The following is a 140580-nucleotide window of genomic DNA, read 5'->3' as shown; positions in this document are numbered from 1 at the left end:
CCCAGCGACACAAGAAGATGGAGCAGCGGCATGGGGGAAGTAGAGTTGAGGGAGCGGAAAGATGAGGTAGGAAGAGAGGTGCGAGCGAGAAGGAGGAGGATAAAGCTAGGGACAGAAGACAATTCTCATCACATGTTCCCCTAGATATGAGTCGTGACAAGGTGATGGAGGTGAGGGAGCCCGAGGGAAGATGGGAGAAGTCGCAAAGGGTTGAGAGCGGTGCTCGATTGCCTTCGCGGGACAGACGAGAAGGATCCACATCCGGGAGTCGACCGAGGTCTCGCTCGTCCCCCAGGCGTGGTCAAGGTCCTCCATGGATAAATCAGAGGGTTGGGGAGCAGAAAGGGGAAGGTCGAGGTCAAATTGTCCTTCAGGAGCCCGTCGAGTCGAGGAGGGGAACCGAATGAGGATAACCACCCTGCGAGAGGAATGATTCATATGATCTCGGGCGGTGCTAGTGATGGAGACTCTGGGCGAGCTCGGAAAGCACATGGGAGAAGGTTGGAGAACTTTGAGATATCTAGGGGTGCAGACTTACCACAAGACCCCATCATCAGCTTTGGGCCGGAAGACCTCCGAGGCATTGTGACTCCACATAACGATGCCTTGGTGGTGACGGCCACCATTGACAATTATGATGTGGCAATGATATTTATTGATAATGGAAGCTCCGTGAATGTCTTGTTCAAGAGCACGTTGGATCAAATGAAGGTGGAAGGATTTGAGTTTGAGCTGGTCTCCACCCTGTTGTATGGGTTTGCAGGACACGCCATCCCGCCTTTGGGTCAGATTGTGCTTCCCCTATCCTTGGTGACTGATCCTCGGCGGGTAACAAAAATGATAGCGTTCACTGTGGTGGATACCCTTTCAGCGTATAATGGAATTCTAGGACGGTCAGCCCTGAAGGATTTCAGAGCCATAGCTTCCACTTATCATCAGAAGCTTAAGTTTCCTGTGGGAAAAGGAGTTGGACTCTTGTGTGGAGACCAAAAAGTCGCGCGTCGGTGTTATGAAGGGGTAGTGAGGGAGGAGGGAAAAAGAGCGTGTGTGGAGCTTAAAATGATTATGAAAGGAAGAAGTGGGTAACTTTGTCCTGTGGAGGTACAAAATGAGCAGAGATGAAAGTTGGAGAATGCGCTGGGCAAGGCTCTAAAGAGGCTCGGGAACATTTACCACCTTAAAGAATATTAATCTTGACTTGAATTTTGCTGTATTTCGTTTCTGAATTTGTCTTATGTTATCAGTTGAAATTTAACAATGTCAAGTTCTTATATTAAGTTCGTGGATGTTGTTGTTTTGTGAGAATGAAATGAATTAAATTTTCCTGCTAAGGTATCGCCTAGAAGAGGAGCAGAATTTGTCCGGAGAAAAATTAAATTTTCCTGCTAAAACGTCGCCTAGCAGAGGAGGAGAGTGGAGGAGAAGAATTTTATCTTCCTGCTATGGCATCGCCTAGCAGAGGAGCAGAGTGAGGAAGGAGAAAAATTTTATTTTCCTGCTAAGGCGTCGCCTAGCAGAGGAGTTAGAGGGTGAGGGTGGAGAATTTTTATTTTCATGCTAAGGCGTCGCCTGGCAGAGGAGTTAGAGGGTGACGAGGTGAAATTTTTATTTTTCTGCTAAGGCGTCGCCTAGCAGAGGAGTTTGAGGGTGAGGGTGGAGAATCTTTATTTTCCTGCTAAGGCGTCGCCTAGCAGAGGAGTTAGAGGGTGAGGGTGGAGAATCTTTATTTTCCTGCTAAGGCGTCGCTTAGCAGAGGAGTCAGAGGGTGACGAGGTGAAATTTTTATTTTCCTGCTAAGACGTCGCCTAGCAGAGGAGTCAGATGGTGACGAGGTGAAATTTTTATTTTCCTGCTAAGGCGTCGCCTAGCAGAGGAGTTAGAGGGTGAGGGTGGAGAATCTTTATTTTCCTGCTAAGGCGTCGCCTAGCAGAGGAGTTAGAGGATGAGGGTGGAGAATCTTTATTTTCCTTCTAAGGCGTCGTCTAGCAGAGGAGTTAGAGGGTGAGGGTGGAGAATCTTTATTTTCCTGCTAAGGCGTCGCTTAGCAGAGGAGTCAGAGAGTGACGAGGTGAAATTTTTATTTTCCTGCTAAGGCGTCGCCTAGAAGAGGAGTTAGAGGGTGAGGGTGGAGAATCTTTATTTTCCTGCTAAGGCATCGCTTAGCAGAGGAGTCAGAGAGTGACGAGGTGAAATTTTTATTTTCCTGCTAAGGACATCGCCTAGCAGATGAGTTAGAGGGTGAGGGTGGAGAATCTTTATTTTCCTGCTAAGGCGCCGCTTAGCAGAGGAGTCAGAGGGATGACGAGGTGAAATTTTTATTTTCCTGCTAAGACGTCGCCTAGCAGAGGAGCTAGAGGGTGAGGGTGGAAAATCTTTATTTTCCTGCTAAGGCGTCGTCTAGCAGAGGAGTCAGAGGGTGACGAGGTGAAATTTTTATTTTCCTGCTAAGACGTCGCCTAGCAGAGGAGTTAGAGGGTGAGGGTGGAGAATCTTAATTTTCTTGCTAAGGCGTCGCCTAGCAGAAGAGTCAGAGGGTAACGAGGTGAAATTTTTATTTTCTTGCTAAGGCGTCGCCTAGAAGAGGAGTTAGAGGGTGATGGTAGAGAATCTTTATTTTCCTGCTAAGGCGTCGCCTAGCAGAGGAGTTAGAGGGTGATGGTGAGGAGGTTGAAGTTTTTATCTTTTTCTGCTAAGGACTATTTTAGCAGAGGAGTTAAGGGCGCGGAGAAGTGGAAATTATTTTCCTTCAAAAGCTTAGTAGATGACCTTGAAGATGGAGGCGTGGAGGACATACCGTGTTAAAAAAATTTATTTGGTTTGTCGTTAATGAACGATGTTTGCCGCTGCGAAAATTACGGGGATCGGGTCGTGGGGGTTTGGGGGCAACGCCCCCAAAAGCTCTTCAGAAACCAGACAATCATTCGCAAGGGGCGTGCTTGGGCGAAGGCATGTTTGGGCGTCGGGGCGAGCTGGCGGATGAAGGGCGAGCAGGCTAGGACGAGCTCGCCCGTTGGGCGAGGGGGGAGTTGCAGGTGGCTGGGCGAGCTCGGGGTGCTGGGTGAAGGGCGAGGGGGGAGTTGCAGGTGGCTGGGCGAGCTCGGGGTGCTGGGTGAAGGGCGAGGGGCGAGCGTGGCGAGCTCGGGCGTTGGGCGAGGGGCGAGCTGCAGGTGGCTGGGCGAGCTCGGGGCACTGGGCGAAGGGCGAGGGGCGAGCTGGCGGACGAAGGGCGAGGGGCGAGCGTGGCGAGCTCGGGCGTTGGGCGAGGGGCGACCTGCGAGTGGCTGGGCGAGCTCGAGGCGCTGGGTGAAGGGTGAGGGGCGAGCTGGCGGACGAAGGGCGAGGGGCAAGCGTGGCGAGCGAGGAGAGAAGGGCAGGGGCGATCTCGCGCGGGCGAGCTTGCAGATGGATGGGCAGTCGGCGAGCTTGAAGGCTCCGGGGCTTGGTAGGGGCGAGCAGACGGCTAGGAGCTCGGACGAGCGTGCAGCAGGGCGAGGGGCGAGCGTGAGGGTGTCTGGGTGTGCGAGGGCTTGAGTGTGTAAGCTGGGGCGAGAGCTCGGCTGGGCGAGCAGGTGCGCAGGACGAGGGCTCGACATTGGCGTGCAGGTGAGGGCTCAAGGTGCACGCTGGGGCCAGGGCTTGAGTGGACGGGTGAGCTGCGATGGTGGAGCGTATGTGAGTTGCAGAGGAAATTATGCAGGAGAAAAGTGAAATGGAGTGAATAAACGACTCTTATTTGCAGTGCCCAAACCAAATCTCGCCATTCAGGACTGAGATTGCGATTTGATTTGTTTCCGAATTTTGGAGACTGACGAGCGGCAGGAAAAAAATGCACAACTTTCACCCGGTAACCCGAGGACAACGCAATTAATCGAACTTTGAACCTACGATTCAGTTCGACTCGAGAGAGGGAGACTGGTGATACCCCAGGGATGAACCCATCAAGATCCGGCCCAAACTCCTGGCCCATCTCTAAGGCCCACAGGTGAATGGCCCATGACAAGCCCATGTATTCTCCTATAAATACCAGGTTTGAGTGTTCAGTTCAAAAATTCAATATATAGTTTTCAGCAGCACCCTTAGCTGCTCCCCCCATAAATCCTCAGTCACAGACTTGAGCGTCGGAGGGACTACGCCAGGACACCCTTCTGGCCCCCTCCTAACGATCTTATTTGTAATTTCAGGCTCAGGATAATTTCAAAGCCCGCGTCTGGACTAGTGACACTTACTGGAATCGGACCCTAAATTTCCCGTGAGTATCACACACACATATATATATATATATACACATAATGTATATATACATAATGTATATATATATACATTATGTATATATACATTATGTATATATATATATGTATGTATATATATATATATATGTATGTATGTATGTAATCGAATAAAGGATAAACCAATAGAAGTAAAGAACACAAAAAAAAAATTGAAGGCAATATCATTCTATATATGTCTCTTTTTCTTCCACTCAAGGAATAAATTCACTAAAAAAAATTCTATTTATACAGCTCTTATATAAACCCACGTCAGCTAAGACTTATCACTACCTACACTTAAACTCTTAGTATCAATTCAATATAATAAAAACTCAAAATGTCCATTAAACTTTAGGTTCACACAAATATAAATAAAACTCTTGAACAAATAGCTTAAACAATTAGAATCGACAAAGTTGCACAGACTGATCCTTCATGATCAAATTTTAAAATGTTGCAAACGCCAAGGTGAGTAGCTAGAGATTGAAAAATATATGTGCTGAGAATCATATGAAAGGCAGATTATGAAAGTTTCAGAATTCGATCGTTTCCTTCTTCAATCTTGAATCTACGTATTTACACTCTGAACTTCTTCAATGATCCAAGATTTATTAAAAATCACTTGTACCATCAACCTACAAAAAAAATGTTTTTGTCTCATTTTTCTTTATAGTGTACCGTAATTAATGCATGCATTTTCACACGTATCCAAATACGACAATTAAAGGCGTCTGAAAAGTTACTTCTGGAGAGAAAAAAATTCTACCTATATCTATCTTTTTAGGGAGACACAGACATTTTGACAACTGGAGATGTCAACTATCGTGCATTGATTGGTCACGTAGATCTTCTGAAATGTCGAGTTGGTATGAATACAGATAGACCTGATGTTCGAGCATACTAGTTAAAAACCCGTCTGCAACTTCGAGCTTTTTATGTAGACTAGTCAGATTCATACGACCAGACTTTAAGTATTTTGAAGATTAGGCTATCTAGCTTGATTTCATGATATCTAGCTTGAAACTTAATAACAGTTAGATCTTGAAACAACTCGATGCTATTTGTTCTCACCAAAACTAAGACATTTTCCAACTAAAAATTTAGAATTTGGTTAAACAACAAACATTCGGTCATATAATTAATATAAGAAACAATGTCATACATTCGTATTCAACAAATTGAAAGGAATTAAATTTTATGATAAATTATTGAAATGTAATAATTATCTCTATATTCAAAAGATTGATTTACGTACACGTCCCGTTTGAGTTAATATATGATATAAAATATTATAATTAATGTTTATAACTTTCTGTAAGATAAAAAATTATTAAACCTATATTATTAATAAACTAGTACTTGTTACATAAATATTCCCGTGCATCCAAAGAAAAGCAATTAATGATATCATCTTGATACTCTGATTTAGTTGACTTCCATCCATCTATTTTGATCTTTATATCAAAATGTGAAAGGATAAACTTAAATATTTTGAATATTGTAGTCAAATTTAAAGGGGAAAGAAAAATGGAAAATATCGGATTTTTAAAAAATTTAACAGACTAATGAATTCCCTGAAAACCCTTTGAATTTTGTAGAAAAGAAAAAAAAAAGAAAAAAAGAAAAAGAAAAGCTCCAAGAATAATAAAATTTCTGAAAAAAGAAAAAGTAAACAAACCATGGGGCTCACATTGAAAAGTTAAACCAATTGTAACGCGACGCGTGTCACCGAACTATGCTCCATCTACTGCACCGCCGTAGCCGATCAAGAAAAGGAACGATTCCTTAACATGAAATCCCACGTGGCAGCTGCTTTTTTACCTTAAAAATTTTCCAATCTGCATCGGCATCTGCGCTCGCTTCTCCCAATTCACGAAAGAATTTACTAGGAGCGTTACATTTTCATTTCACCCAATAAATTCAGTATCACCCCCATTAATCCGCCATTGAAGTTGTATGTTTTGGCTTAGCCTTCTGCTGCGTAAAAGAGGGAAAATTATTCTCTTATATGCTTTTAATAAGCTGTGCTTTCGCTTTGAAATTCTTGCATCTCAGTGTCTTTAGTAAGATTAAAGCTCAAATCTGGTTCCCAGAGCGAATCATCACTGCGATTTCGAGAAATCAGATTCTGCAGATGGGATTTTAATTTGTTCTCCACTTCCGTGAAGTTCTCATTGATGCACCAGATATTTCATTTTCTTGGCCATTTTCGTTTCAATGGTACGGTTAATTAATTCTAAATATCCCCTTTTCATTTTGAGGTGAGATTAGCCAATTTATTAATCAAACTGAAACAAAGAGCTTCGTCAGAAGATACCGCAGCATTTTCTGTTTCATCGAGCATTATATTATGGATATTGGAAATTTAATATTAAGTGAGCGGATTTGTTCTATTTACCCATATCCCTGGTTATTGTATTATCTCCATTCGTATAATGTTTTTGCCATTTTGTTCGGCTTTAATTATTCTTTAATCTTGGAACAAAAATAATCACATTAAGATCAAAGACTTGAGCTTTGAAGTATTTTTTCCATGGAAAAAGATAGGAAGACAAATCTCCTTGAATTCTTTAATCGACCGACAACTGCTATTGAGAATAGTGGGACAGACATAATTAAAAGAAGGCATGTCTTTTCTCAAAAATCGTCATCTAAAAAGATAAGGAAAAAAAATAAAGTTTTGATTTTTTGTGTTTCAGGGCTGCGCCAAGAACTCAGTCGCCCATGCCCGTGACCTCCCTAAAATGCCTTGTAAGCAAAGTCTTTCTAACCGTTGGTTTTGTATCTACAAACATTGGACCACTCATAAGTTTGAATTATTTGCTTTATTATATCATAGACGTGGGAAGAAGATTAATTTAATTAAATCCCACGATTAATGTACCAAGAATTTGGTTCTTCACTAAATCCATTGTATTTTTATTGGTTCAATATCTTGCTTTACAGTTAAGGTGTCTCTTTCTGATTTGGAAACTGTACCTCTCAGAATTGTTGATGTGGCCGTAGTTTTTATTTTTTTATTGGATATTCTTTCTTGGCTTCTGGACTGAACTCCAACTAAATCCACAGGTCTTTTTATTGATTTTGCTGTGGGGTGATTTTGTTTGGCATCCATTTATTGTTTACTTAGGTGTCTCTCCTAATATTTATGACCAGTCTAAGCTGTTATTTGATTTGGTTGTGCTGTTGCTTTCACTCGTTTTTCATGCTTGAAGCTTGAGGCAATCAGTTAGCAAGAATATTATCTCTTTTGCTTCAAATAGCTTCCAAGATTTCTTGTTGGATCATTACATTTGATCCATAAAATTATGTGAGTAATGTTTCAGCACGTTCCTTCCCGTGCTGCCTTTTTCGTGTATAGTCCACTCTGGTACAGAATCTTCAATCCAAAAATGGAGTTGCCATAAATGTTATCAATTGTGGCTGTCGATATTTTTTGACTTGTGCTTCTCTCTTGATTGATTTACTATAAGAAATATGTTTTGAAGTGAGACGCTTAGTAGTCATAGACCGAGTATTTAAGAATTATTTTGATAAGTTGTGCTGATAGATCATCAAAATCTTCGCATTGGCTTGCATAATTGCTGTTATCCTGCTAGCTGTGCTGTTTCTCATTGAACATATTTACACGACATTTTTCGTAACAGTTGCTCTACTTGTCGTCTTATCAGGTACTAGTTAGAAAAGCTCGATTGCCTACTTTAGAGTACAGGAAAGATTTTTCAATGGATTTCCAGCAATTATTCTTCCTAAGCTGTTGTTTAAAGCATATCAAATGATGTTAGTTCCCCTTTCCACCTTTTAAATCACAAGAAAATAATATTCTTTTAAGTTTTTCATTGTTGTATTTTTTGAATAAGCACCTTCTCAAGAGTTTGCTCTTATTCAAGTTGGCAGACGCTATCAGGTCAAAATCAAATGAGACTTCAAGCAGAAATTGCCCTTCTATTCATCATTAACTTGATTTGGATACCGCATATTATTTGTGGTTAGTAACATCATAGTCAATTTTTTAAATCACATTCACAAGTGTTTGGCATCTGGAATCAGGAAACTAATCCCGAGCTTTTTCATATATTTCTTAAACATTCTTTTTTTGAGCTACCGAATTCTACATAGATAGCAATGATTTGAACTAACAAAATTCAATGTGATCTAGCAGTGGTGGAACCAGAAATATGAATTAAGGAAGATAAATTGAGAACTAAAATTGTTTGATGACATAGGTGTGGGGAGAAATCCATTTATATATAAACAAACAATATGAAAAATACATAGGTCCATTGAAATTTTAAGAGGGAGAAACTCTTTTCCCACCATTGCACAGATGTTATTAGGTGCTCAGCGTTTCATTTTTTTAGAAATTCCTATGAGAGGAGTGCATAACGAAGCCGCATTGTTGCAATATATGCCTTAATCCTACATAATAACTGTGTTCCTTGTACTATTTTTCAGATGGAGTATCGACAAAGTCTGAAATGAACAATTGGACATGCACATGTTCTCTTGCACGTCAAGGAAACTTGAATTTTATCCCAGAAAACTGCTCCTCATTCTGTGATTGTAGTCCAGGTACCATTTCTTATTTCCTCATACGAATATAATTTTTCAAGAAAATATCATTGACATGATGTCAATCTGGTATACAGATGCAGGAGGGTCGAGTGAGAACAGGTGGACATGCCTTTGTGCTGCTTATGGATTGCCTAAACTGGCTGCTGCAGATAACAATGGCGGCTGTTTTGTATCGTGCAATTGCAACTCTGGTAACTCGAGGCTTCAAAAACTATTATGAATCAAGATATTACAATTTAACTGGTTAACTTATCTTGCTTGATTCATGTCACAGAATGAGTGTTAACTTGAATCTGAATCACAGATATATCATTTTACTCTTTTCATTAACTATTTTTCTTGACAATTAGATTCATTTAGGGCGTCCTGATTGCTTGGCTCGTGCAATTCTTAAATAATTTGTGACTATTTGTTGAGATTATTGATCTTAACTTCCTCAAAGTTTGGACTTACTAACGAGAGCTTCCTCTGAAATCAAAATCACCCCACCTCCAATAAAGTTCACAAAATTTACCATCTTGAGAGAAACCGAGCAGTTGTAAAAAGACCGGCCCAAAAGGGTTATGTGCATCTACCTCTCGGTTTGGCCTAACTAGCGAGCTAAATGTATATTATCATCTTTATCATCGAAGAAGTTCGAAAGTTCGTTTGAACCATGGGCTTGAGATGATTTGGTCATTTGCATATGTTTATGTACTCTCCGTCATCAATTTTTTTACAGGGACTTCAACCGAGTTACAGCCATCGAAGAAGCAAAATTCCAGAAAAATGGTGGCTATAATCCTCTTGCTATGTGTAATCATCACTGCACTTGCATTAGTAGGTTCGGTGATATGGCATTTCTATATAAAGGATAAAAGTACCACTCAGTGGCCTTTATTCTCGTTAGATAGACCAAAAAGCTTCAGCAGTGCATCCAACTTGATAAGCCAAGATTCTTCTCCACTGTCGGTAACCAAAGGTTATTAGATTCTTCTCTTGAACCTTTAACACATCAATTTCTTTGACAAAATCTATGCACTTATTTCTTTGGTTATCAAATGACATTACTTGTTTAATTGAAAATGGTCAATTCTTGAGATCTTTGTTCTTACTGTGTGCTGACTTGAAGGATGCATTCCGAAGACATCGGTACTTTTTAGAAGCAAAACTGGAGCACTACATGGATTGATAATGCAATTTCCATATTCGGAACTTGAAAGTGCAACTAACCGGTTCTCTGATGCTAATTTGATTGGACTTGGAGGAAGCAGTCATGTCTACCATGGTAATCTAAGAGATGGTAGAACTGTTGCAGTCAAGAGAATGAAAATTCAAGTTGGCCCGGATGCAGAACATGTTTTCATGACTGAGGTAAGGCCTCAAACAAGCGAATATTATATTGCTTACTGATATGGACGGATCCAGGAAATCTGGGGAGGGGGGTAAGTGAGTGCGGGGGCGATTTAATGCATTATTGCAGAGAGGGGGGATCAAGAGAGCCAAGGAGTGCTTTAATGCATCTAGGGGAGGGGAGCGAAACATGGAGTTTAAAAATATTACTCATGAAATATCAAATTTTTACACGTGGGGCAATAGCCCCATCTTCTTAGATCCGCCGATGAGAAGTTATCATTTATGTAAATCTTAGTCATTAAACAAAATAAAATGTCACAAACATTCCCTTTTCTGTGGACTCAGATAGAACTGATATCAAGACTTCATCATTGTCACGTGGTTTCTTTACTCGGTTATTGCTCAGAGCACCAAGGAAAACGGGCTGAGAGGCTTCTGGTATTTGAATATATTCCTAATGGTAATCTGAGGGAGTGTTTGGATGGTGATTCGGGGCAATTTCTTGGTTGGAGTACTCGAGTTGCAATAGCTCTTGGAGCTGCACGCGGCCTGGAATATCTACATGAAGCAGCCGCACCTAAAATTTTGCACAGAGATGTTAAATCCACAAACATACTCTTGGATGAGAATTGGAGAGCCATGGTATAAAAAATCTCCTGAAGTGAATAAAATTTAGGGAATTTGTGAATAAATAGTTGGGACAAAATTATATGCATTCAAATTTATATCTTCGAATGCAGATTACTGATCTTGGCATGGCGAAACACCTACAAAAAGATGGCATCATCAGCTGCTCCAGTTCTCCGGCTAGAATGCAAGGCACCTTTGGTTACTTTGCACCGGAATATGCCATTGTCGGAAGAGCCTCGTTAAAATCTGACGTTTTTAGTTTTGGGGTCGTTCTTCTGGAGCTAATCACTGGTCGGAGGCCTATCCAGAAGTTGTCCAACAAAGGGGAAGAAAGTTTGGTGATATGGGTATGTCACTCCGTGCTGCTTATATTTTCTCAAGGAGGAATCTTTCATAAAACTATGATCAAAGCCACAGTGTGTGTTGACTCTGATATGTTACATATATAACGGAGATTTTACCTTGTTATCTGGTTCATTTATCAATCCAGAAACAGTAATTTACGAGCTTGATTTTCTTATTAAATTGTCACAGGCAACGCCACATTTGCATGATCATAAGCGAGTGATTTCTGAGTTGCCTGATCCACGGCTGAAAGGAAATTTTCAAGAAGAAGAGATGCAGGTAATGGCCTACTTAGCAAAAGAGTGTCTATTATTGGATCCTGATTCTCGTCCCAGCATGAGTGAGGTTGTCCAAATTTTATCAACTATTGCACCAGAGAAATCTAAACGGAAAATCTTTCCTGTTCACGTCTTCCAGGTAATTTTTTAAGCAAATCACTCTTTTAAAGTACATTAGTAACCTAAAAGGATATGCTCTTCAGACATTTGGCCTGTTCAAGTCTTTTTTCAGGCGAGGTCGGGTTCTGGAAATCCGGAGATTTATGGAGACGAGCTTTTTGACACCTTGGAAGCTGAGGAAATCAAGCAAATTACATCTGAAACACCCGCTCGAATCTCACTGCCATTGAATCCTGGAATTGATTTTTATTGTTTAAATAATGAGAATGAGACAGAGCATTTATCCACTGATATTGATAAGCTGATACTTTCGACTCCAAAATCAAGAAGTTGGCGGTTACAAGACGACGAAGTGGTGGATTTAACCGAACCCCGGTTGGAATCCTTCTGTTTGCCAAGTGCCGATTCTCATATAATCAAGATTCCATGAGTCTGAACTGACCAACGCGAAAATAGATTGCAGAAAAGGGAATTCAAGATGAGTCGTTTAATGCTTGATCGGGTATGATCAACAGCACTTGGTGATACTGCTTGTCGTTCTGTGTTTTTTTATTACTGTTTAAATGGGGATTGGTTGAAATTTGTGGCTAGCTTCAGTTTATTTATTCAGAATTCAAAAAAGACACTTGGTTCTCATCTATGTATTTAGTTGTATAAATGAACAAACAGAGATGTCATACGAAGATTCTACAGAGCCTTCATTTGTTCCTTCTATTACTTGGTTTCAATTTAAATGTACATTTCTAAACTTTCTTGTTCTTTCACCAGTTCATCACGTTCAATTTCAAAGTAGGTGCAATATTTCAGTACTCTCGTGATTTCTGCGACAAATTTAGATAATACTGTCGACTCGTGCTATTGGCTTATTTGTATTTGGATGTAAATGGAGCTTGCTGGATTCGACTACCTATAATTTTTTTCTAGGCAAAAATTTGAGTGATACGGTCTCATGAATCGTATTTTGTGATACAGATCTTTTATTTGGGTCATCCATGAAAAAATATTATTTTTTATGCTAAGAGTAGTACTTTTTATTGTGAATATCGGTAGAATTGATCCGTCTCACAGATAAAGATTCATGAGATCGTTTAACAAGAGACATATTTTTTTCCCAAAAGACTAAAGCCAGAAATTTTTAATTTATTTTAAAAAAAGTTATTTTGCATTTCAAATGAAGTATTCAAAGTACACTAAATGTATGTTTGACTATTGAGCACATTTTGGCTCTTTCTCTACTAATGTTACAAATTAATAAGAACATGTATAGGTATAGTTTGGTATACATGATAAGATAAATATGTGATATATAATATAAGGATAAGTTAAGGATAAATAAGATGTAGGATATTATATTTAATGTTTGGTATGATTTTAATAAAAGTTATTAAATTTATATATTAGATTGTAATGACAAAATTAACCTTATCATAATAAATTTTATAATTTCAAAGTTGTTGCTTAAGTTCATATTTTTTATCTGTTCATGTGCCGATAGTGCTTGCATGATTTATTTATTTTTACCTAATTTTATATATTATATAATATATATGATAATTGAGCTCTTGATTTTGTGAGTCAAGTCAAATATCAATTTTTAAGGTTAATCGAGTGATACTAATAATTTTATAGAGATTTATAAAAATTATTTATATAATTATCTCGAATTCATTTATATAATTATCATATTATATAATATATAAAAATAAATAAAAATATTTATTTGATTTTAATTTCTACCTACTAGCATAGATTTATAAAAATTATTTATAAATTAAGGGTAATTAAGTCATTTGTAGTGTATTTTATCATTAAACTAAAATTATCACACCTAATAGAAGGGACATTTTATTCTTCTAAAATATTATTTATCAAGGGCCCATGATATTATCATAGTTTTTTTAAAAAGGTACAAAACATGGGATAAAGAGAATTATTTATTATATATATATATATATAAAAGTTTTGAGATATTGCATATTTATCGTGCATATTTACGTGAATATCAATTAGATGTCAATCACATATTTAATGTGATGAAACATAGAAAATTATATATTCAATCAGAGAATGAATCTTCATCGTTACTCGAATACATATGCATGATAAATATACAACATATCAATTTTTAACTATTGTATATAATATTTCATTCATCATTCAATTTAACTTTATCATCTTCATTCAAAGGTAAAAGTTAAAACCACGTTTAGTTGCTCAATGCCTCCATCAATCAAGTAAAACGAAATATAATAAGCAACTCTCTTTATTTGCAACATTAGATTGTCGGAACGTTCATACCGACCTCAAGAACACAAAGATCTCCCCGCTTTCTGCCCAGCAGTCGGCGCCCCCATATTTGTAATTCTTTCAAACCCTAATTTAGTCCATCATGAAGTTTGTTAATTTCAAATATCATTTTTATTCTTGAAGATATGTATGATCGAACAAAATTTTGTTTTTATTTGGTCTCCGTTCTTACATTTGAGATTGAAGAGGGTCTATCTCTCTGAAATGAAACAGGATTATGAAATGCTTTTTCACTGAGGTGAATTTAATGTCAAAGTTGCCAGTTTATCAAATGTTAGCATAGGCTCAATCCCCTTGCGTCAATGTATCGTTTTTGTTTCCTTATTGGGTTTAAGATACTGTATCTTGATGAATGTGGCCCTCTAATTTCTGATGAATCGACTATAAGCTAGTTTGATTTGTTTTGGGTGGGAGACAGCATCATGTAATTAGTTTGTGGTAATGCAGCTGGGAACTGTTTTCACGTAGCTTTGGAGATGTCCTCGCAGATCAATATAATTTGGAAAAAAGGCGTGATTGAAGCTTAAATAAACTTGATTTCTGCGTTATTCTAATTGCCATTCTGTTCATTTTGCCTTAATGGTGACATCTACTAAATGAATTTAAAATGGGGAATGAGAATTATGAATTGGTTACTGAAATTTACACAGCTTTCTTAATTGCTTAGATTCTTTGATGAAGCTCATCTAATAGAGTCGTTGCATGGATGAGAATGTGAGGTTTAACTGTTTTAAGAATCTTTATGTTATTTTTTAATGGCTTGTAAATGCATTTTATAGGATTAGCAGTTTGTGGGCTACAAATCAGATTTGTGAAAGTGACAGATGCGCTATATTCTTTTAGAGTTGCTTGCAAAATTGGTTGTGACTTAGTGAGTGACATTTGAGTTGCTCAATCGTTTTAAATCATAATGGGAACCTCACATCGCAGGTTTGTAAAGTTGCATCAATCTGTTTACAAAGAAACATGAAATCTTGGACCTGGGCCAATGGAGTGCTTACATTTTCTTTTTTGCTCTCCTTTTAATTGTCTATGAGCAGTGGGGTTTTTAAAAAGCCAAGTGGTAGTGCACGACTTGTGATAACAACCATTTTGGGAACGATGTTTGGATATTTCATAGGTGTTTCATTTCCATCTGTTTCTTTATCAAAGGTATGATCCTGATCATTTCATAACTTCTTCTAAAGAGAAAGTTATCACTATTTATTTAATTCTTCGACAGATCAATCTCCCATCAAGTGTAAGATCATCTATTGATGTGGCCTATATTGACGATCACCAGAATTCTGCTAGTCGTAGTTTGCCAGAAAATGTTGGTTCAGGTGGTACTCCTTCAACACCTAAGGTAAGTCTTTTCTTCAAAATTTAAGTCTTTTCTTCAAAATTTTGCATCTCTTCAAAATGCAGAGGTTTTACTGCTTTTTTTTTGTGTGTGCATTCCTTTTAAGTTGTTATTTTATAAATATAGGTCCATGGGTGTTATCATTGGTTGAGTTCATGTGTCACTTTTTTATGAAGATACTAGGTTAAACATCTCTTATTTCAAATGTTCATTCATTAACATCGACATATAGAATTTTAGATTTGCCAATTTATTGGATAGTGAACATTATTCTATTTCTTTCTTAATAACAAATTTGCCTACTGTATGCTTGTCCTGATTTGGGAAGCTTTGTTTGCTTCTCTTTTCTTACTCGATCTTGTTCTCCCTGATTGGCATGTGTATAATCGTGCATTATCTGCAGTTTTGCTATGGGTACAAAACCAGCATTAGATATAAGTTCTGTGTACTTGTAATTTTAATGTTGTTTGATTTTTCAGATCTTTGTACCTACAAATCCTCGCGGTGCAGAATCTTTAGCCCCTGGAATTGTTGTCTCAGAATCAGATTTTTATCTGCGAAGACTTTGGGGTGAACCCAGTGAGGTAAGTTTTGAAAAGCGTGGAAATGGTGATAACTCTGGTCTACCTATGTTTATATCTATATATTTTCTTTTTTGTTGCTGATGGAAATTCATAAACTAATACGTCAATTACGGATCAAATTCATGATTGTTCTTTTTCATGTTTTTTATTGTTTAATGTTCTTAGCATTGCTATCATTATTTTTATAAAAACCATTTGTTATTTATTCTTACTAATTTAAGTCGATCGCATTTAGGTTTTTCCAAGTTAGTTACTGAGATACATTATCGTTTATTTTTTCATGATTCTAGCATGGGTTACTATTGGGAGGTTAGAAATTAAATTTTTCACTTTTTTTATCTTCTTCAGTTTGATGAATTGTCTGCTTCCATGTTTCTGTTAGGTTGTTTATCATTTGTAACATAGGCATGTGTGATAAGTTAGGAAGCACAAAATGCTTTACTTATATTTTCATTAGATTTTGTGGAATTGAAGCATGCTTATGACTGCGATCTGGAACTTTCAGGATCTGAAAATGAAGCCAAAATACCTAGTAATATTTACAGTTGGTTTGGATCAAAAGAACAATGTTGATGCAGCCGTGAAGAAGGTTTAAAGACAGTAAATAATTTTACAACCGATAACAGATTAACTTTTCTAGAATTCCATTGCACTGGATTGATTTGGGTCTATTTTTCTAGTTTACTGAGGATTTTCAGATTATGCTTTTTCACTATGATGGCCATACAAGTGAATGGGATCAATTTGAGTGGTCACAACGTGCCGTACATGTCAGTGTTAGAAAACAAACAAAATGGTAATATTCCTCAGATCTTTGTTTTTCTTTATTGTTCTATGTGGGTGTCTTACCTTGTTTACTGGAGCCAAGGAGGTCCAATGGGAACGGATTTCAAGTTTTTAATGTTAGTTGAGTTGTTCACATTTGAAGGAGTAAAATTTTATTGATGTACTTTATAACACAATAAATCAATATAAACAATTATTTGTTGGTTTAAATACATCTATTTCTGCTGAGATTTGCCTATGTTTGACATGATTGTACCAGTTTCTGGATGTTATACTATCCCTTTCTATCATGGACATTTCAATGCAAGCAGTCCTCAGTGAGGAGGAGCTCCTATGAGCATATCCCCTGTCGCCAGAAAAAATGAGGAGTCTAAAATTCATTTTTACCATCCTTGTGTGGTGGGTGTGGTTTTTGAAAATGGTGAACCCTTATTGTTTTATTCAGCACTTATGAGTCATGAAGTCCACGTTTAACTGCACTTGGCATAACTGTGATGAACAATTACCATATGGAGTTAAATTGTGGTGCACACGCCTCTTGTACTTCCGTCTTTTTTTCTCAAATGAGCTATATTAGTCGGAACTGGTGCCCTTTAGACAGGCAACGAAAACCATACATTGGCAACCGTAAATGTCTCTCAACATATGAGATCTAAGAACCTGTCGAACGTCGATACTTTGTTTGGGCAAATCCTTCAATCTTTAATTATTGAGTTTGGAAAATTGAAAAATCCCTAACCGACCAGTAAAGCGTTATAGTTTTTGTCCTTAAAATCTATCATCCAACATCCCCAGGGGATGATTTTGGGAAAAGTACCATCATTGATGGCTGAAGTTCCCTTAGCAGATATGTTTAGTGCATGACATATAACCCAGTAGAGGTAGTTTTAGTTGACAAACTGAAAAACAATTTTTTCTTTTTGAATTTCATAGCTAAAGGACCAAAACAACACTACTGTGATGCACTAAAGCTCAATGTCAATAGGGCAAGTCAGAAAAAGAAAATTAACACTTATCGGTTCCTGTCGAAAATATAATGTCAACTCGGAAATGTCACTCTTTTCATCGCTTGTTGACTTCTCTTTATTGTCTGGTTCATAGGTGGTATGCAAAAAGATTTCTGCATCCGGATATTGTAGCTGCTTATGATTATATTTTCATTTGGGATGAAGATCTTGGAGTTGAACACTTTAATGCTGAGAAGTAAATATGGTCTTTTTAGTCTTCATACTTTCCGTTGTGTTAAATTGATGTATAATGTTTATTTATCCCCAACTGTTTTGGGGCCTTCTCTTCACAATAGGTATATTCAATTGGTTAAAAAACACGGTTTAGAGATTTCTCAACCTGGTCTTGAACCCAACAATGGACTGACATGGCAAATGACCAAGAGAAGAGGTGACCGAGAAGTTCACAAGTAGGTTTATTGAGTAAATACATAAGTACACACTACGGTTTCTACCAAATCTGTATCTTTGTAACCAACAGGTGTATGTATGTTCATAAACAGAGATACAGAGGAGAAACCAGGATGGTGTAGTGATCCACATTTGCCTCCATGTGCAGCGTAAATACTCTCCTTCTGCTATTGATAATATATATATATATATATATATATATATATATTCTGAACTTTATATTGTTGGGAACTTGGTGGCATATTGGCAGCTGGGGGTAACTGGATGGTGAAGGTAGTGCAAAGAAATTGCTCCTACTATCGATTGTGTTGGCACAGATCGGGAGGAACGGGAAGGATCTAATGGAACTAAAATCTCTTATTGGAAATTTGAATATCACTGTCGAATTTTTTGCCTTTTCAGTACATCACCAAGGTTCATGGATAAATTGTTTTATCTAGAATGATTGAGTAGCACACAACTGGAAGACCACTAATTGGAAATGTGACCTTTAATTGATGATTAAATGTATCCAAATTAATATATGGCTTAGTTTCGCGGAATAATTGGTAACGGTGGGCTGGAAAGAAAGAATACTGATTATCTCAATTATGGCTCATGGTCTACATAAAATATGACCTTATGTTAGAGTTATATGTGGAAAAAAATATTTGAATTTTAAATCTGCTAGAATTTTCTGGAGTCTTTCTCAATCAATGTTGATATCCATCAATCTCAAATCTAATGTCTCACCCGTAAAGTGTACAATAATAACTTATGTTACTATTTCTGTTTTTTGTTCAGTTTTGTGGAAATCATGGCTCCGGTGTTTTCTCGTGAAGCTTGGAGATGTGTTTGGCATATGATTCAGGTACTTGTCTATTTTTGGGATACGAGACTCGGCATCACCTCTTTCTGTTTTTGTATCCATTTATTATATTCATTCATATAGCTTGCCAGCACTTGGTTGCTGTTCCAGGGCTCTGTTTCAACCATGTTGTTGATCAGTGCCTCTTTAATTCATATGCTTGCAGAATGACTTGGTGCATGGTTGGGGATTGGATTTTGCTTTAAGGAGATGTGTTGACGTTAGTCTCTCTGTTTCTTTCTCTCTCTTTTGTGTGTGTATGTGTGTGCGCGTGCCCGTTTGCAAGTAAGAGCCGAAGGGAAAAGGGAAGAAAGCCTTTAAGAGAAGTTCTCTTGTTTCAATTATTCAAATTATCTTGTGTCATAACCTCAAGTTCTTGGAGAACCTTGCTATCCTTTCACAAAATTGTCTAATTGCTTTTTGTTTTCCCCTGTAGCCTGCACATGAAAAAATTGGTGTTGTTGATTCACAGTGGATTGTGCATCAAGTTATTCCATCACTTGGAAGTCAGGTTAGTTATTAGTAACTCGTCAATAATCATATTACTCATGCTACAGATTCCTATGTTCTGGAGCCGGTTACATTAACTACAGATAAGTTTACCGACGACATCCTTAGAGTATAGAAAATGTGACTATTTGGAGTCTATACCTTAGATTGGACTTGCATGGTTTGAATAAACAGATAAAAAAATGATTAACCAAGGCCTTCATGTTGTTGAAGTTTGTTTCTTCTGATTCTTAAATTCACCTTTTTAAGTAGCCGACCCTTCTTAAATCCATCCACTTCTGTGTTTGTTGATAACAGGGGTTAAGTAGCGTTACATTTCATAAATAATTGCCTGGTTTCTGTTTGTTTTAATGCTCTTTCTGGTTTTTTTGTGTTATTGTCTTTGCACACAATTTCAATAATTTTGCAACTTCTTTTTAAATTCCCAGGGAGAATCTGAGAATGGTAAAGCACCGTGGCAAGGGGTATGTATATCCAGAACTGTGATGTGTGTTTGTCTAAATGATATTGTATTCTTTTTTGCCCTCGACTTGAATAACTTGGTTGGCTTATATTTAGGACATATTCTCTATATACGTTGATTAATCTGCGCTGTTATTTTTATTCTGACAGCTTAATCTTTGTGAGTTAAAAACTTTTTTCTAAGAAGGATTTGGTCCATGAACTACCATATTTTCAGACATAAAGCATCTTGAATTTCGATCTGAGAGAGTGATTAAGGAAAACAAAAAACAAAACACAAAACTAGCCCAACCATTGCAGTGGCGGACTGAAGTGGGAACTAGTAAAGGAATTATAGTAAAAAAACAAGTCAAAATCTTGTGTATAAGTTTTGAAACTGCATGTTTCGCCTTCTAAACTTGTTGAATCGCCCATCTTACCTTATACTGCCCAACCCTTTACAAATTCTATATTTCCCTAAATTCCTTGGGATCATAAAAAAATGGTGTTTTGCTTATTGATAAAAAACTACTTAGCTTATGTGTGTGTGTGTGTGTCCAATAGGTACGAGAGAGATGCAAAAAGGAATGGGTTCTGTTCCAAGACCGACTTGCGAATGCGGACAAAGCATATTTTGCTCAGATTGGAAACAATTGAAGCATGAAGTCATAGCAATCTTCTTTGTACATTTCTTCTTCTACTATTTCCTTATTTCTAGTTTTGAGTGTCCTTTCAGATGTAGGATAAGAACCCAGTTTTTTTTTCAGCTTTCTTCTTTTTCCTTTTATACTCAGTTCTATGCAAAAATGAGATGTAGGCTCATTAATTTTCGTGTAAACTGTTTGGTAGTACTAAATAGGTTTCTTGACCTTAGGGAGCTGATGATACTTTGTCAAATTTTTTGTGATATTTCTTTGTCACTTTCACTATCTCACCACGACAGGACGATGAGGAATTCACATTAGTTGAAACTTTTGGTCTTACATCAAAATCTTTGGACCCATCTCATTTATATTAGAGAACATTGTATTTGTGGTCCTATATATTTTGATTTTGGTCCTTCACTTTTTTCGAATTTCAGTGTTATAATTTTAGTTATTTTTTTATCGGAGAGTTGACATGACCATTCAAAAATCAATTAAAATTGAGAAGAAAAATATATTGGATTGAAATTGAAATTTGACGATACAAAAAATCAAATAGTAAAAATAAAAATTGTATGTTCAAAAATATAATTCTCTCGTTATCTTATGTTACGATGATGCTAAAAAAAATATATGCTATTTTTCTTCGCATTCTGCCGTCCTGCAACCTGTCTTTAGTATGCATATAATACGTCTATAGGATAGTGTCTCTTGTTTCGGTATTCTTTTAATTGGTTGCTATATCTATCGAATTGAGTATCAAAATTTGAACAAATTCAAATTACTTTTTCCTAATCTAAATGTTAGAACCCGCATAAAAGTTGAATAGATATTTTAAATTCGTTTTAGGCAATAATCAAATAAATCATACCAAAAGCACTTCATGTTCATATAACTATTTATGAACCCCCTCTATTTGGCGAGGGTAAATTTTTAGTAGTATCATTGTTAGTTATCTCACATCGATTGGATAAAATCTATGAGAATTGTATGTATGAACTTAAACAATCGTCTTCTCTTGAGCTAGCTTTTGGAGTGGAGTTAGGACTAAATATCAATCTTAACATAATATCAGAGTCAATGTTCCATTGTTATGTGATGAATTACCCATAATTGAGCAATTTGTAAACTTGCTCCAAATTCCTGAACGTGATGGGGTGTGTTAGTTGTCTCACATCAGTTAGATAAAATCCATAAGAATTACATATATGGATTTGGACAATCAAATCTCATTGAGCTAGTCTTTGGGGTTAAGTTAAGTTCAAGTATCAATCTTAACATGATATCAGAGCTCAAGTTTCACTGTTATGTGTTAGAATGTCCATAGTTAGACCACTCGTTTTGCCCATAGTTGGGCTATTTGTAAACTTCACATTCCATGTGTTTATTCTTGAGTGTGATGAGGCGTGTTAGTTGTCCAACATCAGTCGGATAAAATCTCTGGAAGTTTCGTAAATGAACTTGGACAATCATCATCTGTTGAACTAGTTTTTAGGGTTGAGTTATGTAAGATAATCCTCCTCCGTTGAGCTAATTTTTTTGATATTGAGTTACATAAAAGTCTCTATTCTCAGAATTCAATTATCCTTTATATATATATTCGATATTAAAATTTTATATTTATAAAATATCTTAATACTATTGTTACATGTAAATTATTTTAAATCCCATCAAATTATAGTAAAGAAACATTAAAATTAGTTTACCTAACATTTTTAATTATATTTGGGTAAAAATCAATTATAGTCTGCAAATATTATCAAGATTTTTTTAATAAATATTTGATATCATATGTTGTAAATTTTATTGATAATAAATAATCACAAAAACTCATGTGAAATAGTCACACATGCCAATTTTGTTAAATGAATTTTCAATTCGATTCAATTCATGAAAAAATATTATTTTTTATGTTAAAATTATTGATTTTCACTTTAATATAGATCATGTTGAGAGACATAACATAAATAATTATGTTCACATTCATATACATACACTAATTATAAACCGGGCTTAGCTCCACTGGTTTAATTTTGGAAATCCCCTGTAGTAGCTAGACTTCGAGTCCTCACCTTATATATTAGGAATCTAAAAAAAAGAGAGAGACTAATTGAGAAAATAAAATAATTCACCATTAATCAGATAAAGACTTAATTTGATTTAAAAATCAGGGTAAAATAAATTTAAAGCTCTTTTAATTCATATATTTATATGTTTCTATTTATGAAGAAAATCATTATGTTTAAATATGATGACAAAAATTTTTGTAAGACGGTCTCACTGGTCGTATTTTGTGAAACATATATTTATTTGGGTAATTCATGAAAAAATATTACTTTTTATGTTAATATTATTACTTTTCATTGTGAATATCGGTAGGGTTGACCTGTCTTATAGATAAAAATTCGTAAAACCGTGTCACAAAAGACAAAAAAATCAAGGGAACGTTTTGGTTTTGGTTTTGGCTGCTGAACTAAGAAAATACTAAAAATATTTATAGGATCGCATTTTTTGAAGGGTTGGAGTGTAAATTAAAAAAAGAACGATGGCAGAAGCGTCATTTCGAGTATCAATCATTTGTCCCGGGCCATGCTGAAGCCTTTGTCTCACATTTAGTGGAGAGTAAAGACAAACATCGAACCAACTAAAAGAAAGCGACAAAACGAAGGAGAAATCAAGCCGAACGGAGCCGGCATCCTCTTTTCTAACTGGCAATTCCATAAATAAAGCAATAATTCCTTCTTTAAAGATTGGTCATACAAGCAAGTAAAAAGAAAAAAAGAACAGCGGCGGCAGCAGCAGTGCCTCTGTGTTAATGTGCGTGAGCTTGGTTTGATAGTTCACCGCATTGAAACTATAGTTTGACTGTGTTGTACGCGTTTTCGGCGGAATTGGGAGTTGGGTTGTCGAGGATTGTTGGGAACAAGCTGCGGAAATGGATGTATCACAGAGCGATGGTTGCAGAATGGAGGGGTGGCTGTATTTGATTCGCTCCAATCGGATCGGGTTTCAGTATCCAAGAAAACGCTACTTCGTTCTTCAAGATCACTTACTCAAGAGCTTCAGATCTGTTCCGATTTCTAATGACGAGGTTTACTTTATTTTCTTGATTTGTCTTTTCCAGCGCTATATTGTGGTACATCTCAAATTTTGATCCGTTTGTGGCTCTTGCGGCAATTTAGGCTCATTGCCGGAAATTTGTGTTTTGTTTGTTTTGCGCTGATAAATTATGTTCGTCGGAGTGAACTGGAATTGTGCAATAGCTGATGGCTTAAAATATTTTTGAATGCCGGGATCAAGAACTGTTGAGAAATATTACATAATATAATAAGGCATGAAACTGAAAGATAAAGTGAGATCTGGAGTTTGTGTGGTTTGGTTCCATCGAAAGCTCGGTCCCAGGCGACATCAATTGATTCGCTAGAAACCTAGAGCTATAGAGAACACAAACTAAAACTTGAATCACTACACCTTCAGTGCATCGGCCTCACCTTTACAACTTGAGGGAAGTACGTTATTGGATCTTTAAAGCTTTCTTTTGTGGTATCCTTTTAATTATTGGTATTATTTCTTGATTTCGTTTAGATCCTACACCTAGTACGTTGACGAAACACATCACATCACTATTCAACTAAGCAATTCTCTTAGTATTGCTAAATTCAGTTTGTATAGCCATTTTGTTATGTGAATTATAATTGCACGTGAAATACATGTGAAATTTCTATCTTGGATTGGTAAATATTTACGAGTTACCATAATTATCATGTTAACTCCAAGAGCGTGCTTGTAAGAACAATGCTACTTAGATACTGTCTCCTAGTGCTTGTGCAACTATTACAGGTTGATTGGCCATTACTTTCTGAATAGAAAAGCATCTTTATTTTGAAGAATGTAGAATCATTTTAGAGTTTCTCAATTGCGTGAAAGCTTTATATAGGATCTTTGACAGTATGCAGTGGACGTTCTCGTTCTTATTTCAATCTGGTCCATTCCTTGGTAGATTTTGAGAATCCAGTCATTATAGTTATTTGGTTGAAAATCGAGTTTCTCAAGAAGATACAGTGGTTAGGTATATAGGTGCATTTAAAAGATGGGAATTGGGAAATCTGGAGGCAAGTTAGAGAAGCACAATGGAAACTGGTCCACTAACCTTGTATATTGTAAAGTTTTCTAGAGGAATCTAACTGATGGTGGTTATATATTTTTGGGCCGATAAAATGGATAAGCTACAGTTTTATTGTCTTGCATTTGGTTTCACTGGAGGCTGCATATCATCTCAACTATCAACAAAATATGCCCTTCAGAAACTGATTTGTGTTGTCCCGGACAGTTACCTCCAATTTCAGTGGTTATATGAATGTTTATATATTTCTTTTGAGGTACTGGGCATACCATTGGTTTTGGCTTATACCAATCAGAAGGTAAACCGCTTAATTACATGGCATAAAATTGTTCTCAGATGTCAATGATGAAGTAAATATAAGTACGAGGTTCATAAAATCTTTTGTGCATATCATATCTTAATTATTTTTTGTTTATACTGACTGCAATAACTGACTAATCCCATTCTAACTTTTCTGCAGGATCCTGTTAGAAGTGCAATTATTGATTCCTGCATAAGAGTGACTGACAATGGGAGAGAGAGCATTCAAAGAAAGGTAGATACAAGAGCCATTTGTAGTTTATTTTACCTACTGCATGCACCGTAAGAGAATGAGAGATATATTCCCGTTTGAATTATGTGAATATCACTTTCTTGCTACAATTTTGTGCTTTGCAGGTCATTTTTGCTTTCACTCTGTACAACACCACTAATCCCAACGATCAACTGAAGGTGTGCAATATCTCTTCCCATTTGGTCCTGTTTATTGTGAGTCAATATAATTAGAAAGACTTTGTAATTTGTAGTTAGGAGCAAACAGTCCAGAAGAAGCTGCAAAATGGATCCATTCCTTCCAGGAATCAGCTTTGAAGGTCAAGACTGCTCTTTCGATTGTGCGCCAAGTTATTGTGTATGACAGAATTGATAATTTTCCAATCTATGCAGCCAGATCAGAATCAAAGGAATTTTGACTTTTCTGGGAGTGAACCAAGGTCATTGAGGTATAAATCTAAGTAAGAAGTGCTTGATTGTTGATCCTGTGGAGTTGGTCGCACGTGCTTAGGGTAATTTTTTTTATCAATAAATAAATAAAAGATAAGAGGTGAAAATACAAGCTTAACTCAATATATCAAAATGAGTAGCATCTGGGTATAAGAAATGTAAGCACATAAGAACATGAATCCGAATCTTCCTAAACACAGCCTCCACAGAAGGGGTGGTCTTACCATCCCGTGCAGACCACACATTATAATCCGTACATGAAATGCCTAGAACCCAAGCCCGTGTGATATGAAATCTGCCACGGTATGCTTTCTTGAACACTTCAAAGTGTAGCTTACTGTTGTCATAAAAATGTGTTTAGGGTGATTTTTAAATAGAAAGTAGGTTACTCATGATTTTCAAGAACAATTGACAGTGTGTTTAAATTTTTTAATTATTGTTGACATGAAAATTGAGTTTCAGTCTACATTCCATGTAGGCTAAACTGTTCCTATAAGAATTCACGATCTATAAACTGGAGTATCTGTTCGTCATCTGTCAGTGATATTATGACATCTGATGTGGTTGCACCATCACCCTGGAAAATTTTTGGTTGCCAGAATGGTATGGGTTAAGCTCAATACGTGTCCTGCTATGCAGCCGGCTAAATGCCTTGTCTAACAACAAAAAAATGCAGGTCTAAGATTATTTAAAGAAGCTAAGGATAAAGAATTTCAAGGGCAGGTTGGTTGATTTTATGAATCTACCAAAGTCTTCAAAACTGTCTTTATTTACAACCATTTTCATGTTTTGCAGTGGGATGATCATCCAGCAATAATGGCTGTCGGTGTAGTTGATGCAACTTCTGAGGCTATTTTCCAAACCCTGATGTCTCTTGGTCCTTCAAGATCAGAGTAAGTTAAAAGACACATAGACAATATTTGATGGAACATATCCTCGCCCATGAGTGCATGCATGCACACATGTGTGTTTGTTTGTGTGTTTATTATACAGACCCACAGAGACATATATGTATGGAGAGATCATTTTTATTAATTTATTTGTTACCTTTGTTGATTCAGCATTGGAAACCTGTGAGAGAGTTTTTGAGAATTTACTTCTCTAGAAATTTTAACTTCAAAAAACACGGATCACTAAACATGTATCAAAGATACACAAATTACCTTCCCGAGTGAAGCAATTGACAATAAAAATTTTTGAGCTAGCAACTCCCATGTTGCCCTTTATTGTTGTTTTGTTTTACGGTAACGGTACCGGCCTTCCCCTATTTGCTTTGGATGACTTAGCCTTGATGAATTTGATGTCTTCATTTTTTGAGTTATATATTATTCAATAAATGTCAATTTGTTGAATCCAGTTGATGTATATCCTTTGTTTTAACTGTTTATGTTTACTCTGTGCAGATGGGATTTCTGTTTCTATAAGGGTTGTGTGATTGAACATGTTGATGGTCATACCGATATAGTTCACAAGCTTCTACATCGTCATTGGCTTCCATGGTATGATTCTTATCTTTGTCTGCATGAAAACTGTTCCTTTTAATTGTTTTCAAGTGTTTATACACATCAAGCTTGTTGCAGGGGCATGAAGCGAAGAGATCTTCTGTTACGGCGTTATTGGCGAAGGGAGGATGATGGTACCTATGGTAATGCAGTAATGCTAGAATTTGCTGAAATTGAACAAACACTACTTATGATTTCGATTGTTCAAAATTTTTTTCCCTGCAGTGATCCTGTACCATTCAGTCTTTCACCGGAAGTGTCCACCTCAAAGGGATTATGTACGCGCCTGCCTTAAAAGTAATGTATGTTTTTCATGTGGAATTGATGATTATTTATATCATGAATTTTAGCACTAAAATTCAGGGATATATTAGCTGGTATGTTTGGCTCAGAATGTGCAGAAATGTTTCCTGTATGTGCTTTACTCTTCATGTTACTTGTCAGAAATACATAATGCATACCATGGTACTGACTAGCATGAGCGACTTATCACGGTCGCTGCAATTTGTTGGCTTACATCTGCTGCCTCATGACTATTTTATTGTTTCTTCTTGTAGTTTTCTGATCCTATTGTCTCACTGTCATCTGTGCTCCTTATATATTGTTTTATAGTTTCAAGTCTGTGTTAAATCCAAAATGCTTGCGGTTTGAACTTGGATGACTAGGGATGATACTATGTATTCCTCACAGGTGGAGGGTATGTTATATCTCCGGTGAATGAAGGAAAACGTTCAGTAGTGAAGCATATGCTTGCTATTGATTGGAAATACTGGAAATCATATATAAAGACATCATCAGCCAGATCTATTACAATAAGCATGCTGGGGAGACTTTCTGGTGTGCTCCTTGTCTTTGTTTGCTTGTAGTTTGAAAATGGTTTTTCTTAAGTCTCCATAGTGTCAATTCTGATTTCAGAATTTCGATTTTACAACTTTTTGTGTGCTCATGCATATCTTTAAGGTGTTAGGTTTTCTTTAGATGCTGGATATATAAGGTATCATTGTTTTTGTATAATGAAGAGGATGACTACCTCAAAAAAAATGAAGAGGATGACCGAATCAATGCAATAATAGAAATTTTGAAACAAAAATTGCTCAAAGTCAAACTCTAGTCGTTAAACAAGATTCTTTTTTGTTTATCTATTAGTGTATTTTGATTATTCTTTTCTTGTAATTGATGAATGCTTACCTTTCTTTAGCCTTGCGGGAGCTCTTTAGAGCAAAGTTAGATTGTTCGCATCCTGATTTCTCATCAAATGAGTTGATGAGCAGCAATAGCTTACAGCAGAGTAAAAATGAACTGAAGGTTGAAGTTGGAACTTGCCAGGAAAATGGGAATATTAAGGAGGATGTGGAGGAAGAAATTGTTAAGACACCTTCTGAACATTCAAGTCTAATGGGATTACATGATGCTGCAGATGAATTTTTTGATGTCTCAGAACCACTGGAGTATGAGCAGTCAGAAAATGGTTGGCCTTCTGACTTTGGTCCCGAAATTTACTCACAGGTACCACTGACTTGCTATAACTATTGCATATTGTTTTGTTGAAGGATGAAATTTTGTTGGGCGCATTTACTAATGACCAGAATATGTTAAATTCAGAGGTTACCAGTTGTGTCTCAAGTGCACACCTCTCAGCCCCTTGTTATAAAACAACATAAATGGAAGCTAGATATGGCTGTTGGCACAGTGTTTTTTAAAATAAATTTTAGGTACAAATTTTTATATCATATGTGAAAGGAAACAACTCCTGAATGGACGATTTCAATCTGCTGGATATCAGGGATATATTTCTCTGCCAAAAGAAAAAGAAGTGCTGAATTTTTTTACTTAATTATTCAGGCTGAGGGTTACTTTATTGTTAATAAAAGAGAGGATTTTCCAATCTTTGTTTTAAATGCTACCCTTAGGATTCTCTCCCACTATTATTTTTCAAAAAATATATGTTACTTACTAGTTGAGTGTTTCAGGATACACGTCAACCCAGACTATCAACTGCTGCTGTCTTTGTGAAAAAATTGCATGATCTTGCAGGTTTGTACGAAACTCATTTATTTGAGTCATTTTTTCCACTTCCCCCGCTTCACAGTAGAGTGATGAAGTTTGATCTAAGGTTCTGAATTTAATGAGATTGAGATGTTGTTGCTATAGTTCAAAAAAAGGGTTATGCTGATTTGCATGAGATATCAAGGGAAGACAGTCTGTCATGCAACTATGGATCCACCCTTCCAAATGATTCTACCTGTAATTTGCTCTGTAGTTGGACAGAAACAGATCCTTCGACATTTCTGATTCGTGGAAAGACGTATTTGGATGACAGAAAAAAGGTGATCCCCCCCTTTTGAATTTCAATATTTATTGACATATCACTGTTCGTTACTCGTCATGTGGAGCCTTTTCTGTGTTTGGTTCTAATTTTACCATTATTGTGTATCTCCAAGATCACAATGGACTGCATTTATCTTTTTCCATTGAAATCAAAATTTTTTTAAGGTCCTTTACGCACCTAAAAAATAAAGCCTTTCCGTTTTGGTTGCTTATTTTTTTTAGAATGATGTACATAAATCCTAATTTACATATAATTTACCATATTTCAAACTTGTTACCTACTCCTGAACTTTCTTTTGTATTTGTGTCTGACATCCTCAATCAGAGCTTTCTTCAGTTGTCTATGTAGTACTGGCTTTTGTGTATAGTCTGAATGAAGTACTTTTTTAGGAATAAAATTGTGTGGATTGGGTTTATGGTAATTTTTCGTATGGTTCACCCCAGATTAAGGCGAAAGGTACATTGATGGAAATGGTAGGTGCTGATTGGTTGAGATCTGACAAGCGAGAAGATGATCTTGGAGGCCGTCCTGGGGGTATTGTTCAGGTCTTGACATTATTAGAATTTATCTCTACAGTTTATATTCTCTAGTAAACTTTTTGTAATCATTCACTTGTAAAAGTTGCACATTGATCTCTGAAGCTGAAAAAGAGGTTTCTTATGTTTACCATGCAGAAATATGCTGCTAAAGGGGGGCCCGAATTTTTCTTTGTCATAAACATACAGGTGAATCAAGTTTCTATCATTTTAAACAAGTTCTCAGTTGTCCTTGCATAATACTTGCGAAATATTTGGTTGGACTAGGTCCCAGGTTCGACGACATATAATCTTGCTTTGTACTATATGATGAGCATTCCTTTGGAAGATGCTCCTTTGCTTGAAAGTTTTGTCAATGGAGATGATGCTTACAGAAATCCAAGATTCAAGCTCATACCATACATCTCCAAGGTCAGTGACCTGGTTGTCAGTGTGAGACATAACTGCACTCTCATCTGATTGAATAAAGCAAGTAACATGAGTTGACTCCAGATCCTTGTATTTCAGACCTGATGGTGCATTTTTCAAATACTGTTTTCTGAACTTCATTTTCTATTTTCTTTTGTATGTCTTATGTGCATTCTTCAATACTGTTTTCTTAATTCCATTTTAACTTACTGGCAACTTCATCCCTTTGGTTGGTGGTTATGTTGGTTGATCATATCTCGAAGAACTTGTGTAATGTTGAGGAGATGTTTTCATACAGAAGCAATCTAACTTATTGGACATTGTATTTAGGTGATTTATTTGTAAACAGTATGCTTAAAATAATTTGAATTATCAGTGGTTCCTTTCCTTAGACCTCTTTTCGTGAATATTTTACCCTGCTTTCGTCTAATAATTTCTCCCCCAAGGTCTTTTCTTCATTCTTGATCGAGAAAAACCACAAGAGAATTGTATCCTATTTACAAAAGGCTAGGAGTTATGCAAATCTCACTGATTATGATATTTGTTTCTCAGGGTTCATGGATAGTCAAACAAAGCGTCGGAAAAAAGGCATGTCTGATTGGCCAAGCACTAGAAATTAATTATTTCCGTGGGAAGAACTACTTGGAGGTATAGTGTTTGGTCCTACAAGAGTTTTCTATGCATTTTCATTGCATGGAGTTGTTTACCAACTTGATCCCCTGGTTCATTTCCTTACATGACCATTCTTCAACATTAAAGTTAAGGGCTCTATGTACGTACTAATTAGTTCTCTTAGTCTGTCTTAATTACATCTTTGAGCACCTGATAAATTGATATTGGTTGGGTAACTGCCTCAATTCTTAATATATTATCTCCTTTTTCTCAATTTTAAAGTAATTAATGAATTAGCTATAACTTTTGCCATCTGCAACATCTTTACCTTAAAGCCTGCTGGTAGCACAAAACGTATCAACCGTCCAGGCAAAAGAATAAGTCGAGACATTACTTTTTAGGCCTTTGGTGCGATGATTTCAAGAGACATGTTCCATCAAAAGTGGGATATTCTAATGATAGTTCTGTTTCTTTCTCCCGCATCTATGTGTCTGCATGACATGTTGATCTCTTGTCTACAACATAACACTATAGCCGCTATGTCCAATTATTTCAGCTTGGGATTGACATTGGCTCGTCCACTGTTGCACGAGGTGTGGTCAGCCTTGTTCTCGGTTACCTGAACAATCTGGTAATTGAGATGGCATTTCTAATACAGGTAAATTATCTGCAACTCTCACATAATGTGTGCTAGAAAGCCGTGTATCAAAATGAAATTTTCAAATAACTATTATTTCACCTATGTGTGCTCATTGATGTTGCATTATTCAACTCAGCCATGATTCTGATGATATTTTCTGGCACGCAGGCTAATACACCAGAAGAGCTACCGGAGTATCTCATCGGAACATGTCGTCTCAACCATTTGGACGTCTCTAAATCCATACTAGTGAAACCATAAAACCTGAGTAAATGAAACTACATGTTCATTCATTAGCAAGTCCCGGTACCCTCCAAAAGCAGCTTGTTTTGATTTGCAAAGAAAATTTAAAGATTGCTGACAGAAGAATGAATGAATGCAGATGCCGGTGTTCTTGCTACCTATAATTCTTTCATTACACCAACTGGAATTATTATATTTTGGTTGTCCATATGCAGGGGCCAAATAACATGTAATATGTTTCCATGTCTTGCCAGCGACTTCATATTATACTTGGAGACTTCATATTATACTTGGATTGGAATTATAAGACACACTTGTGGTTGTTATTATGAACATGTGAAAACCAATTACAGCATGCCACGTGTCATGAGTACATAAAGTAGTGAAGTCTGTCAGTCTACTAAAATTGGACAGAAAGGTAAATTGCAGGACTCCTTTCGTACTTTTAAGTTGTCACTGGTTGTGACTGGGCAGTACCCTTAACCATCCATCAATCGACACGTGAATATTAATTTAACTTTTTTTTAATAAAAATGAGAGATGATTCAAAGTTTTTGACTCTTCTCTCTCTCAAACCCAACCATGGTTGAGTGGTAATTCAGATATAAACTTCGCTGAAATCTCGTCAAACCATTTCTCCTGAGGTCATTTCTCGGTTAAGATCGACTCCACCGGTGACACGTTGCTGCCTCCCAGATCTCCGCCACCAACTCTGAGTCCGACACCAACTCCACGGGTGAATTTGAATTTGACGGGTTTTTTCTAAAAATAATATATTTTTAAAACTTATTTATTAAAATATAACAGATTCTAAAACATTACGAAAATATGACAATCCGGAATGTCAGAATCCGAGACAGGCTGACACGGATTCTAAGAATCGGATTTTAATTTTTTTTTTTAAAAGGGAAATCGGCGACGGTTTTTTAAACCGTCGCTATTTGCGACGGTTTAACCACTACGGCACGGATTTTTGCCATTCTAACCGAACGCGTCACATATTCATTTGAATGCGTGACACAATTTCATGCCTATAAATTGCACCGAGTATTTGGCGAATTCATCACATCCTTCAGCTCAACTTTTCGGTTTCGGAATTCTTCTTGAGCAGTTTTTTTTTTCTTCGGTCCGTGTCTTTTTTTTTTGTTATAAAAATTCAGTGATTCTCTTTCCCTTATAAATTGCGTCGATCGTGTGCTTAACGGAATTCTTAATTTGATTTGATAGTTTTCTGTCGCATAACAGAATTTGGGAGAATTGCGCCGAGTCTAATTCGAATCTCTGTTTTTTCTTTCTATATTGAATTGTTTTTTGTATATTATTTCTGATAATGTTTGTAATATGAATAACTACACATATTTTGATTATACTAATACTCCAAATATTAATCTCAATATAAACGATTAGTTAAATAATTAATATCATAATATATTTATATTCTATGTTGAATTAAAAATTTGTTTAAACATGGATGCAAAAATTAGTACACAATTAATACTATTATTATCTAAATTTAATTACTATAAATAAATATATTTAAATTACTGTCATTAGTATAAATAATGTAATTGTTTAAATTTACCGTAACTTAACAATGAAATATTTAAAAAATGTTAAAAAAGCTATAAATAATTGTTTTCATATTTTAAGAGGAACATGAAAATCTTAATTTGTTTAATTCCAACAATGTTTAAAAAAGTTACCGCAGCTTCTAAATCCCAAAACAATTAAGATTCCCAAACAATAATAAATTCTTTGAATCAATAGTATGAAATATTGTTTGGAAAATAACGTTATTTTATTATTGTTTAGGAAAGAAAATTTTTTAATTTTTTTTTTTAAATTTTGGGAATTAACGACGGTTTTTGGTTAAACCGTCGCAAATAGCAACGGTTAAAAAAAATTACCGCAACTTCTAAATCTCAAAACAATTAAGATTCCCAAACAATAATAAATTTTTTGATTCAATAGTATGAAATATTGTTTGGGAAATAAAGTTATTTTATTATTGTTTAGGAAAGAACTTTTCTTAAATTTTTATTTAAATTTTGGAAATTAGCAACGGTTTTTGGTAAAATCGTCGCAAACTGCGACGGTTTGATAAACCGTCGCGGATAGCGACGGTTTTGGTTAAACCGTCGCCGATTTCCTTTTTTTTAAAAAAAATTAAAATCGGATTCTTAGAATCCGTGTCAGTCTGTCCCGGATTCTGACCGGGACAGTGAATCCGGAACTTCAAACTCTGGATTGTCATATTTTCATAATGTTTTAGAATCTGTTATATTTTAATAAATAAGTTTTAAAAATATATTATTTTAAAAAAAAACCCGAATTTGACTTTCCCCACTTCAGATCTAAACACTTCAAAAAAATTAGGTGTTAGTAAAAAATTTTCGCTAATCGTCGCAAAATTTTGAGACTGTTTCTGTTTAAACCATCACAATTTTGCTTGAGTTTTATTATTTTAGCGACTGTTTAAACAAACTGTCGCTAATGAGCGACATTTTAAGCACAACCGTCGCTAATTAAAATCGTCGCTCATTGGCACCGTTTTAAGCACAACCTGTCGCTAATGTTAGATAATTTGATGGTTAATTAATGAAAATTAAGCAAGTTAATCAATGTGTTTGATTGGAAAAATTCGAAACAAAGAACGAAACTTAATGAACGAATATTTAGTTCGGTGGTTTTGAATTAAACTCGAAACGAGTTCATCAAATGTTGAAAGAACTTCAAACGAGTAGTTGGAACATGTAAGGGACAAAAAAAGAAAAAAAAATTTGTCTGTGAACAGTAGCCTGCGCACGCGCGTGCGGATCTGTACGCAGGTGCGCGCGCCTGCCGAGAGATCTCGGCAGGCGCTGCCAAGAGCGCTCGGCAGCGCGCGCACGCACGCATGGGCGCATGCACGCGCCCCTTCGTGCTGTTTCGTGTCCCTTCGGATTTTTCTGGTATTTTTTCATTTCCTTGGCATTGTTTGATGATTGTGGTCAATTACAATGGCCAAGGGACACCACTATGAATGAAAGATCATGTCTTTTCATATGAAAAACATTAAATGTTTGATTTATTGAAAATCAAAACCATATACACATAACATCAATTTTGCATATCGTTCTTCTTCCTTCTTCAGTAAGAGAAAGTTCATTCATTTCCTTGTTATAGAACTTGAATATTTGAGTGCTCATTATTCAAGAGTTGTAGTTGTATCTTGGGAGAAGATTGCCACAAACCTCTAGCACATTGTGAGGGGCAAATTTTTCTTAAGGAGAAAGTGTTCAACACTTGTCTCTACAAAGCCATTCTTTTGATTTCTTCTTGCTTCTCCTCTCAAATTTGAATACCCCAAACAACAATCTTAAGAAGAATTTTGGATTTCTAATCATTTGCAAGAAGAATCTCAATAGCATCATCGTCTACAACACCACATGCAACCGTTGCACCAGGAGAGAAAACAGAGAAGTTTTCTGGTGCAGATTTCAAAAGATGACAACAAAAGATGCTCTTCTATCTCACAACCTTGAGTTTATCAAGGTTCTTGAAGAAAGATCCTCCCACTATTGCTGAAAACAAGACAGACACCAACATGAGGGTCGTTTTGGATGCATGGAATCAAAGTGATTTCCTGTGCAAAAACTACATCCTCAATGGACTTGACAATGCATTGTACAATGTGTATTGTCAAGTCAAGACCGCCAAGGAACTTTGAGATATGCTTGATAAGAAATACAGGGCGGAAGATGCGGGCTTGAAGAAGTTTATTGTTGGGAGATTTTTGGCTTACAAGATGGTGGACTCAAAGTCCATAATGCAATTGATATATTGCTTGCTGATCTTAACAAGTGAGTTTGATCAGTGTAAACATCTCATGGTTATGCTCCTCCAGAAATCTACTCACTCTCCTCCGTTCACCCTCTTTTTCCCTTGCAATCTTCAGTTTGGCTTTACAACTATTTCTAGTGACGGGCTTTTGATAAATTGTAATCTTTTTACTCGATCTTTTTCATCTTTTGAACCTTCACATTAACAATTAAATTTCTTGATTGAATTTCAATGTATTACTACGAGGACATTAAGGCAATTACGCACCAAAACCAATATATACGCACGTGAGAAAAAACCCACAATACTGTTTGAGCAATATTAATAATAAGAAAAAACTTTATCAAAACTTATTATTCAACCGGCTTGCTTTATTAATTGTATAGATAATAAATTACAATATAAAAATTGTAGACATATATAAATATGTATCCACTTATTAAAATTAAATTAATATTGATCCCAAAACATGGAGTGAGACAATTCTCGTATAATAACCATATAATTAATCACGATTAATTCATTTGCGGTAGATTAAGCATGACCATGCATGGATATAAGCAATTATTCAAACATTTGTAAAAGAGATTTAGTAAATTGTAATCATAATATCAAACGAAAATGTATCAAAAAAAATTTGGGGAAAATATTTTTTTGGCCCCGTAATTTGTCTTTTTTTGTTTTGATCATCTTAGTACAAAAACTTCTGAATTTCGACTATTTTAGTTAATCTGCAACCGAAATATTAAATTTGCGCCAAAAACATTGATTAAATGATCATTAAATCACATTTTGATGTCATGGTAATTGAACATTATAGTAGAATACATAGAATTTGTATAGTTTGTTTGATTTGTTCGATTTTGTTTATATTAAATACTTTCAAATAAATTAGTTTTCCTTCGAAATCAATAAATCTACAATTTTTTTGTACATTTAGCTTAAATCATCGTCTAATCAGTGTTTTCCAATAAAAACAAGAAGAACATTTTGTATCAAGACAAAAATTGAAAATTAGTAGATTTTAAAAAAAAGAGTCACTAAACATAAAAAAAATGTTATTTTCCTAAAAAATTATAATATTGTAACAAGATATATGAAGAATATATTTTGCGAGTGAAGGGAGTCCAACCGGGATAATATAAGATAAAGCAAAATCCAACAAAGAAGGAAATAAAATAGGTTATGGATTCCTGATAGAATTTCAATCCCTATTACAAGAAGGAAACTAGGGCAATTATGACCAAAACCTATATATACCCTACCCACTCGCGTAAAAACCTCATACAATATTACAGCTGCAAGATATTAAAACAGACGACACCCGATTCAATTTTCCGGCAAGAAAAATCAAGCATGGACTCAACTCGCGATATATTCAAAGATCGTGTCCCGATCAGAGCCACCTATAATAACCTCTTCAAGAGACCGGACTCCGAAAGAGAGTTTCTGGAGTCGATCATCGCTGACGTCCATGATGGCTCGGTACGCATGTACGGTCATCCTATGGTAGTGGCGAGCTTTATGAGCCGACAGTTGTTTTTGAGAAGCTATCCTTTTATCAGAGAAGAAGATTACAAAAAAACAATTGGATGCTTCAGTTGTTATAAGGCAGAGGAGGTGAATGTTGTGAGAAAAAGAAACTCCAATGGTGGTGGGGTGAAGTGCGCACGGTTGAGGAGGGCTAAGAAGGTGGTTTGCTCCGCCTTGAAATCGATTTTCCGGCAAGTGGTCACTGCCTCGCACTGCCAAAGATCTGTAGAACCTTCCTTATGGTTTTAGTATTTTCTTGATTAATCTTGATCGAGGAAATTGATGGATTTATGTAATCTGTGCATGCTAGATATTTGCATGTGCGTTTGAAGAATTAGATCGAGTCTTATTTTATTTTTATCGAATTTTCTTAATCTGTGCTAGATAATTGCTTGTGGGTTTGCAAATTTACTCGCCGGTTGTCGACAAATCTACTTACTAAACTTTTAAAATTCATCTTTTTTTTTAACATTCTTGGAAGATATTTTCTTTTTGTCGATTGGAGATTGTAGGGAGGCAGTGTCAGATTGTCCATCTTTTTATGAGAGTCCAATCGTCTGAGGGCTTTAATGAGTTTGTGAATAATAGATTCAAAGAGAAGAATCATCCATCCCGTATATGATTTAGCACTAAGGATGTTTATCTTGTTTATATATATTTAGAAATCAAAACTTTCGAATATTAATGTTAGTAAAAAATAATTATAAACGAATAGATAAAATCCTAGTGAAAATGAATTGTACAGAAAATCAAACATTTTATAAACAAATATATATGTTATGGGTTTTAAAATTACAAGACTGGATAATTTTTCAAATTCAATTTTTTTATTATAATATCGATATATATGAAAACTAACTAGATATAATTTGATACTTGCCTAGCTAGGCATGGGTACAATTTACGTTCGTGTAATTAATTCTTCTCGGCAGACTTGGTGAATGATTTTTGGTGAGCTATTTCGATATATAAAATCGAAATATTAAAGCTAATAAAAGAGATAACTAACGTCTTCTTTCTTAAAATATAGTGTAGGAGTGTAAATATAAATGTTATAATAAATTATATTATAAAATAGTACCGTAAATACGTATCACTAATTTAAAAAATTAAATATATGATCCCGAAACATGGAGCTAGCTAGTCATGAGACATAAAAAAATTTCTCCAGTCAACCTTTTGTAATCATTCGCTTATAAAAGTTGCACATTGATCTCTGAAGCTGAAAAAGAGGTTTCTTATGTTTACCATGCAGAAATATGCTGCTAAGGGTGGACCCGAATTTTTCTTTGTTGTAAACATACGGGTGAATCAAGTTTCTATCATTCTAAACAAGTTCCAAATTGTCCTTACATAATACTCGCGACATATTTGGTTGGACTAGGTCCCAGGTTCGACGACCTATAACCTTTCTTTGTACTATATGATGAGCATGCTGCTTTAGAAGATGCTCCTTTGCTTCAGAATTCTGTCAATGGAGATGATGCCTATAGAAATCCAAGATTCAAGCTCATACCACACATCTCCAAGGTCATGCGAGTTATTGCTGCATAGAACAGTGTTTCGTGTTTCATGTTGTACTTAATGGTCATTTCTTTTTACTTTTCTTGCATTTTGAACTGTGTTTTACCTTTAATTAAATATGGGTTTGGCTCATTTTCTGTGGATTTGGACCATCTTGTCGTGCTCAAAATACCCTTTTCTTTTCTCCTCTCTCTTTAGCTTAAATGGACCTTGTAAAGTGTGAGACAATCGGCCAGTAACTGCAATCTCTTCTGATTGAATAGAGTTACTCACATCATGAGTTGACTCGAGATCCTCGTATTTCAGACCTGATGGTGCATTGTTTCAAATACTGTTTTTACCGTTTTCTGAACATCATTTTGGATTTCCTTTCGTATGAGCATTGTTCAAATACTGTTTTCTTACCTCCGTTTTAACTGATTGGCAAATCCATGCCTTTGGTTGGCGGTTTTGTTGGTTGTCGTATCTCGAAGAACTTAAGTATATAATCTGTGGAGATGATGATTTCATAGAGAATCAATCTAACTTATTTAACACTGTAACTTGGTGATTTACTTGTCAATAGCATGCTTGAAATATTTCGATTCAAGGATACAGCAATATATCTTTCATCGTCTACTTGTGTTATGTGGTTCTTTTCCTTAGACGTTTCGTGCTGTGGTGTTGTCGACACCAGCACACAACATGCAACGAAAATTAATATTTAACACACACTTAACCTTAAACAAATGAACACTATAATTAAATTATGCACAAGTAATACTTGTGCAACGTCTCTCATGTCAAAAATTCACTAGGAAAATATGTAATTTGTTACACAAAATAATACTAGTGAAAATAACAAAACCAAATTCCTTGACAGTCCAAGGAATTAAAATGCATCAAAATAAATCAATACTAAAAACAAGATGCGTAAACCAAAGTTGCTTAAAAACAATAGAAGAACACTCTTCGATCAACACTCTGCGTCAGTATTGTTCTTCACGTGTCTTCAACACCAATCAGCAACACTGCACAACAGTGAATTAATCACACAAAGTATTCACACGAAAATCTCCAATATTGAACTTGTGCAAGTTCAGAAAAACTACATCAGCTGTGAATATTCCATATATATATCTTCATATCTTGACCTAATTATCTTTACATAAGAACAAAATCCTACAAACATGTAAACAAGAGTTTATTAGGAATAAAACTCTATTCAAATCTAAGATATTATATCTAAGTGATAAATATCAAATCATGTAGGATAAATATCAAGATTGAATGATCTAAATCTCATTATCAAATCAAATTAGTCTAGAAATACAAAACTCTTATTTTCAATTTAAATAAAGGACAAAGATTAATTAGGGTTCTCACTTGTCCTTTGTGCTTTTTGTGCCTACCGATACCACACTGCAAAAGTGTTTAGGGTGCATTAATTTATCTTGTTTTAATTACCATATGAATCGATATTTGGAAACAGCATTGCAGAATTCTCATAAATGTAGTTATCCATAGCCTTTGAATGACTTGAAATGATTACTTCACGGAAGATCTCATTTTACGCAGTTGATTTGCAGGAGAACATCAAAAGTCAAGTTGTAACCGGGTTTCTGTTCATATTTACGATGTGAAGAATACCATAGAAGATTCATGTATATCGTCTTAAAGATAACTCAGACCATCTTTAGCTTTTATGCATGCTCGTTGTGCATGAATTCTTGTTTTGTAATTTTAAAGTTTTTGCCGAATTATGGTTTAAATGAATTTGTATTTGGTGGAACAAATCTATGACCATTGTGAAATACTCCCAATATCTTTTATATTATTGAAATCATTCGTCTGTTTATCCTTATCAGTTATCATAACTCGTTTTGACCATCAAACGGGCCAGGGCCTGAGATTTGTTTACATTTTGGAAACCAAATTGGGCCGAATGGTTTGGTTTGGACTTTTGACCATATAACACTCCGTTTGTTGACGCAGAAAATGAGGAAGGAAAAGGAAATAAAGGGAAAAACGACTACCAAACAAGGTTGGGGGTGGAGTATTTGCTGTTGAGGTGGACCCCATTGAGGCTTGAAAATCACAAATCCTCCGGTCTAATCCCTCTCTCGATTACAGGCGACCACTCATCGCCAGTCGTATCAGATCGTGTTAGGCGATCGCCGGAACCCTACAATCGTCGCCGCCGATTCATGTACTCAGACACAAGTGGCTGTTTGTGTTGGCTGTAGTTGGTGGATGATCCGGTGATTCTGAGAGAGCTTTGAGTTGGGATAGAGATTCAAGGAGAGATGAATACCAGCCAGGGGGCGGTGCATCCGGTGGAAGCGCCGCCGCCGCAGACCGAGGGTGCAGCTAATGTGCCGCTTCCGCGAGTGAGGATGAAGGATCTACAAGGGATGCCGGGGACAGTGGGCGGATGGGTGCTGCGAGTCTGCCAGTTTTTGTTCGCAGCTGTGGCACTTACGGTTATGGCAACCACGACTGACTTCCCTTCCGTCACTGCCTTCTGGTAACTCAACCTCTTTATTTCACTTAACTGCTCCTCTTTATATGCTGATGCGAGCAAGTTTTTTCTTTATATTCAGCTGTGTACATCGGAATTGAGTTTGAATGTTATATTCAGTAACAATTGAGTTTATTTTAACATTAGCGTGCTGAAATTCTCTATACTCATTGCTCTGCATCGGTGTTAGCTTTTTCTTTGAAAATTTTGCCGTTGGATTAGGGGAAAAATGGTTCATTCCTTGTTCTTTGTGGTAATTGGGTTTGATGTTTTTTTGCATGGTGTGTAGATGCATACTGACAATCTATCTGAGGTTTGATGTGCTTGTTTATTTCATATCTGATTTTGTGACGCCAAATGCAATGGACATATTCAAAATCTCCGAGCCAAATTTTTTGGAAAATGATACAGGGAAGTGCGTAGAGTGCTCTATGCTCCATTGTCTATTCTTCTTTATCTGGAGCGGTGGTTCCCAAGGAAATGCAGAACTCTACAATCCTGACCAGTGACCACGAAAGAATGCCTGTGCACCTAGAAATCAGAAAATTATATAATTTATTAATAAAATTATTTTGATTGTGAACAGAAAATTATATAATTTAAAATCATATCTTTATATCACAGAATCATTTAATTATTATAAGATTAATTTAAACTATGTAAAAGTAAAATGAACCTGCAATAACTATTTTTTGTGTAGGATATATTTGCACTGCAAATACTTTGCACCAAAAATAGTTAATATAACACTTGTTGCTTAATGTATGATAACGTGTCATCCAGGAAACATTTCTCTAGTGCTCTTGAAATGATATATGGCATGGGAAGATATAGGACACTGATTTGATTAGTCTCATATATCTTGGCTTTAAATTGACTTCACTTTTGTACTTTTTTCCCCTTCTCAGCTACCTGGTTGCTGCTGCTGGTTTGCAGTGCATGTGGAGCCTTATACTATCCATTGTTGATGCTTACGCACTTCTTGTAGGTCGTCGTTTGCAGAATTCTCGAGTTGTTAGCCTATTTGCTGTTGGTGATGGGGTAAGTTTGCTGCTCATCTAATAATGATGTTCCGTATAAAACATTCTTGTTAAATCCAATGAATATTCAGTTTGTGCTATGAAATGGTTGATTTTGTTGAAATACGATGAGGGCCAATTTATGGTGTTCTTCATTACGATAACTCTTGTCCCTCCCTATTAGCGATTTAGTGTTAAGATCCTCTCTTTATAGCACAAGCTTATGTGCTAGATTTAGTAGTTAATGGAATTGATGCTTTTGAATGTCCAACTGCAATATGATAGAATCACAAAATAATCTGCTCATGCGAATTGCTTCGCGGAATAGTAAGATATGAAATGAAACATAACTCTTCTTTGTTAAGTTTGATTTTAATTTGATTTTTCATGTTGACTGTTGCAGGTGACATCGACCCTAACATTTGCCGCAGCCTGTGCATCTGCAGGCATCACGGTTCTAATTGGCAATGATCTTGGGGCGTGTGGAAAGAATCATTGTACACAGTTTGAAACTGCCACAGCCATGGCCTTCCTTAGCTGGTTTGCCGCTTTACCATCTTTTTTGTTGAATTTCTGGTCATTGGCATCACGATGAAGAACAGATTTACTATTTTATGAAGCACAACCATGTTGGAGTTTTGATGATTTCATAAATCAGGGCAGCGCAGCCTTGTGTTCATAATATGTCTAGATTCTGTGCGAAGTTAGTAATCTGGGAACTTCTAGTTGTACTGAATATACTGTTTCTTCTATATGGTGCTCCATTGGGGCGAACTATTTTTGTCTGATGGTGGATATGCAATCATTGTACGTTTGATGGCTCATGCTTGTACTCGAGGAGATTATAACCTTTATTATAAATATAAGGTATTAGGTTAAAATATTTTTGCAACATGAACGGTTGTGTATATATATGACAGATTTTTAGGACTTTAAGAAATGATCGGTTCTTCTCAGTTGTAAATTGGTTTTTTTTTTTTTTGGTTGTATTTATATGAGAACTTGATCACAAGTTTCAGTTTGACATGAGCAAAAGAAGATGAGAAGTGCCACCATGGTAGATAACTTTCTAACTTTCATTCTTTGACAAGCCCTTGAGAATACATAAGCTGTTGGGAATCTTGAATCTTCCAATCAGGACAACAATGAAATCGGAATACTTGGTATCAAAAATAAAATCTGTAATATTGATTTATTATAATGGCATCCCTTCGTAGTTTGTTTCACGACGCTACTTGCTGAAACTGAGGGTTCATTATTGGAGAAAATCCAGTCACCATAGCTAACTATGAACGCCATATATAGTAGAAAATTACATTTGGTGTTTTTTAGGTTAAGATACTACGATACAAGAATATGCTTCAAAAAGCATATAAAAAATCTACGCAAAGGTGAAATGACCAAATATCGCAAGAACAAAAAAAAAAAGACTAGGATACATGGGTGTAAGCATCATCACCATGAAAAAGGACTTGCCCCCAGCAAGAAAATTTCGTTTTCTACATCTTTCACCCACTGACAAACGCGATTGCAAGTTTTTATGGCGAGGGCCTGCAAAATCCAACGGGAATCTTCAGTGAAGATTACCAAACAAATAACAATTATCTCGAATTTTCGACACTGATTCACATCTTCCATGGCAATTTCTCTGAGACGTAAGGCCAACCAAACAAACTAGCAATAATTCTTGGCATGTAAGACTGCCCAGTTATCAAAATATACTTATCGCGTAAGAAAATGCACGTTGCTTGCTTTCAGCACATGTGAAAGGAGTAGAATTTCTATGCAATTGTTTCTGAACAAACAAATTTGAACGGACGAACCTTGTCTGCAAGGGGGTCAAAAGCTCCATACAGTTCAAAATCCGATGTGACCCAGCAGAGTAGCACTGTGATTTTAGCACCAAGGTGCCAGTTAAAAAAGCAAAGCAAACAGGAGTTGAAGTTAACAAATGGCCAAATGCATGAAGTCAGTCAATGTGTAATTCACAACTTAAAATCCATGTCACACATTAAAAATGAAAATCGATCTTTCCAGATTGCACATTAACATTTATCTCGTCATCAACTGATCCAAGAAAATTTGCACACAATTACAAGCCTGCCGCTGGAGATGTTCGATTCACAAAAATGTCCACGAGTCAAAATCATTTCTATCACCAAACTGAACCCCTCAAACGGTATAATATCAAAGTTAAGCAAATAATGTCTTTCAAAATATCAAGATAGTAACCAAGCTCAAGGCACCTAATTGTTTATTTACTTTTAAACATTTAAACCCATCAATTATATGGCACTCATATTGGAAAACTTTTGCAAAATTTACAAAACTTCACCATCATTGTTACCTCCACCTAGTCCACTGTTTTTTGATAAGAACGTGTTCGACTTATTCTACACTGAAACTGAAAGGGCTGGCAGACCAAATGCCGATGTAGGACCTTACAAAGATGGCGACCTTGAAATGACTCCTTACCCCTCTTCTAACTACCAACCATAAGCCATAGAGCTATGCCTTCATAGTATTTTGAAATGACCTAGAAAGAAACAATGGATAACTTTGTGTTCCACAAAACATGTTTCCTCTGGAGAATTTGGGATGTGGTGCAAGAAACTATTTTAATGGAAGTGATAATATATCTAGGTAAACACGCTGGTTATGAACCCACCAATTTCTTTATCAAGAACAGCTTGAGTTATTTATGAAAACAACAAAGAATAACTGGTCATAGTGGATATCATGCTATCGACACAAAGAACAGTCAAAATAGCTCCACTAAAACAAAAAAGCAGAAAATGAAGATTATTTACCATAATTTTCGTCTCTTCTAAACTGGGTTTTGTGAGGTCCCACTTCTTTATCATGCATGGAAGCATAAATTCTTTGATAAGCCCTGTATAATCTGTGAAACAAGAAGCTTCCATTGAAGTGCTTATGATAAAGAATACTCGTGGGTCCAATTGCAAACAGATTTTTTTACTCACCTTTTTTGCTGCCTCAAACTATTGATTGGAGAAGAAAATTCAGATGACACATATTGGTCAAGATAAATACTTCGATATATGAAATGCCATAATCCAGCTGGACCACCAAGGCCAACAGATGACTCCGTGGTTCTACCTGGGGAATCTGTTGCAGATCTCGGATTACCTAAATGAGGAGATGTGGCTCCAGCACGAGAAGTGGGTTCTATTAACAAATCCTCAACATGCATGCCACCATCTGCCAGGGATCTTTGAACTTCACTTAGTAAGTTTGACTTCAAAAGTACACTTTCAACTCGAATCCTACAAGATGTGCCAGATTTATTCTTTTCAGCAAAGACTGGAACAAAATAGAGCAATTTGCCCAATAAACTATACTGTGCTTCATGGACAACAAGATTCTCTATAAGAATACAAAAAATCTCTCACAAAGTTGGAGATTACAAACCTATGGTTCTCTTGCTGCGGAACATAAAATTTACCTGCAGTCTTTTAGATGATAAAAAGCATCTGAACTTGTGGTAAGTAATATCAAATATGTATCGATCTGTCACCAAATTCAACAAATCAAACATAGAATTTATGAACTTCAACAAATAACAGATGAAGTAATAACCAAATACACAGAGTCTACAGTCCCGTGTAATAGTTATTGTTTTTCCAAACTCATGTATGACTTACATCGAAATAATGCACATAAGCATAAAGGAATGCCATGGAATTGTATCTAGGCAGGCAAATTGGTGAAAAAGACTCTGAAGTCCTGCATGAAATTGAAACATGTAAGAGACAAGTGTCAGACAGTCATGTAATATTCGCCCTTACCTTTTCTAATAGAAAAGCTAACTTTTTTGAAGTACCTTAAACAAGTAGCTAAAGATGATACAAATTCTTTATCTTTTTCGCACGAGATGTACAAGTAGATAAAATAAAATACTTGGTCTTAATTTTCTTCTACATGTTATCATGATAGTAGAAATAGAAATTCATCACCAGAACTCTAGGATCCTTCATTGACAATGCTTTTGGAAGAGGTATTTACTTTTCATCTTTGATGCTATTCAACCCCATGGTATTCGGCATCTAAGTTTCATGTTTGAAGCTGGGGTTTGCTCTCCACTACTTTCTTACCTTACCTCCTCTTCGTAACCGTGAGGACAAAAAAATGGTTTTCTCCCATTGTTCTCCACAAATTTAAGTTACATATTGTAATTATGTGCAAGTAACATAGTCTATATCTAGAAACTTCATCATGCATATCTAAAAAATTCATTAACGGGCTATTATGCATCAATAAGCACCTGGATCATAATTATCCGAATAATCATCCTAGAATGGAGACTGCCCAAGGACACTAAAAAGGTCTAAATAGTTACTTGATATACATTAAATAACAAAAGATAACATTCATGGAACTTCCCGGGATTAACTCTCCCTGGTGAAACAAATCAGCATAGTATTTTGGACCATTTAACAGCAACAATGAAGTGGTGCACAAAATCCACAACCAACATAAGTTTGCAAGTGTGCACGAACACTCCAAAAACTGCTTATTGAATGAATGTATGCCTGCAGTTCGTTCAATCAAGATAGATAATAGTAACATGTGGAAGCTATATAGACTTACCTAAATGATTCAGAAGACGTAATAAAATTTGAGAGTAACAGTAAATCATCTGGATGAAGAGATGCTTTTTGTGCACCAACAAGACTGATAACCTGCATCACATTCAATCTAAGATGGTTTGACAAATAAATCATCAAGTATCCGGTCATTATAGTTACTAAGAATATGTGATCAGGCAACTTTAAAATGAAGGCAAGAATGGCACAATTACCTTATGTCTACACATTAAGAGTGCAAACAGAACTCCTGAATCAGCTACGTCTTGCAAGATGGCACCTGCAGCTTGACGTGTCGCGTGAGAAAGTGGAAGACAAGAGTACGCGTGAAGAAAAGTGGCAGGATTCCTACAATTACAGCCAAGAATATTGTAATCATACACCACTGATTAAGTTTCAAAAAAATTATCATCTAAACTGACATGATTAGATGACTAACTAGAGACCAATTTGAATTAGAATTAATGAGAAATCGCGTGGTTCACTACTTAATTTCATTCAACTAATATTATAAGTTTTTTGACCAGTTTCATGTCTTATTTTTTGGAGCACATTTGACCAGAGTCGGACACTTCTGACATTCGTTTCGGCACATGTAATTTCTATTTTGGCAGCACATCTGTGTCCGAAGAGAACCCAACACCACATGGCATGCACATGCATCATAGAGCAGCAGTATAAGTGGCAGTGGACAGGCTTTCCTTTCTAATAAATAAGTTGGTATAGCAAGGGGATGACAGGCGTGTCACATGGACAACTACTTTCAAAAGCCTCAGCTTATACACATTTTCTGTTCACTTTTAAAGTGCTTGGAATTCAGAGTTAGGTCTTACAATGTTTGGGGAGCAGAACAACTGGTTTTTCTTTAATATCAGGCATAATACTTGTTACCAGAAATCCATGAGATAATGACTCGTGACTCGATTGATAGCACATTTTAGTTGAAAACAGTCAACCCTGGTAGATCATAAACTGGTGGAACAATCACAATGGTGATCATGTGACTTGAAACATTAAATCGATGATATGTGCCATAGAACAGTAAGAAATCAAACTAGAGGACAAGAACAGGATATTATCAAAGCAGAGATAGGAAATTGTAGGGCAAGAGGAAAGTAAAAGGAAGCAGAGGGGCGTTTTCACCAATTTGTAAGATTAGATGGTAAAATACAGTTTGTGCTCTTTAATTCCCTTTTGACGCTTAACTTTTTGAAAAGGAAAGAAATCAAACCAGTAGTAATAACGAAAGAAATTATACTGTTGAACACATCTTGGAGAAGAGAAACGAGACATCAATAAAACAACTACAGATATAGGGTAGCTGATGTACCAAATATAATTAGCAAGAGGCATACCAACTGAAAGAATGGATGAGAGAGGAGAAGATGGTGTCAGTTCCTCCAAGCAGAGATGTCATATCAAACTTTGGATTCTTCTCGAAACATCGATTTACAGATTTTGTGAGGATGAGTATCATCTGGATTTAGATGGGAATTAATGTACGTAAGGGTAGCATCCATTTGGGAAAAAAACAGCAACCTAGAAGAGGCAAAAACTACAGGCTGGGTGTTCAGAGCCATGAAAATAAAAACGATAACCTAGAGGAAAAGAAAAGCTACCTGACCATAAAGGAGCTCCAGCTGTCCCCTCAATGATTCATAAGGCTCTTCTGTGCAACTTATGCACACCAAGTAAATAGGTCCTTTCAAAAGAAAAATTACCTGAAATATGAACCTTTCCATAAGATTTTAAAACACGCAATCAATAAAACACCATATAGGATATGTACTAAGTTTTGCAACATAACCACCTTATGGGGGGGGGAAGCTAGAAAAGATCACATCTCACCTAAACTAAGACATCGTAGAGATATGAATGGTTCAATAACAATTGAAAAGAAACATACATTTCAAGTTCATGCAGGCATACAGGAGATATAACAGGCAAGCGTTACAATCCATGATGAATCAAAAGATGCAAGCATGTTTTTACATTTTAACTTGTCATTTTAAAATCGTTATTCTTGTTGCACTTAGAAATACACCTGGGGTCATACTTCCTGCTTCCTAGATAACATTAGGTCAAAATGAGTTTTAGTTATACCTTGGAATGGTGCTCTTTATAGATCACCCTTCAAGCACATGGTGTTTTAATATTATTTCTGTGTCTACTGAGTGCCACCATTTTTAAATCAGATGATCCAAAAAAAGTACATACACAATTTCGATGCATTATTAAAAAGGGTAAAAATGACGATGTTCCTGCAGTATAAAAGTTATGGAACAGAGACTTAGAGCATTTGTAATAACAGCTCAGCGTGATTTTTTCCTTCTTAAGACTTTCACAATTGGCGATACAAGATTTGCTTCATGACACTAGAGTAGAGTGTGCAAAGTTTGACAAATGACCCTTTTGAAACATGTAAATGTAGTTTTTACCATTGAAAAAAATGCTTTTGTTTTTTTCTCACATATCTCTTCCACAAGCAGCAAAAGAAACCACAGAAAACAGAGCAACTATAAAAGGATCACCAAGGCCAGGCTCAGTGATCTTGTTGAATTGAACTATGCTATTTTGACATTGAGACTATCTCAACTGTTGCATTGCACTTCTTAATTTTCACCCATAATAAGCAAAACAGATGAAATCAAAGAATGATAAGGGTTTTTTGCATTCACTTCCTTTGCTACCAATTAAATACTAAATGAAGTTCGATCTTCAATTCGATTTCATATTGTTATTCTACAACCCTCAACACAATCTGAATGAGTGAAACCATCACAAAAAGTTGTCCATCGGCCAACAGTCTGACAAGCATTAACAACAGGTATCAAGCCAAAATGAATTTGGTTCAAACGTGGAAGGCAATCGTAAAAAATAAAATCCACCAGAATTGCTCGATTTTGCATACAATCGCATCCAAATGACTGAAAACAACCAATAGTGATGAAGCTTTATAGTTTCCTCGTAAATTGCTGGAAAAATTATCCATTTTGGTGAAAAAGAAACTTTCATTTTACAATGTTTCATTTATGATTATGCTGTCTGAATTATTTTCCAAACTCTCCACATTAACCATGGGTGCGGGTGCAAATTTTAACAACACGCATTTTTTTTTTTTTGATAAATAAAAATGGGTGTACATAATTATTTGTCCGGCTCATAGTCATACAAACACAGAAAACAATGCAAGCAAATAAAGGTGGTAACGTCAATAAATTTATGTAGCGTATTGCTCCAACTTCATATATCATAAGGTAGCTCCTAAAATTGTTCCATGAAGAAGCTGTAACCAGCCAGAATATTGTTAACAAAACTGTAAAACTTGTCATTCGACGTCTAACCTGGTGTTTTCCAGCTCTCACCAATTTGACCCGGTCTCCCCTGAGAATATCAAACAAGTAATATATGGCATCCAATCAGCGAATTTAAAAACAATTGAAAGTATTAGTATGTAACAATACTGTTGTTGCAACATGCATACCCATTCTCAACAAAGGAAATTATGGCCTGCAATGTTGCAGAGAATCCAGCTAGCTTATGCTCATCCCCATATCTTTGAAGTCGACAGTAAAACCAGATAAGAGAAAATCATTCATTACTAACTTGAAGTTCACGGAACAGAAGAAAGACTTCACACCAATACGGAGAAAAGAATATGAGCCTCTTTCATAATCCAGTATCTACTAAAAGAGTAGGGGAGCAAACCTTGAAAATATGGGTTTGCCGGAGTGACTCAAAATAAAAAAATGTTTCTTCCTCTTCCTCCACGAAACTGAAGCATCGTCCTGCAATTAATCGATCAAACAGACAAGATAACATAGATCAGATAGAATTCTATTTTTATTTGTCTTTCTTTTATAACATCATAAGAAACTAAATTCTAGCTTTATAATATAATAAACAATTTAAACATATGATATCCTTCCAATCGATCTTAAACTAAATAGCATTCGATTTTCCAGGTAGTGAATTCTAGGCAATAACTAACTCCGTCTAACTGCTACGTTTGGGAAACAATTTACAAACTTTGTCCATAAGGAAATATAATCCCAAATGGAATTAAAATTTGAAAGTTATGAACCCCACTTACCTCGTCTGGGTTGCGTTTTCCGGAAATAAATGGTTCCTGGGACCCCACAACTCCATCATTTTTTACCTCACTTATCTCATTCTCATCCCCATCATCATCATCATTAATTTCATCACCGCCACTGGTGCTTCCCCTCTCACCGGCATATCCACTGCTGCTCGGACTCAAGGAAAGCTCAGCTTCTTCTCCCTCCAAAATATTCCTCCACATTAACGAAGAGCTTTCTTTAGTCACACCTGAAGTCTCCGCCATTGACACACCTTTAATCTGCTTCTCCTCGATCTCGTCTTCGTCCTCGTTACCTCTAATTTCTCCGTTCAAAGACCCATTCGAGATAGAGATACTCTCAACGGGTTCCTCCACTTCTTCGTCTTCCTCTTCTTCATCATCCTCCAGTGTCATCGACGGAGGATTGGAAGAAATTGAGATAGATGCTAACTGATTTTCCAAGGCGTCGAGCGATTGGTCAATCGAATCCGGGTTCGGATCCTGGTCCGAACTGTAATCAGGGTTTTGATGATAATTGCTATCGGCGGATGAGCTGGAGGATGAAGAATTTGAATGAGAAGCCATTTTTAATAATGGTTCAACCAAAAGAACTGAACTAAACAACTGGAGTAAATTTCTGGGTTCGTGAAATTTAGGGTTTAGAAGATAAATTTCGGATTCGATCGAACAGCTAATTTAGAGCAAGGTCGGAAAATTTGAAGTCTAGTGGTTGTATCTATCAGTCAGTCCTCGGTAATCGTGAAAGAGACGGACAATGGCAAACCGACGGCGTATGTTTAATCAATGATATTGGGCTAGGAGTGCAGAGTACGTAGAGCAAACATGGGTCAAAATTTAATTTGGGCTTACTCACAGGCCTGCATTCTTTTGCAATTGAAATCTTATATTTTCTTAGATCTCAAGATGCTCTCCAATTAAGCTTTTTTCTTCATCTTTTTCGAGTTTGGGAAATATCTAACATGAAATCGCGTCTCAAATTTTAAGTCTTATTTTTCAATTACAATTTTGATCTAACTGATTATTAAATATATAGAATGTAACTGAGAAGGATCTCTTAACTTAATGAAAAAATAAAGAGTAGGTCTCTTGTGAGACGGTCTCACGAATCTTTATATGTGAGACGGGTCAACCCTATCGATATTCATAATAAAAAGTAATAATCTTAGCATATAAAGTAATATTTTTTCATGGATGACTCAAATAAGATATGTCTCACAAAATACGAACCGTGAGACCGTCTCACACAAGTTTTTGCCCAAAAGTAAAGCCTAAAGACAAGTGATCTTTGGATACGAACCCTAAAATAATTTAAAATTAGATTAATAGAAACCTCTAACATCCATTATATCAAAAAATATATATATATAAACTCGACTCGAGCTAAGCAATACTATGATTAACCTCCAGTTAAAATAATATAATATTAATTTTAAATACTAGCAAATAAAAATAATATCTATATATATATATATATATAAAAGCAGAGTTTTTGCCAAAAATAGTAATTTTTCCGCCAAAATGTCATTTCTAAAAAAGAAAAGATATATCATGAATATTGAAATATATGTACTGCAATAAATGATAATTTTATTTATTGTTTGCATTGATTACATCAATACATTTAGTTCAAATTTGAATTTAATTCATTTTTATATTAATTCAAATATAATTTATGTATTATGTGTCTTTTATTATTTTTTATTCAAAATGAAACTAAACTCTATTAAAAACATAAACTACATTAAAACTTTTGCATTGATTATATCAATCAATTTAATTTGTGATATGATTTGAAAAAAGTATTCTCATTAGTTTTATTAAATTTGATTTAAAAATATTTATTTATCACATGTTAAAAATAATAATATATATAGTTTCTAAAAAATTAAAGAACTAGATATGTATTTAGGTTGGTGGTCAACATTAATATTTTAAACACGATAAGAACCATGTCATTGCCTTAGGATGACACAATTAATCGACATATATTTATATTTAAGAAATTTTTTCAAAGTTAGAGAAAAAATAGTTTCTTATTTTATTTTTTTTATAATTATATTATTTTTTTACAATTTAAATATCTTTTAATTTTTATACAATTAATTTTTAATAAGGAATAGTTTATGAATGAAGAGATGCCAAAATCTGAAAGTTTTATTCCATGATTATTAAAGTTGGTCAAATGTGAACCATATTAGCCAGCGATTAAGAATTTATTCTCCATTGAAATTTCAACCAAACGTTCCCTCTCATAAAAGTGCTTTTGATCGTTATGTTTTTTAGTTTATTAAGGTTTATGCTTAGTTTCCGTTTTTATGAAGATTAGCATATTTTGGATCGACATCGCAGCGTCGAAAAGCGTTTCGACAAGACAGAATGAATGCCTTCCTTAACATTATAGGAAAACTAGAAAAAGTCCTACATTGAAAAATTAAGTAAAAAGAAACAAAAAGATTAAATTGTGTGTGTGGATAATTGGTGCCGTGATGCGTTTTAAATTTGATGTTCTTGCAGACAAATTTTGGACGCTATATGCTGATACCATGCACTATGTATGTTGAATGAGAATATGTGAGTGTTTAAGACAATGTTAAAATTATCTTATATATTAAACCAATAAAAATTTATTTATATAATATGAGTGATCATAATTTATCAACTCAATACATAAAGACGTTGTCCATATGTTAGTATCTACCAAACCCAAAAAAACAAACTTTGTAGGATTGAACATCTATTGTGTTTATAATGTAACAAATAACTATACGATCTAAATTAATAGTCTTAAAAAAAAACAAATGAAAATCCCACATAATGATGAACCCAGTGTAAACAGATTTCGGAATCCATCATACAATCTATCAGTGCTTCCTGGCCTCATAAAGCTCCGGTTATGTCCCATGCATACTCGACATGCTTACCTCCCAACGTCGTGTCCGGGCAGGGAACGACATCGCATGTTTACCGGCAACACGAGGTCCTCATCTCCATGACTATTTGTGGAATCAATTCTTTTAGTTTTTAGTTCTTTTTGTAAAAACATTCTCTCTTCGGGTGTTGCTGATATTTGTTCATTCAAAAAAAAAAAAAAAAAAAGAGTTGGGCATCGGCTTCATATGTGCGTATGTAGTACATACGCATGGTAATAGGAGGTTGTGGGAAGAAAACATTGATTCAAAAGGCACGGGAAAATCAAGAAACCGCTCCTTCACAATTTATGCAAGATCATTACAATTTACAAACAAGGATAACCCATAGAGCCTAGGAACGGAAAATGGGTCAAAATCCATCAAGTGGTGTCGATTTTTGAAATGAATTTATGCATTTCTTGTCCCAATCACACTTACCTGTAGATTGTAAGTAGGCCTAAATTATCAAAGTGTTGACGAACCTTTGTCATTTCAATTACTTCAAAAAAATAAGTGAACTAGACTAAATAAGAAAGTATTAAAGACCCATCGTCCACAATTTACTTACTGAACGGATGGATTTCAGATATTTCAAAAATAATATTTGTTTATGCTTTTCAGATTAAAAATCATAAAATTATTGTTACTTTCATAACGGAACACTTTAAAGAAACTTCCCTTTGCAAAATTGCTGTTAATACGAGGGGGACCCTGGTTTGCCTTATTGCAGTGGCTTTAATCTCTCCTTCAAATACTTTAAATAGTAACAATTGTGCACACTTTTTTCATGATATTATTATTATTTTGCTGCTCAATTATCATTCCATCACGGGAAAAAATTATAAATATTTGTGATTTGAATATTACATATTAAACTTCAACTAAAAAAAAATCGCATTGAAATTCAACTAATTTATCCATTTCAACGGAACTTAAAAAAGATTTCTGACTTTAAAAATAATACAGATTTCTTCATGGATCATCAGAATGTTAGAATCGCATTAATTCCCCAACAAAGTCATCGTAATTAGTAACCTCAATCAAAAATCAATCCTGAAACCCAGTTTTTTGCCAAATCGCATTCCTAACCCTGCGGAGATCTCTCCCCTTCAGAGTCCTCCCAATCCCTTCGTGTACCGAAAACGAACCGATCCTCGTCCTCGCCATTTGCCGTGCCAGAAACTCGTGAGGCGGAACCCAGTCACCAGTCTCCCCTGCATACTCCTCGTAATCATCATCGCTGTCTCTGCTTCGATTCTCTCTATACTCGTCCTTCAGTATCTTTGACCAGTCGGGGACGTTCATCGGAAGCGACGCCGGCGAGCTGACTACTCTCCTAGTCCCCGCCACCGAGGGCTTCCTTAAAACTCTGGCAGTCTGCCTAAAGTACTCCGGAGAAGCCGAGCGGGTCGCCGTGTTCCAGATGTCGGATTCGTCGAGCTCGAAGATCATTGAATCGTTGGCGTATAAGTGATCGGTGGGTAGGAATCTGCAGTTACCAGCTCTCGGGAGGCAGGTTTTCGGTGCCGACATGTAAGAGAAAATCGAGAGATTTTTTGGAAGATATGTAGAGAGAAGGGCGTGCTGTGAAAGGGTGGGCTTTGATCTGCTTTAATAAAGGGGTTTGAAATGGATAAGCTTCATTCTCTCTCTCTAAAACTGTCATCTGCTTCACCTTTCTCCCATAAATTATTTTCTCTGAAACTGAAAGTCGTTGCCAAGTTACGATTTTGCCCCCCGAAAAATTCAAGATGGACCACCCCCGCCGCTCCTTTCTATATTTTTTACAAATTTTTTACAATTAATTAAATTTATATTTTAATTGAGTTAATATCAAAATAATAAAAATCAATAAAAGATCATATTATAATTTGAAAATATTATATTTAAATGAAAATTATATTATAAATGTAAAAATAATAAAAGATTAAATCAAGAAATAAAAAATAAATAGATAAATTACCATTTGAATAAAAGAACTTAAGAAAAAATGAACTAAAAAATAACAAACAATGACATCATTTTGACTTTATTATATATATCCTTAACAAAATATTAGTACATTGATGCACGCGTTACTGTGTTTGTATAATATTTTTTATAATTTTATGATTTATATTTAAATGAGAATCAAAATGTGATTAAGAAACAGTTATGGATTACACTATAATTTTGATAAAAAACAATTTTGATAAATTTGTCCATAATAGAGGGTCAAAATGGATATATATATATATATATTTTTATGTCCTTGACGGTTTTTAATATGTGCTCAATTTTAATAAAATAGAATATAATATAATATTTAAATATATATATATATAAAATATTGTGTCACTTAGTTCTGTTACATGAGTCATGTAAAGAAGCACGTCAGGTCTAATTTTGTCACATAAATTTTGACTATTTTTGATATATTTCCCGAATTAATTAAAATAAAAATTCAATAAATCACACTATTCTGAAATTACTGAAAAATTACTAAAAAACCATCCTCAAGTGCTGAAATATTCTATTGTACAATTAAACAGTGTTTCGACTGGTCGGTTTAAACTTTAATTATCCGGATAAATAATAACTGTATGCAGTTAGCCTTATTACAATATATCTGCACTCTATACACGTGTCCCCCTGTGCTAAAATAAATAAATTCCGAGTGTCCAAAAAAAAAACACTCCTAGGGGCATATTAGTAAAATCATATGCTTGTCTCTCGAAAGCGAGACTTTGAAATTTGTCGCTTTAGGGGAGATGCGCTTCACCTGATTCCGCTCTCAAGTTGAGGCTTCAAAGAAATTCCAACACGTGCCCATCCGTTCTTGGACTTATGCCACGTGGTTAGACATTTGTAGGAAGCGTGATCGCACGTGAAGTGGGCCCCACGTAAAGCATATTCTACTTATATATGTATTTTTTTTTCTTCTCTTTTTTTTTTCTTTGTTGTATTTGGTATATATTTTTGTCGGGGCTATTAACATAATTTTGTAGGGATAAATTTTATGTTTGATAAGATTTGGTGTCAAATGATTTTACGGATTTTATTTTGTGAGAGAGATTTTTTGTTTGGGTTATTTATGAAAAAATATTATTTTTTATGCTAAATGTATTACTTTTTATTTTGAATATTTATAGGATTGACCCGTCTCACAGACAATTCGTGAGATCGTCTCATAAGAGACCTACTGTTTATGTTTTCCCCTTTCAAGAGTATATATATATTAACAATATGACATGGAAAAACACACTAACGTATATATATACACAAAACTTATACGAGATAGTCTAACAAATTAATTTTATGAGATGAACATTTTAAAAAAATTTATTTTTATGTTAAAAATATTAATTTTTATTATAAACTAAACTGACTTAATTTATTTAATAAATAAAAAGTTATGAGATTGTATATATATATATATATATATATATAAATACATTTGAAATGTGTGGTGAAATTAAAAGCAGCAGAGTTTGAAATGAGTGGGTATTTTGATGAAGGAGCCAGCTGGTCTTTACCTATCATCAATGGCAAACAAATGGTCAGTCACGTGTCAGCTTATCATCTTCTCTTTTGTCCGTTTCTGCTCAATTATGTGTTCACCAAATACAAAATTCTGAGGACATTAACGAGCTTATCATCTTCTCTTTTGTCCGTTTCTGCTCAATTATGTGTACACCAAAAACAAAATTTCGAGGACATTAATGATTTGTTCCTCCTGTCTACAGGCTTCGGAACGGGATCGGCGGCAAAATTATTTAAAATTTATCTCTATCGATTCTTAATTCTTTGATTTGACATACAACTCCAGTCGTACATTGTTTCGCCTAACATACGAACAACAAATTAAGACGTTTTCCATAGACTGGAATCGGAGTCCACTGGAATATATTTTGGTAATCGATGGGATCGTCCAAATATATTTTTAGATAATTTGAAATTATATATTCGATTATTATTTAAATATGAAGTTTGAAATACTATTAAGTTAAAAGAACTGTCTGCCAGATTGAGTAGACCAATGACGATGTTCCACTTTCGAATTTTTATATTTTGGAAACTTAATAATGAAGGCTTCGTTTTCACCAGCAATATTTATCCTCAAATAAATTATGATAAAAGAAAAAAAGGAATCGTGTCTTTTTATTGAATTGACGTCATTGGGTTTCGATGGGATATGCTTTTTACGCGACGATAGAATATTACAATAAAATACCAAATAAGATCCAACTTGTGTTTTACCGTTATTTGGTTTTTTAAAATGACATTTCGATAGATAGATAATGTTAATCAGATAAATCATATTATATAAGTTTTGTATAATAAAAAATTCAAAGAATAAAGTGATGGTAAGAGAATCGAACTCATGGTATTTTATTAAGTATTTAGCCATTAATTGGAACTAATTTTACACATTTATGGTAAAATGGATGATATTGATGATTAGGTCTTTTGTGAGACGTTCTCACAAATCTTTATCTGTGAGACGAGTCAACCCTACCGATATTCACAATAAAAAGTAATACTCTTAGAATAAAAAATAAATTTTTTTCATGGATGACCCAAATAAGAGATCCATATCACAAAATACGATCTATAAGACCGTCTCACACAAATTTTTGCTTTATTGATATGTGTTTTAAAGATTATTAGCGATATGATTAGTAAACTATTATATCAACGTTATTTAAAAAAAGTAGGTATCTTGTAAGACGGTCTCACGAATCTTTATCGGTGAGACGGGTCAACCCTACTGATATTCACAATAAAAACTAATATTCTTAACATAAAAAGTAATAATTTTTCATGAATGATCCAAATAAGAGATTCGCCTCATAAAATACGATCTGTGAGACTGTCTCACACAATTTTTTCCCTTTAGAAAAAGAAAAAATTGATAAACTCACTTTACGATATAATAGAGTTTGCGACACAAGTTTTTTAAGAAAAGGAAATATAATTAATTATACTATATTTAGCGAATGATAGTGATCACTGGCCATATTAACATAATAATATGTACACTATATATTCTTAAATATAGTATTTGAATATTAATTTAAATGATTTAGTTATTTGTATCAATTATGGTCCCATTGATTTTTAAATCCCCAATAGGGAAGATGATTCCTATTCTTAATTTGTTTGCGAATTGGAGGAAAAGGTAAAGTTTTGTTTCCCTTTTTTGAAAGAGGGTTTTTTTTTTCAAGGAAGAAAAAGTAAAGGTCAGTGTAATCAATTAAAACTTAAAGGCAAAGCTTCCACTTTAAATTCTATTGTATTAAACATCACAGTAATTGAATTATGTTTTCAACGTGATCAATTTCGAATTACAATATTTTTTAAAAATACTAATAATTGCTTATAGAGAGAAAAATACCAATATTTTTCTATTTTGAATTTAAAAAAGGAAAACTGTTTTATCTTTCTATGCACGCGACAATATGCCCGATGACTAACGTGGACAGAGTATTAAAGGAACACAAAAACTTTTGTTTGACATCTCATGAGTCAATTTTGTGAGACAAATCTCCAATTTAAGTTATTCATGAAATAATATTATTTTTATGTCAAATGTATTATTTATTATTGTAAATATATGTATGGTTGACCGGTCTTATGGATAAAAATTCATGATATCATCTCACAAAAATCTACTCGTGAAAAAATTCTATATTCTATCCATTTTATGTTTTGTTTTGGCGATGGCTTATAATCTATAAATTCAATGTGGCGTTGGTTATAATAAGAGTTAGGATTATGTATACGTGTATAAATTTCAAAAGAAAAATAATTATATATACATATAATTATTAGAGGTAACTGTTTTTATCTCAGGAGACAGATTGGCATTGGTTTGCCTTTGGACACGTATTAAATACATTTCACAGATAAAGAAGTCCGGGATTTTAGGCGAAGGGGTTAGAATATAATTTACACACAGAATGACCATCACTCTCTTAAATGTTCTCTTTTTCGCAGCAGCATATACAATAAATAATAAATTTTATTTGAAATGATAATACGGATCTTAATTCAAGATGACTTTGTAACATAAAAAATAATATTTTTTCATGAATCGAATTATATAGAAAATTTGTCTCACAAAAATTATCTTTAAGATAATTTCACAAGAGTTTTGTATATTTTTTATAACAAAAAATCGAGATCGTCTCACTAGCTACTCCAAGATAACAATGTTTTCCCCACTAGCATTTATTTTAAACAATTTCACGAAACTCTAATATGTATGTATATTGCATATGCTTAACCAATGACTTATGACCCAACTTGCCTAGTTCAGTTTACACCTTGTACATTTATGCATTGCTAGACAAATCTACGAGTCCTAGTTAACGAGAGATGAAATGAACAAATACAAGATCGGGATAATCGGGATGACCTATTTCAAGATCAGATGATCCACCAAGTTGTCTGTTTGGGAGTTAGAGCTAACTCGGATAGGTCATATACAAAAGAAAGAAAGAAGAAAACATTAAAATGCAAGTGTTGCATCAAATATTGGTGGTTGTTTCTTGTTGTAATTGAATGCCACAAAAAGACCCGAAAATAATGAGAACCAAATAATTTAGATGATCCTAAGTACCAATTACTAAGGAACCCAAGTGGTCCGAAAATCACATAAAATCCAACTGTAGATCTAAGACGCATGATAGGAAAGAAATCCGCATTCACGCATAAATCAGGTGTGAGGCAAGCAAATGTATTTGCAAAAATATCTCGTTCAAGTAAATTCTTATTTTATAAGTGTAAAGTGCGTACTAGATAAACCAATAGCTTGCAAACCACGTCAATCAGCATGGGCGGTCCTAAGAAAAAAGAGGCACTGGGCGAAACTTATAATATGGTCCTCTTGTATTGATTCGAAATTCAAATGTATATTAAAAAAATTGAATAGCAAAATCAAAGTAAACCAAAATGTGTAAATAAGAAAACTACACATAGAAAAATGTTTACATAATTTCTCAAAATAATTTATTCAACAATCAATATTATTTAAAACGCACTCTTCTTGCGTTTTTTGAAGCAAAGTCATCAATTATGTCGTCATATGAGATATCCTCCAGTATGTCTTTTTCGATGCAGAGGATCGCCAAACTATTCAATCTCTCTTGACTCATTGTGGTTCTCAAATAAGATTTCAATAATTTTAACTTGGAAAAGCTTCTCTCAGCTGATGCTACAATTACAGGAATAGTCAATAAAATTGATACGCAACCACAACTGTAGGAAAAACATCCATTTTCAATGCAAACTCCAAAATTTTAATGGCTGTCCAAGATTTATTTGTGTCGTAAGCTTCAAGAGGTAGCATCTCTTGCAACATTTGTAATTCTAAAAGCAGATCATGAGCATCAATATCAGACGCATCATCTTTTTTCAAAACAGATTCAAGATTCACACAACATTTTCTCAAACAATCTTCATCCAATGCCATTAACTGTTTTCCATCCAACAGAAATCCAAACATCTCTTCAAAATTATTCAATTGCTCAAATCTACTTCTCAACTCCAAAAGAGCAATATCGACCACAACAAGAAAATAATCAGTCCTAAAGCATTCCTCAGCTGTTTGTGGTTCTCTTTCAGTATTAGCAACCTCATCAAACTGTCTCTTTCTAGAAGCTTGTCGTCGCTCAGGAAATACAGGGTCGACTCTAATATTGGAAGCAATTTCTTTAGCAGAATTTATGGCAGATGCAAATCCTTCTTCCCTGTAATTCTCAAAAAAAGAAACAAGCCCTTTCAATTGTTTCACCGCAACATCAATATGCATCGTTTCAGATTGTAAGGATTTACTAACCGAGTTTATGTTGTAGAGAATATCATACCAAATCACCAAACTTAACAAAAATTCAAAGCTACTAAGTTCATGTGTTGCTAACAATCTAGCATCCCTGGATAATCTTGCATCCTCAGTTAAATCCGCTACCTTAAGTAAAGCTTCTCTGATTTGCCCAACTTGTGACTTAATGGCCTTGACACTTTCGATATGACTTTCCCATCTCGTGGTGCACAATGACTTGAGTGTCAAATTATCCAAACAGTCAAGTAGAATACTCCAACGTTTTGTAGAATTTGAGAACACGGTATACATGCATTGACATGCTCCAAAAAAAGATTTTGATTTAACACAAGAGTTTGCCATATCACAAATAACCAAATTAAGACAATGACTACCACACGGCATATAAAAGGCTCTTGGATTTATATCAAGCAATCTTTTCTGAACACCTTGATGTTTTCCTTTCATGTTGGAGCCATTATCATAACCTTGTCCTCTTATATTATTAATATCAAGTCCAAGAGAGTCCAATGCATCACACAATTCATTGAAAAGGCTCAATCCACTCGTGTTTTCAACATTCAGAAATTCTATAAAGTATTCCTCAATTTTTACAGGAACGCATGACACATCAACACACCGTAATATTAAAGTCATTTGTTCCTTGTGGCTTGCATCAGGAGTACAATCAAGTATCACTGAATAATACTTTGCTTTCTTAACCTTTTCAATGACAACATTTTTCACTTTTAATGACATATTCGTTATCAACTCATTTTGAATTTTATGACTAAGGTAATGATGATGAATTTCTTTTCCTTTAATGAACCGAAGATGTTCTTGCATTATAGGATCAAACTCGGCAATCATCTCAATCAAGCCCAAGAAATTACATTTTGAACTATCCTCCATATTTTCATTTTTTCCACGAAATGACAAAATATTTTTAGCCAAACATTTTACCACTGCTATAATTCTTGTCAAAACCCCTCTCCAACATTGTGTTTCATTTTTAATCTGTTCCTGCAATTCTTTGTCAATTGTTTCATTTTTCCTCAACATCACTTGTAACTCCACCATCGATCTCAAATTAGCAAGTTGTTCACAACATTTTTCGTGTTCTCTAAGCTCCTCACTTAGATGCTTCCAATCTCTAGATCCGTCTTCTGCTAATTGACTTCGTGATGGAAGTGTTTTGAAAAGCTTACAGCAGAAACAAAATACTTTATCTAACTCCTTTAAATAAACTAGCCATTTTCTTTCATGACTTGTTTTGTTTGGAAGCACTCTATTATAATGATCTGAGGAAAAATGTCTACCAAGTTCATCATGTGGGTATTCAAAATTAACCTTCTAATGGGGCCTTTTTCAGCGAGTAAATCTCTCATTTTTGTATCAAGGCTATTCCAAACTCTTGGACCAAATATATTCAGAGAATGATCTATGTTTTCATTTTCCTCAATACCCATAGTGTTTGCAACATACATCTCTTCTATTTGTTCGTCAGAATGATTTTCTTGTGCGCTCAGATTATCGACATTAACAATCAAATTTTCTTGAACTATACTCGTTTCTTTCAAAACAAACTTATTCATAGAGCCTTTCATTGATTGAGTCATCTTCTTTTCTGTTTGCTTTTTTTTCCTTTTTGAACTTCCAGATGGGTATTTTCTAGGCATCATATTTTTTCAAGTGATACTACACCAAGAACAACCACAAAAAAATAATTGAACTATAAAGAATTATCCTTCACATTCATAATTATAAAATTATCCAAAAAAATTCACAATGAACTATTACAATTCAAAATGCATGTGCTAATTTAATTTAACACCAGTTAATTTAGCAATTCAAAATCAAATTCAACAAAAGTCCCAAATTTCAAAATTAGGTTTTGAAAATTCATACCTCTAATCTTCGACGATAAAAAATTTACTAAGGGATGACGAGTAGCAACGATGAGTATTGAAACAAAATTGAGATGATAGAAGACAATTGGAATGGAGGTTAGAGATTGGTCAGATCGTATAGCTTTATTCGCCGAAATCGAAAATTGAGTCTTACGATTTGAGTATTGAAAATGCTGCCGTTATAATTTTTTTATCATATTTAGGTCTTATTATATATATAATATAATTAAAGTAATTATTTGGATCCCAATACTATTATATATATATATTAAAAAAATTTGGGGCCCCCATCAAAATGGGGCCCTGGGCATGGGCCCAGTTTGCCCTTGGAAAGGGCCGGCCCTGTCAATCAGATAAATTATATTAGACAAATCTTTTGTGACAGACTTACTTAATAAGATATCCATAGGAAATATAACTTGTGACCAATTGGTTTATCACAAATATACATAATCCATCGACTATGAACACTAAAAAGCGTTCTTCTCTGCTTAATAATTTGAACATGCTTTTTGTTGAAGAAGAATATCAAATTGTTTGCATGGCAAATATTTTTTTGGTTTAATAATATATACAAAACAAGGAAAAGAAAAATGAGAACCCAAATGGACAAACGTTATAATTTTTCCATTTCATATCCTATCATTTTCAAAACCTCTTCTTCAAGCAACCAGTTTTGTTTCTTTCACAAGAATCCAACTTTTCGTTATTATTCCTCTTTTTTCATTTTTTTCTCCTCCGAAAAAAAATATATATATATCATTACTCTGTCAAAACTACCATCGTGACGCAAATACTAACGGAGAGTGAATATTTTTAAATTAATTTCGACTAATTATATTTAAAAAATACAACTTTTCACAATATTTTCAATCTTCTTCTCAAACCCCACATTAATCGTACACAATTTAACATTTGAACTCTATGAAAAATATATATATATATAAAAAAAATCACGGTCATAGGTTCATTGCTGAACTAAAAGAACAGTGTAATTAAAGCTATCATTTTTTATTTAAAAAAAAATATCATCTCTCTTCTAAAAATAGGTCGTCAATATTTTGCTGATAGGGGGAAAAGTTTTAGGACGTCTTGCGTTCGAATACACGGGAGATGGCTATAACTAAAATTAAACAAAACACACAGTGGATTCATTGACGAATAACAGCAAAAATAGTCAAATGATTCTTACTTTCTATTATTGAAGGGTGGAATTGGAGGATGATTCTATCTGTTTGCAGGTTTTCGTTTTCTTGCCATAAGATGCCATTGAAAGAATTGGGATTGGGACCATTGCTGGAATTCTTGATGTTGGTGGTATTGTCCAAATTCAAGTCTCATTCATCTTTTTTGGGAGAATGACTTCTTTGACTTATTGGCCTGAAAATAATAGAGCAAAGTCGTGGCTTACAGCTTCTTAAATGGCGTTATTATTATAATTTTATTTTTTTTTAAAATGACATTTTGTTTTTAACGTTTAGGTTCGTTTCATCCAATTCCATTCGTTGCATTGAAGATGATTATTGGAAACAAATTTTTTATAGCAAAATTTGTGTGAGACAGATATCTTATTTGGATCATCCATGAAAAAGTATTACTTTTTATGCTAAGAATATTATTTTTTATTGTGAATATCGGTAGGTTGACCCGTCTCACAGATAAAGATTCGTGAGATCATTTCACAAGAAACCAACTCATTTTTTTATATATAGGAGAAATTAAAACCATTTGATTTAGCCTTCGAGTATTTGCTTATAGAAATTTCAGTGAAGCTGCGAATTAACCACTGATAAATATAGCTTGTGTAATTCGGATATTAGTTTCTATTCATAACCTCCAAAATGAAATCTCAGTTTTATAAATCTGTGATTTTTAAAACAGCAGGTGGTTTCATATATAACACATAGGGTGTGTTTGGTTGAGTGGATTAAACAAGGATAGATGATTAGTCAAACACTTATCCAATGTTTGGTTAAAAATTTAAGATACTTTAATAATCATTTTAAATCGGTCTAAGATCCAATTTTGTGGATAACTATTTGATTATTAATCTCACAAATCAAGTGGGATACACTATCATAAATAATCAAATTACATTTTTCTCCTCATATTTCTTAATAGAAAGAAATTATAGAAATTAAATTATTAATTAAATTAATAATATCATTATAATTAATAAGATGCATAATAAAAAATAAATTTTACAAATTAATAAATTTTTAATATTAATATCAATATTAATATTATTATATATGTTATTATTATTCATATTCTTATTATTATCAATTTATTTTTGAAATTCTTTTTATTAATATGATCAATATATTTAACATTAATATATTATATTTATTTCTTATTTTTTTTTATTGTACTTACTATCGATATTATTAATATTTTTTAAAATTACCTACTTATTTATTTCTCATTACTATTATTATTTATTTATTATATTTAGGTTAGGTAATTATATTGTATATAGTGGGGGATATTTTAGTCATCTCATGCTAATACACAAAATTAATCTATAATGTTAAAATTATACCAAACATCATATATTTTATCCCACCATATTATTTATGCATATATTTCATTTTATAATCCATCTTATTACTAATCATATATTTATTCCATCATACCAAACACACCCATACTGTATTTGTAAAATATCGTATCATAACTTCCACCACATACAAGTTATGCTTCTACACTAACAATTTTTTTTATTTTTAACTATTGTCTTTATCGCACGTCCAACAACTATCGTTGATAAAAAATGCAGGGTCTATGTTAGACGTCACATAATATTTTTTTAAAATACAATGGTGGACATTGGATTTATTATGAGAGTAATACCTCGAAGATATTTTGAATTAAACTATAACGATCACAGTGAGAATTATGAAAATTCATTTTGGCTCAATATTGAAAATTAAGCTTGGCAGAAAATTTAGTTTCATTGCATTCAATCAGCACAATTTCAGCTGGCCATCCCAATAGTCAGCTGTTGTTTCAAACTCATAACTGATGTATTAACTGGAAATCATGGCAGATAATATACATTAATGTGGAGTTTATCTGAAATTGAAGCATTTAGATTCCGTGCCCTATAAATAGCACACGAATTTTAGAATAAAAATATTTCGTGTTTTTTGGTTTATAACTGGGGGAATGGTTTAAAAAGTAATGTTTTTTTACTTTTGATGTGCCAATGAACATATAGTAACAAACCCCAAAAATGAGCTCATAACTGGAGATGCTCTAAAATATAACTTCATGCTCCTTTTTTTAGGATGTCTCTGACTTAGGGTATCTCCGACCGTCCTCAATAATGGAGGAATCCTCTATTATGGAGGATGAAATCTTCTTCAACCGTGCTCTATTTGTTTCCTCCATTTTAGAATATGCAACAATGATCCTCTATTTATAGAATATCATTGTTCATATAGAGGATTGAAAAGGAGTGGAAAATAATTATAAAATATATATTTTAAAAATTGCAATATAATCATTTTGATTTTTTTTAGGAAAGTATCATTGTTCATCGATCGACTGGTAGCTTGAGGAAGAAATGATCGACACTTTTTGCTTTTGGGTCGACTTTGTTGATCAAAAGTTGTTTTAACTTTTTTAATGAATTAATTATAATCTACTATTTATAATAGTTACCAAATGGAACTAATGAAAAATTTAATGACAAAGAAATAATATATTATGAAATTAATTAATTATATGTGTGTATGTGTATTCAAAAATGAAATAAATTAAAAAAAAAGTATTTGGTAATATTTAGAAGATATTGGTTGAAAATGAAATAAATTAAAGAAATAGAATATTTGGTAATATTTAGAAGATATGAGTTGTAGAAGGTTTTTGAAAATATAGATCATAGATCTCTATTTTGGAGGATAGATAATGAAAAATGGAAGATATGAATTGAAGATGGCCTTACACGGACTCTTGGTCGCCAAATCACTTGGGATACATAAAATAAAAAAGATGTATTTCAAGCCATACAATCAAAGAGCTTGTGAGACAATTTCATGGATTTTTATTCTTGAGACGAATCAACGCTATACATATCTCAAATAAAAAATAACTTTTTGTATAAAAATTATATTTTTTTATAGTGATCAAATAAAATATTTGTTTCACAAAATTAACTCATGAAACCGTAGTTTTTACGACAATTCAAATTGGGAAGTCACTTGCTAGATTGCCTGAACCAAACGCGTTAGGATACCAACTCGAATGACTGGATTCTCGGGGTAATCCAATTGACTGTTGAATTAATGTCCGAGGAAATCACCCATGGAGAACGTCAGCATCGAATCTGATGATCGAATATGTACAAATGGGTTTGAACAATTCACATTATTATTTCGTAACCCCAAACTAATAAACCTTAATGGGCTAAAGCCCAATACTGCTTAGAAGCCGAAAAACTCCTCCTTTACCCTAGCATATAACCAGCTACTGGCTTCGACGTCTGCTCGATTCCACTCCCTGCGTTGAACAATGCCTCCAAAGTTCGATCCTTCGCAGGTCGTCGACGTGTTTGTCCGCGTCACAGGGGGAGAGGTCGGCGCCGCCAGTTCGCTTGCCCCTAAAATCGGTCCTCTCGGGCTTTCTCCGAAGAAAATCGGTGAAGACATCGCGAAGGAAACAGCCAAGGATTGGAAAGGTCTCCGTGTCACCGTCAAGCTCACCGTACAAAACCGACAGGCCAAAGTCACTGTTGTTCCCTCCGCCGCCGCATTGGTCATCAAGGCATTGAAGGAGCCCGAGCGTGACAGGAAGAAGACGAAAAACATCAAACACAACGGGAATATCTCGCTGGACGACGTTATCGAGATCGCGAAGGTGATGAGGTCCCGTTCCATGGCTAAGGATTTGGCTGGAACCGTCAAGGAGATTCTCGGTACTTGCGTTTCTGTTGGATGTACCGTCGACGGAAAGGATCCCAAGGATTTGCAGCAGGAGATCACCGATGGCGATGTGGAAATCCCACATGACTGAGATGGAGGTGAAGTATGAATTTTAGTTTCTATTATTAGTCGTTTTTCGTTTTCGTTGTTTTAGTTACCATTTCGTTTTGAGAGGAAAATGTTGTGAAAAAATTTTCTTTTAAGTTGGAAACTTTGTGCTGACATGTACACGATTGGATCAACATCAACGTTATATAAACAATGCAGTTTGAAGAAGTGTAATGTTATCTCGAAATGCTATTTAATTGATTTGGCAGACTGGTTTTATTTTTGTTGTTCATCTGTATGCATCCAGTTTTGCATGACACATGGTCATTACGAGATCAATATATGGCTATCTTGAACTTTTTAATTGTCGTGGTACTGATTGGATACACAGCATTTTATGTTTCGTTGAGATTGTTCAATTGATTAACCTTGAGGGCTACTTTGGTGCAATTTGGGACTCAATTTAGCTGTGTGGACTGCAGAGTTCTTCGAGTATAAGCCCTACACATGTGCGTCTTGAAAATAAAATTTCAGCTCTAACTAGATCAATAGTGTGTTATGAGGTCGCAAACAACATTAGCTAATCCTTTTTTGACATGCTTGATTTTTTCATCATCAATCAAAGCTTAGTGCTGGGTAATGAAAGACCAAAATGTTCTTTTCTGCATATATGATATTAGACGTCAGACTACGTAATTGATCAGAAAATTATGGATAAATTTTTTATTTTGATTACATTAATTTTTTCTATCACCGTTTGTCCGTTGAGTGGCTCGATGATAACTTGGACATTAAAGATACTCAAATCTAGCTCACTTTGAAGCTACTCTTATTCGAAGTTAGCTTGGTCAATCTTGAGCTCTAACTGAGTTTGATCAAACCGTTTGGAATCAGCTCCAAATGCTTGGACATAAGTTATAGATATTCAAATCTAGCTTATTTTTAAGCTACTATTATTCAACATTAGCTTAGTCAATCTTGAGCTCGAACTGAGTTCGATCGAACCGTTTGGAATCTGCTCTAAATGCGGATGTTAATCTTTGTCATTCTCGATCAGGCGTTGATGTTGGAAACTATTTTGTTTTGTCTCCTGTTTTCAAATTTTGTTCGTTCCCCCTGATTGATGTCTTATGCTGCACGATCTTGGGTTGATTATCTCATTTGAGAAAATTATCATTCGAGACATGAAAATCAATGACAAAACAATAAAATTATGTTCAAACTTGACATAGGCGGCTAAGAAGGCTCACATGAGCGAAGAATAGAGTTCTTTGAGATGAGAGCCCATTGATTTGCTGTTTCATCATGGTGCATATGCTCTATTGCTTAGAAATTGAAATGGGCAACTTCCCATGATTCTGTTTAATTTTATCAACCAGAGTTGACGGTTCTTGATTGGAATCGAAGCTATGTACTAGGAAAGTTAGATTGAGCCCCTGCAACTTTTTGGAGATGAATGTTGTGATTTATCAGTTGAACGTGAAATTGATAATAACATGCGATCTTTGTTATTGTGGCTGGAGCTTGTATAGACCCATTTTTTAAGAGGTGTATCTGTAACCCCGTGCGTTCATATGTTTTATCAGTCTTTCTTGCCCCTTCTCATTAAATTATTATATTATTATGCTGGAGGTGTTTCATTTCCTAGTCGTACACCCGAGATCCGGTGAACGATCATTTGGACTTCCTTTTTTCTCTCATGATGGTTCCATTTGGCAGGTCCAACAGGAATCATATTTTACCACGTTGGATGGTGGTCCTTGCAGATATTTGCAAGGATGTAAGATACATATTGAAAGTAACTAAACGAGGGCGAGGAGATTGAGATGGTTGGCTAGATGTGTTGTACACGCGTACATGCAATTCTTAATGGGGTGGGGATTGGTTTTCCGTCTCCATCTCGGAATTTCATCTTCATCCTCATACCCGTCCCGATCCCAGCATTTAGAGTTTGGCGAATCTCCGAATCAACGGGATCAAATCTCCATCTCCGTCCTTGTCTCTGTTTCAAAAATATTAATAGGACATGGCGGGGCGGGGAGTTCTTGAACTCGAATTTATTATTATACCACTATTATTAATGAATAATAATATTATTTTCAAAAAATTTAATATCAATGATAATAATAATATTAATTTCAATATTATTTAATAACATTGTTTCTAATATTTTTCAAAAAAATATTATTATATTAATAATAATAATATTATCATTATTATTGTTGTTGTTTTCGGGCGGGTTCGGGAATGAAAGTAGTATTCTCATATTAGTCCCGAACTATTTTGGGATTTAAACTAATCATTGAACCCAAAAAATCGGAGATCCTCGTTTCTCTGAGTCCTCAAACCTATATTGAAAATTGTCATCCCTAGTCCGGAGATGGTGTAGTTGAGTTTACATGGTGTTGTGTTATGAGCGACAATTTGATTTTACTTCTTGAAGTGATGAATTTTTAAAAGAAATAATTTCAAGAACCCCCCCTAAATGTAGTTTTAAGTATTACCGAATCTGCCACTTAAATTTGGGATTTTCAATGTTTCTGTAACCAAACATGCGAGAAGGAATCAGATTATGGATTTTTTAATCCAATATGGAAATCGTTCGATAGATCATTCTAGAATCAAGCTGTACGATAAAATATGTGGTGTGCCACTATGCCAAAAATGAAGAAGACACTAATCAATCAGAATTTGTCACGATGCCAATTATTTACATGCAAAGTCTTGGACTGAAGTTTTCCCGTTTTCAGGGGCATCTATTTCATTTGCACGTGTAGCTGCTCTATACCGTCAATTTCTACAGATGCATGATATTTTTTTACATGCACTCTCCTTATTTAAACTACCTTTCATCTGCAGTTCTTCTCAAATCAGAACTGTTCAAATTCTCGTACTTTCTAGCTTTATTTTCATCGAAGAAAATGGCAAAGCAGGCTACTAGAATGGAGTATTGGATCGAAATCGCTCCATCTCGCCTCACAGTCCCGCAAAAACCTTCCCATTATCCTAAACTTGAAACCATCGAAGAAGATAGAGCAGAAGGAGGGCAGCAGCAAGATTTAATGATTCTTGAGTGGTTGTATCGAGTCCTGTCTACTTTTCTTCTTGGGCTGTCCCAGAAAATTTCTTTACAGAAAAGCTATCCATTCTTCTGAATTTCATGAAGCCTTGAATGATGTTTACAGAACTTGGTTTCTCGTGTTTTGAGGAATGTGATATAGCTAGCTAGATCGAGCCCTTGATGTTTGGAGGTGAAAATTGGATTCTGATACTACTTTTTATTTCACTCCCAGTGTGTATAGTGTTTTTTTGTGTTTTATATGTTTTAGAGAGGCTTGGAAATAATATAATTCAAGCACATGTGCACTCATTTTGTGTGTGCAGAATAATGAATAAAATATTATTTATAATCTTAATTAATGCGACGAAAAGGTTCAAAAACAAAATTGCCAATAAATTATTAAAATAATTTCAGAAATACTGGTCAATCTGTTTTCCTATAAAATTGGGTTGAAAGATTTTAAAAAAAAGGAGATGATTATTTTAGGAAAATAAAGACGGTTCCACCGATTATATATATAATTGTAAATTTCATTAAAGTAATAATCTCTTCTATACAAAATATAATAGGGGTAAGAGTATGTCTCTTGTGAGACGGTCTCACGAATGTTTATCTATGAAAATGGTCTACCCTATCGATTTTCACAATAAAAAGTATTACTCTTAGCATAAAAAGTAATATTTTTTCATGGATGACCTAAATAAGATATTTGTCTCACAAAATACGACCAGTGAGACCGTCTAACACAAATTTTGCTTAGGGGTAATAGTTTGATAAATTACATTTCTGTATTCCGCGTTTTCACTAACTAATTTTAATGGTTCAAATGATACGTTGTATGTTGATAATTAAGATATGCCTCATTTGCTAAGAGAGGATAAACAACGTAATTAATAGTGGAGTTAGTCTGTCCTCTTCTTTCAGAAATTCTGGGATATAGTGGGAGAAGAGGTAATAGAGGCTGTTTTACAGATTCTAAATGATGGGAAACCCCTTGATGAATGGTACGAGACTATAGTTACTCTGATCCCGAAAATTAAATCGCCCATGTATACGAAGGACTTTCGCCCTATAAGTCTCTGTAATGTCTGCTACAAGATTGTTGCTCGTGCTCTAACGAACAGGCTATGTCTGATTTTAAAGCAAACTGTCAATGAGTTTCAGAGTGCATTCATCAAAGATCGCCTCATATCGGACAATATTATTTTGGGTTTTGAGACTCTTCACTGGATTCGAAGTAGAAAAGGTGAAAAAAAAGGCTTTGCATCTTTAAAACTTGACATGAGTAAGGCATATGATCGTGTGGAATGGAGTTTTCTGGAGGGTATTATGCTTCAACTGGGGTTCTTACCTATCTGGGTGGAGAAAGTGATGTTATGTGTCCGGTCGGTTAAATACTCTTTTTGTGTGAATGTGAGGTTGTTGGTAGAATCACGCCACAAAGAGGCCTACGTCAGGGTGATCCACTTTCCCCTTATTTATTTGTTTTATGTGCTCATGGGTTATCTTCGGCGATCCTCTCCTATGAAGCTCGAAATCTTATCAAAGGGGTTCGAATTGCATCTACTTGCCCGTCGATTTCTCACATCTTCTTTGCAGATGACAGTCTCATGTTTTTTCAAGCAACTCAGGAAAACTGTGTAGGCGTTCGGAATTGCTTGAGCTCATATGAGAAAGCTTCAGGGCAACTTATCAATTTTGAAAAATCTTCGCTCTCTTTTAGCCCGAACACCAATGCAAGTGTCATGGATTCTATTAAAACCATGCTTGCCATCTCGGTGGTGCAGGGCCATGAGGTGTATCTGGGCTTGCCAGTATTTTCGGCTAGAAATAAGACTCTTCAGTTTCGATACCTAGTGGAAAGAGTTGTCAAGCGTATGAAAGGATGGGGAAAAAAGACGTTCTCAATAGGAGGAAAAGAAACTTTGATAAAATCTGTGATCCAGTAAATTCCAACCTATGCAATGTCATGCTTTCGCATCCCAAAATCTATATGCAAAGAAATAGAAAAAGAGTGCTCTAATTTCTGGTGGGGAGGAGATGAAGATAAGAAGGGGATGCACTGGAAATCTTGAAAAGTACTATGTCAGCCTAAGTGTTTGGGAGGAATGAGATTTCATCAAATTGAGACTTTCAACAACGCTCTTCTAGCAAAACAAATATGGAGAATTATTATTAACCCTGATTCATTGGTTGCAAGAATACTCAAAGCCAGATACTTTAGACATCAAGACATCATGAAGGCAACGCTTGGTAGCAACCCATCGTACATATGGAGAACACTTTTATGGAGTTGCCCTCTGCTGGAGAAAGGGCTATACTGGAAAATAGGAAATGGACAGAAAATTGCAACATTTGCAGATCGTTGGATCCCGGGGATAGGAGTGTATCAAAATAACTCACATATTCCCCTAAATTTCTCCATGGTGAACACTCTTATTAGGAATGGAGAATGGAATGAACAGCTGGTAAACGAGCTCTTCTCCTCTCATGTTGCATCGGAAATCTTATCCATCAATCTAACTGCATCGACACAAGATGATTCTAGATATTGGGTTTTCGATCAAAAGGGTAAATATTCGGTGAGAGACGGGTACAAGTCGGCAAATGGATTTTATGATCACCTGCGAATAGCTCTGAAGTGCACTTAAAAAGTTAGTGGAAATTCTTGTGGTCTCTTTCGATACCCCATAAGGCCCGTATCTTCTGGTGGCGGGTTTTGCATAATATAATCTCTACATTAGATAATCTGCTGCTACATCATATCCCTACCACTGGAGCATGTCCATTATGCCACTTTGCTTATGATTCATCCAGTCACGCTTTGTTCTCATGCCCAGCGATCAAAAGTTGCTGGAAAGATATTAGTTACTGGCCATTTCTAAAGATGGTACGAATGATGGAGATGTTTGATATTACTTTATGGATGAAGAGCAAACTTAACAGAAAAGATTTTGAATTCTTTGCTACGAGAACTTATGCAGTATGGATGGAGAGACTTAGAACAGTACATAACAATGATTCTAAGAAGAAGATGATTAATGTCGAATGGTGCGAGACCATGCTCTGCGGTTACCAAGAGGCGAGAACATCAATGCTAATTTCAGCAAGCACAAGAGAACATATATCATCACCGAGTCGATGGATAGCACCACCAATCAACCAATTGCGTTTGGACGTAGATGCAGCTTATAATGTCAATTCCAATCGATATGCAATCGACTGTGTTGTGCGAAATCACGAGGGCCAGACATTGCTAGCTTTTGGGAAGCAAATTACTAAACCACCATCTATAGTATCCGCTGAACTTATTGCAATTGAGGAAGGTTTTCAAATGACTCAGACTCAAAATTTGAGGATAAATCAGATTACATCGGATTCTCTGATGGCAGTGCAAGCAGTCACTAGTCCAGCAGAGGACTTTGGATACACTGGGGCCTTTGCAACAAAGATTAGGAATTTATTGGCAAATCATGCCCATTTAAAATTAGAACATGTCTTGTGCACCGCAAATGGTGTTGCGCACTCGTTAGCCTCTTTTGCTATTTCCTCTCCCTCACCTTTCATGTGGAATTGTGTAGAGTTTCCTGTTTGGTTAGTAAAGCTTATAATCGAGGATCTTATTCCGTTTTGAATAAAATTACAAGTTTTTCTGTAAAAAAAAATAGTGGAGTTAGTCTAATTTTGCTGCGAAATATATATTATTAAATTCGGCATAATTTCAATACTAAAAATTTAAACCAATTCAAATTGATATTTTATTTTATAAAATCAAATGGTTTGAGGATAAGTGGTCCAAATATAACCACAGAGAAGTGCCACTTACGAATTACTACTCGTGGAATTATATATTTGACTGTCGGCCGTGGAGTCCTTTTTTTTTTTCAAAATATAAATTAATATATAAACTATATATGCCTTTAACAACTCCCACATAAATCTCTCTTATGGGATATGTTTAAAAATATATACTTGTTTGTTAATGATTATTGACGCCCCACAGGACAACATTGGGAACTGATTACAACACTTGATTATGTAAAGTGTGCAAACTATTAACCTAGTGGTGCTAATTAATCAATATTTTAATGCGACACCATTGAGTTAATAGCCTACACACTTTACTTAGTTAAGTGTTATAACCCGTTCCCAATTTTATCCATACACACAAATATATATGATGTTTATCAATCGTGTCAATTTTTGCGTCCATTAAAAAATTGACACTCATTTATTCTTAACATCCAATAGACAACGATGATACTTTATTGGCAAACACATGTCAAATTAACATGGTGTGTGTGGATAAAATTGGGAGCGGGTTGTAACACTTAACTAAGTGAAGTGTGTAGGCTATTAACTCAATGGCGTGGGATTGAAATATTGATTAATTAGTGATGAGAGTTTTTGTTAAGGGAAAAATGAGCAAGGAGATATATTTTGTGGAGAAGATATATCTCTCTAATATGACTTTAACTGTAACCTGCAAACAAGGAAATGAACTCGTGAATGGCACCGGAGGGGTGTCCATCGTAGCCACTCCGATGCTTAAATCAGCAGGTGAAAGATGAAAAAGAAAAGCTGTATATGTGAGTTAATATACGTGAATGCTCAAAAATCCAGAAATCTTTTAATGAAATACATACATGCTATTTATAGGAGGAAAATCTCCTGCCTTTTTTCTTTGAATTTCAAACATTATTATTCACTCTAAAAACTCGAGATCCATCCAATTCTAATGATTAATGATTCATCCCCGTCCCAAAGGGATGCATATGTTCGTTAAAAAAAAATAAATTAGAAATTACACAAATTTAATTAAAATATAGAAAAATTACAGAAATATAATCAAAAATATTTTTTAAAAACCGGGTACCATGCTTATGCAGTTATGGAAAAAATTCCATTAGGATAAAAATTGAATTTACAGATTCTAATTTCATTGGATTAAAATTTTACCAGCTCGAACCTAATATTTTAAAGAGTAGGTCTCTTGTGAGACGGTCTCACGAATCTTTATCTGTGAGATGAGTCAATCCTACCGATATTCACAATATATAGTAATACTCTTAGCACAAAAATTAATAATTTTTCATGGATGACCTAAATAAGAGATTCGTCTCACATAATACGACCCATGAGACCGTCTCACACAAGTTTTTGCCTATTTTAAATTCAACGCAAAGCTCTAGTAATAATACATGAAGGCAACACCGATTTTATTTTTTTATTTTCTGAGGGTGGCATAAAAAATGAATAAATGTCTCAAATTTTTTTTTCTTAAAAAAAGGAAGCCGTACTTTGGTGACGATGGTGGGGTTTGCAAAAGAATAAATTCGCGATTAATATAGAATGGTCGGCTATATATAAATTAGTTGGGATAATTATTGCTCTAATTACCAATTAATTTATATTGGGCGGCTATAAATTTAATTATAATAATACCGATGTCGATATAATTTTGTACCTTGCAATTCACAACGTATTTCTCTAATTCTACTACTTGAATGAGTGCGACATTTCGTTGAACAACGGATTTTGAAAGCGGTGAAAAATGAATTCAATTTATTATTATTATTTATTATATTATGATATATTAAAGTTTATCGACCACAAAAACAAATATATTTCATGATTTCGATTGTTGTCACGCAAAATTTATCTGTGAAATAGTTTTATAAAAGTTTTTGTATAAAAAATTTAATATATTATATGCTTCAAGAAAGTAAATATTTTGAAAATTTAATATAATTATAGAGATACAAGAGTGGAATTTTTTTGAAAAATAAGAAAACTTAGTATTTACTATTTAGTATACATTTGTCACATTATTATATTATATCTTAAGAAATTAAAAAAAAAAGCTTTAATTATTTAATATTTAGTTTCTGGCTGCGGTCTTGTCTAAAGTCTCGATAAATACCGGGGCTTCTCCACTCTATTCAGTAACCACGATCCTTTGGAGCACTCTTTCACTACTTCTACACACAGAAATTATCAATGGCGAAAGATTTAGAGGCGGAGCGTGCGGCGTACGCGGCAAAGGACTACCACGACCCACCGCCGGCGCCGCTTTTCGATTTCGGAGAACTCATGAAGTGGGCCTTTTATAGAGCGCTTATCGCAGAATTCATCGCCACCCTTCTTTTCCTCTACGTAAGTGTGTTGACGGTTATCGGCTACAGTAGGCAGTCGGACACTGCGAACGGTGGCGATGAGTGCGGAGGAGTCGGGATTCTCGGCATTGCATGGGCCTTCGGCGGCATGATTTTCATACTTGTTTACTGCACCGCCGGCATCTCCGGTAAGTCACACATTGATCCCAACACCATCCACGGTTCCATTACCATAGTTGATTAATTACTGTTGATTTTCAGGAGGGCACATCAACCCGGCGGTGACGTTTGGCCTGTTCCTTGGCCGAAAAGTGTCCCTGATAAGAGCGTTACTGTACATGGTAGCGCAGTGTTTGGGGGCCATCTGCGGCGTGGGATTGGTTAAAGCATTCCAGAAAGCTTACTACAACAGGTATGGCGGTGGGGCAAACATGTTGGCCCCGGGGGTTAACAAGGGAGTAGGATTGGGTGCTGAAATTATTGGGACCTTCGTGTTGGTGTACACTGTGTTCTCGGCTACGGATCCCAAGCGAAGTGCTCGCGACTCCCATGTTCCTGTAAGTTTTTATTTACGTCGTTACCGTCCTGTCTCGAATTTGATATCTCGTCTCAAATTATCATATAAGTCATAAATCGTCGGCATGAACTTGCAACTATCTAATCTCATTTACCAATATAGCACATAATACACCGTGATTAAACTTCTTAATATTATAATTATTATTATGATTATCCTATTACATTAACAATTAAAGTTACGTTGAATTAGGTGTTGGCTCCACTTCCGATTGGATTTGCTGTTTTCATGGTTCACCTGGCCACCATCCCTTTCACCGGCACCGGAATCAACCCCGCCAGGAGCTTCGGCGCCGCGGTAATCTACAATAAGGAAAAGGCCTGGGATGACCATGTAATTTCAATTTCCATCTCTCTTTAATTTTATTTACTTAAATTTAGATATACAAAAAAATATATCAAGAAAATGGTGTAATTTGATGCATGCAGTGGATTTTCTGGGTGGGGCCTTTCATTGGAGCTGCGATAGCTGCACTGTACCATGAACACATTCTGAGGGCTTCGGCTCTCAAGGCTTTGGGATCATTCAGGAGCCATGCTTAAAGTAAAATCTTTGAATTAATAAATTATATATTATGATAATAATATTGTCGTTTCGGGGTATTTGCACAACTGCACGAAAAAAATGTAGATATATTTCTCTTGTCCGAGAAGTTAAGGTTGAATTTCTATATTTATGGTTGTCTATGTACTCAACTTTTATGTTTTCGTGTATTAATAAATTTTCTTCTTAATTCAAAAGTAATTGGTTTGCATTAATTCTATGCTCATGCTCCCTAAGCTTGCTCTTGAATCGAATTTTTCCCGTCTCCTTTTCACCCCGAAAAAATCGTGAATCAAATTTTTCCCGATCCGATTTTTCGGGATTTTTCTTGTCCTGGTCGATGTCGGGAGAGAGATTGGCAAACTAATAACCCACGATGGATTCTTTATCCCACCCGATTACATTGTTTTAATTATTTTATTTTTTTTAAAAAAAATATTGTTAAATTATTTACGCATTTGTGTTGTAAAATTTTAATTTTAAACAAATAAAAATTGACTAACATATTTAAAATTATTTGTCCACATACGACGATTTTAGGGTTTAAATTAAATTGTTAATTAATTCATCAACATAAAAGAAGTTCACATAGAAAACCTCAAATAAAATCATATAAAATAAAATATAGTTTATTATAATTTTCTTATTTTCAATCTAACTTAGAATAATGAATATACCACATTGTGGTTCACACTTCTATGTTTATCGGGATATCATTTTCCTACTCAAGGGGATCCGGAACTTTTGGGATATCCTGAAAAAATATTATCGATTCTTATCGAGACGAGAATTGAGTAAAAAATTTATCGAGAAATCTTCCTACTCAAGGGAATCCAGAACTTTTGGGATATCCTCTCTTTACCCAAACTTTCATCATGTCCCGATATTTGAGAAAAAAATATCCTCGATTCTTATCGAGACAAATTGAGTAAAAAGGTTACGGATGAGTCCCGACCCGATTCCACCCAGGATAGGATGACACATTGGATTGAATCTATCCCAAGAGTAAGTCCCCATGATAGATTGAATTGAACTAAAAATATTAATTAATAAAAATCAAGTCACCAAATTTATTTCTTAATTTTCTCTAACGTTAAACTTGGATCTTATTTTGATGTTTTTTTTCCTTGCCTATTTATATGTGTGGAATCTAAGGACCTAATATTTAGAATGATACTGGAAAAGCCTTCTCTTAATTTGCATACGTTAATTACCCACTCTGACAAAATAATGTTGAGTAGATCTCTTGTGAAACAGTCTCACGAATCTTTATCTGTGGACGGGTCAACCCTACCGATATTCACAATAAAAAAATAATACTCTTAGCATAAAAAGTAATATTTTTTCATGAATTACCCAAATAAGAAATAATTCTCATAAAATACGACACATGAGACCGTCTCACACAAGTTTTTATCTATAATATTTGCAACTAATTATTTTTTTTTTAAATAAAAAATACTATTCATGAGTTGGATTGTACGTAATGTTGATTAATATGTATGTTGTCGAGAGATCCAATTATTACATGTAAAAAATTATAATAGTAATCATGTGATGCGAAATATTAAATAATTGGAAATATTCATGGTCAACAAACCCGATAATTAAAAAAAGTGATGGCAATAAAATAAAAATAAGAAGGGATGGCTCCTGTTGTATTATAAAAATTCATGTATAATATGTCAAAAATAAAAACTGCATAAATAAATTATATATTTGAAGACAAAATTTATATATATGAGATGTAAACTCGTTCTATATCTGAAATAAAAAGATTAAATTTTCACATAAAAAATAATATTTTATAGATCAGATCATATAGAAAATCCGACTTTCATATAAATTTTTGTGATATTTGAAAGGACAAGTTATAATTTATTAGAGTGGTTGATGCTGATGAGCCAATTGATCTTATCTTGTTAGCCTATTTAAGTAATTAATTAATTATCATTATCATTAAGCTTGTCTCGAACTGATATGGACTTTTTGCCTTGAAAACTATGATAAACTCATGGAATAATTTTTTTAAATATTTTTTTCATTATTAATTTAATTGTGATTGATATGTTTAGTGGCTAATTATATGTTAAATTAAGCACCATGACAACATGGTCGGTCTTATTCAACAACTAACTAATCAGGCCACATAATTTTTTTTTTTTATTTTTTAATGTGTGAACTTGTCGTTTTATTTGCAGTAAAATATAAATAAAACTGCTTTGAGGTAGTTTTACTGTTCAATTTTGTGAGATATATATTCTTTTTGACTTATTCATGAAAAAAAATATTAATTTTTCTGTCAAAATATTACTTTTTATTGTAAATATGACATGACTGAAAATTCTAACGAATAAAGTTCAGTAAAACCGTGTCACGAGATATATACTCTTTTGATTTTTTTCCATGGAACGACTTTCCTTTATTTTCAATGTTTTTGATTACGTCTTGTTTATTTATTTATTTACTTATTTCAAATCACATAATGAAAGCAATATTGGATCCAATGTCGCAAACAAGAAGCAACCGGCTCACTTTATTTGAATTTCTAAAAATATTTTATGTGTATTTAAGTTTTATTTTTTCCCTTTCTATAGACCTTGGTTCGCCCATTATCATTTCAACTAAATCTTTGGTGTGTTCGATTGTTCTACTATACCTGATATAACGAATCTCTGATTTTCCCAATAATAGCTAAGTTCACATCCGCTTCTTTTTTTACTATCCAAGGCTTGAGCGGTTTGCACGATCTCATATGAATTGGTCGAGCTGTTAACCTGAAGTTAGCCGATTACATGTTAGATCAAGTCCTTGATTGTTTAAATAGAATATGATCTATGTTAATTGTCTGCTGGTTTTTGCAACAATGTTTTCGTAGGATCGAGACTTTGCCGCTTTACTAAAAGTTTTAGCTGGTGGTAATGGTGCAACTTAAATATTTTAAACTGCACAGCAACTCAAGCACCACGATTCGATCGCTCTACCAAATATGGGCAATTATTGCACCCAACAATCTCCCTCCCAATAATCGAACCCGTGACCTTGACTCCGATGCCAATTGTAAGATCGAGCACTTGCCGCTATACCAAAAGCTATAGCTGGTGGTAATGTTGCAACTCAAATCTTTTAAACTGCACAGCAGCTCAAGTACTACGGTTCGATCGCTCTATCAAACATGGATAATTATTGCACCAAATACTTTTTTTTATATTAGATTCATCTTATAGTTTTACAACACTTCAGATTTTATAAAAGTAATTTCTTCAAAATAAAATAGTCAAAATAAAAAACCATTGACTTCACCATGGACAAACCTTCGCGGTCCAGTTAACATATGCATTTCATTCTATATTGGGCAGCCGTAGGCCCAATAATAAAAACCCAATTACTCGCCCATATATCTACATATATGAAAAGCACGAAAAATTTGAAATGGGCCAGTTTCGGTACGGTAACTAATAAACAAATGTATACGTGTAATGCACTTCTCTCTCCACCGCAGCAAACAAAACATAGCAACCTGTGGGCCCGGTTGAAAAGGCAGAGGTCATTAATTCATCTGCTCCTCTTATTTCCTTTCCTTCTTTCTAACATTCTCTTCACTTGTTCACGATTTCTTGCGCTTCGTTTCTTCCCCACGGTGTTGTCTTCTTGGGATTGGAAAGCTTATATTGGGTTAGCAACAAGGATTCGAGCCTCTTTTGTGCAATCTCAGCCTGATAAGGTGTATACTGAGTGTACCACCCTGGATTCTCCATTATATTCCTCAAGATTACGGGGGGCATAGGTATTATAATATCTCATTTCAATATATGATTTAAAAATCTCGTTTTAAGCTGCCAAATCTGTCATATGTTCAAGAACTTGCGCCTCTGTCAAAAATAGGCAACACCATCTTATCGATTCGAGTAGATTTAGGCACAGTTGCATCAATTAGTGAATCAAGACTATTGAACCCGATAGATTCAGCCATTTTGGATTGTTCCTCCAGCGTGGCGGAGCTATGGCGGTGGGGTAAGGTGTCGCTCGACTTCAGGGCCTCAACAGAAATGGATCGGCTGCTCGTGTAATGCACCAAACTCCTCGGATTCGAATCAGAAAACCTTAAAACATTGTTGTCACCTGGAACACCTCTCGGAGATTACAAGGAAACGTACCTAGAGGATTTTTACATTGATGCCGGGCTGCTTGATACGCCGCCGCATGGCTGCTTTGATTCTGAAAGCAGGCGTTTAAGAATGGCCTGGGTCACCAGTTTACAGCTCCATTTTTTAATGCTGATTCCTTAAAATGGAAAAATGAATGCAACACCCCAACAAGGGATGAAGGGAAGATAGAGAGGAAAATGAACCCCAAAGCTAGCTTCGCTTCGAGCTGTGTTTTTGTTCGAACAGTGTCTCTCTTCTCTTGCAATATGAGGAATATTAATATAGTTTTGAAAATATTAAATATAAAACTGAAAAATAAAATCAATGCTTCGACAATTTCAAGACTTAGTTTTAACTATTTTAATTTATGGAGGTTTTGTGTTTTGTTTCTACTTCTTTTTCTTCAGTTTTTTTATAGTCCGGTTAATCGATGACACACTTTTCGGTTTTCACAAAATTACGAGACTATATTAGTATCCAATTATTTAATTTCATAGTCATTTTGAGTTCTTTTCTTCCTATTTATATATCAGTCAATCTTTATTTTATTTTTATCACGTTAACTTGGTTGGTGCATTTAGTTTTTCAAAATCCTATTATGTTTTAGTCTTGATTACACCAAGACTTTAAGTGTTTTTATCGATGGTGTAATGTGTCATATTACAACTAATATTTAAGTTAAAGTTATCACGTTTATAAATCTATTAGCGCCAACAATGTCATTAACTGTGACACCCTTATAACAACTATAATAATTTAAATATGGATCCACTATTTTCGAATTTATAATAACTTATTTATAGAATAGATTCCTCGTTAGATTTTAAAATAAGCAAACACTTAGGGGGTGTATTGGTTATAAACTTTTAATGACTTTTATGGAGTTTAAAAGTCTAGAGGTATTCAAACTAAACTTTTATATACTCCATAAAAGTTTAGTGGTATTCAATGTAAACTTTTGTAGAATTTTAAAAAATCATGTGGTATTCAAACTTGACTTTTAAAAACTCTACAAAAGTCTATAGGTATTCAAAATGTTAATAGATTTTTAATGACTCTATGGAATTCTATTAAGTACAAGAATTATAGCATAATGTACAACAATAAAATGTCAACAAAAGTCTTTGATTCAACCTAAAGATTTGGATGTACATTTAATTGAGAAATCTCCCAAATTCAATACAAACTTTCATTTTTTTCTCATCTATTTATTTTTCCTTTTATTTGTACTTTTTAAAACATAATTAAAATTTATTTTTTAATTAATTATTATATAACATTTTATTTTAAATTATTTTCTTTAATTTTAGTTAATCTATATATTAAATTATTGTATAAGCAAATTCATACCGATACTATACCAAAATTTTCGGTATACCGAACCAAAAAAACCTTACATTTTAAAAAAATTTATAATTTATTATTTTAAAATATTATATATTTTAAAATTTTTGTATATTTTTCCAGTATTTCGGTATATACCAAAATTTTCAAATTGGATATCATTACCGTACCGAAAAATTCGGTATTGTTACCGTATCGTATCGAAATCTTCGGTATACTTAAAATTCGGTAAATTCAATATTTTTTTGTTATGGTAATCTCGGTATACCGAAAATTCGGTATTTTTTTCCACCCCTAACAGGGCTTGTATTGGCATGTGCTATATTACACAATTTTCTTTGAAAGAAGTGTCAATTTGATGAATTTCAAATTGAACTAGATAATGAAGCTCAATTGTCTTCGTCATCACAAGTTAATATTCAAAAACAACAACGAGCAAATGCTAATGCATGGAGGGATATCATAGCCAATGGAATGTAGAACGATGTTGATCAAATTGTCAGTAATGATTAGATTTTTTTTATAAAAGACTACTCATTATTTTGAGTGTTCTTTTAATAAAATTTTATTATGAACTTATAAAAATATTATTCATTAATATGTTGAATTGACATAAAGAATTGAAATTTTGATTTCAATAAATTGAATAGTTCATTTGTCGTTTTTCACAAATTAAATTGATTAAACTTTTAAGTAAGTAAAATTCATTTACATTCATAAATAAAAAAATAATTTAAAATTGAAGATGTTATCTATGTCCAATAATTATTTTAAAAAAATGAATAAAAAATAAATCACAATTATAAACTACAAAATTCACATAATTTTATGAAAAAGTTTACAAAAATCTACAAAAATCTTGAAAAAAAGTCTACAAAAGTCTATGAAATTTGTTTTACAATTCTATGAGATTCCACAAAAGTCAATAAAAATCTATCAACTCCACAAAAGTCCATCATTTAAAAAAAGTTATTAAAAATATTTGAAAGTATAGAATGAATACACCTCCCTTATAGTTAGTTTGAAACATGTTATTAAAATTCTCTCATTTGAACACCAACGCATTCTTTTTCCTAACTATTTTCGCTTTATAAATTACTTGTTTTCCCAAATTTCTTATTCTGTTGAGCACATTGCCAGCTTGAAATGCTAAATGTATGAATACTGATATAAAAAAATAAAAAATTATTATACTCATAATATATATAATTTTAAAAATTACATTATTAAACAAGACCTACACAAATATGAACAATTTGTTAATTACACTGAAAAAAATATAAATGATCATGTTTTAAACTACAAAAATGGGCAGGACACCTCAAGAATTGAGGTTCCCTTGCCTAGTATTAAAGAAAAAAACAAAGTGGCCAAATTTGACGAGAAGGACGTTTTCGTTTTGACGGAAGGTAATTTCAGTGACTTTGTTGAGGACAATAAATACGTGATGGTACGCGCCTTGGTGTAGGCATTGCAAGGCCATGGCGCCGGAGTATGCGGCGGCTGCTACAGAGCTGAAGGCGGTGAATGTGAAGCTTGCGAAGGTGGATGCTACTCTTGAGAACGAGCTAGCGGAGAAGTTTGAAGTTCAGGGGTTTCCTACTGTGTACTTCTTTGTTGACGGGGACCATAAACCTTACTCAGGGCAGCGTTCCAAGTGAGTTTGGGTTTTCGGTTTTGTCCTTTATATCTTCTTGTTCTTATCTGAGATTTTACGATATAATGAGGAACACATATTTCTGAATTTTAGGCGATCCTCGATTCAGGCTTGCTTACGGTAAAAAAAATTCTGAAGTTTAGAAAACAGCAAGTTTTTGTTTGTTTTTGAGAATCCGAAGTGACAAATTAAGCGATCCTATGAATTATTTTTTTTTAGTTTTCGCAGCCCAATTGGTTTTTCTGTTTTCATTATTCTACAATAACTTTGACCTGAAAATTGGTTAGTTTCCTTTTGTTTGTTAATAAGACAGTGTGAATGAGGGGAATTCATATATTTGATGTGGTAATATCAATTAGAAATTGTGTTTAGATTAAGATCAGATAGCTTCAAGTCAAGTCCTATTGTGTGGCTGAAGCAATGATGATATCTTTTATCACGTCTCTCTTGTTATTCCTTGTAAACAATGCAGTGCTATTCTAGCAAAGCATAAAAAGGAAAAGGTATTTCCACAACCTTACTGTTTACTTGATGATAGCACCACCCTGAGTTGGCGGCGATAATTAATGCGTATAATGTGGGTGATAAGTTGAGAAGAAAATTAACTTCTATGTAGGGAAGCCATTGTGACTTGGATCAATAAAATAACAGGACCTGGTATGTCCAATATAACTACTGCAGAGGAAGCAGAGCGCATACTAACATCTGAGAATGAGGTTGTGTTGGGCTTCCTTGAATCATTGGTGGTAAGTTAACTCTTGCTTTGGCCATATTTTTTATGATGGTGTGCCACATTTTACTTAATATTCAACTTAGTATTGCACATGTGTCTAATTACATGCTACCCCAAGGGTAGTACCCTTCTCAATGCATACTTTTTTGCCTCATGTGCCAGATCAATATGTGGCAAAGAACTGTCCATCGATGTTTAGCAGGTGGGTGACGTCGAACCTTCCCACATCTTCATTCATGTTTTAAGTGTTGGGTATTAGAAAATGCCTTTGATATATTTAGACATTCTCTTGACTTTACATTTTTCATATTCCTTTTCATGTCTTTCGTTGGATTTGGCTCCACTTCATCTTCTTAATTTCATTTTAATACTAAAAGATATTATTTTATAAATTTTTTCATCCGACAATTACAGGGTCCTGAAAGTTAAGAGCCTGCTGCTGCATCAAAATTTGATGACAACGTCAATTTTTATCAAACTTAAAATCTCAACTTAGCAAAGACGTTTCACTTGGAAGCAGATGTTAAACGACCTGCTCTGGTCTTGCTGAAAAACGAGGCTGAGAAAGTGACCCATTTTGGTTAGTCCTAAATGCATGCCAATGGATGTCATATTTTTGTAGTATCTTGCCAAAAATTAAACTCTTGATTATTGATGCAGACGGCCAGTTCCAGATGTCAGCAATAACTGAGTTTGTTTCTGCCAACAAGGTTCCACTGGTGACCATTTTTAGCAGAGAAAGTGCACCATTAATATTCGAGAGCCAAATTAAAAAGCAGGTGAGTATTTTTGTTCAAATTCCTCACCTCCCTTCGCTTTCCAAAGTGTGCCATTGGAATCCACCGATAACTTCTGTTATGGAGGACCTTCATAACATTGAATTCCTTTTGCTTTTTCTTTTCATTTTCAGCTTCTGCTTTTTTCCACACCCAAGGACTCAACAAAAGTTATTCCAATATTTGAAGAAGCCGCCAAACTTTTCAAGGGAAAGGTACTGCAACAAGAATAGAGTGACTGTTTAGCGTTTTTGCATTGTCAAATAATATGTTTATTTGGATTTTAAATCAGCGTATTTAGTTATTTCAAATTACTGATTCAAACGGGTTCAACCTGACATTGGCAATCCTTGTGCTAGTTGGAATGTAACTGTTTTTCCTCTACACTTGCACCCGGCCCATGAAACAATCATTTTAATCAAGTTATATAGACTTTTAATTATTTTGACGTTGAAGCATGCAAAGGTATGTAAAGGTTGAAGTTTTTGTTGTGGAAAAATCCCAGCACAATGTTCTAGTGATATTTATTTTCAAGTAAATGGAAATTTTATAATCCATGTTTCAAAATTTATTCAGATTGTATTTGTATCTGTGGAAGTTGACAATGAAGTAACTGGAAAGCCTGTAGCAAATTACTTTGGAGTCACTGGAGACTCACCAAAAGTAAACTTCTCAATATTGTTCATCAAGTTACCTTTGTTTCTGTACACATTATCCTTTACTCTATCAGATAATATAGTCCAAGGACTTAGTCAAATTTGAAGCTGTTGAGAGTTCTTGCAAGGATTGGGATACACAGTTGATGATGCTAGAAAATATATACTTGATGAGGAATTTATATTTGAGAATATTAAGGTTAGTACTACTCGGTATTTCTCATTTTTTGCTTGTGCATTGGTTTGACTTCTGAAAACATTTTTGGGTGGCATAAAATTTTTGCTGAGAATATCTTCCTCATTTCATTAGGCATTTGGGCAGTCATTCTTTGAAGACAAGCTCAAGCCATTCTTCAAATCGGATCCAATGCCTGAGAAGGTGGCTTCTAATTAACTGTTTTGTCCCAAGTGATTTGTCAATTCACTAGGCTGACCAATCTTTCTGTGACCTTGCATTTTATAGAATGATGGAGATGTGAAAATAGTTGTTGGGAATAATTTTGATGATATTGTTTTGGACGAATACAAAGATGTTCTCCTTGAGGTCCTGTTGGATTAATCTATGTGGCATTTGATTTCTCCTTTTTTATTCCTAGGTAAATTTCTAATCTAACAGCATATGTTAATTCAGATATATGCACCATGGTGTGGCCATTGCCAAGCTCTTGAACCAACATACATCAAGCTGGCCAAGCACTTGCATTGTGTAGAATCTCTTGTTGTAGCCAAAATGGATGGAACCACGAATGAACATAACAAAGCCAAGGTAATATCACATTTCACATCTTGAATCTGCAAGAGACTTGGTAGTTGGCTTGATGTGACTTATTCATCAATCCTTCTGCATTCTATTTCTAATGCTGTATAATCTCCTATTTCATGTATATTTCTTTCATTCTCATTTGAATGTTCAATACATGCATGCCTATGATCATATATATATCTCGGGGAGTATAGAACATTGAATGAAATATTGTTGAGGGAAAAAAATCTGCAGCGATTGTTTTGGCCTGTTGAAAATATTATTGAGTCTGAAGAGCTGTTACTTTTTGTAGTCTGATGGATTCCCCACAATCCTCTTCTTCCCAGCTGGAATGGAAAACCTTGATCCTGTAAGTTACTGAAAATTTGAATAACTGATGTTTTAATTTTTCCCATGTTCACCTCATCACGGCTTTGAGCATGCCTCCTGCATTTAACAGATACCCGTTGAAACGGAACATACAGTTGTGGGATTATACAAATTCCTCAAGAAACACGCATCTATTCCTTTCAAACTCGAGAAAACAGTACCCCTTGGATTGATACATTCAGGCACGGTTGATACTTATAGGAGGTAATGAGACAAATAGCTGGTAGATTTGGTGAATCTGTTTTATTACTGTTTTTCAGTTTTGGGTTTTGTTAATTGTCAAGTTTTGGATACATTACACATACGTAACACATATACGTATGTAGATATAAATCCCTTCCTCCCCACTGACCTCTCTAACCTTCTTTGGCTGCCTCGCCATTACGTGCACTCGTATTTCTCATCTGGTTAGAAAATTGTTCAATGAAGTTGGATTTGAGGTTGAAATTCAGAGTAAAGTATCACAGTACAACAATGGTTGTAATTGACGATATATTACTGGAAACTTTCTTTAAAGAGCTTTCAACCGGAAAAAAATAATGATATTCAATGAAGTGAATTTAATTTTAAAAATTGTACTAAAAAATATTATGGATATAATATTTTTATTAAAAACTTTATTAGGGGTTAAATTTAATATCAATTACAGTTTTACGCAAATTTCTTATAAATTTTAGGAATCGAAGCTGAATCATAAATTCTTGGTTTCAGTTTTAGTTTTACGACGAAAACTTAAGTTCTAAAATTTGAAAAACGATTTCGATTTTGTTTCATAACCGTAGAAACTCTTGATCAGTTATATTGAAATGACTTCACCTTCTAGAGGTCGTTGATCACTTCCTCCAAAGCCAGCGAGCAGCACCTGATACGCTGTCGTTTGACTGCGTCGACCATCGCAGGTCCTTCGGCTCCATTGCGCTCACGACATCAATCAAGTTTCTCTGAATCAACCAAATTACAGTTCAACGGCGATAGCACCCCCCAAAATACGAGGAAAACATCATAATCAAGGATAATAACTGGTGGTAAAACTTCATGTGGTTGAATTCGTCGCAAACCTTTTGAGTTTTGAATTTTTTGAACCCATGCATGTTTTAAACCTCATGCGGTCTTTTATATATATAGTTTTGATATTTTATACGTGATGTTAATAAAGGTTGATGATGATAGTGACAAATTTAATTTGTTAGTTAGATGTTGGCATTTAATGAGGCGAGTGGTGATTAGCAAAGAATACGTTTTTTGATAGCGACTTTGAAATATGCATTCCTTCACCAAGACGCTTAACACACAGACTTATATAAACACCAGTAAAATGACATTCACATATTAATATTAATAAAAAAATTTACTCGTCCAGTATATATATATATGGGCCTGCCAGACTTATTTTTTCTAGCTTGAAAATAGGCCAATGGTCAACCTAATCCGCAGACGGTAATTTGCTCGCTAATTTATATTAGGAGGGTACGTTAGTTTAATCATTTTTAATTTATGTCTGTGTTGCGAAAGGAATATAAGAAATTTTCTGGGTAAAATCAATCATGTTATCAAGTAGAAGACCAACTCTAACATACCATTTTAAAAAAAAGCATTTGTATTCGGATCATTTCCTAAACTTGAGACAGACTATAACAAACAAACACGATGCATAAATCATCGTCCACCAAATGTTTCTGCATTTTCTACCTCTCTCTCGTGGTATAGCGAAGGACTTCCAAATGATGATGTAGCGACATGGCTAGATGGAGGATTCAGCATTATCTGGTTTTGATTTGCTCTAGCATGCCTTCGTCTTCTCCATCTCAGGACCTCCACGGCAATGGAGCTTCCACTCATTGATACGCCAAATCCAGCAAAAGTTGCAAGAAGGATTGATAGTACTGCTTGCACATGAACCTACAAATTTCAACGCAAAACAAATCTAAGATAAATTTATGTTTTTTTCCCTTCTTTTTTTTATCTTTATTATAAATCTATGGAAAGGTCCAAGAATTGATGATCACATGAAAGAAAGGTGGTGTGGATAAAAAGAATAATTACCATGTTGTAAAGGATATGAGCAAAGAGAACCACGAGGGTGAACTGAACTGATGCATACACCCAAATGAATCGTCTCTTCACTACAAATATGACCCCATGTTAGTGTATAAATAACATAAAATTAGCATTTCTAAGAGCATAAATAGTCGAGCGCTTGTCCCGGAACAAAAAATTATATAAAATTTGGAGCTACGCTCCGTTTCATGTAGAATGTATACAGTTTGGACTATCATATTTATTTTCTTCCAAATAATTATGCATGATAGTGTTTTCCAATTATATTTAACCATCTTTGTTGCTTTCTTTGGGGGGAGCATACCCATAGTTGAAGAGGTCATAGATGAGAGTAGGCCAAGTACACAAGAAAATGGAAGTGAAATGGAAATTGCACCAGTGCCCATTTTTCCAACCTGCATGTAACAAAATATGAGTGGAGCTAATCAAAGTCTAGCCCGAAATGATTGTATAGTATGTACTTGATCTTACCAAAAGCTGTTCAAGAAAACAGAAGTAGGCAAGCATGCTAACGATGGCAAGAATCGGCAATTCCTGCCAAACCCTGTATCAAAAGAGTTAATAAGGTAAGTAGAAGAAAAATACATGTGGATCAATTGGATATAGTTCTACGACATTTGGAAAAATATTGTGAAAAATAACATGAAAGACACACTTGCCTGTATCCATTGATCTCCGTATGCCCAAAATTATTTGTGGTAGTATTCTGATTCACAGAGCTTTGAATACGTAAAAGCGTGACAGGGAGATTTCGAACTTCTTGTTTGCAAACCTCGCATGTCTTGTTACCCTTAATTCCAAACCATTTTAATGCACATTCTTGATGAGCCAAAGCAAGTTCACCTTTGCAGCTGCATTCCATTTTAAGGGTTTCTCCTCCTTCACATAGTTCAATGAAGCAAATTCGACAAACAGCTTCATCTTCGGGTATATCTTCACCGTTGGCTTCATTATTTTCTGCAAGTCCAAGAAACTTTATTATAGCGTTTCAATTCATCTGCTGAGTCAAAGAGATGCATGAAGAATCAAAGATAAAAATTCTTATTAAAAGTTGATCACATGATTCTGGTATGCAAAAAATTTAATGATATCCTGATTCAAAAAGTATTTTCATCTTCCAAAAAAGCACCCAGATTATAAGTAGACAAATAAACATATACCATTATCTCCTGTTGCAGCTATTGACACTTCAGGATCTCCATCCATCACTCTAGGAGTTGAGGGAATCACACGAAAGAATGAATCCTTTGTTTGAATTCCTTTCTCTTTGTCAATGACTGGGACCGAAAGTGATCGGGAGATGCCTCGCATATTTTTTGCCTAAAATAGACATGCACCATAATGAACTGCTAGGCTCCTAAAACAGTCTCTTTTCTAGAACTTACATATTATCAGCCAAAAAGAGTAGCTATACTTTTTTCAGTTAAATGACTCAGATTTTTTGAGAATAAGGTAAAGAAATTTCGAATAGCTCACTTCATTTAGATGATCGTCGATACTTCCACCACGAGCACCATCTGGATTGGAATCCCTAGTTACAGGCAAGGACGACATTCTCTTTATTCTAGGTGTAAAAATTTTTGAGAGTGACCATGATCGTGAAATCGAGGGCTTGTCCTGGGTAACCACGGGAGAAGAACCAGAGTCAATGGTTGCAGCTTTCTCTATATCCGAGTTACTATCCCGGTATTTGAAACTTAACTTGGTCAAGAGATTTCTAATGGATGATTTGCCTCGAGTTGAGGAAGGTCCAGGCGACACATTAAGTCTCAAATCAGAAGGGCTTGATGATAAAAAGAAGTTAACTCTTTTTGGGGTGGGGGTTGGAGTGAGAGGCATCTTTATTTGGACAAATTCTTGATCTGAAACCTTGGGTATCTCCAAGAAAAGGTTAGGTTTTTTCCAATGCTTGTTGCAGTTCGATGTTTCCGCAGTCATTTCCAAGGTTTTCTCTGTCTGAAAATAGACACGGATATTTGATTGTTAGCTTTTCTAACGCAAAATGGCTTCATGAATGAACAACAAACGAAATTGGTTTCGAAAATACTAATGTCAAAAGAGAAACATAGTCGTGCAGCAAGAAACTAGCACTGTGCATAAGAGTTGTCATCCCTGTTGCTAAGATTGAACGCTACAAAGGTTTATATCAACCTACAGAATGTGAGTATGCATATTCTTGCTCTTGTTGCATTTGATAGATTATACTTGCCTTAAATTTGCTCTCGTGTTTTATGATGTAACTCTAGACTAGGCATGCCTCATCCACTCTTATGTGTTGTATGTCCGTTTGTTGTTCTGTTTCGTTTAATAAATTTCACCTCCTTCTTTGGCGGTATTAAAAGATAAAAAGAAAAGAAACATGATTTCGTTCCCTCTAACCTGATGCAACATCTCGGTTGGGGAACTACCTAACCAACTATCAAGAGCGTTATCTTCTGATTTCCAGTGTAGAAGCTTGATGGTCCCAATGGATATAACTTTGATTTTAACATAAAAACGAGTGCAAAAATTGATTTCTTAGCCCATGTTAAGCAAGCCCAATCTACACCCAAACATGACAAATGAACTACCGAGAATTTTTCATTCCCCAGTCGCCACCCTTTGCCCACAAGACCAGCCTTGTGCTACAGACTAATTAAAGTCCTTGACATCAGAAGAATCATAGAAAGCTAAAAGTAGAACCGAATAAAGTAAATATTGTACAGGTACTTCTCCTGAAATGGGATTGATAAAAAACAATCATTACACCCAATCAAACACAAAACCCCGATTCCAATCATTAAAAAGAATTTGGCACAAAAAAATTCAAAATACTTGTACCTGAGGAATCGAAACAACTTCTTGCCTTCCACACGCACTGCTACTTCCATCATGCATCTGCTCGTCAATGCAACTGCTGCTCTTCTTCTCTTCGGTAGTTTTCATATTCTCACCAAAGAAAAACACTCCAAGGTACGTGTTAGTGCAAGATAAAAAGACTAGAAGTGGAGAAGTTTAGGTGGGGGGGGTTGGGAACCTTAAAACTTTCTTGAAATGAGTGCCATAGAAGAAGTAAATTCTGTCGGAATTTATGAATCCAGTAACGGTTGGTATATACACAGGATCGTGTGACAATTGGGTAATATTTTAGTTAATTAATTGCACTAGAAAATGCAGGAAGGAAGATGATCTGGAGAGTGGAGGTGGTTCCATGGCTGCCAGCTTCTCAGTGGAGGCAGATAGTGCTGGGTGGGCCGGGTAAGCCACCTTATTCATTCTATATTTCTCTGATATTATTTTCTTACATCATTATTTAGTTAATTTTGAGTTTGTTACCTTTAAACAAATAAAATAAAATGTCCATTTTTTTAATCGGATACCTCAAGTTGCTTTTTTAATATGTTTGGAATTAAACATCAAATTTATTATTCAATAACATCACATTAATATACCATATATATAATATATATTTTAATTAAAATGGTTCTAGATAAAATATAAAATAAAAAAGAAAAAGAAAAAAAGAAGCACTAATAATATATTAGTTGCTATGGACAATGGAAAGTTTGCATGGGGCATCCTTAGAGCTTGCATGAGAAGCAATGGAGTATGAAGTGAAACCAATGCTCGATGATATATTATCGTGATTGGAAAGCAAGAACTTCGAGTCCAATTTGTTAAGCAAGTTTTGAGTAACTTCTCAATATAGCATTATACATATCCATGTGGAGGTGAGAAAAAAATATCGAAATTTCGGAATATCGTGATTATCGTAACGAAAAATACTGAATTTATCGAAATTTTCGGTATATCGAAGATTTGATATGATACGGTATGGTAGCGATACCGAAATTTTCGGTACTATAACAATATGAAATTTGGAAAGTTTCGACATATACTGAAATACCAAAGCAGAAATTAAAATGTATATAATATTTTGAAATAATAAAGTAATAAATAAAAAAAATCTGTATAAAACGGTATATATCGTTACTGTACCAAAATCTCAGTATAATCACTATGTTAGTTATATGTACCGAAAGTTTTGGAACGATATCGGCATATGTTTTCTTATACCATAATTTTTCGGTACTGTAAGAACCGGATTTTTCCATCTTGTAATTAAATAATTGTAAGGAAATTTGTTTAGCATAAGACTTTATTAATAAATAGGATATGGTTATGGGGAAATTAATTGTTGGAAATCTTGATTACCAAGTCAAAAATACCTACAATAAGGCTAACATATTCTCGAAAATATGCAAAGGGATATACTATATTGGGTAGAGACCGTCCAAGACTAGAGGAATCAAAGCATGGACCTAGCAATTTTCGAAATTATCACATACAAGAATAAACTATAAGGAAATTGGAAACAAATCCCATAAATTAGCCATCATATTTTTCGAGAATGACAAGGATATTTGGAGTCAATATTAGGAGATTTGACATGAATTTTTGGTATGATTTTAGTGCCAAATTTAGCTCCACTCTCCTCCTCTATAAATAGTGCATCAACCCCACTCATTCAACACACATAATTTCGAAATCCTAGAGCTGAAAAACTCGAAAATTCAGCAACTCTCCCTAGCCAAAATACTGCACAAAAATCGTCCCGAAAATCGTCAAAGAAATCGAGCCGGAGCGCTACCCGGACGAGGAGCGCGAAGTGATCCAAACCAAGCCGTTCACTCCACGTTTTTTTAAGTACATCCAAACACTGTAAGTGGGCTGTTTTAAATTTTGTTTTATGCACATGAAAATTTCGGTTTTGTGGTTTAAAAATACGGTCGAGTACCGTCGTTTTGTCTATATGTTTTTACGAAATTTTGGTACGTTTATGTTTGACACTGTGAGGATTCCCTGAAAATGGGTGGAATTCCAACATATGGCCCTTAACAGTGGGATAGAACTGTGTTATGGCGTCGCCCCCTTAGAGGATTAAAACTTAGGGACTGACGTCAGTAAACCGTTAAAGGTGAAAAATCGCAGTGTTATTATGTTATGAAATTTACGTTACGTTTTTGAAAAGAATGATGTACGTTTATGATATGTTTTGAAAATGTTATTAAATTGGTTATGTTGTGTTCAAAGTCTCCATTTACTGAGTATTCCCAAATACTCACCCCCCTTACAACCCTTCCCAGATAAGTCCGAAGAACAGATTGAGGAGGAAGAATCCGAGCAGTTTTGGGGATGGTGAATGTTCAAGGAAATCGATTATGTTTAAGTTGTTATTAATTAGATTTACGTTTCCGCATTAAAACTCTGTCGTCTTATTTAATTCGGTATTGTAAAGACAATTGTTATTTCATTGAGATTAGGATATATAAACTGGTTTCGGTTTATACTGTGCTACGAAAGGGTTGTTGTTTCGATTGTGTGATTGTTAAACAACGCCGGTGTCAATCCCAAGTTTCGGGGCGTGACAGGTACAATATATGGTTTTCGGTATGATACGATATGGTATACCACCCTTATATGGTTTTCGAGCCCTTAAATTTTTTTTTTTTACAATTTTTTTTTTGTTTTTATTTATTTGGTATCAACTAATTGAAGTGTGGAAATACAAATTTATTTAATTGGATAAATCACATGATTCCCATCCAAGTTCATGGGACCAAATATAGATTCGTTGTGATCCTATGTGTACATCACCTTTCTTGGTTTTCTTCTATCATTGACATCTATAAACTCTTCTTAAAACATTTTTTTTTCAATTTCATTTTATTTGTTAGATAATAAAGTCTTTCCATATATATCCCACCAAAAACAACATGCATGACATTTAAATTATGATCAAAGTCTTAATCCCAAGTGATTTTTTTTAAAAAAAATTAATTTTGAAATGCATTTGATTTTCCTCTAGATTTTATATAAAACGAGATAAAATTATTTGTGCAATAAACAAGAGAAGTAATTAAGGAAAGCATACATTTTGGCATGTGAGAAAAAAAAAATTTTGAATATGAAATTTATTATATTAATTATCCATCTCAATTGTTAAATAATTTTTTGATATAATAAATAGTTAATTCGAAAGCAACACCCGTAACCGTAGCATCTCATAAACCACAAGGCCCCATTTATCACTAGTCAAAAATGTTGGTGCATTTTAATAATTGAGGGCACGAATTAAACCAAGTGGGATAGGAATAGTAAGTAAATTATTGAATATCCGTGGATGATTATGGTGTCAAAATCATAACCAAAGTTATTTGTCCTCGTAAATTTCATTTCATTAGTAATATCAAAGAATGGTATAGGACCCAAGTCGCATAATTGGAAATCCTAAAAGGGAAAAAATTATCAATTTTTTTTTTATCGTACGTTGTTAGTGCTGTCTTGCCTACATTTGCCTTTTTCATTTTCTCTTTTTTACATGGTATTATTTAATAAAATAAAAACTTTAGGCTTTGGAGAAATTAATATATAAAATTTAAGGATATCTTCTACATTACATCGACAAAACTCAGCAATTATTGGCTTCATCTTTAATCCCGATAATACTTGATTGAACATGGTTAAAGTGTTGATCATTTAGAATGAAAATATAGTTCCTATAAAAAAAAATATAACAAAGTATACAATTTTGCTTAATACTTAGTCATTGGATATATATAATAATTGTGTTTGGAAGCAATATTAATTTGTAACTAAAACGCAGATCTCAAACCGTACAACACGTATAAAATATTAATTTGAAGATACGACACGAAGCTCAATTTGTGCTTTGGCTTTTGCTTTTTATTTTTTCAAACAAGTGTACTTGTGTTTATCCATTGATCGAGATACCTACATATGTATCTAACTCTAAAGGCGACATTCAGAGTCACACATCACTTCTACATACATATATATATATACATATATATATATATATATGTATTGTAAAGATCTTCGATCATATTGTTTATTTGTAGTATTTCATGACAACCTGGCACATTTCACGCTCAAGTGTCCATGTTTGTATTCGATTTAATACAAACTTCATTTAAACGTCGTTTTCTCAAATTTTTATGTGTTTAGAGGAAAAGATGTAATGATATTTGTTATTATTATATAAAAAAAGTATGATTGGTTCTATAATGTGTCATTATTAGAACGTTTGGAGTCCTACACCACCTCATATTAACAATGACGTCAAGTTAATTATTATTATTCTTTATATAAACAATCGTTATCTAATCAAACTGACCCAACCAAGCACCGAGGGTTTCACTGTTTAAATCTTTTTGTGAAATGTATTAATGAAGATCCATCCATAATTTGTATGTATCATACACGAATTATTTAGGCTATATTGTTATTATGTTATTAATTAAATCAATGCTGTAGATTGGAAATTAGAAATTTTTATTTTTTAATTTAAAAAAAAAAACATACTTGTTTTTAGCTACATTTGAACTGGAAGTTGATATATATCCTCAGACGCAAAACACACGATGTAAGCACTTGACATAAAAGAGCTAATTCCGCCAATTTTTCTCACCAGCAAATCCAAATGTCAAAAGTTGGCAACTTTTCCCAACACACTAAAACAACATGGCTTAAAATAGCCAAATTTTACAGAAAATATGCCATTGTGAGTTGATTTAGAGCTAAAGTACTCCAAAAATAAAATTCTTAAACAAATGTTCAGTTGCAACCCAAAATACAACAATCCCCACAGGCGAAAAACCTGGGAATCAAAAGCATCAACACTATGATCTCCCCTATCGAATAAAAAGCTCTCCCTAACCTCATTTGCATTCTAGCACCACCTCCTGTAAACATCCCTATTCGATTTATGTATACTTTTCCGATTCTCAAAGCGACAAATATTTGTATTACCAAAGACTTCTGTGCAGCAACATTACTTTTATAAGGATTCGTCAAGTTTGAGCATCTGCTTCACTCTCTGCAGACACTCTTTTCTCAAGATTGTTGCGCTTACACCAACACAAGTACTCAAGAATCGGCCCATCTCCTCCCATGACCCATTCGTGCTGGGCAACATCCTCTAGAGTCATCCGTAGTGTAGGATCTGCAGAATAAAATCAAATAAATGGCGACACAAAAAGAGAAGTAATGTATACACGGGGAAAATGTTTTCCATCATTTTGCAAAAGTACTCAATCAGTATGTCATATACTACATAACATGATATGCTTTATCTTAAAATTGCAAAACACGTCGTACTCCATTAAAATAATTCAAATGTATGTGATGCGACTTCACTGACCAACAAATTTTTACATGACATGGCATCTGTTATAAAATTTATCTCATACAAAAAAATTTCCGTACAACTCACTTTTTTCAAAACTTATCTTTCAAAACACATCCATGAATACTGAAAATGAAACCAATAATCGCCTGACCTTTGCATAGAAGGCCCTCAAGCAGCTTCTTCAAGAGAGGGTTCATATCATCCGGGAGTAACAACGGGTTATTTACTATCTGAAACGAGCAAAATCGGTTAATAGACATGAAACTTTATGAAAGATGGAAGAATTGTGATTTGACTCTCCACACCTTGTCATATGTATCTTGTAAAGTCTCTCCTAGAAAAGGGTAATTACCCAGAACCATGCAGTACAAAGTTACTCCAACTGCCCATGTATCAGCAGCTTTTCCACGATAGATTACACCTAAACAACACTCAGGTGCAGTAAATACTGGAGTTCCAGGAGACCGACGGAGCTCATCATTATCACCCTAATGCAAAAGGTTAGAGCGTATGGTGATAATTGAAAATAACTATGGTATAAGTTGACAAAGATTACTCAATGTCATTTTTCAAAAGTAATCCATTTGGATCCTCACATTCATATTTCAGTTTACCACCTCCTATGCGACAACAAAAAACTCAACCATTAAAACACACATATTAACAATAAATTTCTAGATAGACCACATAAGTGATTCACAAGTAAAATACTCATGATTCATGCTGAAATCTACTACTCGTAATTTCTTACCTCAAAAACCTGGCTGACGCTGAAATCCCCGATCTTAATAGTGCCAGAACCAGTAATTAATAAGTTATCAGGTTTGATATCCCCATGCACTATATTCTGTTATTATCGGAAAACAACATTCCAAGTTAATTTCCAGCTTTTTTTTTACTCGTAAAACGTAAAATTAGATTTTTTTGCAGATGGCATAAAAAATACATCCTAGAAAAGAGAAATCAACAGAATTTCTGAAATTTTTCCATGTTCGGATATCCACATGTGGAAGTACGCTGTTACGAAAGCCTCTGATTTTGATTCTATGATCCAAAAATTTATCCAGTACGAAGAAATGATGTGAATGGAATAGGCAAAAAGAGGTTAATTTCCAGAATATCTGAAACTTGATTTAAGGATATTTCTACGAACTATATATTTTTTCAATTATATCGCTGTTTATGTAAAAGAATATATTAAATACACATGAGTACATATAATTCATAATTAGGTGATGTTATTTAAAAGATAACTTGAAAAATCGAGGGAAAACATATTTGAAATTATTGTGATAAACTATTTTTTTTTTCTAGAAGTAGTCTGAACATCATACATGAGAATGAAGATACATCAAACCAGAAATAATGTCACGCAAGTACTTCCGAGCAGTGTCTTCTCCTACGCTACTAACAGGACCAGTATCCTCGCAGACCCATTTGCCTTCTACATATTCAAGAACTGAACAACAGTAGTTTTATAGTCACATAAACAGAAATTATTGGCTAAAAAGGTACAAAGGAGGAGTAAGTATAGAGTACCCATAAAAAACTGATCTGTCGTGGGGTCATCGATGACCTCAATGAGATTGACAATATTTGGATGACCCAATACTTTCATGATAGAAACCTGAAAGCACAGAATTCATCTAAGTAGGAAAAACAGTGAAAGCATCAATGATAATCGGAGAATCACCGGAAGCATTTCCGAGAAGCGAGACTTTTAGAATTCATTTGTTATTCATGCTCTTCACCACCCCAATAGATGACATACAAAATGAAATACTCAAGTACCTCACGGAAAACATCAGTCATGGCAGTTTCTGAGGGTCCAACTCGCAGCTTTAACAAATGAGACTTGTGAAATACCTGTGTTGAATCGTATAAAGCTATAATTTGAATATCGATGAAGCATTTATAACAAAAGGATAGCCCTTGATCCTCTGCAAATGACTCAATTATAATCACCAACTGAGAATTTGGAACCGTGAATATAAGAACATTACTTTTTCATCCCGATACCTCCTTGACTTCTAAAGCGCTGTACTTCACCCCAACATAAAGTAAAATAAAGTTCTCTGCTGATCAACATATTTGAGTATTCATGTTTGAATTATATGATCAGCACAAGATTAATTGTGTGTGAAGTGGGGGGTTTAAGACAGATCAGAGCAAGGGGAAAATATTTTTACCCAAAAGAAGGTTTTGAATTTTTTACGGATTAAGTGACTGCAGACATAAATAGCTAAGATTTGAGCAAGACAAAAGACATTACCTTTATTGCATAATGTTTGCCATCCAAACGGCTTCGATAGAGATTCTACACATTCAAGGCCAAAAATTACATGTGATATTTCATACAGAAAACCCATGAAGGTATGTATCCATAGCATTTAGGCTCACCACTTTTCCATAGCTTCCAGCACCTATTTTGTGTTCACGGACATATTCATTAACCATCTTATTTCCGTATTCATCCTGCATTTATACAAGTTAAATACTAGCAGAATTACGTCCAATACTGAATACATTACAACCATCAAAGTAAATCTCCTTTGACCCATATAAAAAATGTAGATAATTCTAATAAAAAAAGCAGTCAAGAGCAACCTCATTCTTCCAAAATACAAATGTCCTTTAAATTTCAGCAACCACAAAGCATAACACTGTTTCAGTCCTAAGAAGCTCTCAGATGCTATACTTTAATGCGACTCAGTAAGTTTTTTACAATATCCATAAAAAGTACATTCACACTCAATGGTGGCTGGTGCCTCTTTAGATTGATGTTGGAGAATGAACCTTGTCATCACTCAGGAGCAGAAAAGAGCACCAAAGAATAAATAAAATTGAAGGAGCAGGAAGAGAATCAGAATGCAATTTGAAATTTTAAAATCACATTTTTGCCTAGTTTTGTTTGATACTGTATAAAGCAAATATTTTAAAGTGTGAGCACACAACAGCTTAGAAGATTATTATTTGCAAGTACTTGTAAGGAATAAAATAAGAATATCTGTGTTGCAGCTAACCTCTGAACGAAGGACAATGTGAGTTTCTTTAACAGGGAACTCTCTGCAAACAAGTCCACGCTGCATCCGGAGCATGAGAATTTCCTCTGATCGTTTTGTAGGACTTTGGAAATCAGATTCACCCCCATTCCCTATATCAGTCGTGTCACCATCAAAAGAGTCGTCTTCTTCATCGCCTGTCTCTTCATCCAACAAGAACTCCTGGGAAGTGTTATTGGGTAACCCCCCACTGGGTCGGATAAACTTCTTGGGTTTCTTTGCAAAGGTGAAACCAAAACACTCACAGCAACCCATTTTCTGTTACTTAGCTCAACTGAATTCTCCTAAATGTCACAAAACTAAAAGTCTGAAAAACCGAGAAGTTGCAATACAAAATCACGGAACAAGCTCGATCTCAAAAACCTGAAGAAACAAAAATAACAAATCTAAAAATTAGGACCAGACTGTTCATTCAACAACCAATAAAAAGGATGCATGCCACAGCTGCAGCAGTACATTGTGACTGGTTACTGCAAATGGAATTACTCCATTTCAATCTATTCCAGCAGTCTGCAACATATCACAGAACATACTGAGATATATTATGTATTCCAAATTTGAATTAAAGTTAATCATTACCTCTTCTACAAGGAAAATGAAAATACGCAAATTGTACTTTACAATCAGCTACACGATTCCTTGGGATGCCATTCAGCAAAATGCATGAAACAACTGATCCAATAGAGCCCCTCGCAATTCCATGAGAACATAGCGAACACTCTGTTTTCAGTTTGCTAAATGTAACAGTATACGAAGGAAGATATATCAGCGTGGACCAAGCCTTCAATTTCCTGCTTTTCCAAATCAATTATTCCTCAGCCTTTTGCAACCACAAATCATACAACAGAAAACAACAAAACCAATGGAGTATTTTCTCAAATCAAGATGGCAATATTATAATTCAACAAACGAGAAAAATAATTGTAATTTTTTCTCAATCAGGTCCATTTAAATTTTGTTCCAATTTCAAGAAATGGCAACGAGTCCACGAGATTCAGTGAATGACATGACCTAAAATTTGTAAAGTTCATAAAAGAATCCAATCAACAGAAAAGCCTAAACTCAAAAGAATTTACTCACCTTACCTCCCCTGAGAATTAGGATAATGACGAAGGATGGAAACAAAAAGAAGCCCTCGCTCAGAAATCAGCAAACGATCCGACTCTCAGAAACCCATAAAAGAAACTCCAAGAAATCATTAAGCAAATGATCAGACCAACGGAGAAGCAGGTTAGATCTCCACTTAACACCAATTCCAAAGCAAGCCCTTATATTTATTACCGTCGAAATATATTTCGTCGAAAATTCAGGTAACAAAGACGAGGATTAAGCGCGAGTCCCAATTTGAACTCCAACGACTAGAAGGATCTGAGTTTTCTGGTAAGATATGCGAGGAAGCCGATGTTTTGAAGAGATTCTGCTCCCCCTCCTGCAAATCAATGCACTTACTCTCCAATTGATCGCGTTTCATACGTAGAGACGCTGAAATTGAGATGGGGCCGTGTGGCAGTGGACTTACTTGCCTCTCCGTGCATGTAATTTATATGTATGATTTTCCCCTTTTAGATTCAATATATAGCCTATACCAACATAAAGTGAATAATAATATTTTTACTTTTAAAAAATATTAAGCTAATTGCTAGGAGGTATTATAGATATTTTGAAAATTAATATAAAACAAAATAAAATATTTTACTTTTAATCTCGAATTTTAATATGCTTCACATTTTATCACAAGCTTTTTACAAATTTTGTACACACACGTGTTTTGTAAATATATATATATATATAAACGAAATTTTGTACATCTCTGCTACAGGTTTAGATAATCTATGAAACAAAACTTGAGAATAAAATGATATAATTTTTTCTTTATTTTATGTGATATTTATATATAATAAAAATTATTGAGAATATTTTAAATAAAACAATTTTAATACTTAACATGCAAAAGCATTGCATTTGAACTTTTTTATGGTTGAAGCAAAGTTTTATAATATAAAGAAAGTAATATCTAGGGATAATCTTGTGAAAGATCAAATCAAAAAGATAAAATTTAGGGTTATCAACACTTTTTAGAATGTAAATTACACTCACTTTTTAGAAGTTGAAAGATGCTGGGGTGGACAAATTATATTTGAGTATTATATTTTGTTTTGCATTATATATATATATATATATATATATATATATATTACAAATTTCACTTTTCCTTTAATGCAATATATATATATATATATATATATATAGATAGATAGATAGATTTTATTCTCATATTTTAAAAACTTTTTCGAAAGATAATAAAATGTCAAAATTTTATTTAGTTTTGGAAGGAAAACTGTCAACTTAATTGTACAGTGTAAGAAACAAAAGGTAAGCCATGTCCAAAATAATACACAGAAGAATTACAAGATGATATCTAACATTATTCTGGTCAAAATCTTACTCATCTAGACCACACTATGTTAGAGTTCCTCAGAACAGCTTCAACGGGGCCAGTCAGTATATGTAACAGCCTCAAGTATACTGCTAAGATGCTTCGATCAAATTCGAAAACCCCACAAATTTCAGTCAATTAAGATTAAGAAGTATACTGACAACCTCCTCTTTCCTGGTTAGGTCAATAAAGTCATGAAATATTTCGATTTGTTTAACTCAACTAGCTGCATGAAGCTTCTACAGCTAAGCTCTTTGTAACATTTACACAAGGGTCACCAAAAGCATTCACAGAGACCTCAAAACTGCATTTTGCCTTCCCCATACAAGCCTGAAAAAGAGGTTGTAATCTCAAGTCATGAGCAAAAGACATCTCTAGTGTCGAAAATCAAGGGAAAAGACAAGGGCTGACCTGATGGACTACTCGCCTAGCACGTTTGCTCCTGCATAGACCATGTGAGAAACTACCGCATGCTCCATGAGGATTTCCGAAGCTCACGAATTGGAGCTCTGATATGACTTGATTACGAGAGGGACACTGGAGAGAAAGGGTCGGTTTTACATTCTTGCTTTGTAAGTGGTCAGAGCTCCACATATCTAACGGGATCGGGTAATTTTCTGAAACTTCAGAACATATATGTCCCGTTTCTCTAGTTCCAAAAGATACAGCAGTTGGATCGCCACCGGCTTCTTCCAACTGAACCAGGACGTTTCCGAATGGTTTAAGCCATGATCGTGGGACGTGGTATCTGCGAGATTATACTCATTAAGACATGAATATTAGTTAGGTGGTTAGAATAAGGAGTTCAGTAGAAATTTAGGTTCTTGACTTACTGCTCTTGAGTTGCCTTTCCACTGTTTTTCAGGCATTTGTTTTGGTCATAATTTCCTCTGTGGTCGCATGTATCGGTGCATTTACCATTCGGATTTGCAGCATTCGACGGCCAATATCGTCCAACGCTCTGCCCGTTCACCCAGGCCTGACCCTTTCCCATTCCTGTAAAGTCTTTCACAAAAGGACTTGTTCCAGCAGGAGCAACAAACATTGTCTGGATCAAAATTGAATCAGAAAGCGGAAAAATAACCAAGAACTATAACTAGAGAAAGGGGTTTTCGAGTTTGGGCAACCTAAGAATATGCAGAACGGATACTCAAAACATTTAATGTCACTCGAAAAAATGCCATCACCTTGTACCATGTCAAAGGTGTCTTCTTAGGCAAAACAGGCCCGTTACCCACAGTGGGGGGGAACCACCTCCAGACAGGCCTAATTCTTCCCCTTTCAAACCAATCTGTTTAACATATTTCGAAGTAAGAAAATCTCACAATGATAGCATAATTACTTTTAACTTCATTGAATATGAAGAAAAGTTGAATTCCGCAACCTGATATGTCCAAGATTCTGAGGAAAGATCAATGGTTGAGCCATTACTTGAACTTTTCAACTGCACAGGACCAGTAATTCCAGCTCCCGTTAAATCAAAGAAAGCTCCATAATTCTGGATCAGGCATACCATACTATTAGAACATAAATCAACTCATCGATATTGAAAAATAAAGCTCAGAAAGTTTGAGACCTTTAGCCCCACTGTCAAACTCAAGAGATCTATTCTATTGTTTCCAGGCTCGAGGGACACCGGAACCTCTAGCGAAGCCTTATTATTGCTTTTGCTGCCTTTTCCACTCCCTAGATAACGATCATTTTATATTTTTTGTTAGAGTTCGTTCCTTATCTTGTCGATCGTTCTTGGACTTGCTCAATGTTCATGCATGCACGCCAGATTACTCACAACTCACGCTACTGAAGAAAGTGCAAAAGTATTTACGTGGTTCGACGGAATTCGCCTATGTCCACGGGAGGGCAACCAAATTGTATTGATCAAAGATGGATTACAAGTACAGATCCTGTGTTAAAAACCAAAAAGAATACAAAGAGAAGAAGCTATGAAACTCTCTCAGAAAGCTGTTGTGCCTTCCTCTCCTTCTTTTTCTCTTCTTGCGTCCCTCTGTAACTTCTTTGAATGTATCTGTGAAGCCTTTTCATTGTGTTCTCTCTTTCCTCTTTTATATAACCACATTGGCCTCCATCCGGTTGTTTCCCAAGTTTGTTTCCCCTTGGTAGTTAGATTCCAACCAACCCATCAATTACCCGGTAGTTGAGCTGGGCCCTTTTCCATGTGCCAACTTGAGAGACACACCTTCACATTTTTATTAGGCAAACTCTCGGTGAACTTGAAACACGAGAGAAGGCTCTTGTCAAGGCAACCCTTTACCGTAAGTTATGTCAATGAGCGAATATTATGAGCAAATATAGTCGATAACCTGCAAGCTTTCCATTGGCAAATGCATATAGGTCATGACCAAGTGAATCAACATGAAGTAGTATCTGAGATCCATCTCGAAGCAAAGTGTCGTTCCCGTTTATTTGGGTGCTGGGAAACAAGAGAAAAGCTTCAAATGACTCTCATCTTCCTCAGCAATTGCATTTTTATGAGAGAAAGTATGTATACCTTATAGAATACCATAAGTAGTCCCTTTTATCAGCAGTAGTATTTATCTGCTCCACCAATCCAAGTAACACAAAGGCGCTTTTACTCGAAATGCCGACAGGTTCATGGAACCAACTCCATTCTGACAAAGGTGGACCAGAAGTGGTACCATTTTGGTTAGATGCAACAGAATACGTACCATTTTGTGTAGCTTGATGAATGAACTTTGGCATGGTCGTTGCAGAATTGATCTATCGTGAAAAGAAATTTATACAAACAAGATCATTCAAGATGCCTCATATGAAAGTTGCAAAGAAGAAAACGAGAATCAATGTTCCATATTCATTAGTTAACCGAAGGGTGCGCGCCAGCCCAACCTTAGCAGTGTTGAATAATACATTCTGACTGTCAGGTAATATGCTAACGGACCAAGCAGGCAAGTCATAGGAATTGCCATTGAAGTTCACGGTTGCATCTGTTTGGTTATCCAAATTGGCTAGAAAAAGCAGCACATTGCCCTGACTCAGTTTTATGGATATGGATAATTTTGATATATTTGAAAACCAATCCACTAAATAACATGCAAATCATTTAATTGATTTAAACATATTAATACGTAATTGTTTATTAATATGTATATATTATGAAACAATAAATCTGAATACAATAACAAAATCTTCAACAATAATATATATATATATATATATATATATATATATATATAATTCATTTTTTGGATATTAATTTAAATTTCTGAGTAAATTTTTTTATGTAGTTTTCCCAACTTTTTAATTCCATTGTTTTCCAATTGGGTCCAGAGAAATGATTCTCACCAGGGCCTTCTTTTATGGTAAAAAAGGCCCAAAAATAATGGTCCATTAGACGGCCCAGTTATAACTATTTGAATTTTGTACTCAATAGTTTGGCTGGCCCTATATTGAGAGGCTGCGAAGATGGGCGAAGACGCCGGTACCAGAAAGCCGAAACCCGGGCAAAGAGAAAAATTCCGGCGCCATTGGAAGCACTAATCAAGCTAGAATCAAACGCAGGAGTAGAATTATGAATGGCCATATCAAATATGGAGTGCCTATGAAGGGCCATGTTAAGCATGAAGATCCTGAGGTTCTTGTGGTGCCATCTTCGAGCGCAGAAACTGAAAACGGTGACGCTGGGGGATCAGGTGAGGAGGTGGAGGAGGGCGGGGCGGCAGAGAAGATCGAGGATGCGTTGTATAAGTTTCCAATGAATCGCGTCAGTCGGATTATTCGGAGTGAGATTTCGAATGTTCGACTCTCACAGGAGGCGGTTTTCGTCATCAACAGAGCTTCGGTATGTCTTTTAATCAATTACAACCTCTTCATAGGGTTTAAATTGATGTTTCTTGATGTTTGGCATCGAAAAATTGTCTTAAAGTTCATATTTTGGTTGGATTTGATAGTCTTCTTGAAGGGACTGCTCTGTCAAAGTGTATTTACTGGTTAGAGAACCAATCTAAGTAGAGTTATGAGGAGAAAGCAACTAGTGCTGTATATTAACTTGCAATTCCTTTTATAGAACTTTTCATGATATTAGAGGCAAATTAATAGTTGTAGATACGTGGGTCCAAGGACGCATATAGGAATATGAGTTGGGAGGGGCTTGAACTCAATATGATAAGTTATATATTATTAAAAAAAATTATATTATATTGTTCAACGAAACTGTGTCATACGAGATTTTAAGTACATAAAATTCATCAATAATAGAATTTATATCTATATGTTATCAAATATTAATTAAGGAGTTAAAAAAATTCAAATAACAAGAAATATGTTATCAAATGATAAAATAGAATTGAAAATTCATGAAATATTCACGCAATAATCTAACTTTTAATTGAAAATTTTAGGAAAAAACTCAACTTTTATTTATCATCATAAATAATAAATAACCATAATAATTTCAAGTTCCACATCATAATTCAAAATTATCTTTTATCTCTAAGACTGAGAATTGTCGCTTGATCTTTCAAACTTTGCGCGAGAAGAATTTAATGGGCAAATTTAGTAGTTTACTTAATGAATAACGAGTGTTATAAATAAATGAATGATAAATAACAATAATTATTAGGAAGAACAAGCAATTATTATATATTTATGTGCCGAATTTTAGGAAGAACAATTCTCAATGAAGACTCTGAACAATTCTTAATTTCTTGTATGTGCCGAATCTTGTGTTCGTCAATTCCTGATGGACCAAATCTTAGGAAGAACAAGCAATTATATATTTATATGTCGTGCCATCAATTAATTACATACATTAACACGCAAGAACACATAGTGGTGAAAAAGGTTGAAGCTAAAATAATAATAGTTACGATTCGAGCCTCGAGACGACACATGCCTTGAATTATTCATCCCTCTTCTACCTGAAAAATCAGCTAACAAATTATTGCAACCTATTGCATGAAAAACCCATGGAATTAGAAATGAAAAACGATGAGAAATGAAGAAATCTTGCAACGGTGAGCTTGTCTGGAAAACCTTAAATTTGGTCTCACCCGTGGAAAATGGGCTGGGCTGGATTAGGACATTGGTGAATGGACTGAAAGTTTATCTTAAGTATAAAAAAAAAAAAAGGTGGGCTAGGCTACAGCTTTGTATAGCCCTAACATACATCCGTCTCTGCGTGGGTCGCAGATTTTTATAAAATTGTTCTAGATAAAAATGTTTTTATCATCGTGCATTTTGCAACCTAATTTAGTTAATTGAAGAGTATTATGCAAAACATCGTAGAGATAGATACATTCTCGTGTGATTGTTGGCTTTCTGCCATTTCAGAGTCTAGACTGTGGCTAAGGTGTGCATTCTCTAGTTTCAGTTGGTGCTCAAACGGATATTAGGAATAATTTCATTTGATTTGATGTTTCTATTTCTGTGTGTTTCATGCAATACCCTTTTGTCATAGAGTTCTGTGTGCATCATCTCTGCCATGAGCTTGCATTTGAAACCCTTCCTAGAGAGGAGTTCACAAGTGTTAATGATTTAAGACTTAAGAGATTCAACTTATTGAAAGGAATCTCTTTCTTGAATATCCTTTTCCACAATTGATTAGCGTAGATATTTTGATATGTTGTTTGGTGTGTTGAATTTTTTCTTGGAAATGAGATCGATATGGAGAAGTGACATATAAAAGCTTGACGAGGATATTTAAAATGTGTGCTTTGTAGCCTAAGGATCTGGGGGTACAGAATCGATGAACATGGTTCCCCAAATGAACTTGGAAAAAAGCAGAAATATCTGGATCAGATTGTTTTTTATTGCTATTTTCAGTTAATTTCGTCATTACATTTGTCCTTGAATTTATCTGTTGATTTTTTATACTCTTACTCTATGTATTGGAGTTCTGGGCCTAGATGTGATGGAATACGTTTGATGGTACTTCATAGGTTTTCTTCTGGTTATAATTTTTGGTTGACAATATATAGTAATTTATAATTTAGTAATAATTTGTAATTGTAGCATAACTTAAAGCTTCTATTTAGATTTGATTTTGAACTCTTTGAATCTACTGTTTATGACCCATAGCTCTCAACAATTGCAGGAGAAATTTCTTGATCTATTCAGCAGAGAGGCTTATGCTTTTGTATTTCTCGATCGAAAAAGTTATATAGCTTACGACCATTTATGTAATGCTTCTCTTATAGTTTTGTTGGATATGTTTTAAAGTTAAAGCATTCAACGGGTGTGTTTATATCTAAAATTCAATCTTACATATGATGTCCGCTATTGTATTTGAATTTCAACTTTTTTAGGGCAAAATTCAAGACTATTTTATTATGAAGTTAAAAAATTTAAATGATTGAGATTCAAGAATCGAGATTCGAAATGTTTGTTGAGTGTCCCTTTTATTTCTGAAGATCATCCAGAAAATGGCCATTACTACTATAATTTCTTGTGTGGTCACATTTTCTAGAAGTGCCACTAATCATATGATGCTGTATCACCATATGAGAAAGTCTGATGCATATGGAACATATATATAGACCGCAACATTCTTTATATGGGTTTATGATATCTCCTACAGTACAATGTTTACTCACATTTTTTGCACAAAGGTTCAAATAAGATATATTAAAGTTATCAGTATCTTTTTTTTAGTGGTATGGTTTATTTTAGTTTATTTATCAGTAGTAGCCTAATTTCACTTTAATCCAGTGTTGATTTTCTTCTGTAAAATTTATGCAGCTTCTGTTGTTTCTAAACGAAAGAGATTTGACCTTGTCTCTGGTATGGTGCTTTCCCTTCCTTTATTACAAACTCTTATGAGTTAGCAACATCTTATGTTCTACATTAATTGGAGCCCGATCCTTCTTGACTTATTTGCATATCTTGAAATTATGTTTGTTATTAGATTTCGTTCCCGAGAGGGTGAAGGCCGAGGACGCCTTGGTGCAGATTTCAGATTCAGAGAAGTAAATTTTTTGGAATCTCGATAGCAGAACCAGATACTTGTTTTGTAGAAACTAATTGAGCACCTTCCTGCATTGTTGGTTCTATACTTGACATGGTGACAGAATAGTTCTGGATTTTAGTACACATACACATTCTTTAAATTTGTTTCTTCTTTTCCAAGAATAAGTAGGCTCTCATATTGCGTTTCTGTGCTCTAATACAATGTATATATAGTCCTCGGAGACTAATCCTTTTTTTAATTAATGTATTAATTAGCATTTGTAATCCTAGTTCTGTATTTTTGTTCCATCTCCCTTCTCCATCAGGCTTTCTTAACATATACTTGCTATGGGTGAGTTGTTGAACATGGGAATTACCTTAAAACAATTGTGATTAAGTTGTCTTAATATTGACGAAAATAGAATATCAAAATTTTTACCAAGCATCGGAGGGTGATAAAGTTGTCCAATGGTTGGTCTTCACTAACCACTATCAATAATTTGATTGAGATTAGTTCAGGTTTAACGTTCGTGTGCTTGATCGAAGTTACTTACAACCCCAATTAGTTCAATCAAATTTGTGAGAAAATTGTTCATTTTGAAAAAGGAATCACGTTAACATCAGACACAATGCAACTAACTGCACGTACGCTGTCATAATCATTGAAGGATACTTAATTCTTAAGCCTGTCGCAACCAAATCACATTTAAAACCAATCTCTGTACAAGTAAAGGAAAAAGCCGATCATGCATATTCATCAATCGTACCTCAACGCCCCTGACAATGTTCTCTGTTTCCTGCGATCCTAAGCAATCCATGTCTCATCTGCTCTGTCTCCCAGTGCTTTGTACTGAGAAAAAAATCGAGTTAAATAATAATATATATATATATATATATATATATAAGAATTAATTAGCATTTTATTTTAAAAAAATTATTGTAAAATTTTAAATATATATATATATATATATTAGAATTAATTAGCATTTATTTTAAAAAAATTATTGTAAAATTTTAAATACATGTGCAATTGAACAACACATGAATAATTGCTAATAAATTCAATTGTTACTAATACTTCAACCTCTCACCAACTATGTAGGGTACAGTCCATCTCATTTTTGTAACTAAAAATTGCCAACTAAAATGCCACTTCACCTAACAATTTCCATTCTCATAAAAACCCTACTCCCTTCTCTTCAAAACCACACCACCTTCTGATCTATCCATCCTACAAAAAAAAAATGGAACAAAGGATCCCTTTGATCTTCTCTCTCCCGTTTTTTCTACTGCTTCTCTTCCAATGCACCAAAACCTTAGCTCAGCCACCGGCCACCGCCCCCTCTGGTCCAACAAACATAACCAGAATCCTCGAAAAAGCCGGCCAGTTCACCACATTCATTCGTCTCCTACAAATCACACTACTAGGAGATCAAATCGATACCCAGCTCAACAACTCCAACCAGGGTTTAACAGTCTTCGCTCCAACTGATAACGCCTTTTCGAGCCTCAAAACGGGTACGCTCAACTCTTTAACCAATCAAGATAAGGTGGCATTGGTCCAGTTTCATGTCCTTCCGACTTTCCTATCCATGTCACAGTTCCAAACTGTGAGCAATCCACTGAGAACTCAGGCCGGGGACACCAGAAACGGGGAGTTCCCATTGAACGTCACAACTTCCGGGAACCAGGTTAACATTTCCACCGGAGTCGACGATGCCACCTTGGGGAACACCGTGTATACCGACAATCAGCTGGCTGTGTATCAGGTGGACAAGGTTCTTCTTCCTTGGAGCATCTTCGGTCCGCCTTCTCCTGCTCCGGCACCGGTGACGGGGGGTACTGAGAATAAGAAAGCGAACTCGGCTGCCGCTACTGATTCTCCGGCTGATTCATCTGGGGTAACTGGTGATGCTGTGCCTGGCGCGGTGGCCTTTGGAGTTGCGTTGTTTGGAATATTTTATTTGTGACGATTTTTATGAGCCCAATTGTCCGAAGATGTGATTTTATTTGGGTTTGGATTTGGATTCAAATGTATTAATTAATGGGCCGGGTTCAGGCCCAGTTTATATTTTCATAAGCGGTAAGCATGGGGACAAAAAACTAAATTAAAATTAAAAATTTTGTGACATCGAGTCAATTTTCTCCATATTTTTTTCCCCATTCAATTGTTTTCATTTCTCTTTTGCTTTTATGTACTTACGATTTGTGTATTGTGAGATTATTATGTTATTAAGGGATTTGTTTGAGATAATATAAATGTCTGCTTAGTTGTTTGAAGATGTGAATATTGGATTTATTATAAAGTCGGGACAATTTTATATATCTTAGACATCGTTTGGTTCGATCGGTAGGATATAATGTGATAACTAGTTATTGAATAACTAATCATTTGATTTTATAAATAATATACAAAATTGAACAATAAAACTAAACATATGATGAACGTGTATATTAGAAATTTATTAAAAATCTGGATAACAGATAAAAATTTAGTGTCTTGGTCTGGATTTTTTTCTTTCCTTTTTTCATTTAGTAATTTCAAATTGAAGTATGACCCATGATTAAATTTTATGATTACGATATTGTTTCTATTTGAATATAAATCAAATTAATTACAAAAACGACTATACATGCATGATACAAGTCTGCTGATATAATATTATAATTTAGAGTATGTTTCTTATGAGACGGTCTCACGAATCTTTATCAGTAAGACGGACAAGTCTATCGATATTCACAATAAAAAGTAATACTCTTGGCATAAAAAGTAATATTTTGTCATGGATGACCCAAATAAAAGATCCGTCTAACAAAATACGACATGTGAGACCGTCTCACACAAATTTTTGCCTATAACTTATGGTACTATATTACAAATATATGATAGTATAATAACTATACAATTGGATTGTAAGGCCCGAGAAATTTATCCGGTTAATCTGAAAAAATTTGGCGATAATTATTATAATTTATGGGTGATAATTGATACGATTATAGACGGAACGGATCGGACTGGGAAAGACGAAAGAAAATCAAAAGAGATGCATAGAGAAGTCCCCGCGCACATGCGCGACATGTATCGGCGCACATGCGCGAGGAAGACAGAACCATGCGCGCACATGCGCGACTTGAATGCGCGCACATGCGCGGAACGTCCAGAATGATCGGCGCATATGCGCGACATAGATGGGCGCGAGCCAACAGAAGATGCTGGTCGAACTACCGGCACATATGCGCGAACAAGGTCGCGCATATGCGCGCAACGTGCAGAACATTCACAACGCCACTTGCCCTTGTATCATGCAACATATGTGTATATATATATATATATATCAGCATGCGAATTCCTTCAGAAGAAAAGGAAACGAGGGCCAAAGAGATTTTCAGATTTTAAAGCATAGATTCGTGATCTTGTGAAATCCGTCCGTTCGATTTTAAATCCGACTTCAGTACTGTGTTCCTATCAACGCAGGCTACAACTGGACGTAAGTTTTGTTACGTTTAGACATGATTTGAAATTATGATATTGTCAGAATTGAATATGAATCAGATATGATGTTTCTGCTACAGTAGGCATTGTATAATTGAAGTCAGATTAAAGAATAGACTAGTTATACAATTGTTATGATTTTCAGAGTTGAATTGATTGAGATTTGATATCAGAGTTGAGTTATATACTGATATGGTATTTATGTGACTTGTCATTGCCAGACTGGATATGGACAGATTGGAATACAAGACTTCGTTTTCATCAGATCGTGAAGAGAAAGGTATAAATTGATGTTAATTAGGAGATCGACTTGAGTTAGATTTAACTCGAGTTTCCCTAAACCACATACTTGTATGGTATTGTTTTTATACCTTTGTGTTTTAATGATTATGTTTATTCTATTGAATTAGAAGTAGAAAGCAGAGAGCTATTGAGTGAGAGTCACTGACAGAGGGGTTAGATTTTGACAGTATAGTCACTGACCCATTGCACATTGTCAACTAGGCTTAGTCTTGGTAGATACGCCAAGGCACTGGACGTTTGGTGTATCGATATGCTTAAGATACAGACATTGTTCTTATTGTAGATTATTCGATACAGCTAGACCAAAGTCCAGAAATAAGAACGTACCGCCACTGCTACTGGTAGTAGTAGGTGGGAGACTTGTTACGTTCTTATTCACCGGGATCCCTAGATTAGAATGATAGATGAGTCGAGTCTTAGATATCGAGACTAGAACTTTATTTACAGATTTGTATTGATTTATGTTTCGTAGATTACGATTCAGATATTATTTACAGATTGGTATTGATGCATGTTGTTTGATTATGCTACATGTGATAAGATATAATTCATGCTTTTATGTTAATTCAGATAACTGCATGTATACATTATTTATACTGGGATTTATTCTCACCGGAGTATCCGGCTGTTGTCTTGTTTTGTATGTGTGCATGACAACAGGTCGGACATGATCGGGGTCAAGAAGATGATGAGAGAACACGAGTTTAGAGTGGTGATTCCGGACTTATTGTAGATTTGGTTTAATACTTGAATTTAGTAGTTGAATCTTAGACTAGTTTGAATAATTGTTGTACATTATTGTACTTATATACTGAGATGTATATTAGTTACATTCCATTACACTCCGCACTTGCATTTTAAAAAGAAAAATTTTTAGACCCTGATTATCTGAATTGATAATTAACTCCCAAAGATGATTAAGAAAATGATTAGCGTCTGGGTCCCCACAACATGTGGTATCAGAGCGATAGATCCTTTAGACTAAGATAGAAGAGAATGAGCGGGGTAGATTGAGTTTTCTTTCCTTGCATGTGATTGCTAGCATGAGATTTATTTTAATGTTGACTTACATTGTGTGTGCTGGCATGACATTATGCTTTACTGCTTTAACATACATGTTATCTAATTATCTGATTTGAATTGGTAATATGTATTATTGAGTATGAATCAGATTTGATTCTTGATCAGCAGTAAGATGATCAGAGAAAGATTGGAACAGATTTGTAGTATTTGAGTACTAATGTTTTGATAAGCAGATATATCTCCACGGAGAATTCCAGAAAGGGGTAGTACTTCGACTGAACAGATAGATGTATCAGAAAATCAGATGGAAATACAGTTGGAAGAGTTTCAGTTATTTCAGCCGCCGATTCTGAGTTGTATCGAGACGTCTGAAGATTGTGAGAACTGGTTTGATGACATAGAAATAGTGTTTGATTTACTTGATTATTCAGATGAGCAGAGAATTAAACTGATATTCCACCAGTTACGAGAGACTGCCAGAAGTTGGTGGATTACAAGTAAAAGAATGCTAGAACTAGAGAGGTACAGTGAATCAATACATATTATAAAAGTGTGAATCAAGTTCAAAGTTTTTCTATTGTGTATTGTCAACTTTGTCCTTAGTTTGTACACACAGTAAAAATTTAGTTAGGATGTTTTTGTCAAATCAATTATTATGATAAGGACAAAATTGTCAAACTACATTTTTGTTAGATAATGATCAAGTTGCCAAAAAAGCTGAAACTTTAAAATTCTTTGATTTTTATTTTCTTGTAGATGAATTGAACAAACTTTTTTCACAAAAAATATTAATTTGAAAAGATTGAAATACCAAAATATATTGGTTTTATTTGCTTATAGATGAAGTGAAAAAGAATTTTTTCACAAAAAACTTAATTTGTAGATTTTTTCATAAAAAAGTTAATTTGTAGAAGATTAAAATAACAAAATTCTTTTGTTTTATTTTTTTATAAATAAAGTGAAAATATTTTTTCCACAAAAACTTAGTTTATATAACGATATGATGTTAAATATATTTTATTTTACGTTCATTAAGATTAATTATTTTAAAATGAAGAATTAAACTAATGAAGCCAAATAATTAAACTAATTTTGTTTTTGTTTTAACAAGGTTGGTGTCATGAGAAAGGTTCAATATTTAATTACATTTAAAAAATGATACAATAATTATCAGATATAAATATAGATAATCCTAATAAATATTTCATTGATATTTATTTTATCTATATTTCTTTGTCAAAAAGAAAGTAAACTAATATTGTTCAAAGCCTTGGTTTATTATGAAATTTTAACGATATAAGATTGAATAATATATTTGTATTAATTTTAACTATATTTTCCTCTTTTTAAAGGCTAGAAACTATAACAATTATTTTATGAGAGATTCTTGCAATTAACGAATGATTATTTTTATAAGAGATATATATTGACAAATCAGTTATAGTTTTTGTAATATTAAAAGATATATCTTTGAATGTAAATTTTTAAAATTATGATAAATAAATTTTTATAAAATTTATTCATTAGCAATACTCACTACTTCTCCATAGACAAAGTCAAAGTTATTTGGTTTTTATTTATTTGTAGATGAAGTGAACAAATGTTTTTCACAAAAATATTTGTTTGAATGTGATTTATTTTATTTTGTAGATTTATAATCTTTTGAATGATTTTTTATATGCAAGAAGTTTATCTTCAATTTGGTTTATTTCATCCTAGCCACGTGGGTATTGCTCCCCATGATATGATGGATGGCCAAGATTTGCCTATGCATATATAGAACCCACTTTTTTTTTGAAATTGTATGTGTGGCAAGATCTTACCCGTTGAAATGAAGTGAGTGTAGTGCCCACATAAGTAGGATCTCATTATGACTTTAATTTGGTGAGGAAATTTTTGTAAATCAATTATTATGATGATGTCAAGATTATCAATCTATGTAGCAAGGATCAAATTGCCAAGAAGATTGAAACTCCAAAATTCTTTGGTTTTTATTTTCTCGTAGATGAATTGAACATATTTTTTTCCGCAAAATATTAATTTGAGAATATTGAAATACAAAAAATCATGGGTTTTATTTGTTTATAGATGAAGCGAAAATATTTTTTTCCCAAAAAATTAGTTTGTACAATATTGAAATACCAAAATTCTTTTGTTTTATTTGGTTGTAAATATAGTGAATTTTTTCCACAAAAAACATAATTTGTGTAAGGACATGATATTAAATATCCTCTATTTTGCATTAATTGAGAATAATTAATTTAAAACGACAAATTAAAATAATGAAGCCAAATAATTAAATCATGTGGGTTGGTGTTATGAAGAAGGTTCGACGGTTAATTACATTTTACAAAAATGATACAAAGCATTATTGGATATAGAAGAAAGATTACCTTATAAATATTTCGAGAGTAGTTATTCTATCTATTTTTCTTTATAAAAAAATCCAACTAATATTTTTCAAAGCCTTAGTTTATTATTAAAATTTAACAATATATGATTAAATACATACAGTTTTACTAATTTTGACTATTTTTCGTCTTTGTAAAGATCAGAAAATATAATAATTACTTATTCGATTATCTTACAATTGACGAAGATGTATTTTTATAAAGGATGGATATAAATCAATTATAGATTTATGTAATCTGAAATGGCATATCTTTGAAGGTAAATTTTTAAAATTATTATGAATAAATCTTTACAAAAATTATTCATTATTGCTCAATATTTCTCCTTATGAGTTATGATTGATAATAAGAAAGGTCAAATTTATTTGTTTTTATTTGCTTGTAGATGAAGTGAACATATATTTTTCACAAAACATTAAATTGAATATGATTGTTTTATTTTGTAAATCTATAATCTTTTGAATGAGTTATATATGCAAGAAGTTTCTCAGAAAAAAAATTAATATATACAAATTTATACTTCCAATAATATAGTATGAAAAAATATAAAAAAATATATGTTATCGTAATTTTGAATTTTTGTATTTAAATAACATATTGCATAAATATGTTATATCATTAAGAGTTGAACACTTTTTGATAAATATAATAAAATATTAATTAAATCATATTTTGTCAGTTGTCTAGAAGATAGAGTAACCAAAATTCATTGATTTTATTTGCTTGTAGATTAAGTTAAAATATTTACAAAAAATAAATATAATTTGTAGAATACTGAAATAACAAAATTCTTTGGTTTTATTTGCTTGATGAAACAAACTTTTTTTTTCTACAAAACACTTAATTTGTGTGGAGATTTGTAGAGGCATCAAATAGAGAAGAATATGCATTTCTTCTCATAAGATTTGCTAATAAAGATGGCAAGAATATTGTTTTTTCACAGAGAAGAAAAAACTGATGACAAAAAAAAAATCGTGAAAGCAATTATAAATTGAAAATATAAAAGAAAAAAATATTTGACGCAATAATTTAATTTAAGGTTTAGAATATATTACCTATATTATATTTTTATTTTTCATAAATCAATAACACGTTGTAAAATAAGTGGTCAACGTTATGTATTATACATTATTCTTCTCTCAAATTTAATTTTAATAACTATTGTGATATCAATTTTATATTATCTTTTCTCCAATGTCTAATTTATACAAAATTATAATATTTATTACTACTATGTTTTTCAACAATTATTAATTTATTTAGATTGCGTTTGGATAAATTGATATCAAATTTATGGATTAGAATTATAATTTTATTGTTAACAATGAAATAATATATCAAATATTGAATATACACATTACTTATTTACATATTATTATTCATATAAAGTAGAATAGATTTCAAATAACATTATTATTGGGTGGACTTGAAAAATATCATAATTAACATGAAATACTACTATATAAACATGAAATGAAGTGGATTTGAAGTTTATGATATGTTACTTCTCTAAATAACAAAAATACATTTGAATGTATTGAAATCTATGGATTTGAAATCCTTCCATTCAAGAATAACCTTAGATTTATAACGCATAAAATTTTTAAACAAATATCTTTTGCACTCATTTTATAATACATGTAGTACAAATTATATTACATTGAATTTCATATGGATAATGCTAAAGGTACAACCAATATATCGTACTGCGATATTTACAACAATTATATAGTGAGATTTTGTTATTATCTAATGAGATTTTATATTTAATTTATCATGAGATTTTGATAAATGAAATTTCTGTATTGATTTTTTTGAATTATAATAATTATTGTACAAATTTGGTTGCACATGTAGCATTACCCGTTTTCTATCGATTAATATAGCATAATCAATATATAATTTTTTGTAAATTAATCTCTTTTGATCTCATTTCTTTAACAACAACTATTGATAATAGAAATGTATTTTCACGTGCGTCGCACGTGTCTTTACCTAGTATATTGAAAAATCTGAATCCACGTGAAAATTATTTCTAATTATTGTTTGCTTGATATAATCTTTTGTAAATGATAAGAATATACCCTAAAAAATATTAAATAAAAATGTTCTTCAAATTATGTAGCCTATATTTTAATATTTAATTTCTCTGTGACACATACCATCTCATGTGACATGTATTCTTTTTTTTAGACCAAGCACATTAGAATTATTTTTCATAAATGATGACAACGTGATTCAAAGCAACATTTTAATTTATTTTATTATTATTATTATTATTATTATTATTATTATTATTATTATTATTATTATTATTGTATATTATTATTATTATTATTATTATTATTATTATTATTATTATTATTATTATTATTATACACACACACACACACACTCTACAGTCTACAGTCACATATTTCAACATATATAAACTAAATAAGTAAGAAAATGCCGTTAATTAGTTATTAATTTTTGTGCTTATTAATTGAAAATCCACATGATCTATGTCAACATATAAGTAATAACAGTAATTCTGAAGCTCAAATCGTTGATGACTTGAAGCCCTAGCTGACACCTAAGTCCCGAATTTAGGACATGCTCGACTCGAGTTCGAAATTTAATTATAACAAGAAAAAAAAGGGTAAATCTTTGATATTTTGATTAAATTAAGCAAAAATCAACATAAGATTAGGTGTGAAGAAACTCATAAAACTGATATTTTTTCAAGTGATAGCTGAATAATCGTTTTTCCCTTAGAAATTGCAAACAATCCCTAACTATGAAATAGCGAGCATCAAATCAAACTCGTACCAACTGCAAAACGTTAACATGATAGAGTAAGTACACTTGGGTCGATGATTTCTTGAAATCTGTCCGACCAATGATTAATTCACAAGTTTAACAAATTATATGCCCTAAATAATGCCAAGAAAATTGGCAAGTTTGAAGCATCTGGTCCTCACATGCAAAAATCCCTTTTCGACATGCATAAATTCACACACCACATATAATACCGACCCCCGATAATCACATGCTCACAGTGTCTAGTGGTCCATTGATTATCAAACCCTAGGGAAAATAAAACTAAAATGGCTTTGATTTTTAGTTTAAATTCATCGGCAAAAAGAAAGCTTTCTACATGCAGTAAAAATATGAATCTGATTCAGTCTTGTGATTGCCGAGTCACCTTTTTGTCACGTCTCTTCCAACATGCAGTGGCCCCCTCTCTCTCTTCTCTGACAATTCACAAGATATCTTCTGTTTTCCAAGTACTGTATTCCTGCTTATGGAATAAGGAAGCTTTTTGTTATCGATTTTTTACCAGCCCGGTAAGTTTTCATGGTTTTTACCATTTGTGGGAGCTCAGATGTTCCTGCTGTAATGGCTCAAATCCATTGAAGAACCCATGGTGGCGAATTTCGCTAATTCATTTCCTCCAACTCCAAGAAAATCCCTGGTTAGACTGCTTTCTCCTTCGATTACTGCGGTTGATTGGACTTGTTTTCCTTTGTTGTCTGGGAGTGTGATTAAAGGATCTGAGTTTCTTGACCTGCCCATTAATGGATTACTGGACTCGAACAGTCCCGGGACGCCTACGCCATAGTTGGAGGTCAGTGTTGAAGCAGAAGTGGAAGCCATTAATCCATTCAAATTCTCAGGTTTCCCAAGATTCATCTGGTTAACTTCATTTCTTGGCTGGTTCAAGGGATTGAAGTTTCCGAGACTCGAGAAATTTGAGCTCATGAGCCCGAAACCGGTGCCGAAAATGGCTGAATTATTGCTTCTGGTAGATCCCATTTGAGCTGCTTTTTGCAGTAAAGCGGTGGCTGACATTGGAGCTGGTGGATGATTTGTTTCTTGCTGATTTTGGCAGCTAGTGCGGTAGTAAAGTGAACTTATAGCTTCACACATGTTACCTTTGTCTTCCTCCTCTTCTTTTAAAGCTCCCGATGATCTGTTGATCAACCACTGGTTCTGCGAGGCGGCGGCCATTTGCACTAACTCAGGCAAGATTGTTGAATTCGATGCCAAGAAATTTGCATTTGAAGAACTTGGATTTTGAGTGGGATTCAGATTGAGATGGGGATTTGTATTGTCTAGCCATAGGGGAAGTATTGGTTTCTGCAAATTATCAATATTCAGCTGGTTTCCTGATTCTAATCCCGCGAGCTCAGGCCTGAACATGGTGGTAAATTGGGAGTTCGCAGCATTGTGAAGATTGTTGTTCAACAGCACTTCGTTTCTCAAGTTCAAATTTACTGAAGGAACTGGAGTGAATCTTGCACTTTCCTCCGCTAACGCATCGCAGAAGGCTCTGTGTGTGATGAAGCTATCCTTTCTGTTACATAGAAACAAGAAATCGCACTCGATACTAATTTTTAAACCTCCGCGCTTTCCAAGAAATTGGAGCAGAATTATAATTGATTCAAGATCCTGGTTTTTATAAAAGGAAAGATTTTCAAATACATAGGGAAAGTCTTCATCCATCCAAATCTCTAGCTCAGTCTCATTAATTTCAGATGTGCATTTATTTCTCACCAAACCAAGAATACATTAATTAAATTCCATGTGTTACTTCCATTTAACAGAAGCACACGGTACATGACAGAGAAATTTGAGAGGGAGATTTACATTTTTAATTGTGCATGTGTCTTCAAGAAACATGGCATAATTAATACCTGGAGAAGAGAGTTCCGCAGTCACATTTGTACTCTCTCGTTCCACAGATCTTACTATGAGCTTTCCAATCAGACTGAACAGCGTATTTCTTTGAGCATTTCTCGCACTTCCATTTTTTCTCGCCATGTTTTCTGCTGTAATGCTTCTTTATTCCTGTCAAATCCCCGAGTGCCCTTGAAGGGTCGTGGTGAACGCAAGTTTTTTCTGGGCAAATGTAAACTTTCTTCTTCACTTCTTTGTTTGTTCTTTGCTTGAGCTTCCATGGAAGATTGTGTCCTCTTCTGTGAAGCTGCAGATTCTGGTCTCTCTGAAAACCCTTGTTGCAGATTTCGCAGATGAATCTGTTTGTTGCCATTAAAGACTTTGGAGACAGCGCTATCACTTCTGCATCTGGATCTGAATACAGGTGTCTCACTCCAATGTTTCAAGGGAAAAAAAGAAGAAAAATAGACGAGAGAACATATTTTCTGAGGGGAAGTGAAATTTACGCTTGCCTGGTGTTCCGGGTAGATTTCTTTTCCTCTTGGATTGATTAGAACCAGGGTTTGATTCATTATTAGGGTTCATATGATCAGGATCCTGAATGAACCCTCTAATGATAGAAGGAACAGCAGAAATCCCATCATCAGACATCATTTTTTCTGCAGAAAAATCCTGAAACTTTGAACCAAAATCAAGTATATTAATTAATTAATACTCAAAAGCAGATAAGAGTTGATGTGTCTGTTTGTGCGTGTGTGTGTTTTCTCACTCACGAACAGGAAGAAGAAAACAAAGCATTACTTGTGAAAATGGCCAAAGCCCTGAAGAATTTTCTTGACCTGTTTCCCTCAAAACAAAGCAAAAAAGATCAAAAGGCCAAGGAACTAGTTAGTCTTACATGAGGGGAAGCTGGAGAAGAGATTTTAGTATTTTTCTTGCATGTTAGCAGAAAATAATAATGATACATCTGGGAATGAAACCTAGCTTAAAGGGAGATTTTTTGTTTTCCGTTTCTTTTTTCATATTTTTGTTTCTCTCACCTTATCTCTTACACGGCTGTTGCTTCTCAAAAGCTGGTCAGCCATAGATAGACTCACCTGGACCACTCTCTGTGTCACTTTCCAACTTTTTATATTTTTAATTTTTTTTTTTAGCGACGTTATTATTACAATTTTCTTTTTCTTTTTATATATTTCCTTAATATTCAAAGGATCTGTATAATTCATTGACTATACAAAAGAATTGATATTGTACCATAAATTTAGCATATGCTATATATGTATTGAAATATCAAATTTAAACCAATTAAACTCAGGGACACTTGAACTTTAATTAATTCGAGCTTCGGTGTTCCTTTTTATAAAACATAAATTGTTGAATGAACAAGTTTTTTTCTTAGATTACATCATTTTCCTTATTTAATTTTATATAAAATGTTTTTATTTCGTGATATTTGCAAACAAAGTTGGAATATCATTTTTATCGAATAAATAAACTTATGTATGGGTATTTATGTTAAAATGACACAAAAAATTGCTATTTCTAAGGAAAGTTTGAGCAAAAAAATTGAATGGAGAGATGGACTTGAATAAATTAGAAAAGAAAGGGATTGTTTTGAAGTTTGGTTTGAAATTTGGGGATGCGATTGAATTTTACCCCAAATTTGATACAAGTTTATACATGACAAAAAATTGTGTGAGACGGTCTCACGGGTCGTATTTTGTGATACGGATCTCTTATTTGGTTTATCCATGAAAAAATATTATTTTTTATGCTAAGAGTAATACTTTTTATTGTGAATATCAGTAGAGTTAAACCGTCTCACAGGTAAAGATTCGTGAGACCATCTTACAAGAGAATTACTATATATATATATATATATGTATGTATGTAGTGTGTGTGTGACGCTACGTATTTAGACTTAGGCAGGTCAGAAATAGCCAAATAGGTTAAAAGGAAGAAGAAAAAAAAGTTGAGAGGCTTTTACGGGGACAATGATTTAGCCATTATAAATTTTTTTAAACCATTTTGCTTTCTCAATAAAAAAAATTTTAAAAACGAAGACCAATAAATAATTATATATTGTATAAATAATATATAATTATCATGTCTCGTGAGCTACTGAGAGAGTTGGATTCAGTAGGGAGCAGGTGGCCGGAGTCCCCACATTTACAGATAAAAGAAAGAATAGAGAAAAAGGGTGGTAGCATGAAATATATTTAAGTTAATTAAACAATATTATAATTAAGTAGTTTATTATTTTTAAAATGACTCTTTGATCCATTATGATATAAAAAAAATATATATATATATATATATATAATAATATCGTAATATTACCACTATAAGTACATAAGATGTTTCAAAAAAGAAATAGTGATTTAAAGTACATAGACACAATTTAATTCAGAGTCATTGCAGCCTAGATGACTTTTTGTAAGCCAATTCCTTTGAATTGACTTTCGATTTCTGCTTTTTTTGGGTTCGTTGACTGTTTTTGTTTCGAACTAAGAGGATGTTTGGATAAATTAATTTATAGAGCGATTGTGCTCTCGACTCGGAAGCATTATTTTCTCGGTTGCTTGACTACGATCATAGAATCTTGATCGAGCAGTAGATCTTTTTTAATCGTGTTTGAGCATTTATATATATTAAATATAAATTTCTAGAAAGTGATCCTTTAACCGCAGATTATATCAAATAGGGTTTGTATTATAATATATATTGATTATTATAAATAAATATATATATATACGTTTTAATATAAAATATAATTTGGAAGAGGTATAAAAAAGAAAGACGAGACCGACACGTTTCTCTAAAAGAATATCTTTTATTTGGCAAACCTAGCTTTCAGTGGGGTCCTCTTGGAGATCAATTAATTTTCTGTTTCATATGTCTATTTTGTCTTGTGATATGAGCCGCTCGATCTTTGACACGTGGAAAATGAATTTGAAATTTAATGTGTTTTATAGATTTTCGTGGCATATAGATATAATTGTTGGTTAATTCCTATTTGTGATCACGAAAGCCTCAAATTGGCTAAATCATTTGAATAATTAATAGTTGCATGTGAGAATAATGTTGGCATTGTATATTTTTTAAAATAATTATTATTATAATAATAATTATTATGGAATAAAAGAGGGGATATTGTATTGGGAAGGTATTACTTTCATGTCATTTCATGCTTGTCCTTTTTATTACATTATAAGATATGGGAAAGTAAACGCGGGGGGTCAATTGTTCAAACATTCAACAAATGAATATGTGTGTGTGTGAGTGTGTATAGTACGATTCAACCACTTTTGGCTTTAAGTATTTGGATCAAATCCTAGTTTAAACGACATTCTTTCTTTATATATATATATATATATATATATATATATGCCCGATTCCCATCTCCCAAGAATGTTGACAAAACTACTCCTCAACCTAAAATTTAACAAAACTCCACTACATTCTCCTATATTTGTAATAGTATGACTAATTGTTTGTTGGTTTATCAAATAATTATCTAGCGATAACAATGTAACTCGAATATTTTTAAAACTGTACAATATCTCAAGTACAATGTTTTGATTTCTCTATCCACTACAGACAATTATTGCACCAACAATCTCCTTTCGAATAATTGCACTTCTTTCAATCAATGAGAATCGAATTTGTGGCATTGGCACTAATATTAATTGTTATGATCAATTGCTTACTAGTAGGCCAAAAATATATAGTTGTTAGCAAAGATGTAACTTTATTTCTTAATAGTCGTGACAGCACAGAGTGCAGCCTACTTGGGTGCTAATGGGTTGTGCTATTAGGCCCATGAGTTCGAGAATGTACGTGTGTATCTGCGGGTGCTGTCTCATATCCCTTAGAGATCAGTCTAAATTTTTTCCTATTATCAAAATCATGTCCCTAAGAGATGCAGTTTATACATTAAGATCTGACGTTACTATTTTACCGCTCACATTGCCGACCAGATCAAGCGATGCAACATCAGCAGCTTGACGTAGGAGAACCTCGATGTTACCCATCTCAGTACTACTCTCATTCATGCACGCTTAACCCAACATTCCGTCTAAGAAGTATAGAAATATACTTCTTGGGATTTTTGAACCTATTAACTCCCTTTGATACCAATTGTAGGATCGAATGTTTGTCGTTTTACTAAAAATTATAGTTGGTGATAATAGTGCAACTCAAACTTTTTTTATAAAACCGTTCACCAGTTCTAATATCATGTTTCGATTGTTCTACCCAATAGAAAATGATTAGACTTGTTCCAGCAAAAATTTAATCAAACATTGATATTATTCTAAAAATTGTGTCGGTGCACGAAAAATATATAACCAAAAACAGCCCTCAATTCAACAGCAAAACATAAAGTAAACGTAATTCAATAAAATTACCTTTCGATGTTCACGAATTGATATTTCAACATCTAATGTACTATTTCTCTTCACTCTTTAATTATAGATATAACACAACTGATCATACTAGAAAATTGACCATTGAACGAATCAAATAAAAAAGAAATTGAATTATTTTTTAAATTTATAAATTAGTAAAGAAGACAGACTACTATGATCTTATTTGGGAGAGACGAGATTCAAAGGTGGAGATAGGGTTGCATAATAATCCAAAGCCATGCAGATTTTATGGCTTAGTCCCATTAATTAGTCCTTTGTTTGGGGAGCTTTAATTGCTATGTTCTCTTGATTTGAATAATTTCAGTTTCCTTATTCAACTCTAGCAAAGGTTGATCAGGCAAAATCGATTTTAAAAAATCATAGTAATTGAAATCTTCTGTAATAAAAATTTCGTTATACAACTTTTCAAATTAAAAAAATTCAAAAGTTTGATGATATTTTTTCTGTAACCTTTTTTTTAAAAATGTTTACATTATTATCTTTGCAAAGATATTATTTTTATTTAACTATTTTATTTTAAATTTTAAAATCATATAAACAATAACCACAATTTTAAGAAATTCATATTTTTGAATCAATTGAGTTAAGGGTGACTCGAGAAAACGATCGCCAAAATTTTTTAAATTAGCAAGTTTTCTTTAGCACGAAATATTGTAGAATGAGAGATTTTCAAGATAGCAAAGGTAATTAATTTGTGGGGCTTTATTTGACCTCCTACAAACTATAATAATCAAATTTGGCCTTAAATTAAGTCAGTTTTTTTTTAAAAAAAAAATTGCCTTAAATCCCAAATTTATCCTCTAGACCCTTTTTATACTAACAAACAAGCATACTAAATTGAGCAAATATTCTAATATAATTATAATTATTAAAATTTTAACTTTATGAACATATTATTATTATTATTATTATTATTATAAATTAGATAAATAAGTAATAAATTTGAAAATAAATAAAACATGTGAAAATGAAATGCAGAATTTCCATAAATATTTCTTAAAGTGAACGATAAGCTAGAAGTCTTCTTATATTAAAGAAAAGTCAAAAATTTGTGTGAGACGGTTTCACGGGTCGTATTTTGTGAGACAGATCTCTTATTTTGGTCATCAATGAAAAATATTACTTTTCATGCTAAGAGTATTACTTTTTATTGTGAATATCGGTAGGGTTGACCCGTCTCACATATAAAAATTCGTGATACCGTATCACAAAAGACCTACTACTCTAAGGAAAAAATAATGCATAATAAAATAAATTTATTTCAATGACATTGAAAAATAAATTTTATTTGAAAGCTTAAAGTATATATGATAATTATTTTTGAAATAATTTCACATGAGCGTAAAGCTTGAATGATTGAGATTGAGAGAAAATATTCGAAGCAAAAATGAAATGAATTTAATATGACAAATAAATTTAAAAGTTTCTAACACATCCAAATAATTCTTATTTTATTATCCAAAAAATAATAATAAATTCTTATTTTACTAAGTTGTAGTTAATCAAGATATTGAAAAGAGTAAATTAAGGATATTTTAAGAATTTTAAATTGCTATATTATATAATATACAGGAAAGAAGGCTGTTTTTTAATAGGTTTAATGAAATTTCTTATTTCACAATAGCAGGAGGCATAGTTATGTCAGCAGACGATTTGCAACCGAGTTGTCTGAAAAATATGCACCACCCAGCCAGCTATGTGCGAGGCCAGACCGAATCGGTATATAAACACAGATACATACAGGTGCTTGCAAGAAAAGAGCTAAGGGAACAGAGCACATGAATTCGGGAAAACTAACACTAAATTAATATCTTTATTAATCACTTGAAAAATAGATTGAAAGATGCTGAAGAGATCTTACAGAAACGTGGCATCATATAGTAATGTGATGATTTCTCTACCAGTTATGCAGAAACTTGGAAGAGAGCGGCAAAACCCATGGAATCAAAAAATGACTTCAAGACATAACTTCTTGTCTCATATAGATGAATTGTGGTTAACACTGAAATGATAAGTGTTTATAAATAAATAATTCAAATGTATAAATACATCATAATCCAAAGAGAGACCAATTCCTGAAGGACGAAAGGAGAGGCAGAATGCCAGACTTCAGTTCTTGCAATTTATCAGCACAACAGCAAAAAATAGATGGAAGTCTCGAGTCAAGAAACAACCGCGCTAGAGCAACTGATTCGTGGTTGACCTACCCACCCATGGGATCGTGGGAGACAGGGTTGTTCACGCACAATTGTATTAAGATCTCATCGGTTGAGCTCTCACAGAAGAAATTGAGAAAGATAAAACAAATAATTATTTCCTCTCAACAAAAGAGCAAACATGAGATGATGAGGTTTCGTAAGGATTCCATTCATTCAGTGGAGTCTATTTTCAAAGTCCACTCATTTCTAACAGCATGCATCAGTGAAGGCCATTGGCAGCTGGAAGGAGAAGCATCTCCACTGTGAGCCTATACCATGGGGCACGAAGGCCTCGAACGTTGCCATTAACGCTCTGTTTTAACCACATATATTTGTTTTATTTTCGAAGCAGGAAAACCCCTATCCACACCACTGGAATGGCTCCTTCCATGGAAACCAGTCCTGCGATGAGACCATTCATTCCCAGCATTGTTCCTGTGAGAAATACCCCCTCTCTGATGACTATGACCAGCAGACTTAACCTGTTGGAAGGGCGGACTCTTCTGTAGAATTTGAGCATTTACAGAACTTGCATTCTGGAGTTTGTTATTATGATTGCCATGGCTATCCTCGTGAGGCGTGCCAACCTTACCAGATTCAGCATTGTCGGTGCAAGGAGAGCTATGAATCACCATACCCTGCCCAGATGTGACAACCGTGGATCTCTTTGAATCTACTAGCCCAAGTTCAGCAGAAAACGGGGTAATGTTCGATTCTGTGGCAACAGAAAAACTTGGGACATTGACTGATGTTTGAATCTGAGATTCAGAGAACATACTGACATTTACAGGGTGGTCGATGGAATGCCCATGATGGACTTGAGAAGGAAGTTCAGCTTCTACTCGTGGCTGCAAGGGTGACGAGACTGAGCCATTGGAAGTGGGAATATGCCCCCATTGAGCTTGGACGGACATATCAGGGAGCAGACTGAAAAAAGAGAGAACTTAGGTTTTTCTGAACTAGAAGAACTTGTATGGGGAAAATGTTTATAAGAGTGCACTGACAAAAAATGCTCAAACAAAATAGAAGAAAAAAATCATCTCATACGGTTCTATAGCGATTGCAATCCACTGTCTTATTCCTCAATTTGCAAAGGAGATACTAAACAAGCTGAAGCAACTAACAGGGGAAGCAGTATCACATATAAGATGATCTACCTTATAACTTTACTATTATCAAAAACTTGAAAAAAGAAATGATGACTAATATGCAAAATAATAGCACGGTAATTTCAGCAACACAACATGATTTGCAGAAAGAACTAGATTCTTTTACCTGAAATGGAGATAAATTAAACATGGGCAAGGGAGAGGCCATAGGCACAAGTGGAGATCCAGGGGCAAGATGCCGAATAGGAGCCATCATATTGGAAGCATTATGCTGAGTGGACGTCGTATTTATGCCATGCACGTCTCCATCATTAACTTGAACAGAAGTTGAAGTATGTCCAGAAGGGATGAAGGTGGTTCCCATAAAACTTAAACCAAATTGTCCATATTGACTAAATTGCCCATATTGTCCAACTGGAGCAAAATGATTGTAGACAACCATATGTGGGGGGCCCTGAACCCCAGGAATGCTTCCAGATGGACTAATTAGACGGCCCGGATACCCAGTTGGAGGATTATAAAATGAGTCCAAACCAGAATGCCATTGCTGCCAGTTACCAATAGGTCCTGAACTGGGTGCTGTACTCTTTTGTGGCTGAGATAATGTGCCAGAAGATTCTTCATGCGGACCAAAAGCAAGAAGTGGACCGCCCAACATTGGATTTACTTCATAAAAAGGTAAGTGAGAAGGACCACCAGCAAAATGAGAAGACATCTGGGTAGAAGAACTCTGAGAACTTGGCAATGGTGACCAGGAGATTTGAGTTGTCTCGACAGAGAGGTCTGCTGGAAGAGAAACGCTTAGCAACTCCTCACCTCTTGATTGATTTACCAATTGCAGACCTCCGATTACACCTGTAAACAGATGCACATTCAAGATTATAATTATAACTATAAACATGTAAAGGCCACTCTTAAAGTTGAGTCACACTTCTGTATCACCTGTCGTGATGACATCAATATCAGCACGGGTAAAAGTTTTGGTATCTGGAACATTAGCTGCAGTTAATGGCCCCAACCCATTACTGACAAAATCATCAACACAGATGGCAGCAGCAGAAGTAGCTGTTGCAGCTTCAGCTTCAGCCTTACAATCTTGTAGTGGAACACAGCCATCAGTGGAATGGTTTTCTTTTTCGAAAAAAAGAGAACCACCGTTTTCAGCCACTGAAAAGTTGCGAGAGATTTGCACATCGTGTCGATTGGAACCTGGAGCACCAATCCCAAGTGATACCGCACGGCTACTAGGAGGAAGAACAGAAGGAGATGTCACAGCACCTAACATGGAAAAAATATATATATTAGGGGATATACCAATGCCAGAGAAACTACACTTGTAGTAGCGTGAATCTACCAAATTGGATTTTCTCTCCAGCAAGCAAAGAATTGATTGGACTTGCACCAGAGGAAAATTTTTTCTCCTTGACCGAAATGGACATTGTTGGCAAGATGGGATCACTAGCTGTGCTGGAATGACCTCCAACAGTAGAATTGTCTGAATTGTATCGCATAGGTTTCATAGCCTCCTCGAGTTCGGTCTGTGTCAGTGACATAACCTACCAGAAATCAAATTCATTGATATACCGTTTCACTTGGAAAAGATGCAAAAAGTCAATTGTCCACAATGTTGACAAGTACCCTTTTTGTCAACGTTACATAGTTTAAGGTGCTGTCAGCATTTAACAATGAGAAGCAAAATAGAAAACTCGAGATGCAGAGGCAACAAGCTATCACTTCAACTTTCCTCTCCAGCTAAAAGGAAGAGATAATTAAACTAATGTTCCGCATTCAGTCACTCAACATTGAGTTCATCAAGGCTCAGCATGTAAAAAACTCTATTCAGGAAAAAAACGATGATCCAAAATAATGATTACAATACATAATTAATATAATCCACGGCCTAATTACCATAGTAGCAACTGTTAAATTGAAATGCCAATGACTTCGGAAGAGATTAAAATGGGCAGGTTTTTAACTAACTCTCGTTGAATTTCAAAGATAAATTACTCACATTATGCACCTGGGACATTTCAAGGAAAGGCAACCACAATTTAGAAACGAATAGCAACCAGCTTTTATAACTCATCAAAAAGCCAACAGCCTAACAGAAGTTCAACATACCTGTTGGTTCATCCCTGAAGTGCTCCAAGAAGTTGATGACAACTTGATTTGGTTTGTGTCATTGTTTTTATTCTCATATCCTTTTTCGCCACTAGATATAACAGTCATTGAACCTGTTCGGGGCCTGCAAAGACATGCATTGCAACAAATTAAAAATACCGTTAAATAAGATCCAAAACTTAGAGCTTCTGTGAAGAGGTAAGTACTTGATACTCTGGGATTCGGAATTTATAGGAGTGCCAATTGGGGCCAGAGGTTGGAAAATAGATGTGGTATACCCTGTTGATACTTCATTATGTGCCAACTGATGGCTCTCTAAGACAGCAACATCCAAGCAAGATTCTTGGTTCTCATATGGCATGGCAAGCTCACTTGGGCCTCCAGAGACAATAGAATATGGTTTCCGAGCATGCAATTTGCAAGGTGGCTGCTAAAAAATGATAGCCATAAATTTCATAGATGACGAGAAAACATAACCAGCCACATGTCATCCAAAAATTGCTAACTGTACTTAGAAAACGAAAAAAAATTGCATTGAAACCTGTGTGGTGAGTAACTTCGCTTTAATTTCTTTTTCCCTCTGTTCACACAAATCAGTCAACCATTACACATCATCTGAAAAACACCAAATAGAGATAGGAAAATAATGAGAAATATATGCATTGATACCTTTGTGATGAGTGATTTCGCTTTGATTTCCTTTTCCCTTTGTTCACGTCGATCATTCAACATTTGTCTTTTGGATCTGACTTCAATAAAATCATCCTCATCGCTGGGAGTTTCTATACCAGGTTGCTCATAAATGCGAACAACACCCTTCAGCAAGGGAGCATCAACATCCTCGGAACCCTTTTTTGGTAAATTTGCTTCACTGGTGTAGGAAATGCTTCGACTCTTAAAAGATACATATTTTCCCATCTCTTTTGCTACCATGTCTCCAGGATTGGCCGCCTCCGAATAAATACTATCAGAGACTTCTGCTTTAGTTCTGTGCTTCAGTGGTCTATTAGAAATGTTACCTCTCTTAGACCAGCTTCTTCTAAAATCTCCCATAGCCTTTCCTGTATAACCTTGACTTATCATCTAAGCCAGAATCTTTAAAGGAAACCATCAGAGGTCCTTTCCCCCTGTCAATGTTCTCCCGAATCCGAAATTCAGTATGTCGAACAGTCCGTTGAGATCTTCTCTGGAAGCCAGTTGAATTCGCGGGCATACCATGAGTAGTGAAAGATGATCTGGTATCTGCATTTCTGACTATATAGGAATTGTTCTTTCCCCTGCCACTATACAATCGATCAAGACGTCTAGGTCCACTGAAAATTTTATCCCCAGAAGCAGCGCGAACTGGCAGTTGCATAATCTTCATCTGACTTTCAGATTCCTTTTCTTCAGATGATGGTAAGTAATTCTTTGGAGCTGAGTCATAATGCCCTTTCTCTTCCATTCGGGGTAGAGAATTTGATTCCATTTCTTTACCAGCGGCACTTGAAAGACAAGTTGTACGGCCAATATTTTGGTCAGAACGACTGTCTGCTTCCCAAACAGAATTAATTCCCACGGAAAGGCTCCCATGAGATTGCTCAGGTGGTCCTGAAACAAAACCTGGAGGCTTGTTTAACTCATGTTCTGCCACATTCTGGGCAGAAACATCTGGAGCAGGCTGATTATACATAGAGTCTCCAGCCCTCTGATTCAGATTAAAAGGGACCTGCATGTTAGGCTTAATAAAAGACATTGATTGGGGGGGCATGGGCAATATTCCCTGTGAGATAGGAGACGTATACTGCATCTGGCCAAACTGGAACACTGGGGGCTGCGATGGATCCAAGTAAGTAAAGGATTGACCAACAGGTAGATGGATGTGGAGAGGCATCTGAATGGAACCAATTTGAATTGCCGGCACAGGAGAAGGTATCAAAGATGGACCAGAAAACAGCCCAAACTGTAGTTTAACAGGTAAATCAGTAGGGCTTCCAGCAGAAGATACAGATGATATACTAGTCTGGCCAACAGCAGCTGTGACATCACCCGAACATGCGACTGATTGCTGCACAGCTAAGCCAGTGCTAACCGAGGAATCAACACAGTCTAAAAGATCTAATGAGGAGGAATAGGAAGCTTCAACAGATTGACCAATAGAACCTTCCGATATCAATTCACTTTCTTTGATCTTAACAGAGGAGCTATTTGCAATTATATCAGACATATCATTTGCATTCAGAAGGCCCTGTTCTTCAGCAGGAAGCCCATCAATTAGTCCTCTTTTCTCCCCTACATTACCTGAAATGTCGGAGATTCCATATGTTCTATCTTGGGTCCTCGAGCTATTTTCAAAGTCATCACTCGGTATTACCACTTCAACACCCTCGTCAAAGCCTAAGACCACGTTATCCACCATAGCACATGGCTCTGTTTCTTCAAATTCAAGGGCTTCAAACTTTTTACTCAGCTCAAGATTCTCATCATCGCCATCACGCACTTCATCTTCTTCTATATAACCATCTTCGTCCTCATCATATTCTTCTTGATGTTGCATTGTATCATCATTTTCAATAGTCCATTCTTCATCCTCGCTAGCAAAACCAGTAACCAATGCCCCAGTGCTAGATTTACCATTCAAGACAACAGATCCACTCTCAACTAAAATATTACCTCTCACTTCTGTTATACCAGATTTTACTGGAGAATCTTCAAATCCATCCAACTCATCATGGGAGAGCTGAGGAGGAGAATTTGGAGGGCTTGAAACAGATAACGAAGATTGTGAATCACACCTAGATTTATTGTTTTGAATATGGTCTTCAGGGGTTATATTTTTAACCTCCACTTCAGGCCGTTGAAGACCCTTTTGATTACTACCATCATAAAATGTCCGCCCAATTGGTAAACTTATTGCAGATTTGGTATATCGAATTTCATCGTCAAGTACAGCCGAGGGGTCAGAATGGTCAATAGGTCGCTCAAAAGGAGCCCTCTGAGATAAATTAAGCGAGGGAGGAGGAAGAACGCGAGGCTGTCTCATAGAATTTCTTGCCCTCCCATAAGAATAATCCCTTGACACTGCTCTGCCACCACCACATGCATCTCTTCTTGGACTGTAATGATCAATCTCCTGTTCCAACGGCGGCGGACAGAAGCTGCCACCATTTTCAAAAGCATCTCTATGAATTATTCCTTTTCTCGCATCAAGAAAGTTTGAAGAACTTTCACTAGGAGGGTAAGGTCTCCAGCTCATCTCGTAAGGCCTGGTAGGAGCAAATGGATCAAATGAAGCTGAAGTTGTCAACTTATCGACCATTCTCTCACCATCTTCCCAAGTATCCAAAGTCCTGGAGAAATCTTTTTCCTTCACTGAAGCTTCTAGTTGCTCATCATTAACCATGTTAGGAGCAGATATATTACCCCTGGAAGCTGAAGCCGCTTGAGCCTCCCTCTTAGCTATCTTAGCTTCCAACTCCAGAAGCTTCAGTTTGGCAGCTTGCTTCCTCCTCTCTTCTTCCACATAAATTCTTCTCATTTCCTCCTCCCTGGAAATTCTGTGTTCTTCTGCTATTCGAATTGCCTCTAATCGCTCGTGTTCTGCCCTCCATGAAGCTTCTCGGGCTTCCTCTTCAATCCTTCGCTGTCGTACCTCCTCTTCCCTGATCCTTCTTTGTCTCTCCTCCTCCTCTCTTCTAGCTTGTTCCGAAGCTTTTTCTTGTTCTCCAATGATTCTCTGTCTTTCAAGCTCTTGCATTTTCTGAACTCTTTCAAGTTCTGCTTGAAAAGATTCTCTAACGGGATCATGAAAATCAGTTGATTTTGCAGCATCTCTTTTCTTTCTGATAACACCAACAAGGCCACCTGAAAATAAATCCCTTTCATCAAAACCGATAGTTTCATTGCCACGTTGACCCCATCTGTCATATGGACTCTGAGCTATTTTATGAGGTAAAACGCTCGGCCTGAGTAATTCAAGATTCCCATCCCAATAACTATCACTCTTCGAATATCCAACATCTCTTCCACGTTCGGAAAACCCATGACTTGTGTCACGCTCATCATCTGCCCAGTCCGACCTTGGATTCAAGCGAACTAGTGGTAGTGGAGAAGTAAAATACTCATCCTCTTTACCAGTTCGATCAGCCAGTCGCCCCCTACCTGTCCCACGACCCTCACCAGTGTTCTCTACTGACAAATTTCTGATAGAATTCCACGAAGGCTGCCCTGAAGGCTGTGCATTAACCAAAGAACCTGAATGATAGATGTCTCTCTTCTTCTGATTGAATTCCTCACCTACAATCTGCTTTTGTTTCTGGTTTGAAAATTCCTTCTGTTTCTGGGATGCCTCAGAAGAGACAGGCCTTGCAGCCTGCAGAGATGGAAAATCCTCACCTTTTAAAACCGTAACTTTCGCGATAGAAGGTACAAAATCCCGTGAGACAGAACCAGAACTGGAACCCACAAGTCCTAACCCATTAGAACGAGCTGAAGGAGGAACGTAAGAACCAGTGCCCCGACTTATCACATCCTTAGCTTCCATCGCATCAGTCAAGGGAATATGAGCGTTGCTCTCATTCTTTTCGGACAAGGCAGAAACAGATACCGGTTTGGTCCAGCCCACACGCGTTGAAGAAGGCCTCGCTCCACAACCAGGAGCAATACCACGACTGGGGCCAGATGTATCGAATCGCTCGTGTTCTTTCCTCAACGAGGGCAAATTTAAGGGGGGTGGAACAGATAGCTTCGAACCAGACTTCTGAGTAATGCCCCGGTTCTTGGACAAAACCAGCATTCCACCGCCACGGCCCCACCACCCAGCAGCGGAAGCCTGCCCATGATAGCCTCCACCACCACCATTAAACTGCTGCTGCTGCCCATAAGACTTGTTCAGATTTGCTGACACAAACTTGGAGCCAGGGTTGGCCATCTCCAAACCTAACACGAAGCCGAAACCAGAATCTAGAACCACAGCAAAGCATCAAAAGCGAAACCAAAGAACTTCCGTCTAGCTCTTTCTCCCTCCCTCTATTCTCCCCTCCCCAGAAACACAATAAATAACGAATCAACAATCCCACCAATAGATCTCCCTAGCAAACACTGCATAAAATAACTAAATCAAACACAATGGGCTATCACAGTTACGATAATAGTAAAAGAAAACGTTAAAAGAAGTAATCTTTCGGGACGGTCAGCTAATTAGAGTTCATAAATATAATTAATGGTGTAATTGGGAACAAATCGGGGATAAAGCAAGAAGATGAGCTGCGGGAATCAGAAAATGAGAAGAGCGTACCTCGGACGGCGTAAGACGGAGGGCCGTACGATTATTATCGTGAGATCGGAGAGGAGAAGCCCTAAAATATGCTGCCGACTACAGAATCGAGAGAGAGATTATAGATGCTTACAGATCCGGACATGGAGAGGAGTTTGATTTTGTTTTGTTTTTTGTTAATTTATTAACATCACAGCCTAAAATAGATATTATTTGGTTTTCCGATAGCGATTTACGTTGGTAATTCTCACTTTTATTTACAGATAAAATTGATAAATAAAAATAAAAAAATTATAAATATAATTTTTTTATTAAAAAAAAACTATCAAGAAAAAATTACTTTACTAAAGTTTGGAAATAAAAATCACGTTCAAAATATTTTCTTTTTAACTTAATTTTATAGCAAAAACTTGTATGAGACGGTCTCACGGGTCGCATTTTGTGATACGGAACTCTTATTTGGGTTATCCATGAAAAAGTATTATTTTTTACAGGTAAAATTATTACTTTTTATTGTGAATATCGGTACGGTTGACTCGTCTTATAAAGACTCATGAGATCGTCTCACAAGAGACCTACTCTAATTTTATTGATTTAACGTGGTCAACATTCTATGGTAATATGAGTTTGAACAGAAAAATTAATCCTCAATTAAATTTATTATTTTTTTATTAATAATATCTTGTAAATATGTATTTCTACTTCTTCTTCTTTTTTAATGAAATAAGACCCGTTGTCACTGCTCTTTTATATATATTGGATAAACTCTTGTACTAATATATGATAATTTTCAAACCAAATTAGTCGGATAAACCACGTTGAACAAGTTATGTGGAACAAACTCCTCGAGAGTATGTTATATAAATTAATTAATGAATCTTTGTATATGTTGTGTGCATATACAGTTAGAATAATTATATACACATTGCTAATATTTATTATTTTCAAATTAATTTTTTTTCATATTTTTAAATAGGAGATATAGTAAGCTAACATTTTAAAATTATAGATATTTAAAATATAGATAATATAGAATGGTTTTCTTCCGGGCTTCTTTAAATATATGATATTGAGATAATATATTCAATTTTATGATAAACGTTCTGAGTAAATAGTTAATTTCAATAAATCAACGCTCACATTCAGTAAAGACACGGAGGCATGGGTGATGATAGTATTAAAATATGAGTGTTTAAACTTCCAGTAAAACCGAAAAAATCAAACACCGAACTGAATCGAAAGTCAAATTTTATAGTTCGGATCTAAATGTTAAAATCTAAATTTATTTTGTTCGATTTCGGATTATATAAGTCAATACTGAATCCAACGAAAAAACCGAGATTTCATTAAATTAATAATTTTATTTATATTATATATTTTTTGAAATATATTTAGTGAATGAGAAATCATTTTAAATAATTTTTAGTTAATTGTTGTATATTTGATTCATTTAAACTTTATATTTAAATGTTTTACTAAGATAACATATAAAAAGATAACATATTATATTTTACATTTTATGTATATTATTAATTAAAATAATTGTACCAAAACCAAATTAACCGACCGAAATAATCAAATCGTTTTGGTAGAAAATCGAACCTAATGAAAATGGTTTGGATACAGTATTATATATTTCTAAAACCGAAAACCGAAA

The 140580-nt window shown here is 34.6% G+C and overlaps 16 protein-coding genes and 2 pseudogenes across 41 annotated transcripts; 10 read left to right on the top strand and 8 right to left on the bottom strand.

Moving 5' to 3' along the window:
- The first annotated feature begins 6077 nt into the window (after positions 1-6077).
- Positions 6078-12327, top strand: LOC142553508 (receptor-like serine/threonine-protein kinase NCRK). Of its 10 annotated transcripts, none has more exons than XM_075663813.1 (12): positions 6078-6488; positions 6968-7019; positions 7940-8048; positions 8159-8256; positions 8724-8840; positions 8918-9034; positions 9565-9804; positions 9955-10196; positions 10524-10820; positions 10919-11155; positions 11343-11570; positions 11664-12327. In XM_075663813.1, the coding sequence occupies exons 3-12, from the start codon at positions 8044-8046 to the stop codon at positions 11979-11981; spliced, it is 1899 nt and encodes a 632-aa protein (XP_075519928.1). In that variant the 5' UTR covers positions 6078-6488; positions 6968-7019; positions 7940-8043; the 3' UTR covers positions 11982-12327. The 10 variants fall into 10 exon arrangements, with proteins under 10 accessions (XP_075519928.1, XP_075519930.1, XP_075519935.1 ...); XM_075663820.1 differs by having other exon boundaries at positions 6079-6488; positions 8166-8256; XM_075663815.1 differs by lacking the exon at positions 6968-7019.
- A 1429-nt stretch (positions 12328-13756) lies between these two features.
- LOC142553507 (uncharacterized) lies at positions 13757-20850 on the top strand. 4 transcript variants are annotated; one of them, XM_075663810.1, is made up of 16 exons: positions 13807-13909; positions 14509-14572; positions 14638-14788; positions 14899-15010; positions 15081-15203; positions 15680-15784; positions 16290-16373; positions 16465-16580; positions 17672-17773; positions 17874-17987; positions 18081-18137; positions 18772-18838; positions 19002-19055; positions 19272-19346; positions 19774-19809; positions 20351-20850. In XM_075663810.1, exons 3-16 carry the CDS (start codon positions 14769-14771, stop codon positions 20441-20443), a joined length of 1158 nt encoding a protein of 385 aa, XP_075519925.1. In that variant the 5' UTR covers positions 13807-13909; positions 14509-14572; positions 14638-14768; the 3' UTR covers positions 20444-20850. The 4 variants fall into 4 exon arrangements, with proteins under 4 accessions (XP_075519924.1, XP_075519927.1, XP_075519925.1 ...); XM_075663809.1 differs by lacking the exon at positions 14509-14572 and having other exon boundaries at positions 13757-13909; XM_075663811.1 differs by lacking the exons at positions 13807-13909; positions 14509-14572 and adding an exon at positions 13929-14096.
- A 2214-nt stretch (positions 20851-23064) lies between these two features.
- Positions 23065-32133, top strand: LOC142553506 (protein ENHANCED DISEASE RESISTANCE 2-like). Of its 5 annotated transcripts, XM_075663805.1 has the most exons (22): positions 23391-23521; positions 24508-24851; positions 25014-25088; positions 25211-25264; positions 25339-25404; positions 25478-25533; positions 26013-26137; positions 26211-26257; positions 26330-26427; positions 26938-27033; positions 27115-27179; positions 27262-27333; positions 27727-27873; positions 28235-28542; positions 29007-29070; positions 29188-29363; positions 29809-29910; positions 30040-30090; positions 30169-30312; positions 30862-30957; positions 31478-31579; positions 31730-32133. In XM_075663805.1, the coding sequence occupies exons 2-22, from the start codon at positions 24618-24620 to the stop codon at positions 31820-31822; spliced, it is 2271 nt and encodes a 756-aa protein (XP_075519920.1). In that variant the 5' UTR covers positions 23391-23521; positions 24508-24617; the 3' UTR covers positions 31823-32133. The 5 variants fall into 5 exon arrangements, 4 of the variants coding, with proteins under 4 accessions (XP_075519921.1, XP_075519923.1, XP_075519920.1 ...); XM_075663808.1 differs by lacking the exon at positions 24508-24851 and having other exon boundaries at positions 23066-23521; XM_075663804.1 differs by having other exon boundaries at positions 27115-27314.
- Positions 32134-40675: 8542 nt separating this feature from the next.
- Positions 40676-43026, top strand: LOC142553505 (CASP-like protein 5A2). Its single transcript, XM_075663803.1, has 3 exons — positions 40676-41189; positions 42092-42224; positions 42606-43026. Exons 1-3 carry the CDS (start codon positions 40969-40971, stop codon positions 42795-42797), a joined length of 546 nt encoding a protein of 181 aa, XP_075519918.1. The 5' UTR covers positions 40676-40968; the 3' UTR covers positions 42798-43026.
- Positions 43027-43441: 415 nt separating this feature from the next.
- Positions 43442-51663, bottom strand: LOC142553504 (vacuolar fusion protein MON1 homolog). Its single transcript, XM_075663802.1, has 14 exons — positions 50903-51663; positions 50518-50597; positions 50294-50365; positions 50154-50193; positions 48429-48530; positions 48165-48286; positions 47025-47157; positions 46814-46905; positions 45868-45949; positions 45669-45733; positions 45187-45489; positions 45013-45104; positions 44026-44090; positions 43442-43753 (listed from the first exon to the last, which is right to left on the bottom strand). Exons 1-14 carry the CDS (start codon positions 51473-51475, stop codon positions 43658-43660), a joined length of 1917 nt encoding a protein of 638 aa, XP_075519917.1. The 5' UTR covers positions 51476-51663; the 3' UTR covers positions 43442-43657.
- Positions 51664-54867: 3204 nt separating this feature from the next.
- LOC142554527 (protein S40-4-like) lies at positions 54868-55353 on the bottom strand. The gene has a single exon (XM_075665195.1). It carries the CDS (start codon positions 55351-55353, stop codon positions 54868-54870), a length of 486 nt encoding a protein of 161 aa, XP_075521310.1.
- A 5683-nt stretch (positions 55354-61036) lies between these two features.
- LOC142554526 (uncharacterized) lies at positions 61037-63243 on the bottom strand. Its single transcript, XM_075665194.1, has 2 exons — positions 62975-63243; positions 61037-62801 (listed from the first exon to the last, which is right to left on the bottom strand). Exons 1-2 carry the CDS (start codon positions 63241-63243, stop codon positions 61037-61039), a joined length of 2034 nt encoding a protein of 677 aa, XP_075521309.1.
- Positions 63244-67971: 4728 nt separating this feature from the next.
- LOC142553503 (large ribosomal subunit protein uL11-like) lies at positions 67972-68735 on the top strand. Its single transcript, XM_075663801.1, has one exon. It carries the CDS (start codon positions 68050-68052, stop codon positions 68548-68550), a length of 501 nt encoding a protein of 166 aa, XP_075519916.1. The 5' UTR covers positions 67972-68049; the 3' UTR covers positions 68551-68735.
- A 5720-nt stretch (positions 68736-74455) lies between these two features.
- LOC142554524 (uncharacterized) lies at positions 74456-75202 on the top strand. Its single transcript, XM_075665193.1, has one exon. The coding sequence runs from the start codon at positions 74456-74458 to the stop codon at positions 75200-75202; it is 747 nt and encodes a 248-aa protein (XP_075521308.1).
- A 2305-nt stretch (positions 75203-77507) lies between these two features.
- On the top strand, positions 77508-79019 carry LOC142553501 (aquaporin PIP2-7-like). Its single transcript, XM_075663800.1, has 4 exons — positions 77508-77872; positions 77946-78241; positions 78454-78594; positions 78690-79019. Exons 1-4 carry the CDS (start codon positions 77569-77571, stop codon positions 78801-78803), a joined length of 855 nt encoding a protein of 284 aa, XP_075519915.1. The 5' UTR covers positions 77508-77568; the 3' UTR covers positions 78804-79019.
- Positions 79020-85442: 6423 nt separating this feature from the next.
- Positions 85443-89697, top strand: LOC142554523 (protein disulfide isomerase-like 1-4; annotated as a pseudogene).
- Positions 89698-90774: 1077 nt separating this feature from the next.
- Positions 90775-94562, bottom strand: LOC142553500 (uncharacterized). Its single transcript, XM_075663798.1, has 8 exons — positions 94129-94562; positions 92785-93264; positions 92469-92628; positions 91968-92265; positions 91780-91852; positions 91613-91703; positions 91294-91373; positions 90775-91149 (listed from the first exon to the last, which is right to left on the bottom strand). Exons 1-8 carry the CDS (start codon positions 94231-94233, stop codon positions 90907-90909), a joined length of 1530 nt encoding a protein of 509 aa, XP_075519913.1. The 5' UTR covers positions 94234-94562; the 3' UTR covers positions 90775-90906.
- Positions 94563-98792: 4230 nt separating this feature from the next.
- LOC142553498 (serine/threonine-protein kinase GRIK1-like) lies at positions 98793-104087 on the bottom strand. 8 transcript variants are annotated; one of them, XM_075663792.1, is made up of 13 exons: positions 103642-104087; positions 103141-103352; positions 103018-103071; positions 102523-102924; positions 101900-101974; positions 101772-101816; positions 101291-101365; positions 101039-101126; positions 100834-100958; positions 100251-100346; positions 99805-99987; positions 99651-99729; positions 98793-99313 (listed from the first exon to the last, which is right to left on the bottom strand). In XM_075663792.1, exons 4-13 carry the CDS (start codon positions 102814-102816, stop codon positions 99162-99164), a joined length of 1212 nt encoding a protein of 403 aa, XP_075519907.1. In that variant the 5' UTR covers positions 102817-102924; positions 103018-103071; positions 103141-103352; positions 103642-104087; the 3' UTR covers positions 98793-99161. The 8 variants fall into 8 exon arrangements, with proteins under 8 accessions (XP_075519907.1, XP_075519908.1, XP_075519906.1 ...); XM_075663793.1 differs by lacking the exon at positions 103018-103071 and having other exon boundaries at positions 103141-103381; XM_075663791.1 differs by having other exon boundaries at positions 102523-103071.
- An 879-nt stretch (positions 104088-104966) lies between these two features.
- On the bottom strand, positions 104967-107827 carry LOC142554491 (beta-galactosidase 8-like; annotated as a pseudogene).
- Positions 107828-108401: 574 nt separating this feature from the next.
- LOC142554490 (DNA polymerase II subunit B3-1-like) lies at positions 108402-112218 on the top strand. The gene is made up of 4 exons (XM_075665159.1): positions 108402-108815; positions 111069-111153; positions 111713-111754; positions 111879-112218. The coding sequence occupies exons 1-4, from the start codon at positions 108546-108548 to the stop codon at positions 111941-111943; spliced, it is 462 nt and encodes a 153-aa protein (XP_075521274.1). The 5' UTR covers positions 108402-108545; the 3' UTR covers positions 111944-112218.
- An 895-nt stretch (positions 112219-113113) lies between these two features.
- Positions 113114-114179, top strand: LOC142553497 (fasciclin-like arabinogalactan protein 11). Its single transcript, XM_075663789.1, has one exon. It carries the CDS (start codon positions 113164-113166, stop codon positions 113887-113889), a length of 726 nt encoding a protein of 241 aa, XP_075519904.1. The 5' UTR covers positions 113114-113163; the 3' UTR covers positions 113890-114179.
- A 7934-nt stretch (positions 114180-122113) lies between these two features.
- Positions 122114-124858, bottom strand: LOC142553495 (zinc finger protein GAI-ASSOCIATED FACTOR 1-like). Of its 3 annotated transcripts, none has more exons than XM_075663784.1 (4): positions 124613-124858; positions 124324-124489; positions 123829-124225; positions 122114-123488 (listed from the first exon to the last, which is right to left on the bottom strand). In XM_075663784.1, exons 2-4 carry the CDS (start codon positions 124463-124465, stop codon positions 122513-122515), a joined length of 1515 nt encoding a protein of 504 aa, XP_075519899.1. In that variant the 5' UTR covers positions 124466-124489; positions 124613-124858; the 3' UTR covers positions 122114-122512. The 3 variants fall into 3 exon arrangements, with proteins under 3 accessions (XP_075519899.1, XP_075519900.1, XP_075519902.1); XM_075663785.1 differs by having other exon boundaries at positions 124324-124483; XM_075663787.1 differs by having other exon boundaries at positions 124324-124470.
- A 5335-nt stretch (positions 124859-130193) lies between these two features.
- On the bottom strand, positions 130194-139122 carry LOC142553496 (uncharacterized). Its single transcript, XM_075663788.1, is given in 10 exon segments — positions 130194-131540; positions 131643-132403; positions 132491-132826; positions 132903-133104; positions 133670-133793; positions 133876-134099; positions 134211-134249; positions 134339-134725; positions 134727-138748; positions 138945-139122. Coding segments are annotated over 9 exon segments (5985 nt in total). The 5' UTR covers positions 138579-138748; positions 138945-139122; the 3' UTR covers positions 130194-131480.
- Positions 139123-140580: the final 1458 nt, after the last annotated feature.

This window comes from Primulina tabacum, chromosome 8, assembly GCF_025594145.1.
Source record: "Primulina tabacum isolate GXHZ01 chromosome 8, ASM2559414v2, whole genome shotgun sequence".
In the NCBI taxonomy this organism is placed as follows: Eukaryota; Viridiplantae; Streptophyta; class Magnoliopsida; order Lamiales; family Gesneriaceae; genus Primulina; species Primulina tabacum.
Note: the sequence above shows the minus strand (reverse complement) of the source record. Positions and strands in the feature narration are given on the sequence as shown.

What these genes read in the sequence shown, in the direction of transcription:
- LOC142553508 (XM_075663815.1), top strand. An exon ending in TCCACTGTCGGTAACCAAAG is followed by an intron (nt 9,805 to 9,954) that starts GTTATTAGATTC and finishes GCTGACTTGAAG; the next exon opens with GATGCATTCCGAAGACATCG. An exon ending in ATGAGAATTGGAGAGCCATG is followed by an intron (nt 10,821 to 10,918) that starts GTATAAAAAATC and finishes CTTCGAATGCAG; the next exon opens with ATTACTGATCTTGGCATGGC.
- LOC142553507 (XM_075663809.1), top strand. Translation starts at nt 14,769, where the DNA reads ATGGGAACCTCACATCGCAG. An exon ending in GTTAGAAAACAAACAAAATG is followed by an intron (nt 16,581 to 17,671) that starts GTAATATTCCTC and finishes TCTGGTTCATAG; the next exon opens with GTGGTATGCAAAAAGATTTC. An exon ending in GTGTTTGGCATATGATTCAG is followed by an intron (nt 18,839 to 19,001) that starts GTACTTGTCTAT and finishes ATATGCTTGCAG; the next exon opens with AATGACTTGGTGCATGGTTG.
- LOC142553506 (XM_075663804.1), top strand. Translation starts at nt 24,618, where the DNA reads ATGGTGGTTATATATTTTTGGGCCGATAAAATGGATAAGCTACAGTTT. An exon ending in GTCCTGGGGGTATTGTTCAG is followed by an intron (nt 29,911 to 30,039) that starts GTCTTGACATTA and finishes TTTACCATGCAG; the next exon opens with AAATATGCTGCTAAAGGGGG. An exon ending in TCTTTGTCATAAACATACAG is followed by an intron (nt 30,091 to 30,168) that starts GTGAATCAAGTT and finishes TGGTTGGACTAG; the next exon opens with GTCCCAGGTTCGACGACATA.
- LOC142553505 (XM_075663803.1), top strand. Translation starts at nt 40,969, where the DNA reads ATGAATACCAGCCAGGGGGCGGTGCATCCGGTGGAAGCGCCGCCGCCG. An exon ending in CCTTCCGTCACTGCCTTCTG is followed by an intron (nt 41,190 to 42,091) that starts GTAACTCAACCT and finishes TCCCCTTCTCAG; the next exon opens with CTACCTGGTTGCTGCTGCTG. An exon ending in TATTTGCTGTTGGTGATGGG is followed by an intron (nt 42,225 to 42,605) that starts GTAAGTTTGCTG and finishes TGACTGTTGCAG; the next exon opens with GTGACATCGACCCTAACATT.
- LOC142553504 (XM_075663802.1), bottom strand. Translation starts at nt 51,475, where the DNA reads ATGGCTTCTCATTCAAATTCTTCATCCTCCAGCTCATCCGCCGATAGC. An exon ending in TGAGAGCTGGAAAACACCAG is followed by an intron (nt 48,531 to 50,153) that starts GTTAGACGTCGA and finishes TTCATATTTCAG; the next exon opens with GTAATTTTTCTTTTGAAAGG. An exon ending in TTGACCCCCTTGCAGACAAG is followed by an intron (nt 43,754 to 44,025) that starts GTTCGTCCGTTC and finishes TGGATTTTGCAG; the next exon opens with GCCCTCGCCATAAAAACTTG.
- LOC142554527 (XM_075665195.1), bottom strand. Translation starts at nt 55,353, where the DNA reads ATGTCGGCACCGAAAACCTGCCTCCCGAGAGCTGGTAACTGCAGATTC.
- LOC142554526 (XM_075665194.1), bottom strand. Translation starts at nt 63,243, where the DNA reads ATGACTCAATCAATGAAAGGCTCTATGAATAAGTTTGTTTTGAAAGAA. An exon ending in GAAAAAGGCCCCATTAGAAG is followed by an intron (nt 62,802 to 62,974) that starts GTTAATTTTGAA and finishes TCCATCACGAAG; the next exon opens with TCAATTAGCAGAAGACGGAT.
- LOC142553503 (XM_075663801.1), top strand. Translation starts at nt 68,050, where the DNA reads ATGCCTCCAAAGTTCGATCCTTCGCAGGTCGTCGACGTGTTTGTCCGC.
- LOC142554524 (XM_075665193.1), top strand. Translation starts at nt 74,456, where the DNA reads ATGGTACGAATGATGGAGATGTTTGATATTACTTTATGGATGAAGAGC.
- LOC142553501 (XM_075663800.1), top strand. Translation starts at nt 77,569, where the DNA reads ATGGCGAAAGATTTAGAGGCGGAGCGTGCGGCGTACGCGGCAAAGGAC. An exon ending in CTGCACCGCCGGCATCTCCG is followed by an intron (nt 77,873 to 77,945) that starts GTAAGTCACACA and finishes GTTGATTTTCAG; the next exon opens with GAGGGCACATCAACCCGGCG. An exon ending in AAAAGGCCTGGGATGACCAT is followed by an intron (nt 78,595 to 78,689) that starts GTAATTTCAATT and finishes TGATGCATGCAG; the next exon opens with TGGATTTTCTGGGTGGGGCC.
- LOC142553500 (XM_075663798.1), bottom strand. Translation starts at nt 94,233, where the DNA reads ATGAAAACTACCGAAGAGAAGAAGAGCAGCAGTTGCATTGACGAGCAG. An exon ending in ACGGAGATCAATGGATACAG is followed by an intron (nt 91,853 to 91,967) that starts GCAAGTGTGTCT and finishes CTTTTGATACAG; the next exon opens with GGTTTGGCAGGAATTGCCGA. An exon ending in CTCATATCCTTTACAACATG is followed by an intron (nt 91,150 to 91,293) that starts GTAATTATTCTT and finishes TGAAATTTGTAG; the next exon opens with GTTCATGTGCAAGCAGTACT.
- LOC142553498 (XM_075663793.1), bottom strand. Translation starts at nt 102,816, where the DNA reads ATGGGTTGCTGTGAGTGTTTTGGTTTCACCTTTGCAAAGAAACCCAAG. An exon ending in CTGGAAGCTATGGAAAAGTG is followed by an intron (nt 101,817 to 101,899) that starts GTGAGCCTAAAT and finishes TTGAATGTGTAG; the next exon opens with AATCTCTATCGAAGCCGTTT. An exon ending in TGACTGATGTTTTCCGTGAG is followed by an intron (nt 101,127 to 101,290) that starts GTACTTGAGTAT and finishes CTGTGCTTTCAG; the next exon opens with GTTTCTATCATGAAAGTATT.
- LOC142554490 (XM_075665159.1), top strand. Translation starts at nt 108,546, where the DNA reads ATGAATGGCCATATCAAATATGGAGTGCCTATGAAGGGCCATGTTAAG. An exon ending in TCGTCATCAACAGAGCTTCG is followed by an intron (nt 108,816 to 111,068) that starts GTATGTCTTTTA and finishes CAACAATTGCAG; the next exon opens with GAGAAATTTCTTGATCTATT. An exon ending in GAGATTTGACCTTGTCTCTG is followed by an intron (nt 111,755 to 111,878) that starts GTATGGTGCTTT and finishes GTTTGTTATTAG; the next exon opens with ATTTCGTTCCCGAGAGGGTG.
- LOC142553497 (XM_075663789.1), top strand. Translation starts at nt 113,164, where the DNA reads ATGGAACAAAGGATCCCTTTGATCTTCTCTCTCCCGTTTTTTCTACTG.
- LOC142553495 (XM_075663784.1), bottom strand. Translation starts at nt 124,465, where the DNA reads ATGATGTCTGATGATGGGATTTCTGCTGTTCCTTCTATCATTAGAGGG. An exon ending in AAATCTACCCGGAACACCAG is followed by an intron (nt 124,226 to 124,323) that starts GCAAGCGTAAAT and finishes ACCTGTATTCAG; the next exon opens with ATCCAGATGCAGAAGTGATA. An exon ending in TGCGGAACTCTCTTCTCCAG is followed by an intron (nt 123,489 to 123,828) that starts GTATTAATTATG and finishes TCTATGTAACAG; the next exon opens with AAAGGATAGCTTCATCACAC.